Consider the following 144,179-nt stretch of genomic DNA (forward strand, 5'->3'; position numbering starts at 1 on the left):
GAAAACAATTAGTTGGTATCAAAATGAAAACATTATATGGTCGACCCTTCTATAAAAAAGTACTCACATATTCTTGAATGAATAATAGATAAAAAGCAGTAGATTTTGTGGAAATAAGGGGATAATAGTACTGGAAAATATTTTTTAAAACAAATTCGTATTCCTTAGCATTTTGCAAATGAAAACATTCAAAACAAAATAACAAAATTGCACAGATTGTTCTTCAGAAAAATATTTTTGTCTTAATATCAATTTGGAAATAGCTTATGTATTGATATTTAATGATCATCTGGGAACTATAGTTAAAATTTTAATATTTGTTATAGTATAAACAATAATGTGGATTTAAGGATTAAAAATATTAAGAGTTAATTTAGAAAAATAATAAAAGGTAAAACATATAATAATATCGACTCCTCTCAGCAGAAGAAAAATCAAGGAAAAGATAAAATAATTATATAATAGAAATTGTATTACACTTACCATGAGAAAAATTGCAAGCTGAAAAATTAAGCTGAATATTTTCTAAGTACGTAATCACATTATTTTAATCAAATCGAAGTTATCAGCTATATCTTGTATATGCTCTCAGTTACTATTCAACTGAGAACCAAAAAATAATCAGCTACATCAAACAAATAGGCACCGGTCACATGCATGTAAAAACTACAATTGAGGAAAATAACCACAAACTAAAAATAATGAAAAGAAAAAGAAAACCTTAATATCAGATTTTATGGTTGATTTTTTGCAATTAAAAGTAATAACATTTTTATGACAAGAAAATTTATTATATTAAAACTATAAAAATGTAACAATTATTTTTTAATAAAAATTTACTAATTTTAAATATTTAAAATTAACCAATAATCAATAGAAGTTTGTATGAGAAGATGGTGAAGAATTAGAAGCTGAAATGACAAGCAAGACCTTAGAAAATTAGGAAAATGAGTCCAAGAAATACACTTACATTGAAATTTGAATTATGCACTTATATTCAAGAAAAATATCAACAAGATTTATTTTGTCAAAGTGCTTGTATCATGTTATTTCTTCCGGCTTAATTATGCACGTTCCTTCATCTCTCCATGCATCTCAACACTTCTCTTCTATGTTGAACCACATACACCTTCTTTCCCTGCAAAATCAATTAATTTTAAGTTATTTTTGTTAACATAATTAACCCATAAAATTGTAGCATCCCATTTTTTTCCTTGAGAAAATAAAGTCTTTTGTTATTATTTTAAGTCTTTTAAAAAAAAATAAAAAAGTAAATTGTGTTACTATTTTTTAATACATGGAATTTTCTACTATCCTAACTCTCTTTCTCTTGAAGCATATTTAGAAAGTTAGAAATCAACATAGATGATCATATCATGCCTATTAGTCCAAAGGTTGCATGGAAAACACCCTAATGCAAACGACACAAGAAAACCCCCAAGGACCAAGCTTTAAACCACTTGGCTACACCATGCACACAGCTTACCTAGAACCCACATGCCACAAAAAGAGAATGTTCCTTATTTAAAATTATATCTAATACGTATGGTTGGACTAAGGTAACAATTGTACACATGCTATTAATACCCCACCAATGTATCAGAGGATGAAGATATGCAAAGTCTTATGGCAACAAAATTCAAATGGCCATGTGATAACTCTCTTAGAAGTTATGTTTTTCTTTAGTTTTTTTGAACTTTTAGTTTGTTGATAGTTAGTTTTAGTTTTCTTGGATCCCATTTTTACATTATTGGGTTTAAATTTTTACATGATTACACTCACATTTAACCTTGCATTCTAGTTGTGTTTTGCTTTGGTTTTGTAGCATTTTGGAAGAAGAGTTAGGAAGCAGTTGAGGTAGGAAGGCAGAGGAGCAAGAATTGGAGCATGAGTCCTGAAACTTACGTCACGCTCTTGTAACTAAACCTTTTTACCAAGGGTGATTTTTGGAGGCTGTGTGTTTGATATTATGTTGATGTTAATTAATTTATGTCTTCTTTTCATTTGACAATGAGCATTGTATTTGAGTTTATTTATCTTGAATTGTTTTATCACCAATTTAGTATTGTAGGGCACCTAGAGATATGCAAACATTATTCATGTGGTATTTAAGGGTTTGATAATTACTTATAGACTTAAGTATGCTAAGAGATTAGGTGTTTGACTCTACTTGAGTGACATTAGATGATCCTGAGAAATACTTTAACGACATGATAACTCTACCATTGCTCAATTGAATTTGGACAAGGCATCTTGATGTTCATATTGCATTTTTTAACATTTAGTGGAAGTAAATCACCCTTGCATAGTTGCATTCAACTCCATCAATTCTTATATTGGATTTGCATTGTTTTATCATTTTAGCCTTTATTCCTTTTAATATCATATCTTTTCAATCATTCAAACTTGTTATCTATTTAACTGGAATTGGTACTTGAATTATCCATGCGAGTAAGACAACCTTCTATTTTACTTTGCAGCTGCTTACGAGACTAAACAAAAAAATTGCACCTAGCCATCCATTTTCTAAGCGGCTGCAATCGAGAGTCTGCATGACTGCAGCAGTAGGTTGAAAATAGATGTGCAACCCACGAGAAGACAAAGTTGAAATATGCCTTAAACCACACGGCACACTAGATAACAAGGAAATGTCCATTTTGTTATTAGGACAAGCCTGTACACGTGAGATGTGCTCAAGTGTAATCTGGACTGGAACCTTCGCATATTAGACTTGGTACCCCACTAATTATATTGGAAGAACCAACAATAATACCAGTCCAAGCTGCTAAACACTTCCCTCAATAAAATCAGAATTTCTTCATTCTCTCGCTTCTCTCGGCTTCTCTCAACTTAACAAGAACAACACCTCAAATCCCTCTTCCTCTCGCGTCCCAAACTCTTTCTCTTTGCATCGTGCTACAGAGCCCTGTGACCAGAACCTTCATCCCAAAATCCTAAAACTATTTCCTTACACCCCATGAACCCAAGACCAAGGAACACCTAACTTTCACAAAGATCACCCCTTTCATCAAGGCTTAAGCCTGCTTCACTGAGAGAACACCAAAGAAACATCACACCCATCTCTGGATGCACAAAACACCAAGGATCAAGTTTTCCAAACCCTGAATATCATCTGAACAATGAAACTATTGAGAAACATGCTAGAACCTCGCAAAAACATGAACTTTCATCACATGCATGCATTCCCCCCTAAAGCTTCTATCTTGACTCAACATTCATTCAATCCTATGAAGCACTCAATTAGCTACTCGACCATAGCCTTTTTTCGAACAATAGTTGGACTATGGATCAATGAGAAAAATAGTTTTCAGCATATTGTATCAGATTTTGAAATTCTATGAAAATAGCGAAAAGAATGCATTCTTAAACCCCTTTCCACCAAACTTTATGAACATGCATGTGCATTTGTAAAATCTTGGTAATGAGAGATTTCCATCAAGCTATCATATACACAATTTGAAGCCCATTTGACCATTCAGTTGCATGCACAAATTAAGCCACTTGAATCAGTCATGCGTTCTGTGACAGCAGAGTTACCACCCTGCAAAACGAATATTTTATTACACATAGGCGCATGAAAAATTATTTTGAACACACTTTCACAACCCTTAAGATGTTATCTTTCAAACCCTTTTTAAAATATTGGATCTGGACATCAATTTTTTCACTTTTGACCCAAAACTCAAACGTTGTCCAAGCTAAAATTCTGCAAAACTGAGTTCTGAAAAATTGGTCATGACATCAACTTTCCCTCAAATTCTGGACAAATCCACACTTGTAATGATTTTTATAACTTCACCCATGTATTCTAGGTGATCTTAACTTTCTAACAAACTATCTTAAACCCATTTTGGATTCTATTTGCTAAGTTAAAAAGTCGAGACAAGTGGAAGCTTCATTTCAAAAATCAGTAGACACAGCCTGCATAAATGTTCATGCTATGACCAATCTGCACTCCCAAAAATTATCATGAACACATTTTTATAAACTTCAATGTCTTAGCTTTCAAATAAAATTAGTTGGCCTTGATTTGGATCACAACTCAATTAAGTATGCACAAAACATCTTACAAAGCTCAATTCTGGACCTCTTAGCGTGACAACCACTTGATTGTTATTTTTGGAAGAAACTAGCTCCAAATCTGCAGGATAACTAATTTATGATATTCCTTGAAGTTGTAACTTTCCAAGAAACTATTTTATGCCCAAATTGAACAACTATGCTCTCAGTTACACTTAAATTGGTAAGTGTAATAATTGGCAAAATTCTGAACCTTGGGGAAATAAACACTTAACCACATATTCTATTTTGGCTGAGTTGAATTAGAAGACATTGATGGTTGGTGCCCCAAACTTGTTACATGTGTGTTCTCTCAAATAGGAACCACTTGGATACTCTCCGCATTTAGCAAACGCCAACACTCACATAAAAAAGGGGAGATGTTTTCAAGTAGCTACTAAGGAAAATATACATAAATGGGATAGGTTCCCTTAACCTTGAAATCTAAATGCTTGATTTGAATACACATAGCTGATTCCGGGTTTTGAAATGATGAACTTCAAAAACGATATTTTAGTACTCGTGGTCTACTAGGTGTGATGACATACATAGCATACATGAATGCATGGGTAGGTGGATTGAGACTCTCCATTTGTATACTAAATTTTTTTTGAGAACATAGACATTAGTGAAAACACAAAGAGTATTGATAGGTAAACCATACTTTGACTATTAAACAAGTTACCGCTTCACCTCAAGACCTTAAGATTTAGATTAGTAAATAATTTTTTAAGTGTTATGTCAAAACTATGTTTTCAAGAAAAAGGGCAATTAGAATATATAGGAATTAAATATATAAGCTTAAAGGGGAAGAGGAAGGAAAGGTGAATTAGAAGTTGCTAAAAGACATGCTTGAAAGTATGAGGATAAGTATTTGCCAATCTCAATTTACAAGGTCTGAATAGTTGAAAAAGATGCATAGCCCTAAAAGAAATTGCATGCATTGATGGTGTGACAAAACGTGAAATAAATAAATTTAGACTATTCAGATGACAAATTGGTATAAATGTCTCTCCCCAATGGTAAAGGAAGTTATTGTATCATGATGTGATGCGAGGTGAATGGTATGGAGGGATGTCATGGCAACCTAGGGGGTAATTAGAGTTTGAGTCTCTCTAATAGTCCTATGAGTGACCTTGGCCAAAGGCTCTGACTATGAGTGCATGTGTTGTGTTCTTTTATCCCTACTAACTCTTACGACATATCATATTAATGGAACTAGTTGCAGCGGTTGGAGGTTCAAGTCTCCAGCATCATATGAATATCCAACTGGCTAGTAAAACTCCCAACAACTTCCAAGGATAGGTGTGGATCCAACAGTCAAAAAGTTTTGTTAAGAATTTTTTAGTTAGACCACTAACAACTGCACATATGGATTTTTAGCATGCATCATCATCCCACATTGCATAAACATTAGAGTTGGATGAACATGTGTGATTGAATTGTGATTTTATTTTTTCCTTTCCTAAATTTGGATACTTGTTATTGCATTTCACTCCTTTTGTTTCTTGGTGCAGTACTTGTTAGTTGTTCTTTTTCCCTTTAGTGTTTATAGATTCAGAAAATGCCGATTTTTTTAGTCTTCATGGATATCAAGATTGTTGTTGAGAAGGATGATGAAGCCTTACAACTTGTGTGGTTATTTTGGGTTGTAATGCTTTCAGTACTTGTTCTAATTTCCCAATTATGTATTTGAAAATAACAGGGATGTATAATCGAATTTATCTACAAATATGATTTGTTTTGCCTTATGTACATGGATGAGAACGTTATATTTGGATATGAATTTTTAGGTATATATTTAAATTCATCCATATCTAAGGGATTAACGGAGGTTGCTTAATATTTAGTTGATTAGCCCGTGGAATGGATGAAGTGCATGATATGCTATGCAAATAAACAAATCATGGAATATTTTGTATGGACAGGTTGATGATGTAAAATTCAATTCTATTAGATAACACTCAGAAAATGATAGTCAAGTTATGTGAATGAAATTAAATTGTTTCCTAGTATAGATGAGACTCTTATTCATGTTAATTGTATTTCTAGTACCCAAAAGAGACCAGTTTAAGAAGCATAGAAAGCACCAACATTGTTAATCATATCAACACTAAGACAAATTTCTTTCCATGCAATGATGTGAGTGAATATTATAGAAAAATTCGATCACATACTCTGATACAATGTCAATTTTAGTGTTCACATTGTCAATATGTATCTATATATTCACCCAAAAATAGCAGAGGCGAAAAAATAAACAACACGGTTCAAAAGATGCAGTACCGATATAGCACTAAGCCATTATCAAGTCATGGCTTTTAGTGGGACGTCATAGAGGTAGTATTAAAGCAGTTTGTTTTGAACCATGCACTTAGACTGAGCTAAGAGATTAAGATAGAAGATTTAGGTTGATTTTCTTGTGTGTTATGTTTGAATTTGCAATTAAACTGTGTGAGTGCTATGAATTGTCTCATAGTTTGGTCTAATGGACACAATTGTGTTTGACATGCTTTCACAGGATAAACATGGCAGGGAAACCCAGCCATGAGATGGCTGCCGCTCTCAACAGACTAGCAAATTTGCTGGACCGTGATTAGAATGTTAGAGGAGATGACTTGTTGAGCTAATATCGCTTTAAACTCATGACGGCCACAAGAGCACAAACAAATGACACAGAAAAAATGAAAAAGCAAACAGAAGAGAAGGTGACTGTGAAGTTTTAACCTCATTGGAGACTTTGATGACATGAAGTGAGTAAACACTGAGCCTCTCCTTTTCTTCAATGTGGAGCAGCAACCAGAGAAAAAGAAATTGTTCTGCAACTGAGAAACTATAATTAATGGCACCAATCTGCAAGTAAAACATATGCTATAGCTACCTTGTATTCCAAATTAAAATAATAAATATTCCAACTATAAACAACAAATTGAAGGATTTTATAAGACATAAAATTAAGATGCATGAAAAGATAGGAATTTAGTATTGGTTTTATTTCATTCACGTTAACACGTTAAAGCCGGCCGTTTATTTTAAAAAGCAATAAGCCAAGTGTGATTTATATTGAAAGAATAATATGCAGCTTGGAACTTTGCAAGTCTTGGTCTTTGGTCTTTGTTATTTATTTTCTTTTTAAACACTCCTAACTGAGCAATCAATTAATCCATTCACTTGCAAGTTGTTCATTTTTTTAATTAGTCCACAACAAACTTCCCAGGGCCAAATTAAAAAGTTGCAACTTCTTATCTTCATATGTATTTAATTTAATTTACAATCTTGGTCTTTCTTATTTTTTATATTACTTTCACCCTCAGGAATGTCATATATATATATATATATATTGTAAATTATTGAAATGAAACTTTAATTTTAACTGAATAAAAATATTAAAAACACTTGCACTACTATATTTATGATTTATCCTTAAATCAATCACTAGATGTGGGAGTTTTAAAGAGAAAGACCAAGACTTGCAAATTAAATTAAATACAGATGGAGATCAAGACTTGAAATTTTTTAATTAAAATTAACTCTAAAAATACTTGTAATATAACACTTAAGTTCATTCCTTATAATAAAATTTCCGTCTCATATTTTATAGTCCATTATCTGCAAGTTTTCGTTTTTCTAATTACGCATGCGCCTCTTATTATGTTATAAAAAGTTAAAAGAATTTTTTCCAACAATACGTTCCACCTCAAAAAAAAAATCTCCTTAAAACAAAATAAAATGTATTTCTAAGAGTTAGATTCACTTTTAGTATTTTAAAAATAATATTTTTTATTAGAAATTTTTTTAATGAAAAATATAAGAGTATTTTAAGAATATAATAAATGAAATAAATCATCAATAAAATCTATCTCGAATAATTACAAAAATCAGTAATAACCTAGATCACAACTCATAAGAAAAAATAACACAACGTCTAATTTCAATCTCGTAAAACATCATTTTTAAGTTTAAAGGTGAAGAAGAAGATATTTATCTATTTTACAAATCTGAAACTTTTGTTTAGCTTTTTTATTTCCTTTGGCATAACATTTGAGTTTCTAATAGTTAATAAAATAATTTGTCTTTAGGCTCTTCTGTATAAAAACACTTAAATGTATAAACTTTTACTTTAGGAGCTTCAATTATTTATAAACTTTAACCAAATAGATGCAAGAGTACCCACCTGGAGTATGAGTCTCAGTAATTTCTTGAACACCAAAATTTATTATTATATTATAAAGAAATATTAGTTAAATACTCACAAGATATTCAATTCTAAATTTTATATAGAAAAGAAAAATAATAAATCATGGATAATAAATGTAAATGTTGAAATTAAAATTAATTTTTAAAGTACGAAGTTATTTTTTTGTTGCAAAAGGTCATGGGATTCTCTATTTTAGTTACTTGCATAAATACTTTTTTTTTGTTTTATAGTTTTATACTGATTTCTGTTAATCCGTAGGTTTTAATATAAATTAATAATATTTTTATTTTATTTTATTATTCATATTATTCATTTTATTTTATTATTTTATATTAACTCAATATCTCTAGAATTCTAAGAGCTTTTTTGTTGCTGTTTTAGTTTTTAATTTTTAAAAATTATATTTTAAAACAATTTTAAAAACTGTTTTTAAAAATAGAAAACAATCAAGCTCTAAGACATGTATACAAATTAAATTAATATGTAATGAAATTTCATTATTTTAATCTCTATTTCAAAGTTTGTTTTTGAATTTTTTATATATTTTTTACTTTTAAAACTTGTTTGAGTCAATGTGTGAGCTAATCCACTGAGTTGATGGGCTGATTCGAATTAACATTTTTCTTAAGTTTTGACTTGAATGGCTTACTTGTTAAATGATATTTATGTAATGATTACAGGTTCAACTTGAAAAATAAGAAATGAACAGAATCTTTCTAATATGTCATTTGCCTCTTCAATCTTTATTAATCAATAATCATCGATGATTGAATTTACTGTCTATTTTAAATAGCAATAGTTAATTTAATAAATTATCAAACAATATTATAAAAGTGGAATTATCGTACAGCATTCTTGATATATGCGATGAGAAACTAAATTTATGTAATACTTTTTTACGATTTCTTTTTTATAATTAAATTGTTAGCAACATATATGAATGATAATTTTCAGCAAATCTGTCAAAGTGTAGGGAAGTTTTTTAGGTAAAAAGTTTTACAATGAGTAAAACACAATGCGACTCTAAAAGGAGAGTTTTTAGATAGGAAGTCCCACAATGAGTAGAACATTACAATGCAACTCTAAAACTTTACTGTCATTTGGATAGGAGAATTTTTTAGGTAGGAAACTTCACAATAAATAAGACACTACAATACAACACTAAAACCTTAAAAATCGTCATCTACCCATATGAGCCAGTCACCTGGATTGACTCAACTTTGATACTAGTGTTGGATGAGGTAGTTTTTAGGTAAAGAGCCTCCTAATGAATAAAATATTACAATACAACTCTAAAACTTTAAGACAATTGGTGCATAGATCCATCTTTTTATAAATCTCTAACTTGCTCATATTTCATTTTTTATGTGTTTCTAATTCACACTTAACTCCAACAGCTTTCCCTTTTATCTTTCCAATTCAACTAACAATTCCAAAATAAAGTTTAGAAATCTAATGGTTTCATAGTCTACTTTTAGTCTATCAACTTCACTTCAAAATTTCCAGCAAGCAACTTCCAATTACTTCATTTTTTGTGCCCATCACTCAAATTAAAAGCACAAGTCTACGAATATAATTATTTAGTAAACAATAAACATGTTAAATAAGACCTGATATGGAATGTTCGCAAATAGAAAAACTTTCTTTAATCATTAGAGCCATGACCTTTCAAAAGGTTATCCTCACACTGGGAGCTTGAACAGTTCAAAAAATCATCCTAAATTATGTTATACCAAAACAAAAATGTCAACTTTTGTTCAATAATTTTATTTTTTTCTAGCACAGGCTGAGCATCATTTCTGCTATAAAAAATAATAAACATTCAACTTAGGATGATTTTTGTTCAGCTATTTGAGTCCACACCTTTGACTACATCATTTCTTGCAAGGAGCAAATTTTGGCTGCTATTGACATAAAAGGATAGGGATAATTATATTCTGGATAGAATGTTATTTACAGCCGCAACAATGTTCTGATAACACTGCCAGACTTCTGCATAATCTAGTTGCAATGTACATGAACAACTGTTAATTGATAACCATTTACATAACAACAATGACAACAAAAATTCTTAATGACAAAGGCTTTGTTTAGTAAATCTAGTAGAAAGCTGGTAGTACAATAAATAAAAGCATTTGCACTAGTTAAGTGGTGCAAAGGTCAAAGAGTACTAATAAAGGGTATATTAGAAAGTTTATCAAATAATTCTAATAAAATAATTAGATTCTTTGATTTGTGTAATTTCTTCTCTCTCTGAACACATAAACAAGAATGAAGGTAGTATAATTTAATGGGGAAAAAATAGAAACTACAAAATGAATAAAAGGAAATTTTTCAGTTAAGAGTGGCCATAGTTTTATATCTGGTCTTTATACTACTCATCCTTCCCTAGTTTGGAAGCAAATATAGAAAATTGAGGGTCCAGAAAGAGTTTGTCTCTTCATATGGCCATTTGCTAATAACAGACTATTGACTAACTCTAGGACAAGTAAATGTGGCCAAGGAGATCCGTATAATCATTGCAAAGATGTTGTTAAATCCATTATCCATGTTCATAGGAATTGCTCTTTAGTTTCTTTTGTATGGAGACAGCTTGTTGGAGGAAACCTAATGGGCCCAACGCTACTAAGAACCAATCAAGCAAGGGCATGTAAGGGATAGGGAGGGGAGTTGGAAGGCATGTATTCTTAAGGAGGTTTTTGGAAAAGAAGGGAGGGATGGATATATTTTTTAATTTTAAATTAAAAATTTATATATTTTTTATTTTTTAAAAATATTAATTTTAAATATATTTAAAATATAAATTTTGTCCTCCTCTTTCTTTAGAAATTCAGTCTCATACCCGCATGGGTATGAACATTAGTCCTCGTATCCATATCTTTTAAGTACCCGCATACTCATACTTGTACTCATTACCTGCGCTTATTTGAAAAAAAATATTTATAAAGAAAAATATGTTTATATAACTTCACATAAGTAGCATAATAATTAAAAATTCAATACATAGTTGATGAATAAGGTATAAGTATAGATAGAAAGCAAAAATTACAAGTGCTAAATGTATTTTAATACAATTTTTTAAACTAAAATTTTTTGAAACCATAAGCGAAATTAAATACTTATGTTGGCGATGACTCTTATCTTGTGTAAGATTCGATTGAACAACAACAACAACAAAGCAACAAAGAGATAGATCTGCATAATGAGTGACATTTTGTGTGGGATAACTTGGTGACCTCTTGTAACAGCATTGACAACTAGCTCTAACAAGTAACGATTCATGGTTGTTGCAATAGGTTTAATGAAGCAAACATTGAGAATGAGAGTAAGGTTAGGGTAGAGAAGGTAAGTACTAAATGATAATGAAAAGTGGACACATAATACATTATTTTTAAATTTTTGAATATAAAAATACAAAAATTCAATATATAGTTGTAAAATAAAATTTAAGCATAAATCAAAATTTACATAAGTAGTAGAATTAATATATATATATATATATATATATATATATATATATATATGTGTGTGTGTGTGTGTGTGTGTGTGTGTGCATGGGGGCAAGGTGGATACTTAGATACACATACCCGCATCCATCCCTATTAAAATTTGTGGGTATTTATCCATATCTATATTCGTACTCATGTACCGGGAAAATACTCTACCCATTGTGGGTAAATGTTGTAGGTGCCCACCAGATATTTTACCAATTGTCATCCCTATGTCCTTTTCCCTCCAAAACTTTTCTTCTCAAAACAACTCCTTAAGCTTTCGTTGGAAGTGGAAAAATGCGCTCTTGTCATATTTGCATTTAAATTTCAAATCAATAAATTTATAAATCTCTCTTATAGGAATTTCATCCTATCATAATCACCTAACTTCTTCTTCCATTTTTTTTGTTGGTAGGTACCTTGCTTTCTTGGATTAAACTTATTTTAGCTACTTACTTGGGCATATACCATAATAGAAATAGTCATTTGCTTAAGTTTTGTTTGAGAGTTTGAAAGAAAAGAAAAGGAGAAAGAAGTTAAACTCTTCCCTTGTTTGTATGTTTTAGGGATGATAATGGGTAGGGTATTATAGTACCCATCCGCATACCCACGATTTAAAAAAAATACTTGTATGCAGTCCATACCTGCATAGGTATGAATATTAATCCTCGTACCCGTACCTTCTAGGTATCTGCATACCCATCTTATACCCATTACCCACGCTTGTTTGAGTATTTATAAAGAAAAATATGTTTATATAACTTCACATAAGTAGCATAATAATACAAAAATTCAATATGTAGTTGTCAAACAAGGTACAAGCATAGATAAAATAAATAAATATTCAAATATCACAAGTGCTAAATGTATCTTAATATAATAATTTTCTAAACTAAAATTCTTAGAAACAATAAGCAAAACTAAACACACAAGTTATTTGTCAACGATAACCCTATCTTGTGTGAGATTCGATCGATCGGCAACGTTAGAGCGACAACGAAATAGATCTGCATAATGGGTGGCCCTTCGTGTGGGATCACTTGATGACCTCTTGTGGTGGCATTGACAACTAACTCTAATGAACAATGTAACACCCCTAATTTTGTAATATTAATTGTTGTTATTTATATAAATCTAAATATATATATATGTGTGTATTTTTGGATACATGTTATGGATGTGTGTATATATATATATGTGTGTGTGTGTATGTGTGTGTGTATGCATGACTGGATAGGCTAAGTGCCTAAGTGCAGGGTGTAATACTAGGTTGTTCTCACTGCAGCGAGAGGGCCCTAGGAGGAAGGATTGAAACTGTCGCCTTCTCGCTATAGCAAGAGACGTCTTGCTGTAGCGACAAAGCAACAGTTTGGGGTGCATTTCTGAGTGCAATCTCGCTGTAACGAGATTCTGCAGAAACCAGGGTGTAGTTTCATCTGAGATTTTCGCTACAAGGTGAGGGCGTGTCACTGTAGCGAGAGTGTCGCGACCAAAAAAAGATTTAAAGGGGGTTAGGGTTCGGGGAGAGTTATTTCTCCCTCTCCCTTCGAATTCCCTTCAACCTCTCATTCCCAAACCTTTTTCATCAATTAAATTGTCTCCAAAGTCGTTTGGGGGCTTGATTGAAGGTATCCGTGTGAGGAATGCTTGGAGGTGAGTTTTAATGGTTAGGGTTCCGTTTCTCATCCCCTTTTCTCTGTTTCTGAGTTTCCCTAGGTTCTCATGGAGTTTCTCCATGTGTTTAGGATAAAATCTATGAGGGAGAGCACTTCTTGGTGGATTTAGCGTGTGGGACGTCAATCCGAGGTAAGGGAGGACTCTACCCTGTCTCAATGTATTGTGATTCTTGTGTGTTTTGATGATTAATGCAATGTGGCTGAGATAGAAGATAGAAATTGTGTGTTTGATGAAAATTGATATGCAATGTGATATGTGATAGAATAATTGGACCCCGTAAGGGTGATTGAGTGTCATAATATGTCATTGATTGGTGAATTAATGTTATTGTGGATAAAATGTGGGCTATGTGTCGTGTAATGTGAATTGAATATAGGCTGTGTGCCAGGTGCAAGCATGAATATTGCGTGTGTAAATGAAATATATGTAAATGGGGCGTGTAACGCCGTTATAATGTGCTGTGAATGGTTCAGCGATACACTGGAGGTGTGGAAGATGAGGACGGTAGAAATATCTTGAGGAGGAGAGAGTGGTAGTGACACCGATTGCGAAACGAGTGCACCACAGGCCACACACTCTCTTCCTGACTAGACCTCTGACCACTATATTTACTGAGCGATCAGTGACTTTCCACGTGATATCTGTGAGGCGGGGGTAACCGGCGACTATTCATAGTGAAAATCTGTGATCACAGTGCCACAGTGAGTGTGGCTAGCGTGCATATGCATGAGCTTATGTATTGTACTTATGGATGTGAAATGTTGCCGATGCCATGAGTGCATCAGTGTTAAATTGACATGAGCTGTGTGATAATGCTACTTGTGATTGTGTTTGTTTAATGTATTGGAAATGTTCTGGATGTGAGACTCTATGTTGATTGTGTATTTTTGGGTAGTGTAGAGTACTCACCCTTACATTCATTTTTCAGGTAACCAAGACAATCAACACCGGACTCAATAAAGGGGTGGATGGAATTGCTATAGGACTTAGGATATTATTTTGAAAACTATTGTATTTGAATAAGTCCTGTAGCAACTGTTTGATGTAATTTGTAACCCCTTTCTTTATTTGAAATGTTTGATGAAACTTGGATTGAAAATGGAAATTTTATTATTTTAAAAAATTTGCGAAACTTCTTATTTATTGAAATTAAATTAAGGTGCTACAAACAACATTTCATAGTTGTTAGGTTTTAATGAGACAGACATTGATAATGAGAATAAAGTTAGGGTAGAGAAGTTTAAGTACTAACAACGAAAAGTGGATACATAAAATATTTTTTTTAACTTTTGAATTTGAAATTATAAGAAAAATAATATATTTAATTAATATAATATAATATAATTAATATATATATATATTAATACTACTATTTTTAACTCATATACTATACGAAAGTATTTTGTTAAAAATATAAATTTTGGAAAAATTATTTTAATGAATTAAATATTTATAATGTATATAAATTTTAAAGGAAAGAATTTAAATAAAAGATAAATGGTTACAATAAAATTTTATAATAAAGAAATATACGTGTATATAAAAAAAATTATACTTTTTTATCTGAAGAAAAAATTAACAAATAAAAATTAATAATAATTTTTATGTTTTATATATTTCAAAAACTTCTTTAAACGTAAATAAATAGTAAGAATAATATTATTTAGATTCAATAGATTATAGTTGTACTTGTAATACATATGTTGCATAAAAAATATTATTTTAAATTAAAATTTAAAAATAAAATTTAAATAATATTAATAAATAATAAGTTTACGATAATAGTAGATGATTGTAAAATTTATAAAATATTTACAATATGTTTATTATTTATCATTCACTTTATGATTTAAATATCAATATGATTTTATTAACAAAAATATTTGTTTCAAAAATATTTTATGTCTGTCATATATAAATAATATTTTACAAAAAAGTCAATCTCATATCAACTATATAATAATTAAATTGTATTAGTCTAATTAAATCATATAAAATAGTAAATAAATTTTTCTATTAAAAATATAAACTAAAATAAATTTTTTGGTTTACTTTATTATTAAATATATTTTTATATTAATCTTATATAACTTCACATAAGTAATATAAAAATTTAATGCGTAGTTGTAGAACAAAGTTCAAGCATATATATATATATATATATATATATATATATATATATATATATATATACAGGTATAGGGCGTGGTGGATACTTAGATACTCATACCTGCACTTATTCCCATTAAATTTGTGAGTTTTTACCTACACCGTACCCATATAGCAGATAAATACCCTACCTATTGTAAGTAAATTTTGCGGGTGCCCATTGGGTACTTTACCCATTATCATCCCTAGTATGTTTAATATTGAGAGGATAGGGTGATAGAGGGTTTAAGTATATAAATGATATTTTTTATTTTTTATTTTTACAAAAAATAAAAAAATATTTTTCTTTCTCTAAAACTTTAATAATTTTAAAATTAATATTTTTATTTTTTATAAATTTTAAAAAAATTCTCACTTGAAAAACTAACCTTTAAAAAAAAATTAAAATACTAACCATGAAAGAGTACTTGGAAGTAGGGATAAGAATGGGTTAGGCCCTCGTCTGGGGCCTATGACCTAGCCTATTTAAAGCCTAAGCTAGCTCGGTTCATTTATTAAAAAGGTTAGACTTAAACTTTTGAAAAGGCCTATTTAAATAAAGAGGTCAGGCTTAAGCTCTATAAAACACTAATCATGAAAGAGTACTTGGGAGTAGGGATAAGAATGGGTTAGGCTCTCGTCTGGGGCCTATAGCCTAGCCTATTTAAGGCCTAAGCCAGCTCGGTTCATTTATTAAAAAGGTTAGACTTAAACTTTTGAAAAGGCCTATTTAAATAAAGAGATCAGGCTTAAGCTCTATAAAACACCTTCCAAGTCTATTAGGCCAGTCTAATTAAAAAATTATATTATTTTATAATTTTTATTTATTTATTTATTTGTAATAATTTAATATAAATATAATTGGCCAGAAATATATATATATATATATATATATATGAGGAAGGATCTTCTTACACCAGTGTAAGTCTAAAAACTCTTATACCCAATTTGAGCTTTTCATTTAATTCAAATCTAATGGGTTATAATTTATTACTTCACTAGCCATTAGATTTAAGTTAAATGAAAGACTCAGTTGGGTGTAAGAGTTTTTAAAACTACACTGGTATATATATATATATATAATAAACAAGACCATCAAAGGTAATAATTGCTTTTTTTTTTAAAAGTTGGATGCACAACTTGAAGTGATCATGTTCAAGATTTGATATCTTGCTCAATGGCTTGGCAATTTTTTTGGGAATGTTTAAGTCTCATTTTTATTTTCTTTTCATAATAAACATCCTAATTGATAGCTTGGTATTTAAAATTACATAATATGGACATGTTATCTTTTAGATTATTTGAGATATAAAATTTTGTGAAATTATTGAATATGGTCATTTTAAGATATGATATTTGTGAAATCATTTATATTTTTTTCTTGTTTTGCTAAACATAGTATTTAAATATAATTACTTATCATATGTTGTCTATTTTATTAATAATAGATCTTTCGACTTGTTAGTCTGTTGGTTACTAGTTCATTGACTTATTGGCCCGTTAAATTTAAAGTGTTAATGTTATTTGAAGGCATTATTGTTAAATAGGCTACTAAATAAGTTATTGGATCAAGTCAGGCTTCTAAAAAAGTCAGGCTAAGCTTAAAAATTTGACCTATGTCAGGTCATAGGCTTAGGTTTAGGCTCTAGTTTTGACCCATTTAACCTCCGGCCTAACCCATTCTCATCCCTACTTGGAGGTGGGTAAGAGAAAATCCCTAGAAAACTCTTAAAATGAAGAAATTAAAAAAATTAGCATTGAGAGGGATTTGGATGGGTTTAGATTTAGAAAACCCTCCAAACCCTTCCCCTCCTAATTAAGTAACTCCTAAATAAGAATTAACCCCTCTCTTCCCCTCCTCTCGCCTCCTAAACACAACTCCCAAACATAGCCTTAGACAAATACTTGTTTTATCAAGAAACAAGAAAAATTTAGATAAGAACTTTAATAGAACCTTTCAACATCTCATCTGAGTAAAGTAGCCTTGAATAATTTTTTACAATTAATTAATAGTGGCTCTGGGGTTGGAGGAAGGAAGGGGAATCCTTATTTAGAAATGTTTGGATATTGGAGAATTAGAGTGAGGTGAATCATGAGGATCTTGAGGAGTGTTGAGAGCAAAGGATAAAGAGGGGTGTTGGAGAAGAGTGATTTGCATTATTCTACCAAATGAGAGTGAGAGAGTGTGAGATTGGGTGGAGGTTCGGTGGGTGAACACTTGTGACACTCAATGGAAAAAATCTTTAAAAAAATTCAACAATGGTGATAGATAATGACGAGCCGCTATCAAAATAACTAAGTTTTTTTTAAAGATTTTGTAGTGTAGAGTCAAACCTAGGTCGATTCATGGAGACACATTATCAGTCAAATTCAATTTTAAGTTTTCTTTTTTTAAAAATGCAAATAAGGTTTTTGGGGTTTCAAAAATCGCAAATTAATTGAATTAGATTATGAACAAAATAAAATTGAGTAAAAATAAATTAAGAAACATCAATACACAGAATATCAAATGCATGTAACTCCAGCTATCACAATATCTAAAGATTTAAATCTGCATTTGAACAATCACCCAATTCAATTATTAATTCAATCAAATAACCTAATTGAATAGTTACGAATTAAATTAAATAATTATTTAAACTAATCTGTATTAATTATCAAATCAGATAATCAATTGAGTCTTAATTTGAATTTTAGCAACAAGAAAGTTAATCACAATCATAATATACCGTTCTGAAATAAGAGAGAAAAAGATAATAAACTCAGAGCAATTTAGCGCAAAACTCAAGTCAGAATTATAATGTTTTGATTCTGCAGATTGAATGAGAAGTTTAGCCTTCCATCAAAGCACTTAACCAACGCAAGAATGAGAAAAGAAAGAGAGAGTTCAACAGAAAGTAAAAACAAAGATTTTTATTTTGGCCAAGTCTCAAAATCTCAAAGTGTTTAATCATCTTCTAAATCAAAACTATATTAGTCTATTTATAAGCTTTAATTAGGGTAAACCAAATGGCCAAAAATTAGGCCTTAATTATAACTACAAGCCCAAATATAATTATCTAATAATAGAGGGTCCAAATGCAATGTCTCAACAACATTTAGCAAATCTGTCTCAACTTTAAAAAATCATAAAAAATTGAAATCAACTCCAAATCCGGTGATTCCACATATGCATTTTGAAATCCTAGATGTGTAGAATGTAATGCAACTGTAGTTAGTCAAAAATGATATCTGTAGAAAAAATTATGGGCAAAAGAGTAGTCAAAGATCAGAATTACCGAAAAATACAAAATTAAAGCATTTATTTGTAATAGGCCTAATTTATTTGAATAAATGGAAAATGGTAAAAACTCTAAAAATAAAACATATTAAAAGTATTTATAAATCAAAATAAAATTATAAAATATAAACCTAAAATGAGAGTGAGAGGGTGTGAGATTGGGTGTAGATTCACGGTGGGTGGACACTTGTGACACTTAACAGAGAAAATCTCAGACAAAATTCAACAGTGACATGGAAAAGAGATTGAGTTTCATAACAATAGACAACATGTGGATGACAGTGAATGTGTCTAGATATCGCAGAGCTGGCAATAAACAGGAAATCACTAGACAAACTTAGGATGTTGTATGTGAGAAGGTGTCAAAACCATTGAACAGCGTTGGGACCAAGGTGGAAGGGAGAGGTAGTGTTGGTGGGCAAAGCTATGCAGATATGATGAAAAGAAAGGGTGCTATTAGAAGGCAAAACAAGTATGCAGTGTGGGTCCCTAAGAAAAAAGAGTGGTGTCATAGCGAGTTACATGTTGATCAGGATACAGTTAAAAGGGGCTGCAAGGTGGTGGTGGGAAGGTTACACTGGCCAAAAGAGCTCAAAAGTGTGACTGACTTCATTTTATGCGAATCCATATATGATTATGTTGGAATCAGAGGATCCGGAGGAGCTGGGGGAGGTTGTAGTTAGGTACAAAGATGGTTTGTCTAAGCTATTTTATACCATTGATTGATGGTATCCTCGTGTAGTGGCAATTAATAGGGGAACCTGAGTTGTTTGTACAGTGTGTCATATCATACTTAGTCAAAAACATTCTTTCGCAAGATGGTGTCACCACTAGGAGATTTTGTGTGCATGAACGATAATATGACTTTCCAAAGATGTATAGATTTTGCTAGAGTTCACCTACGAGCCCAACAATGCGCTGATTAATGAAGATCTAAAGATTAATGTTAATGATCCTATGTTCTCAATTCAGATGGTTGGAGAACATAGGAGAGAATTCTTTCAAGAAGGATGGTGGTATCATAATTCAAATACTTCATTGTTAGAGAGTTATGACGACACTTTGGAGGATGAAAATTCAGATGATGGTGAGAAGGGTCGTGATTTAATGATAGGAAGCATAGCAAAAAAAAAAAAACAGTGACCAAAAATAGTGTGGAGAGCACGTAAGAGGGGGAATAGGGGGTGGATTATTAGGGACAAAACTTACGTGATTCTTTGCCCGACATTGCTATCAAGAGGAGTTTGAAACTACAAAATCAAATTCCATGGAAAACGTAGCAGATGCGTAAACGAGAGAGAATTCAAATTATGAAGTGAATATCAATAAGGACTTGATTTTCAATAATAATGTAGATGTTGTGCGATTGGGTGATGATGCGTTTGAAAATGAGGTTGACTGAAGTGGGCCTTTGTTTGTCGAAACTTATGAGAAAGGAAATTTGTTGGACACAGAAGCTAATAAAGGATTATGAGAATTGGGTGTTATTGATGAGGGACCAATCGAAGTTAGGGATGTGATACAAAAAGAGTTTACCGACGAATCTAATGGTCTAATTATTAGGCATTCTCATGGGTCAGATGAGACTAATCACGTATTGAGTCAAGGACTACATTCTCCTCAATCCAATATTGTTGAGGCAGTAATGCAGAAAAGAATTAATGTTACAAGTGCATTTCACAATGCAAGGAGGAATAAGCACAATTCCAACTCCAAGTTATAGGCTCAATCTAAATTTATAAAAACAATTTTGTGAAGGGATCAAAACTTGGATCGAATACTTGGAATATGTATCTTAGAAATTGCTTGTAGATCACCTTTAGAGAGATCAATTGTAGTGAATTATATTAACGACCCCTTGACATGTATTATTAATTTCTTTTAGAGTTTTAACAGATTATAGTATCTTTTGTATTCTAAATTTGTCAGTTAATAAAATGTTGATGTTTAAAAAACAAAAAAAGTCAGTTCTAACCAATTTAATTTTAACTCATGTAGATTAAAATTTAAAAGTCTATAGGGTTGAAAAATCTATAAGGTCAAAAAGTTTACAAAGATAAGTAGATTAAGGTTAATTCATGAGCTAATTATCTTTTCAAAAAATTATTTTAATTTATTTTTATAGAATAATCATATATTATCTTATAAAATAATTTATTAAAAATATTTATTTTATATAATATTTTTATTATAATCTTGTAGACTAATAAAATTGTTTAAAAAAATAAAGAAAAATTAAATTTTATAAATTTTAAATATTTATAATGATTAACATTATTAAACAATATTAATGAAAATATTATTATTTATTATCATATTAATTTATATATTTATCTAATTTTTATTTATATTATTGATAATTAATAAATAATTTTAAAATATTATTTAAATATTAAGTAAAAACTTTTATATATTTTACAATTTTTATATTATTATTTTTGTTATTAACTGGTTTTTATAAAATTATTAAAATATTAAAGATTTTAATTGATGTGCGAAGTATTTTAGATGTCAATACAGGGGATGCTGAAAGGAGAAGATTGGTAAATAATATCAGAATGCTAAATTGAGCGTTGACAGATTCAATCACTCATTTCTGTTATAGGTCAAATCAATGTACTAAATATAGAAAATGTTGGTGTAATTCTTTTGTCATCATTTTCATATGAAAAGTGTCTTTTTGAGGCAAGCTTAAAGATTGACGTTTAATCTTAATTTATATTTTATTAGTTATAATTTATTATTTTATTAATTATTATATATAAATTAAATAAAAAATTTAAATTTATATGAATTTAAAATCTTACTTATATATATATATATATATATATATATAAACATAATTTAGCATACATTCAAACATGCACTTAATTAATTCGTCATCAAATAAATAAAGGCATGATATATTCCTATTGTATGAACTATACTTTTTTTTTTATAAAGGTGTGAAAAACAAAAATCCATTAGGGATAGGTTTGAAATATGTTTGGTTCAAAATTTCTTTTCTCTCGATTAATGGTTCGATATTTCGACTATTGAATAATATGTTTAATTTTTTTAAAAAATAAAACTCATACTGTTTTAGAAATTACAAATAAAACTATTTAAACAACATTATTATGCTAAAATAAATTTTTAAATAAAAAATATCTTACATTAATTATTTTACTTTAGACTCATATTTAATCAAAATTAATTTTATAAAATTATAAAAATATGATTAAATATATAAAATACTCACTCGTATTTGCATTTAATCAATCCATAGATGCATGTATAGGAGGCACTACTTCTCAATATATTTTTACTGATACATACTATATTTTTAAGAGAGAATATATCTTAAAAATGTTCAGTTTTTCAAAAAAAATAAAATATGTTCTAATAATACTTAATGCACAAATCACATCAAGAGAGAATATAGAAATATAATTTATATATAAGTTAAAGGTAACCAGCACATTTTTAAAATTAGCACAATTATGTTACTTAGTTTAGCAATAATGTATTTTAATTTTTTAATTTTTGTATTTTAAATATTAAATGAGTATTTTTTTTTTTTTACAAAACTTTAATCTATATAAATTGTATTTATTTCATATAATTTTTTAAAATCTATCAACTAAAAATATTTTTTTTTCAAAATTTCAAAAAAAAAAATTCATCACTTAATTCTATAATAATATATAAGATGTTAAAAGTGACAACTTTATATTAATTAAAATTTGATTGATATATTTTTTATTATTTAAAAATTAACTAATATTAAAAGTTGTCGTAGAAATTTTTTTGTATTAGCGTGAATGTTCACTGCTTTTAGTAATTTATGTTTTGAATTTTAGATAAATTTAGTTAAATAAATCTTAAAAAATTATATAAAATAAATATAATTTATATAAATTAAAAATTTATGTAAAATATTATGAATTTTAAAAATTTAAAATTGAAATGTCTAAGTTAAACTTGATTATATTTTATGTCTTAAGAGTTATATTTAATTTTAAAATAAACATATTTAATGCTAATTTGAACACGATTGTGCTACTTTTGTGCGAATTATATTTTTATTTTTAAACAAATATGTCCATGTTAATTTGAGCATGATATGAGTTGGAAAAAATTGACATATTTTAAGATATTTTTAAAAAAATGATATATTTGAAATTTTTATTTTTATTTTCTTTATACATAAAACTTTTACTTAATTAGAAATATTTTGTTTTCAGATTATACATTAATAAAAAATAATTATTTTTTTACATTTTAAAGTATTTAAATTTTATAAAATATAATTATATTTATGAAACACATAGATTAACTAATAGTTAACTTATTTTAAAACTTAATTTATGATCTTAAGATCAGATCAATTGTGAAAAAATGCTTGTGATCTAAATAAAAAAATTATTTAAACCTAATTTCATATTCAATAAATAATTATATTTAGTGTTTATTAAAAAGATCAATAAATAATTATCTTTACAGAAAGCCATGAAAAAAAATACATATTAGTAATTAGTAATGTAATATGTATGTAACCATTACAATGAACCCCTTGACATTTTTGACTAAAACTATTTTGGTGGATTGACACTGTTCTAATTGCTGCTTTTATGTAATCGGACACGACACTGACACGGACACACATACCAATTCCAATTTACGCTCCTGGCATGTCTTGCCTCTGTTCTTATGTAAATGGACACTGACGGACACACGTATCCCAATTCCAATCTAGGCTCCTCGCATGTCTTGCCTCTCTAGCGTGGATCAACCAAAGAGTCGCCAGAAAACAAATCCCGGCAACCATGGCAGGTTGCTATCTTCCTTCTTCTTTTGTTCAATTGCTCTTCTCTAATTGAAATTTTAGTCACCAAGAAAATTGAGTTTCTCGTATTTGGGTTGTTTTTCAACAACTCTATTTTCAGTTTTTAAGTTAGCCAAGGTTCTTTTATGTTTTTTTTTAATCTGAACTGAAAATTGTTGTATGAGAACAGTATTCATGTTCTTGATACCGATTTGCATGTCTTATTTACTATTTTCTCTCTTTAATTTTTATTTTTTCTTTTGTAGGAGAGGTGGTGGGAAATTCTACCCAAGTCTTGGAAATTAATTTTGAGAAAAATTGTTTTTTTAAAAGGAAAATGCTGATGCACTCTTTATGGAATTAAAACTAGAATTTTTTTTATTAGAAAACGTAAAAAATACTTATGACTGTGATTTTTAATGCATTATAACATTATTTCTAGTAAAAATTTAGTATTTTGATTCCAGTCCAGCTATCATAGAGTACTATTAGCCAGACAGGTTTTTAAAAGCTCATATTTTTTGGTACAGGAAATTTTGACTTAGGAGAATGTTCACTCCCATGTAAGATCAAGGAAGAGCCCCAACTTCAACGAGGATTGATGGCAGGAATGCAAATTACTTACCAACAGGTTGTTCTAAAATCAAATCAAAACCCTAATTTTGCAAGAGTAGAAGGCCAACCAGGTGAGCCAACTTACTGTTGGCATTTCAAATGCTTGCTCAGAAAGCTGACAAAATAAAAAAGAGATTACTTTTTAAAAATAAGATGAACAAAACTTGATTGATTACATTGTCAGACTTGATCAAATTTTCAACTAAATAAACAATGTTAGTCATAAAGACTTCCAAGCTCCTTTTAAATTTAATGTGCTGTGGTTTTGTGACTTGAAGCATCACTAAGAGTAATGTTTGTAGGTAACATTGGCTTCAAACTTTACTGGAAGAGTGTTGGATTGTTTTGTATTGTCAATAGATTGGAATGTGTTGCTCTGATGTTGCAGCTGTGAATAAACTTGGTGAACATTATCAACCTAAATGCCTAAATGTCAACTGTACTGCAGTACTATGATTTTGTAGATATTAGAGTTAATATTTAATGAATTTAGTGATGAATTAAAAGTTTAAGATGTATGCTAAATTGCTAATCATATTGAAGTTTCAGGAAACTAAATGATGAATGGTGAAGTATTTTTTTAAATGTGAGAAATTGGAAATTTCCATGCATAGGTGTATTTGGTATTTTGGTTTATGATGAGTATTCATGTAATCATTAAAGCATTTTATTTTCTGTAAAATGATAAACTGTTGATACCCTTTCAATGGTGTATACTGTACTTCTAGCTTGAAATGCTTGTATATACATCTGAAAATTGATAATTTTCCCATTTGCTTTGTTTGTATAGCTTTGTAACATCAGATACATGTGGCTCATTTGTATGAGGCTATAGTTTCTCCTGCAAAAAAAAAAAAAAAAACTAGTGATTTTGAGAAAATTCCATTTATTTTCTGCTATAAACCAAACAATTACGAAATTTCAACTCTGACATGGCTTTAAAGGATTAAGTGTATTTTTGCTTCACCAACCTTTTTCACAATTGTGAGGGGTAGGGTTTACACATGCCATTTTTTCTTAGTTGATTGAGCTCTATTTATTTCATGTGACTAAATTTAAATCCTGGTTGCAATGCCCTTCCTTTTCCTGGCACAAAATCCAGTGCATTGCAAAAGAAGCTAAAGTATCATAGTGTATTATATGGATTTTTCAGGTTTGCATCAAAAAGTATACCAGACTCGAAGTTCTAATGCCAAAGAGAAAGTAAAATACATGGTTTGGACAACTGAGATGGACAAGTGCCTCACTGAGGTACTTGCTGAGCAAGTGAAAAAGGGGAACATAGTAGATAACATCTTAAAGCCAGCAGCATTTTCCGGCGCATTGAAAACATTAAATGGAAAGTATGGTATGTGTGTGACAAAAGGACACATAAAAAATCGGTTGAAGACGTGGAGGAAGCAGTTTGGGGTTTTGAAGGAACTCCTTACTCATAGGGGATTCATGTGGAATGAGACAAAAAAGATGGTTGTTGCAGATAACTCTGTTTGGAGTGATTACATCAAGGTAATCCCATTACATGTGATATGATATGCATTTCATCAGTTTTCAGTTTCATGTTGATTTTCTTGTCTGATGTTCTTATGTTACCTGCAGACACACCCTGATGCAAGGGTTTTTCAAGGAAAGTCTATAGAAAACTATGATCAATTATGTACCATCCTTGGAAGTGATCAAGTAGTTGCAAGCTTTTCTGACAATGTTGCAGAAATAGATGTGAACTTTGCAACTGATAAGGAGGATCCAGATCTTGCAATTGTGTCTGGAATACAATCTGATGGAAACCAGACCAAAAATCTCAGGTGGACAGTTGAAATGGACAATTGGCTTGGAAAGGTTCTTGTAGACCAAGTGAGGAAAGGGCTCAAAGTAGATAAAGTTTTGCAGAGAGAAGCATATGACACAGCTGTTTCATCCATAAATGCAAAATTTGATTTTCATCTAACAAAATACAACATAAAAAATCGGCTTAAAACTTGGAAAAAACAGTATGAATTGTTGAAGGAACTTTTGTCTCATACTGGATTTGAGTGGGATGAAACTAAGAAAATGGTCATTGGAAATGATTCTGCGTGGAATGACTACATTCGGGTATGTTGTCACCTATAGGATTTACATATTCTGACCACACAAAAGTTATTTGAATGACTTATTCCTTCTTTTACTTTTGTTGAGTAAACCTTTCTGCAATATGAAAAATGAATTTTCTTTAAATTCTTTCCAAAAGTCATCAGCCATTATCCTCATAGATACAATTAATCGGGGATAACATTTGGGAGTGGGTATTTTGAAACCCCTTGTTGTCCCTTGCTAGTTGCTAAGAGGGCATCTTTCTAGCATGAAATATTTGTACATGCAGATGAAGCTGCTTCATTTTTAGAAGGTTTTCAATTGAATCATGCACTGTTCAAATAAATGGTGGTTAGATGAAGTAATTAAGGAAAATGCAGGTTTCTTTGTCAAGATGGATACCATGATGTTTTTTCTTTGTTTGGTACAATCATTATGTTTTCACTTACATGTTACATGACGTGGTAATTATCTTTATTGTTTGATTGGGTGGCAAGGCTTTTCTTTTAGGGAGGAGTTGGAGGAGATTAAATGATTAGTTAGAAAGTTGATTGCATTGCTACAGTTTTGTTATTAAACGGCTAACCCCTTCCTTTGCTTGATGTCCCTCATGATGCAGATTATCATTTATTACAACCTATTTATTGTGTCTGAAGAAAAGGATATATAGAAAATAGCCCAAATGAACTATAGTGGCAAATACCCTTACTTTTATGAAAGGAAATTCACTTGTCTACCATGTTCAGTTACCTACCTAGCTCATTTTCTGTGTTGAACTTGACCTCCTTAAATTCAAAATCAATATGTGCTGGCCATGACCATCATGTAAATTAATGATATCTATAAGCATTTAATTTGAAATCTTCACCAATGGCCATGAAATGCTCAAAGAATTATTAAGGAACCATTGTGAATAACTTATTTTTGTTGCATGCTGTTGAGATGAGAGAAAACAAGAAGGTATGAGAGGAATTCCGCATGTTTCAACTACACCACAAGATGTATATTTATATTAATAACGAAAATCGTAATCATAACTATAAAATTAAGGACAAATATACGATTATCTAATTACTATAATTATAAGGATACTATTGTCCTAAATAATATATTTACATATATTTAACACTCTTCTTCAAGTTGGAGCATATAAATAATAAGCACCAAGCTTGTCACATATGTATTGAATACGAGGATCCCTTAAAAACTTTGTGAATACATCTGCCAGTTGATAATTTGAATTGACAAAACTTATGGCAATAACTTTGGATAACATCTTTTCACGAAGGAGGTGACAATCAATCTTAATATGTTTCGTTCGTTTGTAAAAGACTGAATTTGAGGCAATGTGTAAGACTGTCTAGTTATCACAAATGAGTGTCATTTGTGTATCTTCTCTAAATCTCAATTCTTTAAGTAGTTTTTTCAGCCATATAAGTTCACATGTGGCTGAAGTCATGGCTAGATATTCTGCTTCTACACTAGAAAGAGAAAATCACATTTTGCTTCTTGCTCTTTTAGAAAATTAGATTATCTCTAATTAAAACACAATAGTCAGATATGGATCTTCTGTCATGAGAGCCTACATAACCTGCATTAGAATATCCAATAATTTTATCATAACCCTTGTTCTTGTACAGGAGACATTTTCTTGTAGCACCTTTGATATACTTCAAGATGCAAATCAATGCATCTCAATGTCCTTCATTGGAAGCGTTGAGAAACTGACTTACTACACTAACAGCAAAAGAGATGTCGGGTCAACTAACTGTGAGGTAATTTAGTTTACCAAATTTCTATATTTTTCTGGGTCAACAAAAGGCTCTCCCTGACTTAGTAGAAGTTTAGAATTAAGATCCATAGGACTATATACAGGGCCCCCATTAAACCTGTTTCCTCCAATATATCCAATGCATACTTTCTTTGAAAAATTACAATACTATGCTTAGATTGTGCCACCTCTATTTCTAAGAAATATTGAAGTTTTCCAATGTCTTTTGTCTGAAAATTGTAACATAAGTTGTTCTTCAATTATGTAATGCCATGATGGTCACTGCTAGTGATAATAATATCGTTCACATACAAAACCAAGTAAATGCATCTTGTGGCTGAGTGGTGATAAAAAAATGAGTGATCAATTTCACTTCGAATCATCCCAAATTGCTGAATCTACCAAACCAAGCTCTTGGAGACTGTTTAAGACCATACAAGGATTTTCGAAGACGACAAACTAATCCTAAAAACTCCTCTTGAGCAACAAAACCAAGAGGTTACTCCATATAAACTTCTTCAGCAAGGTCGCCATGAAGGAATGCATTCTCAATGTCAAGTTAATGAAGGTTCTAAAGGAGGTTGACAGCCATGGACAAGATCAAGCACATAGAGGTCATTTTAGCCATTGGAGAGAATGTGTCATCATAATCCATGTTAAAAATTTGAGTATAGCCTTTTGTCACAAGACAAGTTTTAAGACGATCCACTTGACCATCAGGACCCACTTTGATAATGTATATCCACTTGCAACCAACAAAACATTTACCTGAAGGAAGAGGAATAAGGTCCCAAGTGTCATTCCTGTGAAGCATGCACAATTCATCAAGCATTGCTTGACGTCAAGCGAGATGTGAGAGAGCTTCTGCTGTATTTATAGGAATAGAAACAAAAGACAAAGAAGAAAGACACATATATTGGGATGAAGATAGACAATGATATGATAAAGCAGCAGCATGATGAAGAGAAAGGTTACAAGTAGAACGTGTACCTTTTTAAAGTGCAATAGGAGATCAGTGTCAGATGATAGGACTGGAGGAGGCACATGTGTTGGAACTGGCAGAGGGTCACATGGTATTTCAACAGTGGGCAAAGGTGGCCGACGATGGTACACTTGTAACAGACGTAGAGGAGGGTCATTAATAGGAGGTGTGACCTCTAGGGGTAAAAAACAACTAGAATTGGTGGTTAAGGTATGACAAACTCTGGTTCTAACTCAGACACTGTAGGAAAACTAAAAAAAGGAATAGAATCAAAGTAACATCAGTAAATATAAAATAACGTTTAAGAGTTGGAGAGTAACGCTTATAACCTTTTTGAGAATGACTATAACCAAGAAAAATACATTTGAGGGCACAAGGAGAGAATTTGTCATTACTTGGACTAAGATTATGTGCAAAACATGCGGACCCAAACACACAAGGTAGCCAATTGATAAGGTAACAAGTTGTTAAGACGGCATCTCCCCGAAAACAATATCAAACACATCTATGTAAGAGTAGAGTGTGAGTAATTTTAATAAGGTGTCTGTTTTTTCTTTCAGCAATCTCATTTTGTTGAGAAGTATGAGTACAAAAAGTTTGATAAAGTATAACATTAGACATCATGAAATTTTGAAAAGAATGTGATAAGTACTCCTTAGCATTATCACTACGCAAAGTGCAAATTGGAAGACCATTGAACTTTAATTTCCTTAAAAAATTTTTAAAAAATAGAAAATAATTCAGAATGATCTTTCATTAAAAATAACCACGTGCAACAAGAATAATTATCAATAAAAGTAACAAAATACCTAAAATCTAGAGTGAAAACAGTACAACTAAGATTCAAACATTAGAATGAACCAAACTAAAAAGCGATGTGGCTTGCTCATTTTGACGACTTGGAAAGTAATTATGGACTTATTTTGTAGTTGACACAACCCACAAGAAAGTATAAATAACTGAGAGAAACTTGACACCAATAGTTGTAGTTTTTGAAGACTCGGATGTCCTAACCTAGCATACGAAAGAAGAGGGAAATTCACCTCCAAACCAGCATGTGTGAGCGGTTGAAGTTGATATAGTCCATGTGACTCACAACCGGTGCCAATCATCTACCCTGTTGTCCGGTCCTTGAGAAAAACATAATTTGTAGTAAATGAGACAACGCAATTAAGTGTGTGAGTGAGCCAACTTATAGATAAAAGATTAAAAGGAGAGACTTAAGAACATATAAGACATTGTCAATAGATAATAATGGAAGAAGAGAGAGACAGTGCCAACACCTTGAGATTGTGTGTGAGACCCATTAGCCATAGTAACAAAAGGTAAGTATTCAGATGTAGAGAGGGAGGAAAAAAGGATTTGTTACTAGTAATATGATCAGTGGTACCTGAATCAAGCACATATGGACTAAGAGATGGGGAATGAGAATTAATAACAAAAGAATTACCTATGTACACAACAGAAGCAGTGGAACTAGAGGCCTGACGATCCGCATACCAACAAAGGAAATTGTTGAAGAATGTTGGTGGGATGTTAGAAGGAGCAGGAGCCACCATGGGTCAACCTAGAGAGAGAAACACAACTAAACAATGGTAAAATAAGGTAAACAACAACAGCTGTGGTGAGAAGCTAGTAAAAAAAAGCACGCCGAAAAAGTGTCCGGCAATGTGAACAGTGGCAGCAAAAAAAGCCTGCTGTGAGGAACATTACGGCCGAAAAAAGGCGCCGGAGAGTGAACAGAACATCTGGAAAAAGTCGCTAGAGAGTGAATAGTGCTGCTGGAAAAGTCATTGAAGAGTGAACAGTGCGGCCGAAAAAGAAAAACAGAAACTCTCGACACTGTTTCTAAAAGGAAAAAGTTACACCTATGAGCAGTAGGCCCACATGGAAAGAACAAATTAGGGTTTCTTCCTTGTTAAGCTCTTGATATCATGTTGAGATGAGATAAAACAAGAAGGCATGAGAGGAGTTCCGTGTGTTTCAACTACAACACGGGATGTATATTTATATTGATAACGAGAATCGTAATCATAGCTACAAAATTAAGGACAAATATACGATTACCTAATCCTTATAATTATAAGGATATTATTTTCCTAAATAATATATTTACATATATTTAACACGTGTAACTGTAGACAACTAGACGTAGAAGTTAATAATCTTTTTCTACAGTTTTTAGAGGTAATTCCTCTTCTAGAGAAAGCATTTGGTAAGATTTTGATGTCATAAAATTTGAAGTTCAAAGAAAGAAAAATGTGCAGCTCAAAGTTGTTTTTACCAGGCTAATTGTTTGTCAAAGCTGCAGAGATGTTTTATCCAAAATAAGTTGGAGAAGAGTGATGCTATGATAAACTTATCGTTTATAAAAGTAGATAAGAATGCCAACTGACAAGATATTTCCTTCTTTGTACTACTTGGTATTCTTTTTTCACCATTTCACAATTCTCTTAAACAAGGAACACCATGAAAACAGGCTGATGCTTTTGCATTTATTAATAAAGAAAAATATTGACCTCAGTTCTTAAGGATGATTTTAAGTAACTAAAAGCGACAAGTTTTATCAGGAAAGAAAATATTTACTATATCAAGAATATAAAAGTGTAATAAATGTTTTTTTTTTCAATAAAATAAATACTATTTTTAAACACTTAAAATTATTCTTAAGGGTCAGGTTAGCAAAACCTATTAATTAAAACCTACTAATTAAAAATGTAAATAGAAAACATGCTACCATATTATTGAAGTTTCTCTTCTATTAGTAAATAAGAGACCTATCTGAAAATTATTTTCATCATAGGCGATAGCAATCATAAGTAGAATTCAGATATTCTGTTAAATGTTTTTACAGACTCCACTTATCACAATAACAACATTAGAATGAATAAAAATGTTTTATATGCACAAAGTAGTATATTCATTAGTATGCTTGCAATGAACTAAAATTGAAATTGTTTAATCAATAATTAAAAATTGCAATTTTTTAATAGGTTTATTGAAATAAAGGAAAACTAATAGTTCTTACCAATGAAGACAGCTGGGGTTTATCTCATCATTGCTGACTGAAGTGTGTTTGATTGTACAAAGTGGCATTGGGCAGTTTCAAGGCATTGAACTGTTGATTCCCTCATTTCAATCACAGCCGCTGGTTGACAGTCTTTCTGAAAATCAAATACAATTGAAGTAGTTACATAACAAGAATCAGAATGATTTATCATTCTTCTCATGTATTTCAGTATGCAACTGTGGTGTGTCTGTGATTGTTGTGAAATATATTTTACTGCTTCAAATTGTTCTAACTTCCACATGATATTAATGAAAATGAAAAGAATAGATCAGAATTAGCTATAAGTTTCTTTTAAACAGATCTGCAATCTTTTAATGATCCTCAGTTTAAAGTTTCGTGGTGCCTTGAAAATGTAATTTAATATCTTCATAGCATTCGTACTCAATTCTGTGTATTCAAGTATCATATTTAAACAGTGTAGTTTTAATTCAGAATTTGGTTTAAGAATCAGATATGTCAAATTATTTATTATTTTAGCCTGAAGAAATATTCATAAGGATTTGATCACAAATATTTGATCTTTCAAAGTTTTGCAACATTCATGACTTCATGTTACTCATGCCAGACACATCCAGATGTAAGGACTTTCCGTGGTAGAGTATTTGAGAACTATGATCAGTTCTGCACTATCTTTGGCCATTTTAATGAGCCTTTGCATTGTAATGAATCTGAGCCTTGTGATGAGCCAGTGGAGGCTCTAAGTGTCTGTCCAGCTAACTATGATATCAATGTTAAAGATCAAGGAAGGCACATTAGGTGGACAAGTGATATGGACGACTGTCTTAGTGCAATCCTGGTGCAGCAAATAGAACGAGGTAACAGGAGCAAATTTGACTACAAATTGAAACCTGCTGCATTTGAAGCAGCTGTGTTGGGTATTAGCGAGAAGTTTCAGCTTGATTTGATGAAAGAACATATTAAAAATCGTCTTAAAACATGGAAGAAACAATATGACATTCTAAAAGAACTTTTGAACCAGAGCGACTTTGAATGGGATGAGAAGCGAAAAATGGTGATTGCTAATGATACTGTCTGGAATGAATATATTGTGGTACATATAAACTTACTTTTAATCTCTCTTAACATCTGTTATTGCATAATGATGATATTCTGGAGCTTATTATGTATACTTTCTTGAACAGAAAAATCCTGATGCTCGACTTCTTAAAGGACGAGTTATCAGAAACTATGATGAACTGTGCATAATTATAGGTCATCGTGACCCACCAGGTAGTTCCATGAATGGTGCTCGTGCTAATATGGGCATGACTACAGACGATGATGATATGGAGGCTCAAGAGACAAATTACCATAGAACTAGCTCCGCAAAGGACAAAGGGAAGCATGTAACATGGACAGATGAGATGGATTGTTGCTTGACAGAGCTGCTATTTAATCAAGTAATGTTGGGAAACAAGCTTGAAAAAAATTTCAAGACCTCAGCATATATAGCTGCTGTAACTTTTCTAAATGAAAAATTTGGCCTGAATTTAACAAAAGAAAACATTGTAAGCCGGTTGAAAAAATGGAAGAAACAGTATGGTCTCTTGCAGGAAATGCTTTCTCATGGGAGATTTGAGTGGGACGAGGAACATAAGATGGTTGTTGCAACTGACTCAGAATGGGATGAATACATTAAGGTATATTCTGTTTTCCTTCATATTAATTTTAGTTTCAGAACTTATTCTGGATTATAACATTTATTTGTTATTGTAGTATTTTAGCTAGCTCCTAATGGGTTATCAGTGTTAGGTGATAAACCCTGTGATCTGATGATAATCTTCAACCTTTTGTTATCCACACTTTATACTGTTTAAGTTTAACCGGAGAGTCTGAGACCCATTATGATAATAACTGCCAAACTACTCCAACATTGTCTTTGTAGTCTTCATATCTTTGTTCTTTATGTTTACTTGTTTGATTGTTAGGATGGCTCTTGTTTCTGTCAACTACAGCCACTACCACATATTTTACACTGTAATCCTATTGCGATGCTAAACATTTTTTTCTGTCATCATTCATCTGTGTTTATTCAGAAACATCCTGATGCTAGGCATTTGCGAGACAGGCATATAGAGAACTACCATGAACTAGGTATGATTGTTGGCAATGGGCAAGGAAGTGGAAATTGGTCTGAAAACTTTGAGAGGTTTGATGTAAATACTGCACCTACACCTAACTATGAAGAGCATGCAGAAACTCCAGCACAGTTATTAGCTAATGAAGAGATGAGCCATGGTAATGCAAGTGACGAAGTGCAAGGTTTGTCTGAGCAGACAAGGGCCAAGCCTTCATCATCACATTCAAAACAACCATCAAAAAGGAGACGCACCAGTGATGTCATGCTAGAAATGATGAATGTTATGGCTGCAGATATCAGTCGGATAGCTGATGCATTGAGTGAAAGTAATAAGAAAGTGTGCTTGGAGGAAGTGGTTGAGAAGGTACAGAATATGCCTGACTTTGATGATGATCTCATCATTGAAGGTTGTGAATATTTATGTTTTGATGAGAAAAGGGCATTGATGTTTTTGAAATTAAATGAGAGATTAAGGAAAAAGTGGTTGTTGAAAAGATTGCGTGATCAAGGTAGTTAAATTGATCTTTGAATTATTTTCATCTTAGCATGTTCTTACTTCTCTAGTTTTGGTAGTAAATTATGTAATAAAAACAAACATTGAAGGGTAATGGCAAAGTTATGGAATGACAAGCTGCTTCAGCTTTCCTTTGCTGTTTACTTATTGCTTTAGGGTGTGTTTGGGAGTTAGTTAAGGAGGGGAAGGGCAAGTTTTTCTATTTTTAATTAGCATTCTCTAATTTATATATATATAAAATAAAAGTCATAAAATGATATATATCAACTTTTTATTTACTTTTATATATCAACAACAATAACAATCAAGTCTTCTCTCGTTTGGTGAGGCCGACCACCTGTATTACATCATGTCATTGGGTTCGGTCAAAAACTATATTATAAAATATATTATTTATCAATCATTCTCTTTTAATAACTCCTGTCGTCATTTTCTATTTTAACACCCGGCTTGTATTCTATGAGTAACTTGTTCCTTAATTTCATTAAACATTCGCAAAAGAGATTGAGAAAGAGAGATAGAGAAAGAAAGGATTTAATCTTTTAGAATGTTGTTGATGATTAACTGACTGACACACAGTGATTTATATAGAGTTCACTAGTCCTAGCTGTACAACTAGTGTTGCAATATCTTCTCTGATTTAGAAACATATTTTCTGTAGAGATATTCCTCTGAAGTCTGAAGTTATTTTGTAATTATTTTTCTGTTTATTTTATTTTCCTATATATCAAATATTGCTTTCCCTATTTAGAGAATTTGGTTGAGATCTGTCACCTTAATTATAATAATCAATTCTCCTTAATTAGAGGGGAATCTCTGCTGTACATGTGTGAATATATCTTTTAGCAGCTTGCCTCTAATGTAATATACATTATTCAGTTCAGAACTTCATCGTTCAAGTTATCAGAGCTCTCTAGGGGGTGCTCTGGTGTAACTATTCCTTTTCGTTTTTAAACCCTAGGCCTTCATCTCCACCTATTATCCCAGTGTCTGAAGTCCCTGTAAATAATCCCACTCTCTTGGAATCTTCCAAAACAAATATGTATGCCTCGGAATTGCAAAATTGGGGAGTAGTTGTACGATTGAATGGAAAGATTATTTGCAGTGACAAGATTGGTGAAGCTGACTTTGACGGGGAAGCAAAACTTGACTATCTCTCAAAGGACCCACTTGCAAGTGGTGATGAGTAGTTCAAGTTCAAGACGTGGGGTGCTGAAGATACAATCATCATGACCTGGTTGCTGAACATGATGCACATTGAGGTGTCCCAGAACGTCATGTTTCTGGAATCAGCAAAGGAGATTTGGGAACCAGTCCAAAAGACATACTCAAGAGCCCAAGATGCTGCTGTCGTCTATGAATTAAAGACACATATTGCAAACACCCAACAAGGTAATCTTTCAGTTAGAGAGTATTTCAATGGGTTGACTAGTTTATGGAAAGAGAAGAACTTGTAGGAATATGAAATTGAAATCAAAAGAAGACAATCAAGCTAACCTTCAGGAGGGGGAGAGAGATTGATTTTATGAGGTGCAATCCCTCAATAAAGAAGAGATTGAGAAGTTGTGGCAGTTTCTTGAAACCATAACCAGCTTAAGCTCTCTGCTCATTCGACTCTATTAAGGCTCCTTATATAGTCCGCGAGACCTGGATCATACACTCAGGTGCAACTGACCATATGACCCACTCCCCAAATTTGTTTAAAACCTACAAGCCTTGTTCTATTGAAAGGTCCATCTTTGTTGCAAATGGAAAATCCATTATTGTAGACAAGGTAATGTAGAAATTTCACGACTCTTTAAAAGACACCTCTAAGGGACTGGTTCAGTTCTTAAAGAAAGGAACAAAAGGGTAAACTTTTCTTTATTGAATATTCTCTGTTGGGGCAGAATTATCCACACTAGAGGAAGAATCAAATGAATACAAAGAACATTTCCAGTACTTTGAGAGCTTGGTCTCTCCCACGCTATTACTATTGTCTAACCGAACGCCCCCCTTTTTCTCTAACTTCTCTACTTGCTTTCTGTCATTTATAATTATCCTCAACTAATTGGGCTTCTCTCATTCTTTTGAGCCTCCTTGTATAGACTTCTCTAGTTAGGGGTTTGGGCCTACTACTAACACACCCTTCATGTCCCACAAATTTCCAACAACCTTCTCCCCATCCACCAAATCATAAAGAACCTTGATTGCCTTGTTATTTTTAATTCCTCTCACTGTGTGTTTCAGGACCAGAAGCAGGGGAAGATGATTGGATATTCTAAGGAATATAATGTATTATACTACCTTGAGAACACAAGCCCTTTCCAACCACAGAATTCTGTCAAACAGTTTTGGTTGTTTTCTTTGTCTGCTGCCCAAAATGTATCAAAGAATGGTTATCTATGTGATGTCGTTAGAACATTGTAGGGAAGGTCAACCACCTTTTTCGTTGATGAAATCTATTTTTCCTACTTTGTTTAAGGATGTTAATATCAACACATTGGATTGTGAGTCTTGTGAAATAACCAAACATCACGAAGTAAACTTTCCTGTGGTTAATAAAACATCAAATTCACCTTTTTCCTTGATTCATATTGACGTTTGGGGACCCTCGAAAGTCTCTAGTGTTAATGGAGAGAAATGGTTCATAACTTTTATTGATGATTGTTTTATACTAACTTGCCTTCATTCAAATAAAAATCAGAAGTCGTCAAGTTATTCCCAAGTTTTGTAAAGTGGTCCTAACCAATTTGGGGTTTCCATTGCAAAATTCCATTTTGATAATGCAAGAGACTACTTCAATCAAAATGTCAACTCCTTTTTTTATCAAGAAAGAATTATCCATGAATCCTCGTGTTGACACCCTACAACAAAATGCGGTTGCTTAACAAAAGAACCCTCACTTGTTGAATGTTACTCGTTCCTTACTGTTTCAAATGCATGTTCCTAAAGATTTTTGGGGCGAGGTCGTCCTCAATGCAGCATTTCTCATTAATTGTCTGCCTTCCAAGTTTCTCTCGAACAGAAGTCCTATAGATGTCCTACATCACCTCCAAACTGTGTCTGTAAATACACCAACCCCCAGAGTTTTTGGCTATCTTTCCTTGCCCACATCCATAAACAACATAGTGGCAGTAAACTTGATTCTCAAGCCCTTAAATATATTTTCTCAGGATACTAGAATGTCCAAAAAGAATACAATTTATGTCTCTATGGATGTAATATTATCAATTGACTCATCAGAGGGTGCAACGTTATCAATTCAAGGAGCAGGAGGTCGTAATTTACGAGGAAGAAATGGACGATTCATGAGTTTGAAACAGAGATAGATAGGGATCTAGACTCATTGAAAAGAAAATCGTTAGAGATGTGAAGTCTTTCTTCAGGTGAAACACACTTCAAATCCAGACAAACGTTTGAGTAACCATGGAATACACATTCCTTGGAGTGAAAAGCTAGCTTATGTCAGTTGTATGAACGAATAAATGGGTAACATGCACAGCCAAAGGTGCAAAGATAGAGGTAACCAGGTTTCTTGTGATAACTTGGTGAATGGGACATCTTGCTCAATTGCCTAAGCAGTCAGCCAAACGATGATGTTTTTGTTCTACAACATCATTTTGATGATGTGTATGCATACAAATCACACAGCGAATGATGCCAAAATAAGTAAGCAACTTTGAAAATGGTTGAAATTCTCCACCCAGTCAGTTTGAACCGACTTTATCGGCTTAATAAATTGAAACTGAACCATAGTTTTGAATTTTTGAAATGCAGGTAAAGCTTCAGATTTGTTTTAAAGGAAGTAAAGCCACATGTAATGGGTGTAAGCATCCACAAACATGATATGATATGAGTACCCTCCCGAGGACAGAAACAAGGAAAGACCCATAGATCACTGAAAATTAATTCTAATGGTTCAGTATACAGTGTACACAGTAGTAGACTGCATAGAAGGCAGATGATGAGTTTTGCCCAAGCAACATGCTTTACAAAATCAGCCTCTGTTTTATGCATTAGTGGTATATTACAATGTTGTAGAACACTTCTAACAGTTGTGTGATATGGATGACCAAGCCTATTTTGCCAAATTGTGCAGAATGAGGGATACAAAGTAGCAGATACAGAGGGTATAATAGCAGTATTAGTATTGAGAGAAAGTAAAGTAGTAGTAGAAATCTTCTGTGGTTGTAGCATGTGATGAAACTTGTAGAGGCCAGCTGCTCCAAGACACCCTTCCAAAAGTACTTCATGACAATCTTGAGATTTAACATACCAAATCTTAGAATGGAATTCAAAGTAGACAACGTTGTCTCAAGCATATTGACTCATAAGATTTATAGTAATAGATGGTACAAGTAGAAGATTGTGAAGGAAGAGTGTAGTGTGTGGTTGAAGTGGTGATTGACATTGTGTGCTACCAATGAATAAATAGGCAAACCTTAGCCATTTTCAATCAATACTTGATCAAAACCTTGGAAGGGTACACTTCGTTGAAGATTGTTTGTTTGTGGAGTGACATTGATGTGTAGCACTAGAATCAGGAAACCATTCCTGAATAGAAAACCATGAGAATGATGTGATGCACTGTCAGACACCGATCTTCTAGAAACTGTGTTTGCATAGCATAGGGTTGATATTGAGGCAGAGGTGCATAGGGTTGATACTGAGGCAGAGTTGAAGGCAACTGAGAAGCTCCATAGTATTGAAATGAGGATCACTTTATGTGAAACATAAGTTTGATCAAATTTGTAATATCATAACAATGCATCATGTCTAGACTTCGCATCTAACAAAACCATGTGAGAAGTAGCTACATTCTTGACCTCTTCCATAGCCTTGAGCAAATTTTGAAGGTCGCCTAAAAGAGTAATCAAAGCTAGAAGGATTCGGAGCTAAAGAGACATTAGAGGTGTTGTTGCTGTTAGGCACACTACTAGCATTTGAACCATTTCCAGCTTGTGCCCCATTTACAGAATCAGATACAAAGGCATGATGATTATTTTCGAGACGAACCTCATAAGCAAGAATTAGAGCAATGGATCCTTTCGTTCCCATTGTTGATAGGTCTCATTGATTTTGTCAATGTCGATCTTCTTCACCGAGAATGGTGTTACACAATAATTAGCAATAGTTAGTGTTACACTCTGTTTTAGTTAGTTTTACACTTTATTTTCTGTTAGTAGCTGAATTGTATAGTGGTTAGTTAGTTTTTCTGTTTAGTTTTTCTGTTAATTACTTTTTTTGATTATATTCTTTGTATATATAATTCATCTTTCCATAACCTTCTTTTTAATGAAAAATACAGTTCTTCAATCTCTCTCAAGTTTTCTCTTCACGAGTTCTTCTTCTTTTAATATGGTATCAAAGCTCTTTTCGTAGGAGCTCTGTTACGTACAACCATGAATTTTTTCTTCTTCTTTTTCATGCTGTAGTTCATCATCCTTTATTGTTCTCTATGTTAAGAGAAAAGAAAACGAAAGAGCATTAAGTGACTCTGTGTGTCTCAACTACACATCAGAGCATATATTTATACTAGGAGCATTGATATAGGAATTAATTATAGAGATATTATGGTTACCTAATTACCATAATTACAGAAATATTATTTCCCTAAATACAGCATATCATCTCCCTAATTTCAGCATTACTATAATTGCATGTTTCTATATTTACATATTTCTAATACTCCCCCTCAAGCTTGAGCACATAAATCATATGCACCAAGCTTGTTACATATGTAAATAATTCGAGGACCTCTCAAAGATTTAGTAACAACATCTGCCAGTTGGTCATTTGAATTGACAAAGCTGGTGGTGATGTCCCCCGATAAGATCTTCTCACGAATGAAGTGACAATCGATCTCAATGTGCTTTGTCCTTTCATGAAATATCATATTTGAGGCAATATGCAAGGATGCTTAATTATCACAAATAAGTGTCATTTGTGTAATATCTCCAAATCTCAGTTCTTTAAAAAGTTGTTTCAGCCAGATAAGTTCACATGTGGCTAAACCCATGGCTCGATATTCTGCTTCCGCACTTGAGCGGGCAACTACGCTTTGCTTCTTACTTTTCCAAGAAATCAAATTCTCTCCAATAAGAATGCAATAGCCAGAAGTAGATCTTCTATCAACAGGAGAACTTGCCCAATCTGCATAAAAGTAACCTACAATCTAAGCATAACCCTTGTCCTCATATACAAGTCCTTTCCCTAGGGCTCCTTTAATATATTTAAAGATCCGAATCAATGCGTCCCAATGTCCTTCGCAGGGATAATTGAGAAATTGACTTACCACACTGATTGCATAAGAGATGTCTGGACGAGTGACAGTAAGATAGTTTAACTTCCCAACCAATCTCCTATACTTCTCTGGGTCAGAAAGAGGCTTCCCTTGACTTGGCAGAAGTTTGGAATTAGGATCCATAGGAGTATCCACAGATTTAGCACCCATCAAACCTATTTCCTCTAAGATATCCAATGCGTACTTCCTTTGGAAAATAACAATACCATTTTTGGATTATGCCACCTCTATTCCCAAGAAGTATCAAAGTCTGTCAAGGTCTTTTGTCTAAAAATGGTGACATAGGTGTTGCTTTATTTGTGTAATGCCATGATGATCACTGCCAGTAATAATAATGTCGTCGACATAAACAATCAAGTAAATGCATCCTGTGGGTGAATGGCGGTAAAAAACTGAATGATCTGCTTCACTCCGAGTTATCCCAAACTGTTGGACTACAGTGCTGAATCTGCCAAACCATGCCCTAGGAGACTATTCAAGGCCATATAGGGATTTTCGAAGACGACAGACTAATCCAGAAGACTCCCCCTTAGCAACAAAACCAGGATGTTGCTCCATATAGACTTCCTCAATGAGATCACCATGGAGAAAAGCATTCTTGATGTCAAGCTGATAAAAAGGCCAATGACGGATGGCAGCCATGGATAAGAATAAGCGAACAAACGTCATTTTGGCAACGAGAGAGAAAGTATCACCATAATCCAAGCCAAAGATTTGAGTATAACCTTAACGACCAAGCGAGCTTTAAGGCGATCAACACACCCATCAGGGCCAACCTTAATTGTGTAAACCCATCAGCATCCGACAATTGATTTTCTTGCTGGTAGGGGAGCTAGGTCCTAAGTTCCACTGCTCTGAAGTGCACTCATCTCATCAAGCATAGCTTGACGCCAACCAGGATATGAAAGAGCTTCATCTGGATGTTTAGGAATAGAAACAGAAGACAAAGATGAAAGACACATATAGTGGAAAGAAGATAAACGATGATATGATAAAGCAACATAATAAGGAGAAGGATTGCAAGTAGAACGTATAATTTTGCAAAGAGCAATAGGAAGATCAGTTTCAGAAGACAAAACCAGAAGAGGTGAATGAGTTGGAGCCGGTGGTGAGTCAAATGGAGTCCCTTCATTGGCTGGTGGCAGCACGGGAGGTGGGTAGGGCCAGCAGAGATAAACCTGTAAAGGACGCAAAGGAGGAGCATCGAGAGGAGAGTCATTTGGTGGAGGTGGTGTCTCTTGGGGTTGAAAAACAACATGAACAGGTGGTAGAGATATGACAGACTGAGAAGGTGCTGGAGAAGACGCAGACTCAAAGAAAGAGACGTCAACGGAGATAAGATAGCATTTAAGGGTGGAAGAGAAACACTTATAACCTTTTTGAGATCGACTGTAACCAAGGAAGACACATTTGTGAGCACGAAGAGAAATTTTGTCAACCCCTAGACTAAGATTATGAACAAAGCAAGTAGATCCAAAAACACGAGGAGGTAAAGAATGTAAAGGCTGGTAAGGAAACAAGACAGAGTGTGGTACCTGGTTATTAAGAGTAGAGGAGGGCATACGATTGATAAGATAACAGACTGTAAGGACAGCATCGGCCCAAAATTGATGGGGAACATTACCATGAAGAAGAAGAGTCCGAGTAGTCTCAATAAGATGTCTATTCTTTCTTTCAGCAACTCCATTTTGTTGAGGGGTATGTGCACAAAAGGTTTGATGAAGAGTGTCATTGGAAGCCATAAATGATTGAAAGGATTGAGATAAATATTCTTTTGCATTATCACTACGTAAAATACGAATAGAAACACCAAATTGACTTTTGATTTCATGGTAAAAGGACTGAAAAATAAAGAATAAGTCAGAACGATTTTTCATTAAAAATAACCAAGTACAACGAGAATAATCGTCAATGAAGGTAACAAAATACCTGAACCTTAAGGTAGATATAGTACGACTGGGACACCAAACATCTGAATGGATCACTTCCAAAACCTCCAAAAGATGTGAATTTTGCTGCCTGGAAGAGGTGCAATACCATGGTGATGTCATGGTTAATTCGATCAGTTGATGCAGATATTGCTGAAAGCATTTTATGGTGTGATAGTGTTGAAGATATTTGGAAGGCTCTCAAACATTGGTACTATCAGGGAGATGTTCGGATCAGTGATTTACAAGAAGAAATCTACATGTTGAAGCAAGGAGATTCAACAATAACAGCTTACTTCACTCAACTCAAGATTATGTGACAAGAACTTGAAATTGAAGCTGAAATTGGGAATGTAAAGCCCATCTATGATATAGAAATCTTCTGAAAAGAAAACAAGTCCTGCCAAATCTGTGATGATTGAGTTTTCATTTGGTAGATGAATTTTTATAGGCTTGATTTTTCTAATGCACTGAAAAGACTTAAGGGAGTGGCAAACATAGTCCATGGCTCCTGTGTCCAAGATCAAAATATTGGATTTGATATCATTAGATAGAGTACATATTATATCTGTTTGTGTTTGAGAAACATTCTGATCAATAGATGTAATGTGATTGGTTGAGTGAGTAACATGCTGATTGTTTGACTGACTCATAATAGCCGCAATAGCTCTCTGCTGGTCTGGTGTGAGCTTGATTAGTTTGTCATCATCCTTTTCCTTATTGCCAATGTTCATGTTGTCTTCAAAATTTAGTGCCTCTTCATTATTAAAATAGTTATTTGCTAAACTACTTGTTCCTGACTTCTTGAAATGAGGTGAAAATCTATGTTTTTTTATAGCAATTATCCACTGTGTGACCTGTCTTGTTACAATAGGAGCAAACCTTGCCTCTTCTAGCACCAAATCTTCCTCCTCTACCTCTTCCAGAGAATTTGTTTATGCTATTTGTAACGGCTAACACCTTTAAATCATGAGTCATAAAATTAAATTGTCTTTCTTGTTGAATTAATAGGGAGAATGCTTTTCCAATGTCAGACAATGGTTCCATCAACATAATTTGTGATCTAACAGCCGAGTATTGCTCATTTAATCCTTTCAAAAACCTTATAACATAATCATCTTGACGATATGACTTAATACGAGTGATAATTCTTGAACTACATATGCAATTTGTATCACAGCTACACTTCAATCTCATTTCTATTTCAAAGCTTATTACTCAACTTGGTTGCCAATTGATTTTTCTCCTACATCTTGTGAAATCCAAGACCTCCAATCTATGAGGATGATTGATGTAGGTAAAATGAAAAGAGAACTTTACATTCTTGGTCTCAATCCTAAAGTGAATTCTTTTGTTCATTCTGTTAACAATTTTTATTCACATGATTGTGACCTGTGGCATGTTAGATTTGGTCATTTGGCTCATGACAAACTTGTTGTATTGAAGCAAAAGTTTTCTTTTATTGATTGTGTTCAAAATAAAGATCCTTGTAATGTTTGCTACTTAGCTAAGCAAAAACATTTACCTTTTCCTTCAAGTGTGAGAAAATCTGAAGCAGATTTTGATTTGATACATGTTGACATATGGGGGCCAACATCCTCCTCTTCTATTTTTGGACATAGATACTTTCTCACTGTGGTAGATGATAAATCAAGATATACTTGGACTTACTTTATAAAGCAAAAGTAAGAAATAGCTACACATTTGAAAGGCTTTATAGCCATGGTGGAGAATTAATTTAATAAGAGAATAAAATGTATAAGGTCAGCCAATGGACCAGAATTTAATTTGACATCATTCTTCAATGAGAAAGGAATTATTCATCAAAAATCTTGTGTTGAAACTCCACAGCAAAATGGGATAGTGGAAAGAAAGCATTAGCACATCATAACAGTGGCTAGAGCTCTTATTTTTTAATCTCATATTCCTAAATGTTTCTGGATTTATGCTATTTCACATGCTATTTTTCTTATTGTAGGCAGCCAAGCAAAGTTTTGAAAAATCTCACTCCTTATGAGATTCTTTATCAGCAACTTCCTAACATTAGTAACTTAAAAGAGTTTTGGTTGCTTAGCTTATGCAAGCACCTTACAAGCTAACAGAAAGAAGTTTGATCCTAGAGGAAGAAAATGTGTTTTTCTGGATTTCAGACACAATGTGAAGGGATATCTCTTATATGACTTATTATCCAGAGAGACTTTCCTTAGCAAGCATGTAGAATTTTTTTTGCACATCTATCCTTTCCTGAGCAAAGAAACTATTAATGTTGATCATTTCTGTCCTAATGATCACTCTCACACCATTCCCTTACCTCTACTAAATTTTGAATCAACTACAGAATCATCACTTACTCATATTGATGCTGCACTTGACCCTAACGTTCCAAATATACCATGTCTAGAAACAACCATACAAGATCCACCATCCCTTAGAAAATCTACAAGGCCGAAAAGACTCCCATCCTCTCTCACAGATTACCATCATACATTAGCTATTAATCATACCATTCACTCTAATACTAAGTATCCCATTTCAAAATGTGTTTCCTATACCAACCTTTCCTCTTGTTACAAAAACTATGTCCTCAATATTTCCACAGCTATTGAACCTACTAATTATGCTCAGGCCATTCAACATGATTGCTAGAAGAATGCTATTCAAACGGAACTTGCAGCTTTGGAGAAAAATAACAATTGGACTCTCACAGATTTGCCTCATGATAAAAGGGCAATAGGATGCAAATGGATTTTTATGATCAAGTTCCATTTTGATGGTACCATTGAGAGATACAAGGCTAGATTGGTAGCCAAAGGATATACTCAGACAGAGGGATTAGATTATCTAGACACTTTCAGCCCTGTTGTCATGATGACTACTGTAAGAACTTTGCTTCTTGTTGCTTTTGCCAAGAATTGGCATCTTCATCAATTAGATGTCAATACTGCATTCCTTCATACATGAGGAAGTCTATATGCACTTGCCTCCAGGTTTGTCTTCTTCTACCTCTTCTCATCAAGTTTGTAAGTTGCAAAAATCTCCTACTAATTAAAACAAGCAAGCAGACAGTGGAATGCTAAACTCACTAATGTTTTAATTCAATCTGGTTATACTTAGTTGAGAGCTGATTATTCTTTATTTGTTAAAAACAATTCTGCTTCATACTAAGCTATTCTTGTTTATGTTGATGATTTGGTCTTAGCTGGAAATGACTTGAATGAAATTACTAAAGTGAAACAATTACTTGATGCTGCTTTCACTATCAAAGATCTTGACAACTTGAAATATTTTCTAGGTTTTGAGGTAGCTCGATCTCACACAGGGATCTCCATTTGTCAGAGAAAATATGCAATGGATCTACTTGAAAGTGCAAAGTTACTTGCTAGAAAACCTTGTAAAACACCTATGGATTACACTCTTAAACTTCATAAAAGTTTAGGAACCCCATTGAATGATCCTGAAGTTTATAGAACACTATTGGGGAAATTAATTTACTTGACTAATATTAGACTAGATATTAGTTTCTCTGTCACTCATTTAAGTCAGTTTATGGCACAACCAACAGATGTGCACTATCAGGCAGCCTTGAGAGTTCTTAGATTCATAAAAAATGCTACTGGAAGAGGTCTATTTTTCCCTTCAAATTCTGATCTTAAATTGAAAGGTTTCACAAATTCTGAGTGGGGTTCTTGCCTTGATACAAGAAGGTCTGTCACTGGATTTTGTTTCTTCCTTGGCAATGCTCTCATTTCTTGGAAGAGCAAGAAGCAGCCCACAATTTCAAAATCTTCATCGAAGGCTGAATATAGAGCTTTGTCACAAGCCACATGTGAAGCTTAGTGGTTATTCTATCTTCTTCAAGATTTTCAACTAACAGATATAGCTCTCATTACTCTATATTATGACAATTAATCTGCCTTACCCATAGCCTCCAATCCTGTGTTTCATGAATGAACTAAACACATAGAATTGGATTGTCATTTTGTTCGAGAAAAGCTACAACTTGGCTTAATTCACTTGCTTTCCATTTCCAGTTCTTCTCATATTGTTGACATTCTGACCAAACCACTTAGCCTAACACCTTTTAAACACTTACAATCCAAGCTTGGAATGATTAATATCTATTCCAAATTGCGGGGAGGGTGTTACACAATAATTAGCAATAGTTAGTGTTACACTCTGTTTTAGTTAGTTTTACACTTTGTTTTTTGTTAGTAGCTGAATTGTACAGTGGTTAGTTAGTTTTTCTGTTAATTACTTTTCTCGATTATATTTTTTGTACATATAATTCATCTTTCTGTAACTTTCTTTTTAATGAAAAGTACAGTTCTTCAATCTCTCTCAAGTTTTCTCTTCATGAGTTCTTCTTCTTTTAATAAATGGAACACCAACCAGTGTTGGCAGAAATGAAGAATTGCTTGGCGCTGCCATGAATCAAAGCTCTAATACCTTGTAAGCATAAGAGAAGAGTTATAGAGTTTACTAGCTATACAACTAGCATAATAGAAAGACACCTAGAAGATAGTTAACACTTTTATATAATGCTCGCGCTTATAATTTTTTAGTTTTTCATTTTATATTTTATTATAATTTCTCTCTCTCCTCTTAAATTTTACAAATCCTTAGACACATTTTCTCTATCTCATTTTTTTTATAATATAAAATCCTCAAAATTGTTGTATCAATTTATTTAAATTATATAATTTTATTTAATAAATTAATAAAAAAATTATTATCTTAATTTTAAGAAGATAAATTGTTTAAATAAATTAAAATATGAAAATTCATAATTATTTAAAAACATATACAGTTATCAAGTTTCAAGTTAAGGCTTAGTAATTAAATATTTCATTTTATACGTAATAGTAATTAGTTATCTCATATACTTTTAATATAATTAACATTCAATTTACAGTTAGTCTTAAAAATTTTAGTTAATTTTTTCATTAGCTTTATCAAACACTTCTTTCAAGGGTTATTTGGTATAAGAGAAATACGAAAGTAAGGAGAAAATAAAATGAATTTTTTAATAAATAGTTATGTCTTTAAGAGAAATAAGAAATTGTATAAAGAGATAGAATAGTTTTAAAATATATTTATATATATATATATATATATATATATTTTATATTTTTTCTTTTACCAAAATTTAGATAAGATATAAACTTAAAAGTTGTTGTTAGTAGTTTTAAAATTTCTGAAAAAAGAAAGGAAAGCATTCAATAAAGGGCGAGTAGCGTTACTAATTAGATTTTTTATTTTTTTTATAATTATACAAAATTATATTGCGAATAGAAAATTGATTCTTTAGCGTAATTTTTTCTTAATATTATTGTTATTATTATTTAATGGTTAGATTATTTAACCAGTAACTATTTTAGTCAAGCTTCACGTTAGATTATTTTGATAGATTATAGAAATAATAAAAATTATTTTGATGGTTTACTTAATACTATTTCTACTATGTTAGAAAAATAATATTTTTATTCCTATTTATCCATTCACATGAAGAAGTTACACAAACCAAAGCATTCAATAGTTTGAAATTGATTGTTAAACATTCCAATTACCAACATTGTATCTCTTTTTTACTCTTAAACTACTTAAATAATATAAATATTCTATCTCTACAAAAAGAAATTAGTGGAAGAATAACATTAATATTGCCTTGAACTTTTAATAAAAAGGAATAAATTTACTCTCTCTCTCGAACAAATATTATACATATTCAAAAAATTAAGTGATGTTTAAGAAAACGTGTTAATCTTTTATTTACTTTTAAAACTATTATAAAAATCTTTTAATTTATAAATAAAAATATTTATCATTCCTCTCCTTTTTCTTCAAATCAACTCTCAAATATAACATTGAAGTATGTTTATCCAAAGATGCTTTGTGATTATATTTGTCCATTAGGGAAAGTAAAATTCAACAACTAATTTTTTTTTAAAAAAAAATACACAATAGAGTTAAATAAGGAATTTTTTTTTATGAAATAGGGTGAACTAAGAAACAAATTCTCCATATAGGGTGATTGTCAAACAAATTCATTATCTAGGGTGAAGAATGCTACATGTTATAAGTGTTGAAAGATTCAGTGCCGACATAAAATTATTTTTAATTTTTTAAATTTTAAGTTCGTCAAACTATCTATTGACACTAAAGAAAGTTGGCACATGTCGTGCCAATAACAAAAAGAAATTTTAAAAAAAATTATCAACAACTGCGATGGTAACACATGAATGTTTTCTATAGTATTGGACGTCTTAGATCTAACTTTTTTTTCAGCACTATTGTAGCCGACATGTGTGCTAGCATAAGTAGGACCAACAAACTTTTAATTGCTCCATGTGGCAGAACTTCTAAACTGTTTCTAGCCCGTCTCTCTCCCCCCTGCTTCTTCTTCTCTACTTCGTCTTCTTCCTTGTTCAAATGGTGCCGAAAACAATATATATATATATATATATATATATATATATAAATAAAAGAACCAGTGGAAAAAAATATATCATTTGACAACAGTGATTTTACTGTTTTGAAAATTTGTAAGCAAGGAGAAGCTATTTTGTATTAAATATAAATATTAATATATTTTTAAATAAATAAAATTATTTTACATTTTAGAAAAAAATTATTGAAGGGAGTCATAGATTATAAGTAAGAGTGAATGATCTTGATTTTATTAAGCACTCCAACAACAAAGGTTAGTAAAAATTAAAATTATATTTAATTTTTTTATATTTTTTTGCATGTATAAAATAAAGAAATAGGAAAATAGAAATTTATATTTTAGAATTAGAATCATCATATATATATATATATATATATATATATAATTATAATATATATTACAATATAATATTTTTATTTTTTTAGGTAGAAAATTGTATTTAAAAGTAAAACTAATATTTATATTATTTAGTATTGTAAATATTATTATGTTAAAATAACTAAATTTTAAACATATATAAATATAAATAAATTAAAAAATATTAAATAATTAAATTAGATAAATATATGGATTAGAATTATATGCGATTGTTGGTAGATTAATAAAATAAAAAAATATTTGTGACATAATAAAATTGAAATAATAAAAAAGACATGTTAATTAATAAATTTACATTGATAAAAAAAAACTGTAGTTGTTAAATTTGTAAAAAAAAAAAAAGAATTTGTCACAAAATTAAGAACTAATAAATAATTTAAAATTCTGAAATTAAAAAATAAAATTAGTCATCATTTAATTATAAATTAGATTATTTTAAAAAAATAAAGAGTAAAAGAATAATAATTTAATTAAAAAAACATGAATCTATAAAATATTATAGTTTAGTTATAATGTATGTATTTATTTAAATTTAAAAGTATAAAATTATAATTATAATATGTTATATAAGTAGTTAAATGATAATAAAAATTGAAAAATTATATATTAAAATTATATAAATATATGGTTTAGAATTAGAAGTTGATTGTTAGTAGATCTAGAAAAAAAAATTAGTAAATATTAAAAAGGCAGATTAATACTTAATATTTGATGAAATTAAAATGAAAATTATAATGAAGGTGTAATATATTCATCACAAAATTAGTAATAAATATATTTGAATATGTTAATTTAAAATAAAAAATACTAAAAATCAAATAAAATAAATAATTAGTAATTTAGAGATTTAAAGTTTTTAAAAAGATTGATATTATTTATCTGAGTTTGATTAATAATAATAAATTTACGTGTTAAAACTATTAATTTAAGTGTATTCTAACTATCTTGGAAATATTACATACGATTCATCTCAATCACCAAACATTGTTACAATTGTTTTTTGTTTTATTTTTCATGCTTTTTTTTGTATGAAATTAAATACTCAAATTATCCGCTTATACTCTCTTGGATTAATGAAATTGGCACCGATGATTCTTTTTTGACCATATCTATCATTAAAAATAAATAATATATCTCAGCTAATAATCATTTAAACATCATTTTAAAAAATGTCACTTATTTGTAATTTTTTATTCATTAGTATTTTTGGGCAACAATTCTATTACTTTCCATGGACATCCAGTATTATAATTCACACACTTCATGAGTTGTCGCTTTTGACCCAACAACAAAAAGTGTTTGATGTTTACTTGTTGCATAATGTTCTGTCGCCATTTTAAACTCCTCTTCAGAGTCAAAGAGTTGTCCAACATATAATGTATCTTCTTGTATCCATGATTGTAACAAATGCAACTCAAAAAAATCTAATTCTTGATCAAGATGTTACCAATTAATAGCAATTAGTGTGAACTTATATTTCAAAAAGGTGTTACAGAATCCGTATTAAACTCTCACAATGATAGTTAAAAAAATTTCACAATTAATTTATTATATAAAACTATGTTTGTTTCATGTTGCACATTGCTATTTCTTTCGATGTTTGGAATATTGATCATTGAATCAAAATTATCTCACAAATCAATATCAGATGAATTACCTAAAGGAATTTATCTTTCATCTTCGTAATAATCTTCTTCATCTGCAGACGCAATAGAACATATTTATTAATAAATCAATAAATTTTAAACATAATATTATTTAAATAAATATTATACATTCCCTCTTCAAGTTGCATACTCTTCTTCATTGTCACTAACATTAACAGGTGAGAGTAATAAATTTAAACCTAATGATTGTGTAACAATATGAGAAGTTTCACCAATTGCAATATCCACATCTCAACTACATTTCTTTGATATCATTGTTGACATGCACTTATCATGTAATCAATGACTTCATCATCACATACATGTAAAATTGTGTGGTTTTCATTCCTTAGATCAACTAAAATTTGTAAAATTAGTCTAGAAATTACATTACTTTACAATCTCAATTTTGTATGTATATTTCTTTACAACATCTCGAAAGTAATTTCACATTCTATCTTAATCGTCTTCTTATTTTCTTCAAATATTATACTCTCATCTTCTTTGTATACTCTTCCATTCCAATATTAAATAACCACAATTTCAGTCATCTTGCATATCAAAATAAAAAATACAAAAAAAAAACTTATGAAAATAAATTTACTACTTAAACAAACACTAATAGAAAATATTACAAGCACATTAAATTAAAAAAAGATTTATATTTACATTTTCAATATTGTACTTATACTAAATAAATTATCATAGCACCACAAATATTCTTAATTTCATAAATTAATAATCACATAAAAAATAATAATATTGTTTAAATCTTAATTGCAAAAATTAAAACTTCTAATATTTTCAATTATATATATATATATATGGGACATGATTTACTTATACCAATGTAAGTCTAAAAACTCTTGTACCTAATATGAAACTTTCATTTAACTTACATCTAATCTAAAAACTTATAATTTATTATTTTACTGGCCATTAGATATAAGTTAAATAAAAAGTTTAAATTGAGTATAAAAATTTTTAGACTTGTACTGGTGTAAGAATATATATACACACAAAAATAGAAAACTGTTGGATAAGAGTATTACTTCTTTACCGCATGGAGCACAAGCAAGTGTTGGAGTCCAAGTAGCCAACACGCGGTAAAGTGACAGAAATCAGCATACTGACATATAAAGAAATCAACTGACATATAAGTGTTGAACTATTTGTAGCCGACCACGTGACAGCAATTTAAATTAGTGTTGTTTATTACTTTGCTTTGTACTCTATTTTTAAATAATATAAAATATGTGTAACTATTTTGTAAGCTGATGCTACCAATAAAAAACAAAATTTAATGTGTTTCGGCAATAAAGTTTATGATACTATATCAATTCTGTCAAGACAATGAATTTCTTTTTGGCAATTTCCTTACATGGAGAATTTGTTTCTCCATTCATCCTATTTCAGAAAAAAAAAAAAAAAAAAAAAGCCTTAAACAAGCAAGAGGCTGAATTCCTAAGCCTTAAACAAAATATCATCAATAGATTGTTGTGAAAAAATAAATAATAATAGCTAACGACACAAACACGCCTTTTTTTTGCATAGTTGTTATTTCTAACGTTTGCATTTTGAATGCTTATTTTACAATAAGCACCCATGTCTATTTTATTTACCCATTATGTATCCATTAACGTTGAGTTTATTTCTCAGCCGTTTTAGTATTTAGAAAACTTCTGAAATTTGAGAATACGATATGGATTATGAGCACCTAACTAGACTCAAATTAAAGCTTCTGTTGATTTAATTTTGCCATGATTATGATATTGTTCAATTTAAAATTTATAAATCTATACAAACTGTATAATTAACTTTTCCTAAATTTAAGCTCAACCTTTTCTGAATTTTGCCTATATTACTTGAATTTGAAGTTGCCAAATGACACCAATAATAGTGCATGATGTAACCCAACAAATAGCATCATTATTTCGGTGCGATGCTTATTCTTTACTTGGAATAGAAATTTTACTTAAAGATTTTTGCAACTACTATTATGCTCAGATACCTAATAGAAATCAGACTAAAAAAGTTGAAATGCAAAATGGAAGGTTGGGTGGCCACTTTCAAGGTAAAAATAAAGCATTTGCTATTAATGTTAGCATAAGTAGTCACTTTGTTAAGATACTTTCATTGATATATCACGTTCAGCATACAGCAAGAGATTTATTTAGAGTTCCAATATAGTTTGCAGAACAAAGAAGAAATGGCCTTGGCTATGGTGGGAGAGCCACTTATCTCTGCTTCTGTGGTGATCTTGTTAGAGAGAATAACTTCTACAGAGTTTCGAGATTTCTTTGCCAGCAGGAGCCTCAATGTTTCTCTGTTGGATGAGTTGAAGATAAAGCTTGGGGCACTTAATGCTGTGCTCAATGATGCTGAGGAGAAGCAGATCACTGATGATGCTGTGAAGACATGGCTTGATGACTTGAAAGATGCTGTCTTGGATGCAGAAGATGTGTTGGATGAAATCAACACTGAATATTTGAGATACAAGGTGGAGGGAGAATCTAAAAGCTTTACCCAGGTGAGATCGTTATTTTCTTCTCCCTTTAATACCCTGAATGCCAAGCTTGAAGCAATATCTGGAAGGCTAGAACATTTTGTGAAACAGAAAGATATTCTTGGTTTGCAAAGTGTTTATAGGAGAGTCTCTTACAGCATAAGTACAGATTCGTTGGTTGAACCTGTTGTGGTTGCTAGAGAGGATGACAAAGCCAAGTTACTGAACATGCTTCTTTCTGATGTTGATGCCAATTCTAATAATATAGAAGTGATCACAATCCTAGGCATGGGAGGTCGGGGCAAAACAACCCTTGCTCAATACCTTTATAATGATAGTGAAGTGCAGAAACATTTTGACTTGAAAGCTTGGGTGAGGGTATCGGACGTTCATGATGTTTTCAAGGTAACAAAACAAATTGCTGAGTCTGTCTTGTCCAAAGATTGTACTGGTACCAATCCAGATGTTCTTCGTGTTGAATTAAAAAATAGCTTGAAATATAAAAAAATTTTGCTTGTGCTTGATGACCTCTGTAATGACGAGTATAATGACTGGAATCAATTGATAGCTGCTTTTACTAGTGGAAAAAGGGGAAGTAGGATCATTGTGACAACCCGACAACAAGAAGTTGCAAAGTTTACCCACACATTTCCCACTTATGAGCTGAAATCCCTGACAGGAAAATTGTTGGAGGATACTGGCAATTTATGCATTTAGAAATGAAGGTTATGACAAATATCCAAGTCTAGAAAAATTTGGTCGGCAAATTGCAAGAAAATGTGATGGCCTACCATTAGCTGCTAAAACATTGGGAGGTCTTTTGCGATCAGATGTTGATGAAAAGGAATGGAAAAGAGTTCTAAACAGCAAGTTGTGGGCACACAATGATGTTTTACCAGCTTTGCGCATAAGTTATCTTCATCTTCCAGCACATTTGAAAAGATGTTTTGCCTATTGCTCAATCTTTCCAAAACAACATTTGTTGGACAGGGAAGACTTGATTTTGTTATGGATGGCTGCAGGCCTTCTACAACAATCGTCAGAGAAAGAACTGGAATTAGTTGGTTCTGACTGCTTTAATGAATTATTATCCAGATCCTTAATTCAGAAAGACGAAGCTGTTGCAGAGGACAAGTTCCGAATGCATGACCTCATCTATGATTTAGCTAGACTTGTATCAGGTAAAAGATCTCACTACCTGGATTGCAGTGAAATTCCAAAAAATGTGCGCCATCTATCTTTCTCTAGAGACCATTATGACGTTTCTAAAAAACTTGAGAGCTTATATGAGCTGAAATGTTTGCGGACCTTTCTACCATTTGATAAATGGAACTGTCACATAACCAGAAAGGTGCCCCAAGATTTGTTGCCAAAACTACAATGCCCACGAGTGCTATCATTGTCAAAATATAATAATATCACTGAGCTGCCTGATTCAATCGGCATCTTGGTACTTCTGCGGTATCTTGACCTTTCCTATACTTCCATCAAAAGGTTGCCCGATGCAACCTTCAAGCTTTACAATTTGCATACTTTGAAATTGTCAAATTGTGAATCTCTTGTGGAGCTACCAGCACAGATAGAAAATTTGGTCAACTTATGCCACCTTGATATTATTGACACAAATTTGAAGGCGATGCCAACAGAGATATGCCGACTACAAGATCTCCGTACATTGACTTCCTTCATTGTAGGCAAAGAAGATGGATTAAGGATCAGTGAATTAAGAAAATTTCCCTATCTGCAGGGTAAGCTTTCCATTTTGAAGCTCCACAATGTTTTTGATCCTAACGATGCATTTCAAGCCAACTTAAAGAAAAAAGAGCTGATTGAGGAACTTAAGCTTGAGTGGGAGTGGGGCAGAGACCCACAAGATTCACAAATTGAGAAAGATGTACTTGACAACTTGCAACCATCAACAATGTTAAAGAAACTGAGCATGAGATACTACTGTTACAAGTTTCCCAAATTGGCTGGGTGATTCTTCATACTGTAATGTTCAAGTCCTGTGTATCAGTGACTGCAACTATTGCGTGTCACTTCCGCCATTTGGACAATTACCTTCTCTTAAAGAGCTTGTCATTATAAGGATGAAAATGGTGAAGACAATTGGTCAAGAGTTCTATTGCAGCAATGCAAGTTCCCAATCCTTTCAGCCATTTCCAATGTTGGAAACTCTCCAGTTTGAGCAGATGTCAAAGTGGGAGGAGTGGCTACCATTTGAAGGTAAAGGTAGCAATTTTCCTTTTCCTTGTCTGAAGCGTTTGTGTTTATTCAAGTGCCCCATGTTGGGAGGAAACTTGCCCAACCGTCTACCTTCATTGAAAGAGGTTCGTATTTTAGAGTGCAACCAACTGGAGGCAAAATCATGCGATCTGCAGTGGAATACATCAATTGAAGAAATGAGTGTTAGAAAAGGGGGAGAGGGGTGGTTGTCTTCGCTTAACTTGTCTTATCGTAGACTATCAATTGAGAAGCGTGACAGCTTGCAGTGTTTGCCAAGAATGATACTCAGTGCCAACTGCCTTCGATACTTGACTCTTACAGATATCAAGTCTTTGGTTTCCCTCCCAACTGATGGTTTGCCCACGTCATTGCACTCACTTCGCATTACTGGTTGTGAGAAGTTAGAACTTGTGTGTGACGAAAGATGGCACAAATATACATCACTGGAATACCTGACACTATGGAATTGTGATTCGCTCATGTCCTTTCCTCTGGATTGCTTCCCAGCTCTTCGAAACCTTTGGATCTATGACTGTACCAATTTGGAAGCAATTACTAATAAAGGAGGAGGGGCCTCTCCTAATTTATTAAATGGTTTTACTGTCCATAAGTGTAAGAAACTCAGGTCACTTCCAGAAGAGATGGATCTCCCTGCCCTTCAAAGCTTGTACCTTAGTGAACTTCCAGAGTTAGCGTCATTGTCCCCAAGGTGGTTGCCTTCCAGTTTACAAGATCTTGGTGTTGATGGTGGAATACTATCATTATCATGTATGTCTAAACAAGAGTTAGTTTGCCAATTCCAACGCCTCACTTCTCTGCCACATCTTGGTCTCAGTGGTTTGGGGGATGAAGATGTGATCAACACCTTGCTGAGGGAGCCATCACTGCCCACTTCTCTCACGTCTGTGTGTCTATCCAATTTTTATGGTTTGAAGTGGTTGGAAGGGAAAGGGCTTCAACATCTCACTTCTCTTAAAGAGCTTTATATCTCCGAGTGTGGAAGGCTTGAGTCATTGCCAGAGGATCAACTGCCATCGTCTCTGGAATTCCTGTGGATAAATAGATGTCCATTACTACAAAAAAGGTATGAAAATGAGAAAGGAGAACACTTCTCAAAGATTGCTCACATTCCTGCCATCAAGATAAACCGTCAAGTCATAATATGAGGGCTGCACCGCAGGCACGAATCATCCAGAGGTAAACCCTGATTTCAAATTTTTTATATAAAACAATTTCTACCGTAATATATATAAAGCAATTTTTTTTATTTTAGATTTTCTGAACAGTGAGGCTAAGTCCCAAGAAAATAAACAACATAACTACGTAAATAGTAGTTTGCGGATCAACCTTTTTGTGTTAAATCATATTTTGAGACGTGTAATTAAGTGTTAAAATTTGTTCTCAAGGTTACTTTTAAATAATTAAAAATAATATTTTTATTAAAAATTATAATGTTTATTAATTTATTGTTCTCTTGCTTTTTTTTTTATTTTTCGAATTCAAAATTTACAAACTAAATCAAATAATTTATTTGCAAACTCATTTACAATTTAATTCAGTTAAATGAACTGTTATTTTTGCAAAATTCAGAAACTTTTTGTCATGACATACTAGTGTTTATTGTCTTTTTTTTAAACTAATTTATTAATGATATTGTTTTGTTTCTTGATCAATACAGTTGAAAAATTAGCTAGTGGACGTGTTTCTATTGAAGTGCCACTTCACAACATTCATTTCAATCATGCTATCCCATTGTTCTTTCACCAAACTAATGGTTTGTTAAGGTTAATATTTAGTATTGGATTTTTTTTTTTTCAAGAACATAAAGTAATGAATTATATATTATATTTATGATGTTATCATCTTAACCTAGATTTTACATTGGAGTTTGAAAGTAATTTATTAGTGTTTTCATGTAATAAATTATTACTTATGTTATTTTGTCCTCTTTTACTCCAAAGTTATTTTAAAGTGTTAGTTAAGATTAAATTTATCAGTGTTTAGTTTAATGGCATCTCTATGATTGCTTTTTAAGATTTAAGGTCTAGTCTTATTAAATCAATAGTGGGCTTAATTTGATGCGTACGAGTCAAGAAATTTTTCATATGATAATCAATATGCTTTAATACATTGATATTGACATGCCAAAGACAAGAATATTAAAAATAAAAATTAGTTTGTGATAATGACATTATTGTAGTTCAAATCAATATATTAAGTGAATAATCAGATAGAATCAAATGTGAAAGAAAGATTATTTTTATCTTTTCTCAGATTATTTTTACATTTTTTGTATTATCTGCACTTCTACTATAAATCCTAATTTCTTATATTTTAAACTAATATAGGAAAATATTACACTTCTTTTGCTACAAAACTTCCCTAAAAAATTCATCAATAACATAATACTTTCATAACTTCTACCTTTTGCATCACTTTTTTTTTTTTTTGAGTAAATATAGACTTGTCAAAGTAAGAGATATTTTATTTTTTGGCATAAAATATTCCCACCCAATTAAAAATAAGCAAATATCTCCACTATCAGCAGATTTGCTTCAATTCAATCTAGAAGGGAAATAGTCTTCTAGCCACTCTAAGCACAATTTTGATCCAAAAGCTTTGCTATAATATAGCATCATCTATTGATGAATCCCTTCTTGACGAAGAGTCTCTTTCATAACCATATAATCTTTGGTTGAAAGTAATTAACATAAATTGTTTAGCTTTCAAAGAAGATGAGCTTCTAACATAAAAAGGAATTTAGCAATGATTATTGCAAGAAGGAAGTGTTAACATCAATTTGTTAAAGTTAACATCAATTTATCATAGAAATAATAAAATATTGAAACTTAACCTAAAGGACTTTTACTATGTCTCTAATTTGCATCTTTTTACTGCTAGTTGTTACTTTTCGAGCGTGGTCTCTTAGAAGTTATTGAGATTATTTCTTAATGATTAAGTAGTATTGGGTCAAAATAAAATTGTTTCATCCTATCTATAAATTTAGAAGCACGAGTTTATCTTTAGCAGGGTTTCCCTCTTAAGCACAGTTTTGGTTTTGCTTCTCCTCCTCATCTCATAGAAGCAATATCTACATATTAGTAGGTAAGCCCCAAAGCCAAAATCATAGAAACATCAACACCAATATTTACATATTAGTGGATTAAATATCTTAGGATGCAAACAGGTATTGCTTACACTCTTTAAATTCAAGTAAAATATATACAAAACATATACAAAACAAACGTCAAATACTTCTTAATTTCAAATTTCTCTACCTACATTCCAAGAATCACACACTTTCTTCAACTACGACTCAAATTATTAGGAAAATTGAATCAAACCTATGAATATAGAGAGAGCATGAAATCGATTCAAAGAGCAGTTGAGAGAAGATGTTTTTTTTTTCTTTCTCAAAGTTAGAGTTATACTTCAAGGTTGGGAGGAGGGTATGAGCGAGCAAAGTTATAGTAAACTGATAAAAAATTATTTTAATAATTACTTGAGATTTTTTTCAACTATTGTTAATTAACTGCAGTTATTATAATAAATCACAAAAAATATTTAAATTTTCTATAGTTATTTAAACTGCAGGGATAATGTTCAAACTTAACAATAGTTATATAAATGGCAGAAAACATTAATTTTTCTAGTAGTAATTGAGTTTTTAAAATATATATATATATATATATATATATATATATTCTATTAAAAATATATAATTATTTATCTAATAAACAATACTTATTAAATAAAAAGTTAAAACTTTAATAATATAAAAATTAGTAAACGTATTAGTACAACTTGGTATAAATTATAAATCAAGTAAACTCAATTTAAAAAAAAATTCATATATTCTAAAATAATGTTTCATATTTATATAACAATATAGTAGAAAAATTAATATGAATTTATATTAATGATTTTATTTAATTTTAAATATAAGAAATGAAAATTGAACTGAATACCATAAAATATGTAATTGATAACATCAACTTTTGCATTGATTATTTAATTTAACTAATTAGATAATTTTGAGTTTATGAAAAAAATCTATCACACTTATGTAATACTAATGTTTTACTAGTTGAAAATTTATGTTAATGATCCCGTGTTCTCCTAATCTAGATGGTTGAGGAAGATGGGAGATAATTCTTTCAAAGAGAGTAGTGGTATTATGATTCAAATACTTCATCATCAAAGAGCTATGATGATGCTTCATTGGATTTGGACACTTTAGACGATGAAAGTTCAGATGATGGTGAGAAGGGTTGCTGTGATCTAACAGTAGAAAGGGTAGAAAAAAAAAACCAAATGACCAAAGGTGGTGTAGAGAGCATGGAGGAAGGAAAACAACAAGTGATTATCAGGACAAAATTTACTTGATTCAGTGCCGGACATTACACAATATCAAAAGAAGTTTGAAAGTCTAGAATCAAATTCCACAAAGAACATAATAGATGCGCGAATAAAAGAAAATTCAAATTATAAAGTGAATATCAATAATAACTTGATTTTCAATAATAACGTAGATACTATGTGATTGGGTGAGGATGCGTTTTTAAAGAAAGTTGACCAAGGTGAGCTTTCGTTGGTCGAAACTTACGAGGAAGTGAGTTGGTGAGACATGGGAACTGATGAAGGATTATGACAATATTTAGGTGATATTGATAAGGGATCAAGGCAAAAAATGTGGCACAAAAAGAATTTATTTGCGAATTTGATGAGCTGATTATTAAGCCTTCTTACGAGTCAGATGAGGTTAATCATGTATTAAGTCAAGCACTAGATTTCCTTCAATTCAATGTTGTTGTTAAGACGGAAGTGTAAAAAAGAATTAGTGTTACAGGTGCATTCTTCGCAAGGCGAGGAGGCCAAGTTACGAATTCGATCTAATTCTATGAAGAGATAAAAACTTGGGTTAAATGTTTAAGAAATGTATTTTAGAAGTGACTTGCAGTAAGACTTTTAAGAAGGTCGACTATATATGTGAATTAGATTAATGATCCATTGACATGTATTATTAATTACCTATAGAGTTATAATGGGTTAAAGCACTCCTAATACTCTAAATTTGTCCTTAATAAAATATTAATGCTTAGCAAAAAAAAATTATTAGTTGGATGGAAAATTATTTTTATTTTAATTAATAATATTTCAATTTATAATTTTTTATTTTCAAAATTTCTCTTTTATGCAAAATTAAAAATTAAAAAATTGATATAAATATTTACATTACTCAAATAAATGATTACATATATAAGAATATAAATATTTATATCACAACAAATAAAAATTTACCTCAGAATAATTATTCATACAATATGTTTATTAAAAAAGTAAATTATAAAAATTGTTATTCTTTTATATTTTTAATAAAAAATTATTTCCTATTTTTATATTATTAAATTAGGTTAATACAATTGAATTAATTTACAGTTGACTTTAAAATATATATTTTTAAAATATATTAAAAGTGTATTTATACATGAAATACAAATATATATATATATATATATATATATATATATATATATTCATTTTCTTCTTTTATTTTTAACTCTACTTCATTAATTTATTTTTTGTCATTCCTTGAATATGATTACAATCATACATACTAATTTTCATGATATAAAAGATATAATAGGAAGTATTTTTTTTGTTACCAATTTCTTTTATATGAGTTAATATCATTAGAATATTGAAATTTTTGCTTGTGTATTTTTTAAATATAGAAACTCATTATTTTTACATGATACGCAAGAAAATTAACTTATTATAAAAACTTATTGAGTCATTTGAATAATTTAATAGAAGTATAATGTAAATTTAATACTTTAAGTGCATAAATATTATAATTGCTTATTCTATAGTAATTTTTTACTATACAAATCTAAATTTATACAAAATTTATTTGTATAAAATACTGATACACATAAACCATAGTTAAGTATAAATTATTATACTTTTTCACATTTACATGTAAATTAAAAATTAAAATAATTTTAAAATTTAATGCTTTACGGAGTCTTTATTAAAATTATATTATCACCCAAAAAATTAATAACATATAATTTAAGTTATTATCAACAACAAAACTTAATTCTAATGTCTTTAAAATTAGAGAAAAATTAATAACATATATAATTTAAGTTATTATCAACAACAAAACTTAATTCTAATGTCTTTAAAATTATAGAAAAAAACTAATTATACGTAAGTCAATTTTTTATGAATACCTAATATATATAATACCAAGCAAGATTAACTTTTAATATTTTAATAAAAATTAGAAATATAAGAAAAGAAGAAAGAACAAATGATGTAAAAAATTTAATATAAAAGAGCTTATGATTTTATTTAAAGTTTTTAAAAATATTTTATATTATTTATAATATTTATACTTAATTAATTTATAAAAATACATATTTTAATTAATAAATTGTGAATAACTACTATAGACATAATTAATATAAATTTAGATATAAAAGAGCTTATGATTTTATTTAAAGTTTTTAAAAATATTTTATATTATTTATAATATTTATACTTTATTAATTTATAAAAATACATATTTTAATTAAAAAATTGTGAAAAACTACTATAGATATAATTAATATTGTTCCTGTTAAGGAAACTCTTATCTTCAGAATATCCTCTTACTGCGAGATAAGATGACGACCTCCTTAATACTGTGAATTTTTCTTTGTCTGACGTAGGGGTGGTACCTGCAAAAGGTACTTTGATGATAAAGTCAGGTATTGGTTTAGGTAATAAATGCTATTTAATATTTAAAAGTCAACCTCTTACCTATATCTTTTACCTTCCTTTTATAGGTAATATTATGGGCTATCGGGCTTTGTGAATCAGCATTGATTTTTAGCTCTGTAATTAAGTAAATAATGATTTAATTATTTACCTTAATTGATTTAATCATTCTTTAATCTGACCAATGGGGTACTCGTCCTACTGAGGCCGAAAGGGTATTCGTCTTGCTGAGGGGATGGATCCGGTAATTCCGATCTTGTATTTTTAAGAGATGGTGTGAAAATGTTTGACACCTTCTTTGTATATAAATATATGTTTAGGGACTTAGGTATTAGACTTCCCTTTGATGACTTTCAGATGGGTGTATTAAGGCTTATGAACGTCGCGCCATCGCAACTTCATCCGAATAGGTGGGCAGCTATGCAAGCATTCAGAATTTTGTGTAAATTTCATTATATAGAGTCAAGTATAGATTTATTTCTTCATTTTTTTTGTACTTGCCCTTCAGATAAAGAGAGATGGGTATCCGTAATAAGGCAAGTTGAACTGCCTCTGTTCAAGCCTTATACTTCTTCCTTTAAAGGCTTCAAAACCCAGTACTTTAAAATAACTGTCAACCCTATAGGTAAAAAATATTTTTTTGATAGCGAAAATAAGCCTTCGTTTCCTTTTCACTAGACTCAGGTCCTGCGGAGGTATGATGTGTACCCAGAAGACATGTTGTCCTTTGAAAAACAAACGGCTCTAGAGTACCTGAAATCTCTTCCTCGGGAACTACCGGCCTGAGCCCTCATTCTTTTGCTGAAGTCCCCCAAGCCTCGCTTGGATATGGATGGTATGCATTATTGCCCTAGTTTACTTTGGATATAGAGTTATATTGATTTGACTTCTTGTTTTTATTGCAGGCATTATGACGCAGAAAGAATTCGGTTTAAGCTACTGAAAAAGGTTTAAGACAAAAAGCTCCAGAAGGCACCTCGGCTGATGAGCATTGGAACCTTGTTTTGGACCAAGTTCCACACCTGGTTGAAGCTTGCCAACCTCCCCGAGATCCTACCCTTGTTGAAGGTCAACCCAAAAATAGTAAAGATAAGGGCAAAGAGAAGGAGTCCAAGAGGGAAAAGAGGGAAACATGCTCAAGATGTCAAGTCGAGTGGTCCGAGTAGCTCATCAAACTGTACTGTTATTCCTCTTGCTGCTTATTACGAATCCTTTTTTACCGAAGGGGTTCGAGCTAACCGAGTTGTCTCCCCAAACTTACTATCGGATTAAGGGAGGGCTCTTGTAAATAAACAAAATAACAAGTCCCGATGACAATGGTATTATGAATTTCAGGCTCAAGCAATGGTGACGACGCGTAGCTTTGCTTTGGAACCATTACAAGAGTTGGAAAGGGTCCAAAGCCAATTCTCCTCTTCCCAAAAAGCTCTAGCCAAAAGCGAGGAGGTCCAGTCAAACTTAACCAAAACCAACAAACTGTGACTCAAACTAATGCTTTCCTTACGATTGTTATGGAACATTTCCTCAAGAATCATAGCTGTCATGTGACTCAAAAACCGTGAGAAAATCCAGATGTCAAACTTGTGAAGGAACAAGCATATCCCGTTTCCTTTTCTTCCGCAGCATTCTCTACTCTCCTTCCTTTGATTATTCAGTAGCGCTGTTACTTGTTTGTTAAATGTTAAAGATAGCATACAGATTGTCAATTTGATTATTTATGTTGTTAGCCTGCCCAAGTCATAAATGACATTTCTGAAGAATATATGACAGCATAATTTGTGGCTTCTTCTAGAATTGCCATTCTTGTTTCTGATTTCTATTTACCAGTTTGCAGAAATGTTGTCCCATGTCCCTAAAATACTTGCATTCTAAAATAATATAACGGAGCATGGTCGCGCTCGTCAATACGCCCTCCCTTCTCCCTTCTATATATATATATATATATATATATATATATATATATATATATAAGTTACATTGTTTTATTTTATTTTTAAATTATTGATAAATATATTTTCTTGTTTAAGCCAACTATTACGGGTGATAGATAAATAAATATGTAAAGATGAGACAAGGAGTTAGAAAGTAAAGCAAGAATGTCTATCGACAATATTAAATTCAAAAAACAAAAGGAGATAGAAAGTGAAGATAGAATACTCATGTTTCCTTTTATTTTATTGGTTACTGTGTAATTGAGATTCGAATTAGATACTACAATGGCACAAGTTTCCCAAATTGAGAAAGATGTACTTGACAACTTGCAACCATCAACAATGTTAAAGAAACTGAGCATCAGATACTATAATGGTACAAGTTTCCCAAATTGGCTGGGTGATTCTTCATACTGTAATGTTCAAGTCCTGTGTATCGGTGACTGCAACTATTGCGTGTCACTTCCGCCCTTTGGACAATTACTTTCTTTTAAGGAGCTTGTCAGCAATGCAGGTTCCCAATCCTTTCAGCCATTTCCAATGTTGGAAACTCTCGAGTTTGAGCATATGTCAAAGTGGGAGGAGTGGCTACCATTTGAAGTGCCACCACTTCACAACACTCATCTCAATCATGCTATTTCATTGTTCTTTCACCACACAAGCTTTCATTTAAAGGAGCTGTACTCTTTAAATGTTATAAAGTTTGACAAAACCAATGGTTTGTTGAGGTTTAATATCATGTGTATTGGATTTTTATTTTGTTTTCAAGAACAGAGTGTAATAATTATATTTATGCTGTTTTTGTGGTATCATCCTAACTTTGCATTGGAGTTTGAAGGTAATTCATTAGCGTTGCGTTTTCATATAATAAATTATTATTTATGTTATTTTGTCCTCTTTTACTCCAAAATTATTTCAAAGTGTTAGTTAGGATTAAACTTATAGTGTTTAGTTTAATGGTATCCTTATGATTATTTTTTAAGATTTAAGGTCTAGTCTTATTGATTCAACAATGGACTTAATTTTTTTTGCTATAACAATGGACTTAATTTTATAGGTAAGAATCAAGAAATTTTTAATATGATAGTCAATATGCTTTAATGTATTGACATTGACATGTCAAAGACAAGAATATAAAAAATAAAAATTAGTTTGAGTGATAATGACATTATTATAGTTCAATTCAATATATTATGTGAATAATAAGGTAAAATGTTTATTCAAATGGGAAAGAAAGATTATTTTATCTTTTCTCAAATTATTTTTACTTTTTTTATTATCTACAGTTCAAATTTTAATTTCTTCTATTTTAAACTAATATTGGAGAGTTTTACACTTCTTTCCATACAAAGCTTCCCTAAAAATCCATCAATGACAAAATACTTTCATAACATCTACCTTTTGCATCACATTTTTTGGGTAAATATAGACTTATCAAAGTAAAAGATATTTTATTTTTTGGCATAAAATATCCCCACCCAATTAAAAAATAAGCAAATATCTCCACTATCAGTAGATTTGCTTCAAATCAATCTAGAAGGGAAATAGTCTTCTACGCACTCTAAGCACAATTTTGATCCAAAAACTGTGTTATAATATAGCATCATCTATAGATGAACCCCTTCTTGACGAAGAGTCTCTTTCATAACCATATAATCTTTGGTTGAAAGTAATTAACATAAATTGTTTAGCTTTCAAAGAAGATGAGCTTCTAACATAAAAAGGAGTTTAGCATTGATTATTGCAAGAAGGAAGTGTTATCATTAGGATTCCAAGAGTCAAGCAAGAAGTAGGTATTGACAATGAAGAGTCATGTTCCCATTCACCCACCACCCACGAGTTACGCCTAAGCACACCTTTTAATAGAAACGATTGTGGTTAGTAAAATAGCTAAAATATGTGGTTCCTAACGGTTATTTTTTTTAAGCTACTTTTCAGCTATTTGTCATGAGAGAAATTTTCATTTTTGTCCCTATTAATCCCTTATTTTACCATTTAATTTTTAAAACCTTACAACTTTTACCTGTTTTACCTTCAACTTTTCTAAATCTTCTTTATCAATTATCATTAAATCTTATTAAAATATATTAAATTATTAAATATTATTTTTTATAATATAAATTATCAAAATAAGATTATATATTGATTCATTTTATTTCATTATATATAATAAAAATATTTTAAAATGATAATAAAATAAAAAATTAACAATAATTTTAAGATATATAATTACCAAATTTAAAATTCTAAATTAAAAATTAAAAGAGTGACAAATTTTTAAGTTATAGGTTCAAAAATTAATTATATTTATATTCATTATTTTATATTCAATTTTTTAATGTAAACTTAAATTCAAGAACCATTAAATATATTTTGTTAAATAATTTAAATTATCATAAAAACATGTATTAAATATTTTTTTAATAATTTTGAAATAATCAACATTCTTATTTTTAATAATTTTCTAAATATTTAACATGTGTATTTTTTGACACACTTTAAAAAAATTGTTATATATTTGTTAACTAATTTAATATTTAATTTTATAAAACTTTTAATCTAATTAGTTAGTTTATCACTTTATTTTTTCTATCTCTTTATTTTTAGTTACATTTTCAATTTTTAGCTAATTTATTAGCTTTCGGTTAGCTTATATGCTACTTTTACTAAACACACATAATTAGCTAATACTCTACTTTATTGAAGATAAAAGTTAAAGAAAAATAGATTCTCCTCAAAATTTGTTTGTATAAATACGAAGATCACAAAGTTTTTTTAGATTTTATTTGAAAGTTAATTTTAGAGAAAAAAAGAGAGAAACAAATATTTGTATCATAATTATTTTTATTTAAAAGTTTTTAGATAAAAGAGGAGGTTTATAAACCTTTTAAAACATTTCTAATCACATATTTTTAAGTTTTTTCAATTTGACGATTAATCCCTTTATCTATTTTTCTCTTTCTCCTTTTAAATAATTTTTTAATTTCTTTAAATTCTTAAATAAATAAATAATAATAAAATTTTCATTTTTACAGCCAAGTTAGAATTCTAAGATTTTTCAACTTTTGAGAGAGCATTACAAATTCTTTATTAATTTTTTTTAGAGTATGATGCATATAATTTTATTCTATAAATCTAAATATTAGTTTCTTAAAATAACATGTTAGATATACTAATTAGGAGTTATTTCGTTGAAATAAAACAATATACATATAATTTTCACTATTTTTGGACGTTTGTAAGAAAAAAACACGTCAATGGATTTCAAACTAAAATCTACTGCTACATAGCAAAAATGAAAGTCAACACTAGATTTTATTCAAAACTCAATATGCTTGCAACTCATTTGGAAATATACGTAACTATAAATTTCTCTTTAAGTCTTCATCTAGGGGCAACACGTGTAAATTTTTTCAAATTTGTATGACTTATAGTTTATGTTTTATAAAATATGAATTTAATTTCAATACGTGTTATATGATTTTAGTTTAGTCTCAACAAGTATTCTTTTAAATTTAATTCTTATTATAGTACACAAATTTTTAAAATAATTTTTTATGTTATTTTGTAAAAAAAAAATGTAGTTAAAAATAAATAATATTTTTACTTGACCGATAACCATGGTCATGTTAGATAAATATATTGTTAAATTTTTAAATTATATTTTAATTGTTTGAATATAATTTAACTGATATCATATAAATGAATACAATTATTAAAGATTGATGTTAAAATAAACTATAATCTTAAATAAATTTATATATATATATATATATATATATTTTAAAGTGTATATGGAATTAAAACTGAAAGAAACATTAAATAGTAAATTATCTGATGAATTAATGCTATTTATAAGATAAATTTCATTAAATATATTTATTTATTATTTATTAAATCTTTTAAAAACATTAATTAACATTTATCTTTAATTTTATTTTATTTTTTGAATGGTGGCCCTTAAGCAATGATTACTTTCCTCTCGAGCTCCACCACTGTATCTGCTTCTTTCTTTTTCCCTCTACAAATTAATAACACCGACAAATAGAAGCCTCTAACAACATGGTTAATTTTGAGAAAAAATGTTGACCACTTAGCATTGACCTTGGTAAACTTTTTGACCACAAAGGTGTAGATGGTAAGAAAGATTTCGGTTTTGGTGCAAGTCTAGAAATATTTTACAAATGATATCAAATCTTTAGTGAATTTTTTCTTATGTTCTTTTCTTTTACAACAATTTTTTTTATGTTTTTAAAATATGAATTTGTAGTTGCCATGGTTAATAATGTTCCTGTGATGGAACCACAAGGCTTCAATGTCAATTAATGGTTTTTAGTGCACAGCTTCTAGTTTCAGATCAAGCTTCTCCATCCTCAAGTTATGGAGGGCTTCAGTGATCACACTCATTATTTATTTCATAGTAGCAAACTTAAGATTGGGTTTCAATTTCATAGAGCAAATAAATTTTCTTCCAACTGTAGGTACTTAAATTGCCTCCTTAATTTTGATCATTATAGCATAGCTTAATACTTTTCTTAAGAATTAATATTTTTCCTTTAAAAGAGACCATTTAATATATCAAAAGTATAATAAATGCTAATATTTTTAATTGCTTAAAATCAACTTTAAAATTTGATGTTAACATTTTTCTAATTATATAAATTTAAATTTGATATTAATGTGTAAAATGTTATGCCCTATCATGAAATGATGTTTTGATATATATTTAAAAGTGTCAAAATTTTTGAAATAGTGATGTGATATAATTTGATTTATATATATTAAATATTAATTAATAAATATATTAAAAGAATTAGTTAATAAATAAATATTAACAGTGATGTTCTTTTTTCCTGTTAATATAAAGGTTAGGGAGAGAGAAGGTATTTGAATTCAAAGCCAAAAGAAGTATATATGTCTCAAGTTTTAATAGGAATTTATAAGATTTAACATACAATTTGATCTGGAATCAATGGATTAAACTAATAATAAATTGTATTTTTTTTTATCTTAAATAGTACCAATTAATTAATAAGTTTATCCCATTAATTTTTTAATTAACTTGTAATTTTTTTAAAAGACTAATTTACACTGACAATCATTTTTAAGAACCAAAACAACAAAAATTATTAGTATTTTATCATCCAAGCATCTTACAATTTACCTTGAGTTTCTTGTTGAAAGAACTAAAAATGAACAAGTTGGATTTGAAGTGAACATGATTATGTAAGTTGGAAACTTTTTTTACAGAAAAAGGAAAAGAAAAAGGAGCTGCATAAGTGTCACATAAGAAGTTACAAAACTTTGTGTGATAGATGCTAGATGATGATTGATGGCAAGGAAATTTGCATACACCACAAGAAAACAACCACTTCCAGAAGAACATAACTCATTATTTGGTGAAGTTTTCTCTGACATTATTATTATGCATGTCAGCAAAATAATGCAAAACACCTTTCTTTTCCTTAAACAAAGCCAAGTCAAATACCTGAGTGCTTCAGTTATATAATTATTGCAACTAAAGAATAAAAACTTGTTACTGTAATATTATTTCCAAGTAAAAAGGAACACATAAAAAAACCCTAAAAATGATAATTCAAATTAATTTAATTTTGAAAGTTTGCATACATATAATTTAGTAGAAATAGCAAAGTGGATCAACCTGTCCTTTTTTAGATACGAGTCAAAAGCATAAATTTCATTTCACTTTTAAATTAGGTTGATGAGTTCACTCACTTACAAATTTAAAAAGCTAAACTAATATACATTAAATAAAAAACATGTATAGTTAAGTTTAAACATAAATCAATGATTAATTTTATTAATATTAATATTTTTTTATTTATAAAATTTACATATAAATTAAGAGATATAAAAATATAATTTTTAAAATTTTTATCATATTAAAGAAAAAACTTAATTCAATGGGTTCAACCTGTTTCATCCACTTAACGTTTTTTAAAATGTGGATTTATAAAGAGAGATTAAATGGGTTAGTAGGATCTAAAACTTCTGATATGTACGTTAAAATTAGCAAGTTAGATGCCTCAACCCATAAATTAGATTTTTTTTGTCATCTTTATAATGTAATTTATAATCTTCTTAATATTTTTTTTTTATCAATTTAATCTCAAAATTTTATTAACTTCATAACAATTTATAGTATTCAAATTTGTCAATTTCATAACCATATAAATTTCTCAATTTCACGTTATAAGAATTACCGTATTACGAAGTTGATAAATTTAAACACCAAATGAAAATATATATAAATTTGATAAATACTAACTAATATACAATAGACACTAAAAAAATTAAAAGAAAAAACTTGTATTAAAAAATATTTTAATATGTTCTCATCGTAATTTTTAATACATCTTAATATTATTCTTTTCAATTAATAATTTCTTAATCAATATTTTTCGACGCTAATTTACATAATAGAGATGCTATATGTCAAACAAAAAGATTAATACGAGTTCATACACAGAAGACGAGTTTTTACATAATTAAAGGATAAAATGAGAAATTAAGGTGGAAGTTTTATATCTAACCATGAATTGGTAATGTTTGCAAAATTATTAACTTTTATTATTAAATCAACATACATTACTACTTAGCATGAAAAAAAATTATATTACTACTTAATTAAGAGAAAAAAAAAAAAAGAGTTGAAAAAAAGTGAGTGAACAGTGAAGTAAACGGTAAGAGAAGGAAGGGAGAAGCTTGGGACCCGCCAAAGAGTTTTGAGTTAAAAGCATAATAACAAAGAAGGGAAGGCATGGACAAAACAATAGAGTATCCGACTCCAAGTTGGAAACAACACAACTGAAAACGTTAACACTTAAAACACAAACTTGTTGAGGGGCCACTCCCTGGGGGCGCCATTCTCTTTTTCCTTTCAAAAAGCAAAGCTAACATCTCTCTCTCTCTCTCTCTCTCTCTCATCGCTACCCTGTTGGTGGATAACCATATTTCAGCAACCCCTTTGCATCTGATCTAAGAATCCCAAGCTCAAGTACCCATTATTTGTCATTTCATGATCTGTAAGTTCAACTCTTTTTCTTTTGTTAGCCTTTTACTGATAGGTTCATCTTTAAAAAAATGGAAAAAAAAAATAGAAGAGAACAATGTGATGAGCTGGAGAATTAGGGTTCAGGTTCATTGTTGGAAGATGTAAAGTTTGCTTTTGATTTAATTAGGCATAATGGGTAGGGTGGAGTGGTGGTACCTGAAATTGTTAGTTTCTGATTTTGGGGTATGTTTTTGGGTTTTATTTTATTCTGTTTATGGATGAATGTGAGTGAAAGTTCCTTTCTTTTTTTGGTATGTTTGTAAAATTTCATTGAACTGCTTTAAGTGTAACGTAATCTGCTCAATTATTCATGCTAAATGTTGCATTGTTTTTGTGATTGGCAGAGGTAAATAGTTCGTGAAAATGACGAGGATGACCCGTGATTTTGGGGATACTATGCAGAAAGATGCAGTGCCGGCTGTGTCGGCTGATGTAATATTTGCTTCTCTTCGGTTTCCTAATTACAAAATTGGAGCTAACAATCAGATCGTGGAGGCAAAGGATGACTCAAAAGTGCTATCTATGAAGGAGGTTGTTGCACGTGAGACTGCACTGCTGTTGGAACAGCAGAAACGTCTGTCAGTTCGCGATCTTGCCAGTAAATTTGAGAAGGGTTTGGCTGCTGCTGCTAAGTTGTCTGAAGAGGTCACCTTTTTCCTATTTAAAATTCAACATAATTTTTTTATCCCTAAATAATGCTTAATTTTGGAGGGTATTTCAACTTGAGATTTCTATTATGTCATTGTTTTTTAATGTTTTCCATTGAAATTATCAGTGGTTGTGATTTGCAAAGATTTTCATGTCGTTGTCATTACTAAGCTTGTGTATGGTGGGGAAATTCAGGCTAGACTTAGAGAAGCAGCTTCACTGGAAAAACATGTTCTTTTGAAGAAGCTTCGAGATGCACTGCAATCCTTAAAGGGGAGAGTGGCAGGAAGAAACAAGGATGATGTACAGGAAGCCATTGCTATGGTTAGTTCCTTTTTCAAGGAAATAGGCGCACTTTTTTTCGTACTGATACTTGAAATATATTTTCATATTTATTCTGTTATCTGATAAAGAATTAGTATGAAGGTGATAAAATAATTATATGCAGAAATTTATTTCATATTTATCGTGTTAATGGGATAACTTGTTGCATCGTATACTTTTAATAATAGCAAGTTATCCCATTAATTTTAGAGTTGGTGATTCATTTTAGGGTCATTGGAAACTCTCAAATGTGAGTGCAAGTTATAACAGTGTGGTGTACTTGGTGAGTAAAGAATGAATAATAATTCCTGTATAATATACATCAAAGTAGTATTCTCTTACTGTCTTACACCAAAAGAAAAGTATTAGTATCTTGGTGTTTATGTTTTTCTAAAGGATTTGCATCAACAATTATCCAACATGATTGCAGAGCACTTGTATTTTGACATTCTTTTTATTCTGTCAAGACAGACAGGATAAGCACACACAGAGAGGGGAGAGAGGGTGGGGGATTGGTGTGAATGGAAAAGCATGGAAAACAAGCTATGGGATATATTTCTTAAAATTTGCAGTATCTTAAGTTTTCTCAGATATATAATTGATTCATTGCTCTACCTCTCCTGCACAGAAGTTACAATATTCTAGCTCATTTATTATTGCACCACTCTATTTGTGATTATAATCAACTGTAACTTATTTAATGTATTCTGCAGGTTGAGGCTCTAGCAGTTCAGTTGACTCAAAGGGAAGGGGAGCTAATACAAGAAAAGGTTGAAGTGAAGAAGCTAACAAATTTTCTTAAGCAGGTGATGTTAACTTCTTTGACCTTCTCTTTTTCTTTTGTGATAGAAGTAGAAATTTGATAAGCAATAAAGAAAATTTTTACAAAGAATAATGGTATGTCTTCTCTAAACTCAGTGGCAACAGAAAATGAAACAAGACCAAAAGTGGCATCAGATTTATCAAAATCATTTCCTTTAGCACAATTGATCCCTCTCCATGCCTGCTAGAAAAAATCCCTAAAACAACTGTGATTTCCCATGATAAATTACCACAAATATTTCCTTTACACTTCTGTGCCTGACTTCAATTGGAAACATCAAAGGACAACATAATCTGTGTGGTGCCATAAATTAATGAGCATAACATTTCCGAGTCTAAGAGACACTAGAGTATAGCAGGAATGATCTTGAGAGTATTTGCAATTTCAATAACCAACACATAGCAGATTTGTAGTCAGTACACATAAAAGTTTATATGCAATGAACAAAATGTGGGCGGAAACTAAACTGTCTATTTAATTTGTGTGTGGAATGAAACCTCTGGAAGTCGATTCAATATTTTATCAGCATTATATATCTTTCATGGTGGAATGAATGACAGGGTGACAAAAGAAACTTTCTTTTCTATTGTTGAGAGTTTAGATTTATTTGTAGGCTTCTGAAGATGCTAAGAAACTTGTGGATGAGGAAAGAGCTTTTGCTCGTTTTGAAATAGATAATGCCAGAGCAGCAGTTCAGAGAGTGGAGGAGGCACTTCAGGAGCATGAAAGAATGTCTCGAGCTTCAGGGAAACAGGTTAATCCTATTTGCTTGTCATTTTAAGTGTTCAACTTTTAAAATTGGGAGATTTGGATCTTTCCTTCTGCCATAATGATAAGTGCATCTGACTTATCAATTATTTTCTTTTTGATTCCAGTCCATTTTTTTAAATATAATCAACTTATGTTATATGAAACTATGAGTGAATACAAATTTCTTCATGTTTGATTTTGTCCTTTATTGAGGTAGGTCCATGGTGGGTATTTCCAACTAGTTACTTAAGCTTTAATGTTTAGTTGCCCTCTATCTGCAAACTTATCTGTTGGGAATGTAGTTTGTTTAGAACATTGCTTATTTCTTTTGGTTTGGATGTTTCTCATACATAATTTCTGGTGGTTGTCTCAGTGTGGGACATTACCTTTTAGAGGTATTTCTCATGTTCTTTTGACAACCCGAAATCCAAAACTCCCTGCATGATTCTTTGTCTAGACTTCAGTACCAAATGAGTAGGGTTAATGCTCAATCAGTGGCCCATATATTTCTAGATTGTATTTGAATTTGTTGGGAAGCTTCTCTCCTTTGGAATAAGATGTCTGGTATTCTGAATAAATCTTGTGTGTGGCCCTTCACTTAACCCTTACGAGCACTTTCTCTTTTTTCAAAGATTTGGGGAGAAAACTATGGTTCCAGAATTGTGGCATTATGCAGCTTTTGACTTTCCTTTGATGTAGGTTGGAAAAGAATGTGTTCATTTTTAAGGGCCAATCTTTGCCCATAGTTATATTTTGAGATGGTTTGTTTGTTTCTTTTTGCTATGCACATAACTGTTCCAAAGGGTTTTACATCTTTCTGATGTATGGAGAGACTGGACAGCCTTATGCATTATTGATTTTCTACCCATTTAATATACCCTTAGTTGTACTTATTCATTTTCTTTTGTATAATTTCTTTATAAGAAATTATTAAATAAGAGAAACTCTTCAATAATCATAATTTGTATTGAAATATAACTGTTGATATTGTAGTGCTGTATCAACCAACTAATTTTCATTTTAACAAAATTTTTTCTTTTGGAACTTTAGGACGTGGAACAATTAATGAAGGAGGTTCAAGAAGCTCGGAGAATCAAAATGCTGCATCAGCCAAGCAAGGTATATAGTGAGCCTTTGTTCTTATTTCATCTATTGTCGTAGATCAATCATTATTGTTTGAAATATTCTTAGATGTAGTTCCCTGACCCACCTCTACTATTTTTCGTCAATACTTATTGGCAACGTATTTTGTGTGTTCTCTTCTATACTTAATGTCATCATATTTTGGTATGCCTCGTCTCCTGATTTTCTTATTCATTACAAAGAGGTCAGACGTGATAGTTGCTTGAAATTTGAGAAAATGAAGATTATATATTTTCTAGCCCTTTTCCCTGTTTTCAGTTAAAGTTGAATTTTATCTCAGTCCTCGAGTGCCATAATTATCATGTGGTTTATGAATTATGCTGTCAATTTGTTTTTCTGCCTTTCAAGAATAGTTACTTTACTGGTCTGTTGTACTGTTATGTAGTAACAATGTATGATCACTTACAACTTGCAAAACGACAGAAAGAATTTGAATCAGCGCAAGATATTACATCTATGAAGGTGTAGAATGAATCCAGAAACCAGAACTGGGGAAATTCTGGGAATATATTTGGTTATGGCTGCAGTATATTCTTTATACATGTTCTCCTGGGTTGAAATTGCCCCTCTTACTATTTTCTTAGCCTCATATCATATTTGCATGATATTAACATTTTTTATTGTTATTTTAAGTAAATGAATTCATTGTTCATTTGTTGATTTTAGGTTATGGATATGGAACATGAGCTTCGAGCATTGAGGGTTCAACTTGCAGAGAAGTCTCGACTCTATCTTCGACTACATAAGGAGGTATGCCTACAATGTTATGCCATTTTGAAGTGGTTGGGATATATTGTCATTGACTAATTCTATGAAATAAGAGCTTTGAATTACAGGACTTTAGGAAGTGCTAGTTTGTTCTGCAGAATGCAAAATTGTGTGTGTTGACGTGTATGTGTATACACACAAGTATCTTACTGTCCAATTCTCAAACTAATCAGTATCACTTATTGGCTATGAATATAATGAAAAAGAAAAAGAGAAAAAGAAAAACATTCAAATCTTCCATATTTATTCCTTGAGGCTAGAATCTGATATAGAATTGGGGGTTTTCAAAGGTCTTACATGTTTAGTGTTATGGACATCGTTATTAAGTATACTTTTGTTTGAAGTGAATGATATGTTTCGTAGATAAAATTGAAGAGTAATCTGATGACTGTGTGTCTTCAATTGTAAGTTGTCCTTAATTTTCTTCCATTTCACCTTTCAGTTAGCAAGGACAAAGAAAGGAGAGGAAAATGTTCCCCAGTTATATGAATTAGAAGGGACTGAAACATTAGGTTCATATTTGCAAATTGAACCTTCCTCTGATAATGCCCCTGAACTTTCAAAATGTTCAATTCAGTGGTATCGTGTATCAACTGAAGGTGCCAAAAAGGAACTTATTTCAGGTACAAATTCCAAAAGTTTTGCAGTTTGAAAGATCAAGAGCTTTTTTAAATAACATTTTCTGTTGGATTGCTTTTTTTTTTTTTTTTTTTTTTGGTGTTGATCATTCAAATCAATTGACTCATTATTTATTATCTAAGCATGGTCATATATTTATATTAATATAACAATTTTTATGGTGACATTTCTATCCATAGCGTGTATAGCAAATTAAGCAACCTCTAACTAGTATTTCTTTATAGCACAAAATACTCTCAATATATAGTTCTTATATTATTTTTGATAATATATACAAACTTATGACAGGAACTGGATCAGAAACTAGAAAAGGAAATTAATTTTTATTGAATACTTGGGGTATTCAAGATACTCTCTTCTCTCCCCACTCTCTGAGTGTAATCCTTTCTCAAAATGCTGAGATGATCTCTCCCTCTCAACTTCCCTTATTCAGATGCAATATTTTATTCAAACTTCTCTTACCTAACCAACTCATCTAACTAACTAATGGAAATCACTTAACAACATACTCATGATTGTTATCATATTTATTGCTTTACAGTAACAAGAGTTACTTTTCCAAAAATATCCAACATTCTTTGTTACATGTGGAAATTTTATTCTGGCAGATAAACTTTTAGCCTCCAAGTATTTGCCTACATGATCACTGGCTTATTCTGTATTTATATCAGATTGCTTCTAAAGGGTTCCACATTCCCCGTACTAAGCTTTGTGAACCATATACACCAGAAATAGACAATCAAGCCAATATAACCTTTTATGGCCAACAAAATGGGAAATTGATCACTGTCCCAGTGAGGCATTCTATTTTGTGCCTTAGCAATACTATTGCTGAGTGGGATGTTTATCTTTTCTTGAAGAGGTTCTTTCCTTGGTCTGTATATGAATTAATGCAACAGGTTGAAACTACCATGACAAGTACAAAGATGTGAATTCCTTCAATCTAGTCAATTCAAATACTTTCCTGTATTGCAGGTGCCAGAAGGCACTCAATCTCAACTACAACTGAACTTTATCCATATGGTGATCTCTATATGTTGAATTTGACAACATAAATTGCAGACCATTTCTGGGTCAAAATTCACTTCCACAAATGTGCTGTTCCTCACATCATCACCAATACCTCCGTTGATATCTTCCATCCTTTTAGATGTCACTTTTCCATTGAAGGAGCAAATTTTTTGTCATTAACCATTTTGTCTTATTAATAAGGTGGAAGGGCTTATCCTATAAGGTGTACCATTTGAGATGCATTGTGTTGGAATATTGATTGTTAATAAATGTCATATCTGGTATCTTTTCTATCCTTGCTCATCATGTAATACAACTTTTCTGTTCTCAGGAGCTACCAAATCAGTTTATGCTCCTGAACCTTTTGATGTTGGACGCATATTGCAAGTTGATATTATTTCAGAAGGTCAGCAGATCACATTGTCAACCACTGGTCCAATTGATCCAGGTTTGGTTCCAATGCTGAGTCATACTCTTTTAATTTAGTATTCATTGACAGGAATGGTTCTACATACTTTCATCTATTTGAACTATTAGGCTTTTCTATTTTGATTTAAAGAGACGAATTTGTTTCTTTGTCCATTCTTATGCAGCTGCTGGTTTGGGAACCTATGTAGAGGCACTTGTGCGAAAACATGACACTGAATTCAATGTATGTCATTGTGATCCTTTTAACTATTTGTTTTTTCTTTTTCTTTCTCTTATAAGTAGTATGCAAGCATCAATCTGAACTTGTCATTTATTGGAGCTGTTATATAAGCTTATCATTTGTTACTTGTTATGTTTATTGTATAGCTCACTTGACCATTTGTGATTATCAACTTCAGCAGTGTTTTCACCTAGTGTGTATATGGGCTCCATGCTTGTCCCTTCGCTTGTATAAACAAATTTCAATTAAAAGTAGTGTCTGGTTACGTTAAACTAGTAGTGTGCTGAACTTTGTTAACATTTCAATGTAAAAAGTTTTAGAAAATCTGGTCAGATTCTTTGGTTTTAGAACTGTAGTTGTTGCACTTTGTCAACATTTCATAATAAGAACTTTTAGAATATTTGGTCTGATATAGTGACAAGACAACAATAATAGTTGACTTTAAATACTTTGCAGGTGGTTGTAACTCAGACTGGCTCAGATCATCCAACGGAATCTATTCATGTGCTTCATGTTGGAAAGATGCGGATGAAGCTCTGTAAAGGAAAGACAACAATTGCCAAAGAATACTATTCAAGTTCAATGCAGGTATTTCAAGTTGTGGGAAATTAGTGATATATATTTCTGGGTGAGAAATCAAATGTTTTCCATCTTCCATCATTCTTTAGCTTGTGTAGTCCTAGTACATACAAAAAAGAGCCATATATTTACTGTGTTAAAATACTGTTTTCAACCTTTTTCTGATAGTCTATATACTTTGAGCAATGAAGCTATCTTTCTGTGTGAAATATCTTTAGTTTTTTGTTCAAGATTTTGATATTTTCCTTCCCTTATCTAATTTGTTGTTATTCACCAAAATATGGTGCTTTGTTCTTGTTTTCTTTAGCTTTGTGGAGTTCGAGGAGGTGGGAATGCTGCAGCACAGGCAATCTTTTGGCAACCAAAGCAAGGTCTTTCTTTTGTATTAGCTTTTGAATCAGAGCGAGAAAGGAATGCAGCCATCATGCTTGCAAGGAGGTTTGCATTTGACTGTAATGTATGTCTCCCTGAACTATTTACATTAGATTTACTCAGAGATGGATTTGGCTCCTTTAAAATATGGTGCGTACTTTGGACATTAAAGTTCGAAATGATAGCTGTTGATTAGAAAATTATTGGTTAAGATTTGAACTTCATGTATTGTTACCCATGTACATGTATTTTATCACAATCTCAACCGTTAATTTTTCAATAAGTGGCTATCATTGCTCTCTACCCTCTTGAAGTGCACCTCTCACTTTAGAAGAGCCAAATTGGAGACTAATATCTTTATGAATTTAACCATTCATCATTCTTTTTTACCTCTTGGTCTTTGTTGCTAAATTTCTAATGCAGATTACACTTTCTGGACCTGATCACAAAGCTCCTTCAGAAACGTAATGGGGCCTCCTTGAATATTATTTTCTCAACTGTAATTATTTGAGTTTTCCTTCCTTGTATTATAAGTGTGTAACAGTGAAATATGCCTTTGGATTGTGCTAAGGATTCATACCTTGTGGTCTGAATTCCTTCATTCAATTTTCTTTCACCAACACCAGGGCATTTTTTTTCTTTGCCTTTGTGAGTGACACTTGATGAAGTTTTTAGAGCTTACATTATGGAAATGGTGGAAGTTATGTCCGGCGTTTGAGGTGCTAATTGATTGTATTTGATTGATCCAATTTATATCAAAATTCTGAGTTTGTGTTTAGATACTTGAAGTTTTTATGAAAATCTCTATGCGATGAAAGATGAAGTTAATTTTTTTTTACCTTAATGAGGTGATGAGGATATTACATGAAGACTTTAAAAGCACATGATAAAATAATTAAGTCAAAGGTTTATAAAATAATACACTAGCGAGTCCCCATAAAATGTGATAGAACTAGATCTGAATATAAGCATTGTAGAATTTTAAACAAATGTATGAAAAGTGATGGCATATATGTAAAACTTTTGTAAGAAACATATTAGTTTCAATAAAACTTTCATGGAATGTTTTGGTGATGGGTGAAATAGAGAGAAAAGAAATATAAGATGAGGAATAGAGTTGAAGAGATGTTATTTTATTTGAATTGAAATAAAAGGAAAGGAAATTATATATAAAAAAAATTCTATGATGAGTGAAAAAGAGAGTATAAAATAAATAAATTATATCAATTTTTTACTTATTAAAAAATTAAAATAATATAAAAAATGCAAATTTTTAATATATTATTTTTTAAGTATAAAATTATTTATCATTTTTTATTGTTTATAACAATTAGTTTTGTTTTTAAATAGTTAATTTAGAAAAAAAAAAATAACTGTAATATTTTGTATTCATTTTTTAGCTATATGAAAATAAAACTTGAATATGCAATTTTTATTGAATATATATAGAGAGAGTTAAGATTTATTGATATCATGTGTAAATTTTTTAAAATTTATACTAAATTTTAACCATACAAATTAATAATTTAACAGTCAAAAAATTATTTATTATTTAATTAAAGTAATAAAGTATAAGCGTATAAAAAAAATAATTTTTTAATTGTTAAATTATTAATCACTACAGTTAAAATTTAGTATAATGTGAATAAATTTTATCCTATATATATAATATATTTATTTATTTCATGTAGCTGAACGAAATTAGAGAAGTATTCTATTGCAACTCAATTTTACTTCATCTCGGTTCAGCTTTTCTCATTTCAACACATGCAAACGTAGCGTCATGTTCAAGTATATAGTTTTTTTAAGTTGTTAATCATTTAGTATATGATTTCAATGAAATAACAATGACCAAAATCAGGGGCACTTAGTGGTTAGCAATATCCAAATCTATTTTATATATTCTTCATAGAAAAATCCCAGTTCCAAATTTGGACACAAGTCTCCTCTTTCTTAACGACGTCGTTTTGCGCGAACTCAATCATTGATTTGAGTGACAGCATCACTATCGTCCATACACGTACCACGCCTCCTTCGGTATCGAGTAATAATAACAAACATTAACTTATTTTCCAATTCAAAAAATAAATAAATGAAAAGACAGTACAATTTTCATCAACGGTTATCATTGGTCAGATATACTGTGGCAGAATCTGGACCGTTGATTGACTAATGGCTCTCAAAATCTTGATCTTACTTTTTATTTAATGTCATTGGCACCTCTTTTCATCCTTTTCAAAGTTTCAATTCGATTATCCCTGATCACAGGTACTTCTTAATTCCTTCTTTGTTTAATGCTTGTTTTGGATGCATTTTGAACTATTTTAATGTTTTGGAATTTTGTTTGTTGGTGTGGTATAATATGATCATCGATTAAGCGTTGATATTGTGTTCTGGGTACCCCTCATCCTGATCACTGGGAAATCCACTGGGAAAGAGAAATAACGACCATTAGTAAAAATGTTAGCTTGTTATATCTTCATTTGGTGCAATTTTGGAAATTGTTGATCAAGAAAGTAAATTTCTTTTTGTCATAAATAATTACAAAAATATCCCTTTATTTTTACTTTGTTTCGAGTTCTTAAAGATTAGTAATATAAAGGCAATTTGATGATTTTACCAGTTTTTGCAAATATTATAAACAGGAAATAAAGTAAATGAAGGTGAAGTTTGTAATTGTTTATGAACAAAAATGAAAATGAAGCGTTTTCTCCCAGGTCTGAAACTTTGTACAGTGAATAATCTGCTTGTGTCTATATCTAATGGGTGTGATGTGATCCAGATTGTAGCAGTGTTTGTTCTGCAAATTATTGATGTACAAATTTAATTTGTTACTTGTTCTTGTCTTTGATTTGTTGTGATTGGATCTTGCTCACTTAATTTGCTTTACCATTTCTTATTTAGATATGTCGACATCTGATAAACCAGAAGCAGTAGAAAGGGATAGTAAGGATGATAAACAAAAGGAAGATGATGGGAAGGGTGGATTTCTTGATACAGTGAAGGATTTCATTCATGACATTGGTGAGAAGATTGAGGAAACAATTGGGTTTGGGAAGCCAACAGCAGATGTTACAGGAATACACATTCCATCAATTAATCTTGAGAAGGCAGATCTTGTTGTTGATGTACTCATAAAGAACCCGAATCCAGTACCAATTCCCCTAATTGACATAAACTACTTGGTTGAGAGTGATGGAAGGAAGCTAGTTTCAGGGTTGATACCGGATTCAGGCACAATCCATGCACATGGAGAGGAGACAGTCAAAATTCCTCTTACTTTGATTTATGATGACATAAAGAGTACATATGATGACATTAAACCTGGAAGCATCATTCCTTATAAGGTGAAGGTTGATCTCATTGTTGATGTTCCTGTCATTGGAAGGCTCACTCTACCTTTGGAAAAAACTGGAGAAATCCCTGTTCCATATAAGCCTGATGTTGATCTTGACAAAATTCAGTTTGAGAGGTTCTCTTTTGAAGAGACAGTTGCTATTCTTCATTTGAAGTTGGACAACAAGAATGACTTTGACCTTGGCCTCAATGCACTTGATTATGAGGTGTGGCTTGGTGATGTTAGCATTGGAGGTGCGGAACTTGCCAAATCTGCAAAGCTTGTGAAAAGTGGCATTACTGACATTGATGTTCCAATTACCTTCAGGCCTAAGGATTTTGGTTCTGCACTTTGGGACATGATTAGAGGAAGGGGTACTGGCTACACTATTAAAGGACATATTGATGTTGACACTCCCTTTGGAGCAATGAAATTGCCCATTACCAAAGAAGGTGGTACTACCCGTCTCAAGAAGAAGAAGGAAGATGGTGGAGATGATGATGAGGTTTGCCAATAATTTATGCTTCTTTTTTACTCGATTTGTTTTTTGCTTGTTCTCCAGAAATTGCGTGTATGTGTATTATACATTTCTATGTGTATTTTTGTCCTTCAATTATAAGTAGCAACAGCTGATCTTTATTAGACTTGTGTATGCGTATATACGTTCATGTTTTGCTTGTTGCTATTGACAATTTCTTTTCAAAAATAGATTTAACTGGCCAAATTTTGATGGCATCAGCATTTAAATCTGTGTGATGGCCAATCCTGACAATAATAATTGTTGCACTCATCACCATTTTACATTTCAATTCACTCACTATTATTATCTGGCATTTGTGCCTCAGTGTAGAGTTTTTAAACTCTGTATGCAATATCTTATTTTATCTGAGACTTAATAGTCAGAGCAGAACTTCGATACCACTGCCTGCTATCCCTTAATTTGTAGAAATTTGACTAAAACTGCATTCCTTGCTATGATTCTTGTAGTTGAAAGAGTTTCAATATAGACATGGTATTTCAGAAACTAGTCAATTTTTTTTTTTCTGCTTAGTTGGAAATCCGAGAATTGATTTAATAAAGAATTTGTTGTCTGAATCTTATATTAAAGAAAATAATTTTTAAAATGAAAAGGGATGCTTTTCAAAACTCGAAAACTCACTCTTGAAACTGTTTCCTTTAACTTGTTTAGAATAATTTGAAGCACTTTCTTTTTTAAAAACTAAGCAAGTTAATAGTTTGTTATCTGTTTTTCTAATTTTTTTTTTTGCTTGTGCTATAATTTTAACCCTTTAATCTTTTCTTTGGCAGGATTGATGAAGAAATGGCAGCTAGTAATTAGTATATGTTCTTTTATTTACTACTTAGGCCCATTAGAATGTTAAGTAAAAGGGAGCTGAACTTAAAAGCACTACTTCTGAGTTCTTATGGCTATTTATGTTTCTTGAGATATCAAGTTGACACTTGAAATGGACGGTGGTATCAGAGTTTATGTAAATATCAGAGCAGTTTGGTGTTTGCCTCCCTCTTGAAGCCACGTTCTTGTTTGAGCATGTAATTGATGATCAAATTCAAACCAATGTAGTGTTATCTTGTCAAAGGATTGTTGTAGAGTGTTTTGCTATTGATGTGTTCTATTCAAAAGATATTTATGTAATTGTTATACTCAACCATGTATAATCTGCAGATGTTATTCAAACTTTGTAGAGTTATTATTTAAAAATTTTAAAAATTATATTCTTGACTATCTTTTATTTTCAAGAAAGTCGTCTCATTTTTAACTATATATTTGTATGAAAATATCGTAAGTTATTATATAACTCAATTTGTAAATTTATAATAACTTCTATTTTACTCTTTCTTTTTAATTTTATGATTTGGATTTTAAAACATTTTTTAAAACTATTAAAGTCTAACTAATCACATTTTTTAATTTATCAAAAAATAACGTCACTGATTATAACATCTTAAAATATTATTTTTAGAAATAAAGTCATACATATTAAAATAAAGAAGAGTATTAAGAACACATTTTTTAATATACTTTTTTAAATACATATTTAATTATTGATTAAATTTTATTAAAAATTATAAAAATAAAAGAAAATATATTAAGTTAAGAGTAAAGAAAAGTGAAACTTATCTAATTTTTAATAAATTTTAATTAATAACTAAAAGTGTGTAAAAATATATAATAAATAGTGTTATACTAATATTTCTCTTAAAATAAATGTTGGAAAGAGCATATAACCGTACACAGATATACGTAGACAAAAAAAAATGGAACCTCAGACCAAATGACATTAATTATAAAGCTTAATAAAATAATATTTTTAATAATATTTTATTTTAAATATTTTTTTCTTAAATTATTCCATGATTAATTTGATATTATTACAACTTTTATATATATATATATATATATATATATATATATATATATATTTTGGGTAGAAACCTTTTACATTAGTATGAATTTAAAAACTCATACCAAATTTGAATATTTCATTTAATTTTATTACTTATCTACTAGCGTGAGATATAAGTTAAATAAAAGATTCAAATTGAGTGTAAGAGTTTTTAATTTTTAGACTTATACCGGTGTAAGAAAGATCTTTCCCTATATATATATAAATATAGATATAATTTACAAAATTTAAAAATAGATATTAATTTATGAATATTTATTTGTATTTTAAATATCATATACACATGTACTAATACGAAGTAAAGTGAAAAATTATCAATTGTTTTTTTAAAGTATTTATGGCTTAAATGACATTTTATTTTTTTATGAAAAATCTATTATTATTTTTATCTAATATGTATAAAAAAATTGTGAAAATGATATTTTAAATATAAAATATTTCTTGCTAGTAACTTTAATTATAACGTTATTATATTGTATTTAACATTTTTTTTATGTTAGTCACCGTATATAACATATCGTTTTTAGTAACCTTTGTACATGTCATATTTTTTATTTAGATCTTATAAAAAAAATTAAATTTTAGCGATTAATATTTACAAAAAGTGTTATCTATAAGAATAACAATAAAAAAATTTGTTACATGTAGGAATGAAAATTAAAAATAGAAGTATGAAGTATATAGATACTCATCAAACAAAATGAATACGAATCTTCTATTTTTTGCACGGCAGAATGCAGAATGCACAAAAATTGCGGATGATCTGTATTCAAACAAAACTTGTCATTGATTTATTACAAATTACAAATAAAGATTTATTCGCTTCAAATAATATTATTGTAGCCTAGTGAAGTTATGAAAATTATTATGTGAAATGACGTTTAAGAGTGGCATAGAAAATATTTTGATTTAATTCATTATGGGAGATTAAAAAGAGAAAATGTGAACCAATTTTCAAGTATCAAAGTCATTCTATTTTACTTGAAAAGGTGAAAGAGTAGTGAAAGCTTCATTTTTAGTTTTATTCATTTATTTATATGTTAAAATCCATTATTAAGTTTGCTTGAATTCTAAGTACAATTATGGTAAATTGTTTTTTTTATAGACAAATCATTAATACAATCCGTTAGGTGTTTTTGGTGTTAATTACTATTATAATATCAAAATTAGAGTTTTATCTTAATAACTAAGGTGTTTATAGCTTGAGTTAAATGGATTTTAATATAAAAATATATTCATTTAATCAAAATTTTATGGATTTAGTTAAGTTAATTTTGGTAATTTTTTTCCATTACCCAACTTAAACTAACCTGACTACGAATGAGTTGAGTAGTCAAGTTAGCACTTCCAACATTCTATCCAAAAGTTAAAATAGAGCAAGCAGAAACTAAAGACAAACTAACTAAGTAGTCAAGCAAATAAAGTTGTAGTCTCAAAAGATTGAGAACTAACCCAGGCCAAAGCTCTCAAAATTGACGAGGGAGGAGCCAACCTTGGCAAAAGAAGGAAGAAGAAAGAGTCATCAACATTGCAAAGGAGTTGTTATCGAAAAAGGAAGAGTCATAGATGTCACTGGGAGTGCCACTATCAAAGAAGGTTAACCATTTGCTTAGGTTGTGTTTGAGGAAAGAAAAAATTTTCTACTTATGAAACCTCATCACTAGAGCCTTTGGTAGATCTAGAGCCTTTGGTAGATGGTGGGGGTTAAACCAGGTTTTTCGTGAACCACCTCGAAAAGTGCATTCCTTTTACTAAAGTCAACATCTGTGAGTTCCTGTATTTTGAGGAAGTTTGCGGCCAAAAAGAAATTTTTACTAAGTTACAAAGGTTATTAGACTTTGTGGTAGGAAAATAGACTATGCCTTTTTGAGAAAAGATAAGCTCATCTCGAAGACTATGGACAGACACATCATTTTTACTAAAAACAAGACAACATCATATGCCTATATTTTGAATAGTTACGAACGTGTAGAGAAAATCTCTAAGGCTTGAAATTTTGTCAAAGGAATTGCCCTTCGACACATTGTTATGTTAATAGATGAAGAAGTTAACTCCAAGACGAAAAGAGCATATTTCAAAATATTTGTACGGTTATAAGAAGAGTTTCATTTCATGACGAAAATGACACATTTTGAGAAGTTTTGAGAATTGTAAGAAAAGTCTCATTTATGACGAAAAAGGGTCATATTTTGAGGAGTCTTAGGAATTTTTGAGTCCAAAATCTAAAACATCCAGAACCAGTCAAGAAAAAGAGTCTTTGAGAGATTTTGCTTAAAGCTTGTTGAAATATAATTGACAAAGGGACTATTCTAAGTCCAAGTAACAAGGCGGATGTCAAAAGGTGAAGAAACGTGTCAAAAAACTGTAAAACTTAAAGCGACTACCACTAGTAGAATATTGTGGACATATGGAGTAATTATTAGTGATTACCACTAATTGAAGATCATGAACATATGGAGTAGTTACCAGTTACCACCAGTTAGAGATTAGCGACACAAAGAGTTGATCATGTGTGACAATGGTTATGGAGAAGACACGATTATGAACGGTTATGGAGAAAAGCACAATCATGGGTAGCAACACTTAAGAAAAGGCATGCATACATAGAAGACAGTTATTAAGAGGCGCTTGGGAAAGGAGGAGAATAGTTGAGATTCATCTATCTATAAATAACAGCAAGCTTTACATTACAGATGATGAATTTTTGTACTAGATACTAGCACCTAAATTCTTTGCACGTTGAAAGTTTTGCATTGAGTTAAACATTGGCAACCAAGAGATGCACGGTTCTTGGTGTTGATTGTCAAAGTTGTATGTCTACATTTCTACAAATTAGTTTACTTTTAGTTTGTTTCTGTAGTATGTTACCTTTAGCTCAATATTGCTTCACTATCCTTCTACTGTTTTGTTTAATTTTTTGCTACATGACGTCAATTTGATCATCATGTTAAGAATATACTTAAAAGAACTTAACAAGATATAAAATTCAATCCCATATTGTTCTTAAATTTATTTGTTTACTACATGTTATTTTCATAGTAAATAGGTTGACATTGTAGGGAAGGAAGAGTTGATGTTGAGATAGTGTGCAAGGAAATGAGGATACATGATTGAGGTCATATAGTTAATGTCACAGAAGTTGGAGACTTGGAGCTTTGAGGAGGGTAAGAGGTAGCAAAACATAAAAAGAAGAGAAGAACTAACAAAATTATATATAAATCTTCTAGAGTTTTGGTGAAAATCACAGCTAACAGTTTATCTTTGTTCAAGTAAATTTTGACTCACTTAAGCGAAATATACAAAAAAGTAATTTTTGTTTAAGACAGTAACATTTGCTTAAAAAGAAAATTATTTTTTGCTTAAGTAAGAGAGAAAGAAAGAAGGGGTGGGGGGAGAGGCTGGGGAGGAGAGCAAGAGAGAGTTAGAAAGGGAAAGAGAGAAAGAGAATGAGAGGGGGCTAAGTGGGGGTAAGAGGGAAATGGGTGAAAGGCTAGGTGGGAGAAGAGGAAATGAGATATGGAAGAGGTAGAAAAAAGAGAAAGATGAAACTGAAAGAAAAATATAGGTAAAAGGTAAACAGAACAAGAAAGGAAAGGAGTTGAGAGAAAGAAAAAAGGCATTTTCATTTTTTTTAATTTGTTTATACAAATCTAATTTCTAAAATAAAAATCAAATTTTAAGAAAATATGACATTAAAAATGCTTTAAAAAAATACTTAAAAAAGCTTTATATTCCATTTCTAAAAAAATGTAAGGTACAAACACATAATCAAAATACTTTTTACTCAATTACCAAATGCTATCTTATTATAAGAATTTTCATAATCACATTAAGTTACAATAATATTATTTAAAGAAAATAAAACTATCTTTTGTACCATGTTATGAATCTTCCCAATCTCTTTCAACTTATTTCAGTTGGTCTCCATATATAACCTTTTTTTTTTTTTCGTCTCTATTCATAGTATATATATATTTTTTATTGTTCCGAAACATTACACATTTATTTTCTTTCTGTCGATGTAATTTTTTTTTGCAAGAATTCAAATAAAAAAAATTATATTTAAAGATTTCTGCAACAAAAATATTTAAATATAAAATAACAATGTTATGATAGATCTGATAGTAAGAACATTACAAACCTTTCTTTATAAGGAATGAATAACACAGTGAATTTTATACAAGAAATAAAATTGTATTTAAATCTAAAAAATTACGAAAGATGTTTTAAATATGTATAAGTTCTTTTTAATAGATTAAGTTTACAAAATCATACAAATTAAAAATTAATTAGCAATCCATTGAACAACTTTAGTTTAATTTATAATATAATTTAAAATTTTATAAATTACATATCTATAAATTTTAAATCATTTTAAAATTAATATATATCATCAACTTGAATATACCATATTATTTAATGGTTGAATTAATAAAACTCAATATTTATAAATAATTATTATGATGGTAAAAGGTAGAGTTGACAAAATAGCCCTAGTTAGCTTAAACATGTTTGATAAAATATAAAATCTTAGTCTTTAAATTTAAAGTCCAAAAATTTATCCTAATCCGATTAAGCCTAATGCAAGTTAATTTTAAGAAATCAGTCTCTATCTATAATTTTTCCAAGCCTAAATTTCATCTGAACTTTTTTAGCTCAAAATGGCTTATCTTGTGGCTGGAAAAGTCTCTTGGTCAAAGCCTTGGATGCCAGTGCAATGCATGCATGCTCAAAATGAAGACAAATCCACATGGCAGCTGATATATTGCTAGTTTTGTAGTTTCTTTATGAGATGTCACATGGAGGCACTGCATAATGTAACGATATCATTATTCAAGTCATCATAGTTCATTATCAAATTCAGTCTTTTAGTTGAACCTTTCAACTCAAGTAGGTCAGTAGCATGCTCCATTCTAGAGAACAACATCAAAAGATGAATTGTTCACATGTACAACTAGATTCTAATCCTGTATGGAAACTATTTTTGTTTTTTGTTTTCTATAAACATTATTGTAAGGAAACAAATACAACTAAGAACTAGTGAAACAACAAGCAAATCATGCAAAATGCTCAAAATCATTATTGTCTATGATAATTTTTTATCTTTGCGTTGAATCTGTAAGTTATATTAAGCCACTAAAATTGGATCTGTTTGTCATAGAGTATCTGCGTGGTAGACTTGAAAATTAAAATCAAAATAAAAAACTTACCTTGCAATTTCAGGAATTAAACACATTTCGCATGCATTTCTAAACAAATTAAATTATATTACAAAACAATATAAATTGCTAACAAGTGTATTTAAGACACTAGATAAAAAATATATATATTTTTTAAAAACATATATATATATATATATATTTATAATTTTTAGTACATTTTAACATAAATTTTATTAAAACTTTATTATTTAGTGATTCTTTAATCGGTGCTTTTTAAAACACTAGTTAACAAAACTCCAAAACATTAAATATTACATTTTTTTAATAAAGAATATCATTGATTAATTCTTCGTCACGTTACTCGACACACCTTATAAAAGATTGAAAAAGCATCAGTGCAGGGTAATACCTAAATTATACTTTTGCAAACCTATTTTTCCATCGAATATAACGTATGATAAAATCAAACGTTCCACATCCTTCGCCACCCAAAAAAAAGAGAAAGAAAGTCACAGATCAACGGTTGTAAACCGCACCTTCACTTTATCTTCCAGGTAACGTTATGTGACACACACAAATCATGCAAACGAATGCAAAGAGCCACTATTTTTAGCACTATCTGCGTTCTCATTGGCTCTCTCTCTCTAACACACTTTCTCTCTAATGGGTTCGGATAGAGAGAGAGAAAGCTGCAACTCTCGGCACTTCACATGGCTCGTGAAGTCATGTTTCCCCAACACTCACGACGCCACCGTAATTAAACACACGCTGCAACCGCAACGACCCCCTACTTCACCTACGCCCGCAACCACCATATCCTCCCTCCCCGACGACATCGTTTTGGACTGCCTCTCCCGCGTTCCCCCCTCTTCTCTTCCCGCACTGTCCCTCGTCTGTCGCCGCTGGTCCGACCTCCTCCGCTCCCCCGACTTCTCTTACCTCCGCCGCCGCCGCCGTCTACTCCGCCACACCACCTTTGCACTCGCCGCCTCCGACCTCGGCCTCTCCGCTGCCACGCTCCTCGACGGCGCGTGGAATGCCTCCCTCTTCGTCCCCTGCTATGACGCCGTTTCCCTCGACAACTTCCACTCCTTACTCTCCCACGCGCGCGTGGCTTCGATTGGTCCGAGGATTTTCGTCGTCGGAAGGAGTGCCACGTTGCAATACGACACGTGGACCGCCACCGTAACCCCGCGCTCGTCCATGATTTTCCCGCGCAAAAAATTCGCATTGGCCGCCGTCACCGGGAAAATATACGTCGCCGGCGGTGGTTCAAAAACCACCGCAGTTGAAGAATATGATCCTGTAGCTGATGCTTGGAGCGTGATATCTCACGCGCCGAGGAGGAGGTACGGTTGCATTGGAGCCTCAGTTGAGGGCGTGTTTTACGTGATTGGTGGGTTGAGAATTGGCGCCTCCGAGCAGAGCGTGTTCTCACGCGCCACTGGAGGAGCCGAGGCTCATGCGGCATACGCGAGTTCCATGGATTTGTTTGATGTGGAGACGCGCGTGTGGCTCCGGAGCAGGACGGTACCCGGAGGAGGCTGCGTGGTGGCCGCATGTGCTGCAGCTGGGCGCGTGTATGTGTTGACCAGTCACGCGGTGGAGCTTTCGTTTTGGAGTTTTGAAGCACGGAGAAAATGCGGTGGCCGTGGCCGTGGTGTATTTGGAGAGTGGTGTAGGATTAAGAGCCCACCGCTACCGTCGCAAGTTAGAGTGGACACGAGGATGAGGTTTAGCTGTGTGGGGATGGGAGATAAGGTGGTGTTGATTCAAATGGCTGGAAACTTGAATGAAATGAGGGGCTTGAGAGAAGGGTTTGTTTTGGTGTATGATTGTGTCGCCGGAGAGTGGAGTAAAGGGGCAGATTTGCCGGAGGTTTATCGACGCGCCGCCTATGTGGGTGTGGAGTGCTAGGTTGGCATCTTTTGTTTGGACTTGGGAGTGTAGTGTGACCAGCAGACAAATGCGTATGAGGGTTGGGTTCATAGGATAGGGGGAATCTAAGGTTGTGGTCCCCTCTATAAGTTCAGTTAATCTTTGGGAATGAGCAATTGCGTTGATTTTTATTGGCCTTGTTCTCTGCAAGGTATTCTCCTTTTTTTTGTTGGAGAAAAAAATGGAAGAATTATTCACACACATTTATTGTTAATAAATGTAACATCATTTTCAGAAATTTTGTATTGTTTCTACATTTTTTATGTTTTTACTACTTGACCACCCTACCTGCATCGTAATTTAGGGAAGCTCATGATTTAATGCTTTGATTGGCATTTTGTTAAAAAATTTGATGGTTCAATTGGACTTAGCTGACCAGGCACGTGAGGGCTAGGCGTGCAGGAACATGTGATCCTTCCACTGTTGAGAGAGGGAAGTGATCGCTGCTCTGTGAAGCCAGCCTCACGCTTTGCCTTCCGCTCTAAGAGCCACGTGACTTGGGCTTTCGCCCATGACACATAGGACCCAACTCCCAACTTGGATGGGCACGCCACCATTTTGCACCCTCTAAGCCCAACCTGGTTAGACTATAAGCCTTGTTCTACAAGATTAATGCCCCCACTTGGGTCACAAGCCAACGTTAACTAGCTCGACAAGTAGTGACTTTTCTCACGTGTTTATAACATTTGTTTTCTTCTAAATTATGCCCAATATGGGACTTTGAGAACATTCATAATACCCTGCACTTGATGGAAAGATTGCTCCAACAGAACATTGCAGAGTGCTTTTGGCTACGTCTAGAATACCATTTTTAGGCAAAACATTAAGTTGGTGTTTGAAAATTCAAGCTTTTCACGCATTTTGACAAGAGAGAGATTCGGAATGTACGTGGGGTTCTTTTTTATTGGATGGTTACCAGCTTTCTTTTGAACAGCACTGCGCTTCGTTTGTGGGGTAGTTCAGGACACCTTGAACTTTTAATTATGTTACGATAACCATTCATCTTGATTCTATTTCTAATATCTTTTCCTGAGTACAATGTTATTTACAAATATCCATCCAAGGCCTTGCTATAATCTCAAAATTCATTGCGAGAATTACATTACATTAAGATACACAGAGTATGCCAAACACAACGTTCTAAGCAACATGCTGTATCACATGATGCAGCTTGCAATTGTAATAGTAAGGTTTTTGTGGTCTTTACAATTGCATTGCTACTACAGTTGTGGTTGCGTTGGCTGCATCTATCTACAGTTTTGTAAAATATTGAAGATCGTGATATAACTACAATAAAACGCTACATCAAACTAGAATTATAGACTGCATCACCTGCAATTGCAATTTAAAACCTTTTATTATGTCTAAACATTTTAACTACGCTAATATGGGTGCTTGAACTTGTGGCAGAAAGTGATCTACTAGCTAGAAGAGACTCGACACCCATCATTTCATGTAGTTATGTTCTGATTGTGGACTGCACTAATCGCAATTAACCCATCTGATCACGCAAAGACTAGCCTAATTGCAACTAAAATTTATAATCCTTGTTATATTACTAAAATTATGACGGTGGATATGATCCAAGAGCGTGAGAAGGCCGTAGATTTTGAGTTTGAGTCATCTGTTTATCTAAAAATTCTTCAGAATTTAAACTTATGACTTTCATACTTATATTTCTTTTAATTAATTTGTTACTAATACCAACTTGTGACTTTTTATTTTATAACAATTATATGTAACTTTCTTACTATACCAAAATGGATGCATGAACTTGTGGCAGAAAGTGATGTGCCAATTGTTAAAAGAGACTTGACACGCATCATTTCTTGTATAGAATTATTGATGGATGAAAACTTGGCACTCGTGCCTGTTTGTTTAGTTTCGTCAACCTTGTTTACGTGACTACCAAGATGAAAAGCTCCGTTTCACCTGAGTTTTTTAAAAAGGAAAGAAAGTTTTTCAATTTTGGTACAGCTCCGTAATACATGTACAAACAGGCAAACCCTGAAAATATAAAAATAAAAGGTAAAAAAATTCAAAATAACAAAAATCCCATCATGCCAACAAGTATATTTGATCATGACGCAGATGTCGTTTGTTGTTGCACAACTAAAATTGAAGCCTTGGTCTCCATATCCGTTGAAGCAAGCAAATCACCAATCACCCCCAACTCAGTATATTCAGTCCAGTTTTCCAACCCAGAAGTCTGAGAAGTTCTGACCCCATTTCTTCTCCCAACTACAATAAAATCAAACTTAGTAGCAATATCTTTGATGAAATTTGTTGTCTGGGATGCATCATCTATAGTCCTTTCTTCATATGTCACATTTTCTAGCTTAACATAAGCTCCACGCACCTCTCTTAACTCCTCATCATCAATCATATGTTCCCAATTCGTAGAGTCATGGTCATGTGCAAGCAACCTATAAACAAACAACTTATTATCAATATTTTTGGCAAACCTCTTAGCTAAGCACAAAGCTTCTCTATCATCAGGTCCACCCAAGAAAACCATGGCCACATTGTAACTAGTTGAATTGAAGCCAGAAGAGCCACGGTTCACAAGAATCCCAATAGAGCAAGGTGCCCTTTCCAAAACCGTAGAATTAAGTGACCTTATGTTGATATCATCTGATTCAATTGAACCATCACCACCCCATTTTATATGAAATGGAAGAATTATAAGTGATGCATTTTTGTCCAATGCGAGGTGGCAAACATCTTCATGCATTAGTGTGACTGGGGATATGGCTGTGTAAGTGTTGGCTGTGGCAGAACCAGCATAATCACGTTCAAAAAGATCGAAGGTTACAATGACTTCACCAGAGTAATTGTAGGAGGACCCAACACTTTGCTGAATCTTGTGTGCTATGAAAATGGGAGTGGACCTTCCAACTAGCTCCATGAGATGCAAAACATCAGCCACTAGTGTGTTCTCTGGTGCTGGGGAACAAAGCTGTAGCACATTCCTTACGTGAACCGTGTGGTATGGCTTGTGGATGCATGCAACTACACGAAGCTCAGAGTTATGTTTCAAGTTCATGATGTTCCTTTTCTGATAACCTGCGTATTTCCTTGAAGGGTCATACAAAAACTTCACTCCAAGCCTCGAAGCCGATCCTAGGACCAACACCGAGACAACCATAACTCCTATTGTTGTTTTGCTTTGCCCCTGCAATAGTTGAATTGTGGTTATAATTAGTTAGGGAAATGTTTTTATTACGTAGAATGAGGTATATTTTTAGATTGACAGAAAAGAAAAATAAGTGAAAGATAAAAATAATTAAATATGTTACATTCAGTATCAATTTAGTGATTTAAATTAATTTGTTAAGCACGTGAACAAAGAAACATGATATTTTGGCATCTAATGTGTTTACGTCTTACCCCCTCCTCGTATACATCTATATTAAAAAGTGAGATAAATTCAATTTCACAACAATATTCATACATTTACACACCAGAGGAATGCTAGCAACACAGCAACACACTGTCCCACTCAAATTGAACTTCTGTGACTCACTAACTACATATTCTTTAATATAAAACAAAATGCATGAGTGATTGAATGCTTACCACTGCATCGTAGATTAGGATGTAGGAGCATATATCAACACTACCTTTGCAGCTCATAATGAGAGCAAGGCAGAAGCCATCAGTAGTGGGCATGCTACAAGAGCGGCAAATTCCCATGCACACTATCATTTTAACAACGTGCACCACAAAAACGAAGCATGATAAGATGAGAATCTCATCGAGAGGGCCACATTCGTTAAGATCCACTTTCATTATACAACATGTGACAAAGATTGAGGACAAGAACCACGTCGAGAACAACTCAAGTTGGTAAACCAATTCAGACCCCAAAGGAGGACCTTCAGGAACAGCAAGGCCAAATATAACCGCAGCCGCTACGAAAGGTTGGTTGAAATACCTTGTAAAGTGTCCCAACATCAAAAACACCACTATGATGACGTAAATATATATCTTATTCACGGGTCTACCCTCTGGGGTGTTCTTCACAACCCATCTCATTATTGGACGCCCAATTAGTGGAATTACGAATATGAAAGCCAGAAATGCTACCAAGTTTCTAACAAGGAAATATATATCAATATGCATGCTGCTCACAATGGCAGCGCCGATTCCTGCCCCGATTCCACCTGATAAGGACCAATCCAATACAAATCACATACAAAGGATAGGACAAAAATATGTAAACAAATGTTAATATGATTAATTATATTACTAAATTATAAAATTCTAATTTTCTATTTAAAATATACTTTTAACTTTTAAAAATATGTTAATTTTTGTTTTAGTTTTTATTTAACTATATTTCTTTGCTAAATATGCTTTTAGCTTATGCAAATATGACTAAATTTGATTTTAGTCATTTATTTTTTTATTTTAATTTTCATAAAATTTAAAAGGTGCTTTTTATGGTACATAAAATTTAAAAGATTTGAACATAGTCTTTGTCATTATTTTGTTCTTGCATGACAAATACCTAAACAAGCTATATCAATTATTAGTTTGATGCTATTCTTACCCATTTCTATCTTTACATTTAACAAAGATGGTACATTTTAAGTTTCTTATTAATAATTGAAAGTAGAAGGGTTTTTTAACTTTAAAAGTTATAAATGAATCAAATTTAAAAAAGGATTAACTAATAAATAAATAAATTTGACTTTTCTAAAAGTACAAAAAATGTAAAGTGAAATGTTTACAATCTATTCACTTTACTCACAAAGACAAAAAGAGTTTATTCACTGTAAATTTAAATTAAAATATTTTGTAAATATAAATTCTCACTCACTGTATATACATCTTATATTAGAAAGTTAAATAATATTTTTTAATTAAAAAATTAAGTATTTTATCGTGTAAAAATATAAAAATGTAATAACACTGAATTTTTGTATGTTTCAATTCAATCTTATGGTATTAAGAAAACACAAATTTAAAGATAAAATATATTTAAACTAATTTTTCATTAAAAAAATTAAAAAGAAAAAAGTTGATGAGTGTATAAGAAGCAAGGCCAAGCACCGATATATTTTCCCTTTGAATTATTACCTGTTATGTCATTGACAAAAGCTGAGGAGAGTGCAAGGCGTCCAAGTTCAGAGTTGAGAATTCCGAGTTCGTTAAGCATGGAGGAAATCACAGCAAAGGAGCAAGAACTGTGAGAAATAAACACCACAGCCAACCCTCCTGTATCATGAGCTCCAAGGATTTTTGTCCACAAGGAATAGAACGAGAACATGACTGTGTAGCCAACAATTATGGGAGCGAAATAGGAGGTTAGTGCAATGACCCATGCTTTTTTGCCTGTTTTTGTGATCAAGGTTAAGTCCATTTGCACTGAGTTTAGAAAGAGATAAAAACAGTAGCCAAGTGATGATACTGTGTTCAGTATGTCTGGACCCCCAAATGGGAATAACTGTTGTTTGTACTTTTCCATTGGTCCTGTATGAATTGATGGGCCTAGAAGAAACCCAGCCTGAAGAAATATTGCAAATTTGGATTTAATTAGCTCATGCTTATTATCGTACCCTTCTTCACGATAAAGTCACTTGCTATATCTCTAGGATAGTTGATTCAAGACAACATATTTACATCTGTGTTAATATGAAATGAAAAAAGGAAAAAGAAAAAAAACAAACACCATAAGTTATAACCATCTAATCTATGGGTTGACCTGATAACATAGGTTAATTACTGCCAAAATTTAAGGATTAAACTTTAATTTATGACTAAATTAGTTTTGAGTCTTTTTTTTCTAGTCTCTTATAGAAATTTCTTTAATTAGATTTGAATTAGTCTGATTTATCAAGATATAAAATACAAATTTGGGTCAGATTTGAGCTTTTATTTCCTAACTTAAATAAGAAACAAGTGTTTTAACTTGACCTATAGAGTTCAAAGCCTAATCTGGCTGGTTTGGAATAACTCGTTTTAACTTATTTTTCAGCTTTTAATATCTCTAAATATCAAGATAGTCGAGCATTTTGATAAAATACAAAAAGAAAAGGAAGAGAAATCATGGGATCTCTTTTTATTTTATTTTTAATGTTTATTTAGTTCAATTTATCTTAAAATAATAACTACTTATTTTATTATCTTTTAAACCTATACAAACTATAAAAAAAAAAAAAATTTGTCGAAAATATAGCAATCTGGACTACGTGAAAGATGATTATTTTAATTTCCTTAAAAACTTGACATTGTCGTGTGTTATAATTATAGGGAATGACGTGAGTTTAGCGATTTGCTTATGCATACACAAAAGTAATTAAACATGTTTTCTATTTGGTCATAATAATATATCTATCCAATAGCAAAATTCAAAGGAGGCTAGGAATGAGAAATTAAAACTAGCAAATCAAGAAAGAAAAAAAAAATGACCATAGAAGAAAGATGCATACCATTACTTGTGAAACGAAATAAGGTAACCCTAAGCGCTTGAAAATGAAATGAAAGCCTTGGGTGACAGCGAAAATGGCAATTATTTGCAACTCAAGCATTGTAAATGCAGATTGTGAAGGTATTGCACCAGCTTCGTGAGCCCACAGGCCATCTGATATTATATGCATTGGTTGATTGAGGCACACATTGTATACCTGATGTCGGTCTGAATCAATGCTCGTCAAAAATGTTGCTGAATTGAAGATTGTCTCGGTTGGGTTCATATTTTGGTCACAGAATTGAACAAGATCACAACTAACAAAATGAATTAAAAACTGTGTTTGGTTTTAATGGGTTTTTTCAGTTTGAACGCTCGTTAACACTAAACAGAATAGCTTTTGGAGTTTAGACGTATATTCATGCATTATATATAACGATGTATTCGAACATGCCTAAATGGAAAGAAAACGAAGCACATTAGCTTAAGAATAGAATAAAGGGGCTTTACTAACTAGATCAAGGAAAGCAGCAAGGTGCAACCTTATCAAGGATACCAAATTTAGAATTACTTAATTTTACAGCTGCATACGAACTTGCTTCGGTGTTGCTTGTCTTCGCCTTCTGGAAAAACAGCTAGTTTATGTTCAATGTCGTGACAGATATATTTTACATTCTATTTTTCTTTTCCGTAATCACACTCTATTTTGTTTATATTTGGTTGTATCCATTAGACGTATTAATGGTTGTTTAAAAAAAGTAATTTTAGATAAATAAACTTGCACTATGAACACAAACACAATGAAGCTAAGTAGAAAAAGAGAGGAGATCATAAATGAAAAAATTAGACGAAATATTAGGAGTATCGTTGTTTATACTATTAAAAATAGCACCGTATATTATTTTATCCATTTTTAGCTTTTTTATATGCACATATTTAAAGCATATATTCCACTTACAAAGAGACATCTTTAGGTATCTCATTTGATAGTTCAAAAATTGTTTTAGCGTTCGTGTCTAAAACTGCTCTTGTTATAAAAAAAGAAAAGAAAAGGAAAGGAAATGACAAAGTATGAGCAGAGACATTTCGATTAGGTTAGTAAACGAGTATCAGCTGTTCTATGAATGTTTTCAATAGAAAATCTTTAATGTAGTTTACTGAAGATAAAAGTGTAATCAAATAACAACTTTAAGGATTTGAGTCACTATATTAATCTTTCAAGAATTTCCACATTAGTCCTCTGAAATTTTTTGTCATTCAATCCTTTTATCATCACTTTAGTCCTCTATAAGGATTAATTTAGTAAAATTTTAAGTCATTTTAAAAAAAAATTAATTATCATTAAGTTAATTAAACTCTTTTTTCACTATTTTATATCTTTCCGGACTAACATGTAAGATTTTAATTTTTTGAAGAAATAATTTGGTGACAAAATGTTAAAAAAAATTAATATACTAACAGTTTAAATATTTAAAAGACTAATTTTATAGTCAAATCTTTAAATAACTTTTTCAACAATACTTTCTTTTAAAGGTGGATTTATAATACAGCAACAAGCGTGAATTAAAAATAAAGGAGAACATCAGTGCTCCTAAAATAGTTGGTGAGTATCAATTATCTTAAAATTAGGAAAAAAAATAAATCTTTAAAAGGGATTTACGAAATGAACATTTTAATTTACTTGGTTGATACTTATTTTATAAATATTATAATTTTATTTTGTTTGAAATTCGTATAGTTAATTGTAGTAGATATATCATTTTATCAAACTATGCACAGATAAAATATAGCGTACGCTATTCATCTGATAGTGTATTAGCAAACTAAGGACTTTTTCCTGAGTTATGGTGTATGCACAAATATGTTTTTCTTTTTCCTTTTTTTTAATATAATACTGTTGATTAGAAACTTTGAGATGCTGTTTAGAGAAAGAAAAAATTTCTACGTTACAAAGATCTTAACTAAATTTTTATGATAGAAAATAAACTATGTCTTTCCAAAGAGAAACACACTTGAAAGATCAGTGGCATAGATATATCTTTCTATTAGAATCATAGATCCCTACATCATGACAAGTCAAGGACGTGTAAAAAATTTAAGTTCAAAAAATTGTAGGTGAAAATAGTTATGGAGAAGGCATGATCATGAGCAGTTATAGATAGTGGGTGATGGCAACTAAGCGGAAGCATGCACATAAGGCAATTACTGAGAAATGCCTAAGAAAATAGGAGAGCGGTGATGGTTCACTCATTTATGAATAATATGAACCTTCATATTTTCAGGAGATGGCTTTTTACACCAAACATCAATACCTAAAATTCTCTACTGAAAGCTTTGCACTTAGACAGATACTGACAATCAGATGATTTACAATTCCTATTGTTCATTGTGAAGATTCATAGGTTATATATTTCATCCATTTATTTTTTGCAATTTACTTTCTGCAAGTTAACTCACCCACTATTTGCTTTTGTAATCCTTTTACATTCATTTCAATACTGGTTTCATTGTTCTATTACTGTCATTGTCAGTCAATTTTTATGCTTTACGATATTTGATTCAATTATTTCAATTATGACACACTTAAAATAAACTAAATTCTTAAATTGCTCTTGAATTAGTTTATTTGCATTCTGCAAATTTTTATTGTAAAAAGAAGCACATGATGTTTTGAAAGAGAAAAATGTGCAGTATACTTACTTTTAGTCGGGAAGAAATGAATAAATGTCAATTAAAACTTTCAGAAGAGAGCTATTTAGAAAGAACTCAGTAAGTCAACAGGAATGTATAAATATCATAAATAAAACTTTCGGACGAGAGATATTTAGAAAGAACTCGTGGATATGTAATAACACACGATAGTTTATTGGTTTTCATATGTTTACAAATCAATAGGAGAAGGAGGAACTGCGAGACAAAATAGGCTATTCTTACATTCTCCCTAATTTTTAAAAGGAAATTGTTTTTGATCGTTGATCTAATTCGAAAACAACGAATGATTATTATGAGTGTAAAATAGTACACACAGTTTAGATGTGTATTCCACGGTTTTTGTTAGAATGATATTATATTTTAATAAAGGGTAAAAATGTAAATTCCTAGAATAAGAAAAAGAGAAAAACGATAATGTGCATACATCTACTTATGAGCGTAATAATAGGTATTTAAATTTTAAATTTTAACTTAAATTAATGACGGTCGTACGAACGAGTATCCGATTAATTAATTTTATCTATTTTTCTGTAGGTTAGCACTCAACATTTAGAAATTTTGCATACATGTTGGTAATTTAAAGAATATTAATGGATTTTTGAAAATTATGTACATTGTCACTCAACTTTTAAAATTGTTGCTTACCCATCGATACAATCATTGGTTATTTGAAGAATACCAACAAGTGTTACGGAAGGGATTTTGAAAATTATAGACCTTGTTTTCTCGAGAATGACATGTATCAATGAAACAAATTTATAATAAGAATGCATTCTTCTTTTGAATTTTATTTATATAACTGGGGATACAATTACAAAAATAACACAATTCACTTTTTCTTTTTCTTTTCTTACTTAACTTATGCATGGGTTAGAAGAAGAATGCATCAACCTTATTTTCTATTGTTGCTCATGTGTCGGTTTGGTGGTAGAAGCAGGTTGGTCTTGTCAATTCGTTAATATCAAACTTGAGTGTGTTACTCTCGAAATTATATTTTCTATTGTTGCTTATTTTGTCTAAAATGCTTAAGCTATCTTACTTATATACATATATGTTGGAATCAAATGCAATGAATCGTATGAAAGTTTTGTAAACACGACACAAAAGGATTCATTAATAAGTAACTTTATTACATAATTTTAATTATCATGAAAAGGAGCCATGGCTTATCATTTTCATTATATTGAAAATGAGCCATGGCTTATGATTATATTAACTTGATTACATAATTATGATTATCTTTCAGTTCAACCAAGTACAAGTACATGCATATTCTGCTTCAACGTAGCATGCCACCCATGCATACCATAAGCACAAATCATATCATGGCAAATTCAATAGTTTTCTTCCCATCATGACCCTTGCTAAAGAAATAGTTGAAGTAGTCAGAGAATGCAACTTGTTTGTATTTAGGTTCATCTCCATTCTCCAGCACTTCTGGCAAAGGGCCAATAGTAGCATCAGAAGCTGCGCTGACAAAAATTGGAATAGAGATCCTGGCATTGCTTCTGTTGGCAACCACTCGATGCTCTATGCTTTTGTATCTTCCATTGCTCATTATCTGTAACACATCTCCAATGTTGATTACCAGCGCTCCCTCAACAGGAGGAACATAGATCCAATTATCACCATCACTGTCTCTTACATAAAGCCCACCAATATCATCTTGCAGAAGGACAGTAATTGATGATATATCAGAATGAGGACCTACCCCTGCTACAAATTCAGGCTCAGGGCAAGCAGGGTAGTAGTTAAAACTCAATGTATTTGCACTCATTAAAGTGTGTTCTCTTGCTTTGTCTAAATCCTCCACATTCAATTTCTTCAGAAGCACCTTTAACAGTTTTCTAATCAAGGCTTCAGAATGTTTCATATATTCTAGTGCTTCATCCCTACGAAAAAAGATTAATAGCAATTATCATATATTCATATTAGTGAGAGTTTAGAAATCTCTTTAGTCCTTGACTTTGCTCATTTATTTGAGCCTTTTCTACTTTATTTTCCACCGTCGTTTTATACCAAAAGGGAGTAAGTGCAAATGGGTTTGTAAAGTTAAGAATTAACAAAAAGTTTTGATATTCTGACTATAATATAATTTCAAGAACTAATTTGACGGTTTACTCTGCTATCAAATCAGGTAATGCACAAAGCAAATCATAGATGATGAAAATTATCACTAACTTGCATATAGAAGGCCAATATGCACGAATTTTCTCCTCAGAAGCATACACAAGTTGCAGATAATCCTTCCACTCCAACACTGACTCAGCATGAGGGCTAAAACTGGAAGTCAATCTCACAACATCAGGGGGCGAGTTCTCTTTTAGATTCTTCTTCTCCTCAGCTGGCAATTCAAAAAACCTGTGCGCAGCAGCTTTTAGATCATCAAAGACCTTAATGGGTATCCCATGATTCACGATTTGGAAGAAACCCCACTTGGATGCAGCATCAAAAATTGAGTCCTGGACATCTGGGTCATCCCAGTTTGTGAAATCAATGATGGGTATTGATTCATTAGGGACAATTTTGGTGCTGTGTAATCTTCCCTCAAGAGGTTGGATGTACTGGTGAGGAACCTTTGGGAGGTTGAGATCAGCAAGACCCTTTACACCATTGGCTTGGTTGACCAAAAAATCAATAAGATTGGTGGGTGTGGACATGGCTAGACTTAGAGATAATGGGCGGGAATTTAGATTACTTGGGGAGAAAGGGGACTTCGTGTAATCAGCAGGTCTACTTACGAAGCTTATATAAAGGATTGTCGTGTCACAAGATACGTGTAAACTCAAGCAACTATCTAATTTAAAATTAATAAATTCTTAAATATTCATAAATATACAACTAAATAATATTTTAAATTTTTATAATTTAATTTATAGAAAATAAATAAAAATACAATAAAAATAAATTAAACTACTATGATAAGATTGAAAACTATATTTCATCTTTCATCCTCTTCATATTTTAATTCTAACACATATTAACAATTATCAAAATTCTACGATGCACTCTAGTTATATTTGTTTGTTGTATTACTCTCACTCGAAATTGAAAGATATATTTATTGAGAGATAATTCCTTACCTAAATAATAAATAATCTAGCATTACTAATAAGAGTTATATAGCATATAATAGATTAAAATTCATTCCTAGAGTCCCAATCTATTGCATGTATTTAACCCAACTAGGTTCTAAGGTAGTTTCCTAACTCAACTCAGATTTTTGGATCATAAATAATTTCTTGTAGGGTAAAAACAAGCATTAATATCAAAATAAACACACCTAACTTATGACAAATGAACAAACATATATTAAAAATACTAAAACATTAAGAGTATGAAGATTACATCAAATTCTTAGAGTTCTAACCATTCATGACATACATTACAATAAGAAAATACAAGGAAAAGTGATAGAGATTACTTTTTCCAATGGTTCTTGATCACTTTCCAAGCTTCTCCACTACTTTGCAATGCGAAATTAGGTCATTGTGTGTTAGGGATTCAAAGCCCGCTTTGATCCTCCCTTTTCAAGTTGAATTTTTTTATCTAAGTGAATTCTTGCTCAACCAAAAAACAACCCGAGATTGCATATCTTCTTGCTCTAATTCTCACTCAGGCACCATTTCTCACCCAGATTCTCACTCAAGCAAAAAAAGCCAGAGAGCAAAGTCTGTTGTAAAATTTTTTGCTTAGACGAGCCAATTCTTATTTGAGCGAGGGTTATTTTTGCTTAAGCGAAAAAACTAGTAAAAAAAATATAGTCTTATGTTCATGGGCAAGTGTATCCGTCAAAAAGTAATATTTTCAAGTACTAAGAATATCTTGATTTAATTGTTTAAACAAAAAGAGTGTGTAATGAATTAAAATAAAAAAGAGTTTAAATTTAAAAAGTGATTTAAAGAAAACAAAAGAGATATTGACAAAGATTAGATGAAGTGAGCCTACGACGTATGGTTTCACTTATTAGATCTTTCTATAATTTCTTTAGTTTCATTCTAATGTCAATTTCTTTAATGTTTACTAACCACTCGTACTTAATTTATTAACATCTAATGATCATGCAATGTTAATATTTTTTTATGCAAAGTCTAACTTAACTTAACTTATTTTCATTTTTATATACAAATACATACTATGAAAAAAATAAAAAATGAGTACACTAATATAAATTTTAAATAATAAGAATAATTATTAGAAGATTGTCATAAAAATATTTCTTATATAAGAATTTAACAAATTCATATTATATATTTTATAAATAAGAATGAATAAATTTAATTAAATAAAGAAATAAATATAATAAAATTAAGAAAAAAGTGAAATAATTTATAGATTTACCAAAAAAATGTTATATTTTTTTTAAAAAATAGTTTAACTAATATTTAACATATAATTATTAATATATTAAATCATATCTAATTTTTAATAAAAATATATTTATATTACAAATAATTATTTTTAAAAAATAATTTTGATAACTATTGAGGCAACAGTTACTATTAATTAAACAAGTACCCTTACGTGTTCCAAAAGGTCATATATTAATTTAAGAAGGGACTTTTTTCCTGCCACCGATCCAAGCAATAAATGCTCTTTCCTGCAAATTTCTTTGAGTAAACAGACAGTGACAGTGCAATAACAGCGAATCTTGTTTCAAAAAATCCTATTTCACACCATAATGGTGCATCGCACTAAACTCAAATGAGTATAAATATTATTTGGACAATATCAAGGATGGTACTTACACTAAACTCACGTTTGTATTCCTATTTTGTATCATCTGTACCCTTACCTGTGTTTGATTTACTCCTATTGCACAGGGCAATGTGATTAAATGTGTTTCGAGAAGAATGAATATACATTCGAGTCAACTTTCGTGACCTTGATGACAGTATTAATATAATTAGTATCACGATTTGATTTTAGTCTATTGATATTTTTTTTATAAAATAAATATGGATGAATGGTAAACATTAAAGAAATTAATATTAGAATTAAATTAAAAAAATATATAGAAAGATATAATAAGTTAAACTATATACCTAAGTTCTTTTTATTTAATTTTTATCAAATTTTTTTTCGTTTCTTTTAAATTAATTTTTGGACAAAAATCTCTTTTTTTATTTTAATTTATTACACATTTTTTGTTTAAACAATTCAATCAAGATGTTCTTGTACCAGTACAAAAATGATATTTTATGTCAGTTAAAAGTAGCTTTCTATATTGATTATTATATTGATATAGATACAACTAATATAGTAAATGGTGATATTCTACATCGATTGTCGAAAAAACATATTCTAAATCGGTTACCTATAAAATCGATGTAGAAAATATACTTTCTACATCAATTTTGTTAAGAATTGATATAGAATATATACTTTTTCTACATTAGTTCTAATTATAACCGTTGTAGAAAGTATATTTTCTACTGTAATTATGTCCAAAATTGATGTAGAGAGTTTAGGATTTACGGTTCTCATTATAACCATTGTAGAAAGTATACTTTCTACATTGATTGTAACCATAACTGATATAAAAAATATACATTTTTTTAAATATACTTTTTATTTAATAAATATCTACATAACCTGAAATATAGAAAAATATCACACAGTTTCAGATTGAGAAAATTCACATTTTATTATATATAAAAGAAATAATTTGATATATATAAATCAATTTTAATCAATCCAATGTTTACAAAGAAATTGAACTATAATCTAAAATAAACTGTGCTTAGCATATTTTGATTTCTTTAATCTTCTCTTCAGGGATTGGATCAAAACTTACCAAAGACCAAGATTCTATAATGTTGGCTGTGACGACAGTTAGCATAGGCCTTATGACATAATATCCACACTCCTAACTCTCCTTTTATTTGTGTGACTAGAAGAATAAAAAATATTTAATATCAAATAAGAAATAGAAATGAAAAAAATAAGTAAGTAATCGTAAGTCTGAGGTGAACATTCACGTGGACAGATCCATGTAACCTTTTTTTTTATTCACATGCCTACCCTCTAACAACTTACATGCTTCTATAGATCTAATCATGATGAATATTACCACAAACGAGTGAGTTAGGTAAATATTCATGCTCATGTAAATAAGTTAAACAAATTGAATACATGTGAAGATGACTTACAAATCAATTATGGCCTTGATTTCTTTTTTAGGCTTATTCCATAACAAATATAAGAAAATGACTTTACTTTTTGGACAAATGATAAACAATTGCCAATATTGCCTATAAACCAAATTGACCACATTAGCAACTGTAAAACTAATTATATAACAAGACTAATTTGTAAAAACATACCCATAATGAAAGGGTGCAAGGTAGCAATGCTTCCTTCCTTCGCACAACCTCTTATGAATATATGATTGAATAGATTCAGGCTTGTTTCCTAAGCCCTGAATTTGAATAGGGTCAAGAAATCCATACAAATGATCCACATCCTTTATAAATTGCATGTTGATTTAGATAACTACAAAATGGTAAAATAAAATAAATATGGCATGATTTATGTTAGATCAATGTATTTTACATATGTATTATTTTGTTTGAATTATGTTGTGTATGCTTAAAGTGTATGGATTTTCACATGTTGGAATATGAATATGAAAAATGTATGATTTTGATGTAAGAGCTGAGCAATTACAGTGCAGAATAGTTATTGTGTTTGATATCATTAAGTGTATTATGTGTAATAACCTAAGGAATGAAGTCAAGGACTTGTGTTACCTCTGTTAAGAGTTCTACGTATAGAGTGTCTCGCTTAAGCGAGGTAATTTTCGTCCAAGTGAGATTGAGTCATGCAGAATTGAGCATTCTAGAGTGTTCTCACTCAAGCGAGATTAGTTTGGCTCAAGCAAAAATAGATTGGATCACCCCAACTGTTTGCTCGTCCAGGCGAGAAGGGATCTTGCTCAAGCGAGGAGTGATCTCGCTTCGGCGAGAGTAGCTCACTCAAACGAAGAGTCGCAGGAAAGATGGATAGCTTTCTGGACCAATATTGCTCAGGTGAGAATGCAGCTCGCTTAGGCTAGTAGGGCTGTGAAACCAATTGGAACTTAACTGTTGTAACACCCCAGCTTTTGTAATATAGTTTGTTTAGTAAAATAAGTGTTTATGTGGACTTTGATGTGTTGTGTATTTATTATATATGTACATATATGTATGAAGTGAATGGATTGGATTGACTGAACTAGATAGATTGAATATATATATATATATATATATATATATATATATGTGTGTGTGTGTGTGTGTGTGTGTGTGTGTGTATACAGGCTAAGTTTGGATGCTACTGCAGGGCATTGTCGCAATAGCAAGAGGATTCTCGTTATAACGAGAGGGCCTTAGGCGTGAGGCCTGAAACTGTGATGTTCTCGCTGTAGTGAGAAGGCACTAGGAGAAGAGGATGAAATTGTCTCCTTGTTGCTGTAGCGAGAGGTCCCTCGCTGTAGTGACAAAGCCACAATTTGAACTGTATTTCTGTGTGCAGTCTCATTGTAGCGAGATTCTGTAGAAATCAGGATGCAGTTTTCTCTGATATTTTTGCTATAGCGAGAGAGGGTGTTGCTACAATGAGGTCTACTCATTGCAGCGAGAGTATCTCACTGTAGCGAGAGTGTCGTAATCAGAGAAGATTTAAAGGGGCTAGGGCTTGGAAAATTCATTTTTTCATTTTCTCTCTTCAAGGTCCCTTTGATTCTCTCGACCCAAAACTTTATTTCATGGATTAAATTGCCTCCAAGCCATTTGGGAGCAAGATTGAAGGTTGAAATTGTATGGAGAACACTTAGAGGTAAGTTTTAATGGTTAGGATTTCAATTTTTTATCCCCATTCTCTTATTTCTCAATTTTCCTTGGTTCTCACAAGAAGTTTCCGTGTATTTAGGACTAAATTCGTGTGGGAAGCCTTCTCGTTGCCGATTTTGTGTGTAGCTCTTCATTTGAGGTAAGAGGGGACTCTACCCTATCTCATTTTGCTTGAAAAACTGTTTAATTACTATATTTTATAATGTGATTGAGATAGATAGTGTGTGGTGGGTATGATTGTGATGATTTGAAAGTGATTTGAGTGGATTTTTATAAAGAATTGATGTTGAATGTGATGAGTGGAATGGTTGAGCCTAATATAGGTGAATAAGTGTGTTTGTGTGTCCTTGAATGATGTAAATGGATGAAAATGAGTATAGATGACATGTTGAAATGTTGTGTGTATGAAATGGACATGTGTGTCGTGTATGTGGTAGATGAATGTGGACACTTGTACCATATGTGCGAATGAATGTGGGCCTATGTGCCGTGTAATGCTAATGACTATGGATAATTATGCCGCGTGCTGTTAATGAGTAATGTGTATGGTTAAAATGCGTGTGTGAATGGAGCACGTTGAATGCCGTTGTAATGATGTTGTGAATGGTCCAGCGATATACTAAAGGTGTGAAAGATAAGGATGATAGAAATACCTTAGGGAAGAGAGAGTGGTGGTGACGCCAACAATGAGCGTGGGTGCATAATGGGCCACATGCTTTCTTCCTGAATAGACCTCTGACCACTACCTTTGCTGAGTAACCTGTGACTGCCCAAGCGATATCCATGAGGTAGGGGTGACCGGTGACCATTCATGATGAGAATCTATGATCATAGTGCCACAGTGAGCGTGACTATGTGCGGTAAGAGCACGTGTGTAAATTGTTATGGTGCTGTGAGTGCATCGGTTATGAACTGGGATGAAATACTTTAAATGTTGCTTGTAATTCTAGACTTGAGTAAATATGCTAGAATACCTATAGATATGCATGGTGAGACTCTATGTTAATTATGTGTGTTAGATAGTGTAGAGTACTCACCCTTACATTTATTTTTCAGGTAACCAAGACGATCAGCACCTGACTTAGTGAAGGAAGGATGAACTGCTATAGGACTTAGATTGTATTTTGAAATTTAGATGTAACCAAATTAGTCCTGTAATGGGATCTTTTATTAAATGAAAATTTTATTACTCTCATTTTGTGAAATTATTACTTGAAAATTAAATTTAAGGTATTACAGCTGTTGCATCATACATTATATGAGTTGCATTGCTACATCCTATGCTGAAAAATTACTAAAATTTAACAAGCTGTATAGATATTTATATTCACATTTACTTTTAAAATCGTGGTCATTATTTCGTAAGCTTATCCTTGCATCCTGTCTATGTCGTGTGTGTGTGTTTTGCGATTATTGTACTGTGATATGTGAGCAGATGTATCAAGTATTGTAGCTACTTTTCAAGCTAGAAGGACTGGCTGAGGAACATCAGAGTCAACACACTTTGAGGGAAAATTGTAGCTTTAAATTATTTTATCAGTCTAGGTTTTAGTGGTAGGTATAGATTGTTTAGCTACGATTTTTAGGTAATGTAATTATTGTTCAAAAACTTATATTTTGAGCTTCTCACAAAGTAATTGTTATAAATATGTATACTTAGGTAAATTCTTTTGAATTGTATGAAATTGCCCTCGAGATTTTGTTATTCTGTTGATTTGGATGTTGAAGTTTACAATTTTGGAAAGTTATATTATTTGTACTGTCTTATAAATGCAACCTGAATTAGGAGCAATAATTCAGGATGTCATTGATCCTTTACAAAAAAAGGTCGTGACAATTTAACATAAATATTTTTAAATTATAAATTACTAACAATAATGAGAATTACATTAACCATGCTTGAATAACAGAAATGTAAAACATCTCCTCACTCATTACAATGTCTATAATGTCCTTCTGTGTGAGGCATAATGGTATTGAGGAACCATTTCCATCTATTCCAACATCAAAGTCTAACTGCATAGGTTCCTTCCCCACCTTCATTGCCATTAGGCATAAACATTGAAGCACGTCAAGTTCTTGCTCTTTTTTTATTTTCAGGAGTCTTTGTAGTTTCAATAATTTCTTATACAATTGCCAATACTGCTAATAATTAGATATCTATATATATATATATATATATATATATATATATAATTTAAATAAAAAATATGTAAAAAATAAATGAAAGATAGTATACCTCATCAAAAGGAAATTGAATGAAGTGTCTAGGCCAGAGGATGAAATGATTATGTGCTTCCCCCACTGTCATGACCTCCTCTATTGGCAATGGGACAAGTGCATTAGCAACTTCAATCCGTTTAACCACCATTCTTAGGGTACCATCATCTATTGTTTGATTTTGTATGGTTGGTCCTAGGTTATGCATTATGCCATATGCCACTAGTCACAAAGGACCCTTTACAAATAGTTTGCATTAGTCGACTGGGGCATCATTTTCATTGAGGTCTACTAGGACACAACTACGCTTCATGTTGACAGGCTTCTCAGGACAAGAGGCTTCAAGAAGGGTGTAGGAATTTGTGTTCCCTTGAGAGAGACCCAAAAAGGCAAGTTCTTGCCTAATCTTAAGTCTCAGCTTCTATCTGATCTCCTCCTTGATTGCCTCCAATTCCTCACGTGTGACAATTCCTTTCTTCTTTGAGGTACTTGTGCCAAAGTACTGATGAATGCCTACACCCTGTTCAGTAGTATGAACATGACCGAGGTGTTCCAGTCGATCAATAGTAACAGACAAAATGTCTTGACATCCAAAAAGTGTGAAGGTACCTTGTGAATTCTGCTTTACTAAAAAATCCTACGAAATGAATAATATTGATTTAATTAAGGACAAATTATTTTGAACCAAATGAGATTAAGTGTAAAAGGTAAAGAATTTTCATACTCATAATTTTGTCTCCCACTAAACGAGTTTGATCATAAATGTATTCTCTTGATTTCGTCTGACGTGCTCTCTTCTCATGACGTGTAGGTGGTGTTAGGGGAGATACCACCCCAGAGGGGTCTGATTGAGAAGCTTGGACAATTTTTTCTTTCTCTTCCAATATCCTTTTCTCAAGTAACTTATAACCTCCACGTGACAACTTGCGGAGGTGTTAATTCTTTCCTCGAATTGCATGTGCTGTCTTTCTTTTCTCCTATAAAAATAAAAAATAGACTTAACTAAGTATATTGGCAAGTTAAGTTAGAATTCAGAAAATAACACCAATATGAGTATTAAACAAATCTGAAAAGGAGGATTAGGTCAAGTTTTCACAAACTTCTTCCATGTGTGCTCATCAATGAATGTATACTCTTTACAAGGAGACACATCTTTATGGGTTCCAAACATAAACTTGGAAGTCAAATATGTCTTGAATGCCCTCTAACATTCCTCTGCAAATGACAACCACTTCCTCTTAAGAGCTTCTATGTTAGGAATGTCATAAGTCAGCTATAGTGGAAGTCAAACACAATGTGTCAGTTAACTATACATTTTCAAATATTATAACAAAAAATTAGTAAATAAATATTTGGTTTACCAAAATGCTTTGCAATATTTGCTCCTTCACACACATCTCCACCTCATCCAAATCCTTGGTCAAAATGCTCACCTAACTACGTGCAAGTAGTTAAGGTTTAGTGGACTTCTCACAACATCGCGAGCAGCAAATCGCTCATGTCGCCATAATCCGAACACTTCACCCGACCATTCAATTGGTAGGAGTGACAGGCGGTGTGTACAAAAGGCAGGGACAATATAGCTCTTGAATTTTGTCGAATTGGGTCCTACTAGATTACCCGTTGAGTTGTCAAACTTAATGGGGATCTTTTGCTCACCAGTATGAGTAAGAGTTTAATCTCTTAGTCGTGTCGCATGTCTACATTTCTTTATCAAAATTGAATCAGACACATCTACATACATAAGACTAAAATTGTTAGAAAAACACATTAAAATATAAGTAAAAATATCAATGTAAACATTAGGTACAATAGAAGAAAATTTATACAACTAACTTGTAATATGTCATTTTTAGTTATTTTTTCATATCCCTTTTTCGTGATTATGTCATGTGGCATATACGTCATTTGTATAATTGTCTTCATTTAAAGTAGGACAATTTAAGGAGAAAGATAGATCATCAGATGGTTGAAGATTAGAAGGTTAAAGCTCATCTTTACCAGACATATGTTTGATTTGAAGCACTACTGCTAGCAAGATTAGTAACATAAAAAACTTGCCTAGCTTGACTTGTTATGATAAAAGGTTCATCCTTATAAGCCAATAAGTTTAAGTTGACAATTGTAAATCTGAATTCATCAATATGAATGCTACTGTTGTTGTCAACCTAATTACATTTGAAAATAGACACTCTAAATTTATTATAATCAATCTCCCAAATTTCTTCACTCAAAATAAGAAAAGGAAACCAATACATGAGATTTATCTTTTAAACTAGAGAAGTGTAAGGACTCAGTATCTATCATAACATCACTATTTTGCACTGCACTCTTGTTATCTTGATGCTTAGTATAAAAGCAAAAGTTATTAATATCGTATCCACTCCAACATATAACATCAAAGTTTAGACCATATGCAAGCCACTTTAAATTTTAGATACAATATCACCCTTTAGAATAACATTTTCAAATTATTTCAAGAAGCTCTTATTGTGCTCATTCAATAATGATCTTTTTTTCATTCAAGGGTTACTTTCCTTTAATTTGTTCTTGTGAGAAGACAAAAAAGGTTGAACTTCATTGATGTTATTCAAGATATATAAATGTGCTTGTAACACTTATACTCCACCTATGCTCTTCACATGACAACCTCGTGTACCCATTCCTGTTGACCATGACTCGTGATGATAATTAGGAACTCCTATAGGTCTTACGTCTGACAAATACTCTATAGAAAACTCAATGGCTTCTTCTGCAATGTATCTTTCAACTATTGATGCTTCAAGACATCGTGGATTCTTTATGTATGCTTTCAATATTTTCATGTATCGGTCAATTGGATACATCCACCATAAATAAATAGGACCACATAACTTAATCTTTCTCATAAAATAAACAATTAAATGTACCATGATGTCAAAAAATGATGTAAAAAAATACAACTCTAATTTACATAGTATTAAAGCAGCTTCAAATTCTAACTCATCTAACACTTCAACTTCAAAGATTTTACTAAAGAATTTTTGAAAGAAAAAACATAGTTGTGTTATGGTGTCTCACCTTTTTTAGCAAAATATCAAGTATGGCAATTGGTAGATGGTGTTGCATCAAGACATGACAATCGTGAGACTTTAACCAAACTTTGAGATCTTTCATGGAGACAAGTCAATTCATATTTGAAGAGAAACCTTGTGACTCTTTTATTCCATGTAAACAATGACAAAGGCTTTTTTTTTTCTTTCCTTTTTTGGACAGAGTATGACAAGCTAGTGGTAAATATGTTTGCTTACCAACTGACTGTGGTGCTAATTTCTCTCGTATACCCATCTCAAGTAAATTTAAGTGAGAGTTTAACCTGTCTTTTGCCTTTCCTCTTTTCTTGTACATTAAGGAGTGTTCTGATTAGGCTGTCAAACACATTTTTTAACATGTATCACATTAATATTGTGTCTTACATCAAGCACTACGCTAAAAATGAGCTTTTGGAGTGCAAACTTGGACAGTAGTTAATAAAAATCACTTTATATAAGACACTAAGAGAGTGGTTAACATTAAACCATTTTTCAATCTAACGATATTAAAGTGGTTCACACAGAATCACTCTCTAATATACCATTTCGAGAGTGGTTCTAAACGATTTACTCTCTAACATATACTTATGAGAGCGATTCATTCAAAACTACTCTCTAAAGTTAACTTGTAGAGCAGTTGTTAAATAACTGCTCTCAGAAGATTTATATTTTAGAGAGTGGTTGACATGTGGAACTGCTCTCTAAAAGATTATAGAGTGGTTGACATATGAACCTGCTTTGAGAAGTGTAGACTAGAGAGCGGTAAAAGACAAAATTGCTCTCTAAAGTTGAATTTCAAAATCAACCCTAACCCCCAAATTTGGTCATCCCTGTCCTTATGCCCACTCTATACCTCCAAATTTTTTTGTGTTCACAGAGGTATTTGCAACACACAACAAGCACTGTTGACATCATATTGGCATTCCGAAGATATATTCTTCATTGTTTCTATGTTTTGTTGCTATGTATGAATAATCTAAGTCTAAATTTCTCTTTTTTAACTAATATGCACCTTTTTTTTTTTACATTGAATAGTTACAAAAACGTCTCATTCTCCATCCTTGGCTTCAGGTGAATGGCGAATAAATTAGTGAAACTATAGTGGTTTGAGGTTAGTGAGATTGTATTTGTATTTGTGTTTTTTGAAAACTGCCTCCTTACAGAGAGCATGAAGTTTGTTTTTTAGTTAGTAAAAGTTGAATTACTCAAAATGTGAGACTTTAGGTTAAATAACCTGTAATATTGTTGATTTGGTTTAGGGTTTAGGAATTTTTTAACATCATTTTAGGATACTGATTTTTTATAATGCATGCCACTAATTTGAATGTGGATTTTATTGGTATAGAAAATGGTGTTTTGAAACTAATTAAAACCTTAGGTTATTTATTTTTTATTTTTTCTATTCTTTTAATATAAATGCTATGCTGCCTTACATGAAATGAATTGCATTGTGTGCTATGATTGAAATTGATGTTTTGTCTTATGGAATGTTATGAATGCATGATTTTTTTTAGTGATTGTAGTTTGAAATTATGCTTTGAAATCTGAAATTGAATGAAACCTTAATTTTTCATTTGAGATTCAAAATAATGATTGAATAAATCATTATTTTGAATCTCAAAATGTCTAAGTTGGACAATTTGTGAACAAAGTTATTCATTTAGTGGTTAGCAACTTATTATGATAATGTTGTATTTAATACTTGACAAAAGTTTGGTTTAGAGTATTTTTATTATCTCTTTGTGCGTTCTTGATTAAGGTAAATCATCTCATTTTCAAGTTTTGTACTAAGAGACTAATGCAAAATGCTGCTAAGTATAAAATACAACATTTAAGCAACAATTGTTAATTAAGGTATGAAAAGCTTTGTTTTCAAATGGGATAGGGCACTACCATGTGAGACTTAATAAGACATTTATATTTGTAATTATCATAACCGTAGTTAGAGCAAATATGAATCGAATTTGGATAATAACTGATCGTTTGATCGAAGAATATAAAGATGAAGTGAATGAGTTTATTAGATTTGCAATTAAGCATGCAACTGATATCAACCTTATTTTGTGCCCTTGTTGATATTGTTTGAATAAGATGCAAGTAAATGCAAAATAATTGGAAGAACATCTTGCAATGAGATTGATAAAAAATATACTTGTTGGACAAAGCACGGTGAGATACAAGGTGGAAGTACATCACATCACATGAAATCGAGTATGAAGATATTCCAAATGTTGTTGAAGAAGATCTTAGAGATTGTGCAAACATGTTTGAGAGGCTAAAAGATGATGCAGAAACATCATTGTACAATAAATGCAGAAAGTTCACAAGATTAAGTTTTGTGTTAAAGCCTTATAACCTGAAAGCCTCGAATGGATGGATGGACTGATAAAAGCTTCATAAAGTTGGTAATTTTATTAAATGAGATGCTAACAAAGGATATGTGATACCTACAAGAACATGTGATGCTAAACAAGAATTTGCTTCCATTGGATTGACCCATGAGAAGATACATGCTTGTCTTAATGACTGCATTTTGTTTCGAAATGAATATGCATCACTAAGTCAATATTCAAAGTGTAATGAGCCATGTTACTTGAAGAAAAAATATACACCTACGAAGGTCATCTAATATTTTTTGGAAATACCCAAATTAAGGCATCTATTTCGTAGTGTAGAAAATGCAAAACAGTTAACTTAGCATGCTGAAGGCAGAATTAGAGATGGTAAGCTTAGGTATCCAACAGATTTTTCTTAGTGAAAAAAAATTGGATGATAATATGAAGACTTTGCTGCAGAAATAAAGAATATATATTTTGCTTTGGCAATCGATGGAATGAATCCCTATGGCATGCAAAGTTGCTTTCATTATTAATCTCTGGTCCTAAACAACTTGAAAATGACATAGATGTCTATTTATCTCCTTTAATTAAAGATTTGAAGTTGTTTTGAGAAATTTGCATTGAAGTATATGATGAGTTTAGAGATGAATCTTTCATGCTCAAGGTAATGTTGTATGGTACAATTAATAATTTTTCTGCTTATGAAAATCTTTCTAGTTATAGCATAAAGGGTCAATGTGCATATCCAATATGTTCTGAAAAAACATATTATATCATACTTAAACATTGTTACAAAAATGTTTTCATGGGGCCATCGTAGGTGGCTTCCATGAAGTCATCCTTTCAGAAAAATGAAAATTTTTTTTTTAATAGAAGTTGTGAAGAAAAAATCTTTGTAGAGGTTAAAGACATCAGAACAACTTTTGAGAAACTATTTGCCAAAGAAATTTCAACTACAGGTTAGAAGAAGAGGTCAATTTTCTTTGAGTTACCCTATTAGGAATCGTTACACGTAAGACACTTTGTTGATGTTATGTATGTTGAAAACAATATATGTGAAAGTGTCATTAATACGTTATTGAACATCAAAGAAGAAAAAAGGATGACATTATTGCAATGCTTGACTTTGTAAAGATGGGAATACGATTCAATTTGGCACCAGTGAAGAAGGGAAAACACACATTTTTACCACCAAAAGCATGTACCCTTTCTAGAAATGAGAAGCATGCATTTTGCGAGGCTTTTTATTCAGTTAAGGTTCCTGAGGATATTCATCAAACATTAAAAGTCTTGTATCATTGAAGGACCTAAAGTTAAAAGGGTTGAAGTCTCATGATTGTCAGATTTTAATAGAGAATTTGATTCCTAGTGCAATACGATCTATTCTACCAAAAAAGGTTCGCGTTGCAATCTCCAAGTTGTGTTTTTTACTTCAAGATAATATGTAGCAAAGTGATTGATCATGCAAAATTACTAGCGTTGCAAAACTACATATCTAAAACTTTTTGTGAGCTTTGAATGTATTTTCTATCTTCTTTCTTTGATATCATGGTTCATTTGACTATTCACTTAGTTGAAGAGACAAAATTTGGTGGTCTAGCATATATGAGATAGATGTATCCCGTTGAACAATATATGAGAATAGTAAAAGGGTATGTAAAGAATAGAAGCCGACTAGAGAGGTGCATTGCTGAACAATATTTAGTTGAAAAAGTTGTTAAAATTTGCAATGAATATTTGTCAAATGTAGAATCAATTGGTCTTCCAAAATTGCGTCACACAGGAAGGATTTTAGGATAAGGTAGCACTGATTGTTAAACAAATAGAGGATTCAAGAGTACAATGAGATCAAGCACACTTGTATGTTTTACAAAACACCTCTGAAATAGAACCTTTTTATAATAATGCACAAAGAAATATTGAAATGTGCAAATCCTAATCGAGGTGAGAATTGGATTACAAAAGAACATAACCAGAGATTAATTCCATGGCTACAACATGTTTATGAGCAGTTGATTAAGAATAACAATTCTATTACAAAGAAGATTCGATTGTTATCAAGAGGTCCTTGTGCTGATGCATTTTCATACACTTCTTGCTTAATCAACGGGTTCACCTTTTACACAGTAGAGCATGCTGACCAAAGTACTATGCAAAATAGTGGTACTCTTGTTGCTAAATCACTTCATATATCCAGTGCAAAGGATAGAAAACCCATTTATGTGAACATGTCATACTTTGGGGTCATTGAACACATAAGAATTGGATTACACAAAGTTTCGAGTAATAATATTTGAATGCAAGTGGGTTGACAATAACAGTGGAATTCGCATTAACGACTTAGGCTTTATAAGAGTCAGTTTTAAGAGAGTGGGTTGTCAAAATGACTCATTTATCCTTGCACCACAGGAAACTTATATGTATGAAGTTTTAGATTTTTCTCATTTCAATAATTCAAATTTTACATACATGAAAATATTTTCTATATTCATTTATCTTTAACTTATTTTACTAAAATCAGCTTGATATTTCTATATTTAAAAGAGGAAATTGTTTAAATAAATAAGGGATGTTACAAATTGAATGTAAACTATGTGGGTTCGTGGTTACACCTTAAGTGTAACTTATCCCTAAGAAAGTTTTAATTGAAGTAATAAACCACATATTGTATTTCTTATTATTTGTGATTGTCTCATGAGCAGGTGAAAAGCATTAGAGTCCACTTGCATGATTATGTTAGTCCACTCTGTTGGGTTCCACAAGCATCATCCCCCTTTCTAAAAATAAATAAATAAATAAAAACACAAGAAATGAATAAAAATGGAAAAAAATACACAGGTCGCCTCTTGAAAGTTCTTGTTTAACATCGCGAGCCTCACTTCCTGTTGGGCTATTATAGAAACATAGCCTGTGGGGTGGAGGTTACTCCATCCATGTATAGCTTAGCCTTCTAACGATTGACTTGAAATATCTCTTTCTCAGCCTTAGAAACTTCTAAGACTCCATAAGGGAGGACCTTAGTATCTGTGTAAGGGCCAGTCTACCTGGACTTCAATTTTCTAGTGAATAATCACAGTCATGAGTTGTAGATCAATATTGTATCTCCCTTATAGAACTCACAATGTAGAATATACTTGTCATGCTACTTCTTGATGCGCTCCTTATATAGGTTGGCATTCTCATATGTTGTAAGGTGCATCTCATTTAACTCATTAAGCTCTAACAGTCTTTTCTCATTTGCAAACTATAAATCAAAATTAAGGAACTTTAAGGTCCAAGAGGCTTTATGTTCAAGTTCAACAGGTAAGTGGAAACTCTTCCAAAAACCAAACAATAAAGAGATATATCAATAAGAGTTTTAAAAGCAAGTGAAAAAGATTGGAGTCTACTTATATAGTTATGTCAGTACGTGATATGACTATAGTATTTAAGTGATACTTACTAATATCATGATTTTCTAAAAGTTAAGTATGTATAAATAAAGAAATGGAATCTCATGCGTAATCATTAGTAATAAAACCATGACATGTATTTTTATAAATTTTATAAGGTTAAGTGGTTGTAAATATTCATGTTGTTGGTACACAATTCTTAATTGCAATTGTTATAAATTAAAGAATAGGAAGTAGATCACCACGTTACACCCAAGACATCTTCTCTTCGTACTCTTATCAATTAAGGATGCAATCATTTTTTCAATGTTTAATCTAAGATCCGAATTTTGGCAACTTGATATTGAACTTGATGATCGATGTGAAACAAATTTTTATATTCCTAATAATGCTCAATATCAATGTAATTAAGTACTTAAGCATTTTTTAGTTTACAATGAAACATGTTTTCAACAAAAATATCATTGAACTTATAAGCTTATTCAAATAGCAATATTTTCTTGATTTTAACACGACAGTGGGTAGTTAAGCTAGAACCATATATCAACGATGTGCTTTGAATTATTCTTTTTATCAATAAGTTATGTCTCTTTTAGGTAATCCTTAAGATATCTCCACTTTACTAAAGCCTTCATAAGGATTCAAATGACTGAGATCAACATCAAATAAACTCATGGTGATTATAATCAGTAAATAAAGTAGACTAAAACGTGTTGATATGAGTTGTGAATTCGGGTTTCTAAATCAGCATTCGCATTTGTTTGATGTTTATAAAGCTGTACTCATTCATTGTTCATGGAGCCCTCAACAATGCAATGCTGTTTACTTGCTCCCCTTGGATGTATAAAGACAAAAATGATTGATTACCCGATGATGCAATATATTTTGATTAATTTCATGGTTTTTGAAGCGAGGCAACTATTACTTCGATTTTTTTGGTGGAATTTACATCAGTTGCAGGTGACACAACTATAATGTCGAGTAGGCTTGTACGATTATTGAAAAAGCATGTCCTACATGCGGATCATGCTACTGCAACAAAGGAAGTGTCACAAGCTCATGTGTGTCACATTTGAGTACGCTTCGTGTCCTAATTAGAAACAAGAAAAAACTTTTCCTTTTTATGTTTTCTAAATTATATATAGGTGTTTGATAAAATATCTATAAATATGAGAGATATTTTATATTTTTTCTAATTTTATTGTTGTAATTTTTAATATCTTAAAAATTAAATGATATTTATATCTTTTTTATATATATCACTAATTGAGAGTAATAAAATAATTTCATCAACTCCTGTTATACTTGTACTTGTGAATGATTAATTATAATTAAATTTAATTAATAATATATTTATAAAAAAACTTAATAACCTATTGAAAGTCTTAATACGAACTAGGCAATTAAAAAGACTAATAGATCAAAATAAGTTTTTAAAAATGTTAGGTTAAGCTTAATAAAACATCTATAACATATAATAGATTAGACTTAAGCTTCAAAAATATTAAGTATGTAATGTCCAAAATTTTAAGTGTCTATTTTATGCTATTAATTAATTTTCTCGATTAATTTACATGAATAAGGTTAATAAGATTTAATTGAATATTTATTAGAATTCAAATCTATGTTGATTAGGTAGAATAGAATTAAAAATTTATAGTAGAATTTTCTCTTAGGAGAAAAATTGGTATAGTTTCAGTAATTTAAATTACTAGAATAAAATAATATTATTTACCCTAGATCCAACGGTGGAAAAACCATTTATCACACCTTGATCCAATGGCTCATAATCAACCTTGTGGCTTGTGGCTCATTTGAGACTACAAGATTTATGAACCAATCAAAATTTGCTAAGTAAATTCATCATGGCCACTTGGATATTTTGCTTTCCTTCATCTCTTTATAAATTTATCACTTCTCTCCCTCATTCTCTTCTCCATATATTTCCTTTTCTTACCTCCATAATTTTTTCTCTCAAGCTCACCTACACTTGCAAATTAGAAACATCTTTGGAATCAAATTGGTGCTCAAAGAAGGTAGAGTTCTATCTTTGTTGTTATACTTATGTGGATATGTGTGGCTGCCTAGCTTATGTATTAAATATCTTAATCCATGATTTATGTTGTGTTTTTATGATGTATAGCTAGATTAATGGTGGGTTGGGTGAGTTTGAAGGTAGATCAAGTAGAAAAACAAAGAAGAGAAAGGAAACAACAAGTCTAAAAACAGAATTTTTTAGGGTTTCCATACAAATACACTATGTCGACCAATTATTTACTATTTAAATATTATGAAAATATTTTTAACTTAAACTAGACATCTAGAAATTTTTATACATATAAATTATTAAGCAATTGGATTAATATAGAATTAGTTATGAATTTTTGAAGTTTGGTTTAAGTTTCAGATTTTGATTTTGGGCAGGTAAGTTTACGTAAGACATAACTCGTTCTACATAACTTGGATTGAAGTGAAACAAAATTTGTTAAAAATATAAGATATATTAGTTTATACCATAAAAATTTTAGAGTCCAATTCATTTTGAACAGTTCCCAGAATTTTTCCAAAGTTATCCGTAGTGCTATTGAGTCAGAAACAAATCAACCTATAATAACCAAATTTAGAACCTTATAACTTGAGTTCTATTTAATCAAATGAAATAAAAATTTTTGGATAGTAAAATTTGATTCCTTAACTTTAAAATGACAAGAATTTAGCATTCATACACTTAGAATTCAAATTTTGATAAATTTTAATATTTTTAAGTGTTGTTTTAGCTAATCATAGAACTTGTCAGTAGAAAGTAAAAATATATTTATATTACAAATAATTATTTTTAAAAAAGTAATTGTAATAACTATTGAGGCAACAGTTACTATTAATTAAACAAGCACCCCTACGTGTTCCAAGAGCTCATATATTAATTTAAGAAGGGACTTTTTTTCTACCACCGATCCAAACAATGAATGCTAATTTCCTGGAAAGGGTTCACCTCACAACTCAATTATTTTTTAACATATAAATCTTCCAAATTTACTTGAGTACATAGTGGCAGTGCAATAATAGCCAGATAATTTTACAACATAACCAAAGACCTATTTCACACCATAATGGTGCATCGCACTAAACTCAAATTCAGACAGGCTACTTCTATTTTAGAAAACCTCAAAAATCTACATAGTTTATGTAGATTTATGAAAAAAAATTTGGGCAGTTAAGTATCATAACCATGGTAAAATTAAATCATCGGATCAGCAACATTGGATAAACTCATGATCAATGTAATCTGTAAATGAAAAAAGACTAGAACTTGATATGTGATAAAAGCTATGATGCATGGGTACTTCAAAATTGGTACTATACCTGAGTGCAGGTTGCACTCATATTAGACACTCGATATGCGTATTGTACAGTTGCCTCAATATCTAATCTTAGATTTCGTTACTTTCAAACCTCTCAATATACAACTTTTTCTTTGGATAATAACGGGATTAGTATCATAACATGAATATAATACTTTTATTTGAATATGTTATGGTTTTTTAACCATTTCTTCAAAAAGTTAAATACCAATATACAATGATGATGGAAAATGAATATAAATATTATTTATATTACAAAAAGTAAGCAAATCAAGAAGAGGAAATTAATAAAATATAAGCAATTTATATAAAATATATATTTTATTTAATATATTTTGCTGTACCCATATTTTAAATTTTTTAAAATTGTCATATTTATATATCGTATCATATTTTACATTGGAGTCCGATTTTTATAATTAAACGTGTATTTGAATCAAAACAATAGTTTTGAGTGACAGTATTAATATAATTAGTATCATGATTTGGTTCTAGTCTATCAGTATTTCTTATATAAAAGAAGCTGACAAGATAATTAGCTACATAAGTTAGTAACAAATGACGTCTGCAAGTATAAAGCTTTGTTATATAAATACTTAAGTAAGTTGTTTGTAAAAGTTAATTTTTTTATTTTTTTATTGTAATTGGGAGAAAGTTTCTTTTTCTGTTTGGAGTGTTAACTCTGGGGACCTCTTAAAATTCTCTCTCTTCATTTTTATAAACTTTTATTTTTCTCTTCCTAACTCTCTTAGTTTCTAACAATTAGTCCAATCTATCGGATCCATTTTCTCCAATGAGTATGAGAATGAATAAGAGGGTTGATTTGTTGGAGATGCTTGTTGGTGAGTTACGCAGCGCGAGTCAGATTCATGTTGAATGCCAAGAAACTTTCGCGAAACAAATGGAAGAATTACAATCAACGTAGAACTCTTTACCCGTGACGTTGTAAGCTCTGCTTCACGAAGTTTAGAAATTAACCAACATTAGGATTGAGGATCTCAATGAAAGTGAAGGATCGTTGTAAGGGGAAGATAATAATGTCCTTCGTAATATCGCTGCCATTAACACAAAGTTCTTATCGTCTGCCAAAAAGGTTGAGTTGCTGGTTTTTGATGGTATTGATCCCACCGGTTGTATCTGTAGGACAGAGATATATTTTGAGGTTCAAAATATGTTGGAGGTCAAAAAGATTTGTTTGGCCAAGATTTGCATGCAAGGTCACACGATTCACTAGTTCAATCTTTAGCGTGAGGAAATTGAGACACTAAATTGGGAGACTTTTAAACATGCCCTAATTGTTTGATAATAAAAGTGCATAGTTAAAAGAAAGAAATTTAATTATTCATGATAAATTTATGTATTGTGACTAAGTGATGATTGTTGTTATACTTATTGGTGATTGAAATTACTGTTTTTTTTATTTTATTTCATAACTATGATTATGCTGATATGTGGGTATTTAAAATGAAATTATGTTTAATAATAAGGTAGATGATCATCCTAATTAAATTTTTCATGAAACAAGAATGACGATACCTCGAGAGTAAATTAGATTAATAGATAGTTTTGTTTAATATAGATTAAATTATATATTTAATGAGTATTAGAGCTTTTGTTATTTTAAGTTGGCTATATTTATATTTTAGAAATAGAATCATATTATATTATTTCTTTAGATTCTCTTGTAAATAATAGAATCTATTATATCTTATGTATACATATTTATAGAGGGACGGTTAGAACTCCAGCAGCTGCTGTGAGTTATCTATATACCTATCTTAATCATGATCATCTTGGAAGGCCAACTCAAGTAACTTTTGACCGAGTTACTGGTGTTGAGAATTCTTGTAATCTCTACCTTGGAAGCTATGAAGACCTAGATTCCAAGAGTGTTGATTTTCTATCAGCCAATTTAGTACTTAATAAAAAAGAATTGATGGTCAGGAGTAAATCCTAACCAAAAAATTTATAACAATTTATGATAAAATATTCAATATTTATAAAAATAAAAAAAATATAATTAAACCTTATTTATTTAACTGTATATTTACAAAAATAAAACAATTCACTTTTCTTTGTTTCCTGAGTCATCTTATGCATCGGTTGGAAGAAGAATGCATCAACCTTGTTTTCTATGGTCGCTCATGTGACAGTTTGGTGGTTGGTTTTGTCAATTCGTTAATATCAAACTTGAATTATGATTTTAATCTAGTTGATTTGTTAAAACTTAAACAACGCAGGATAGATACCCAACAATTACTTTATAACTTAAATATGTTAATTAGTTAACATAATATATAAATGATTTCTTTCAATTTAAAACTTTAAATTACAAAATCTTGTGAAATTTTATGTCTTGTATTTTTATAGATATTAAATAAATTCAATCTAATTAATATTTATATAATATTAATGTTTTCATTTCTGTTGAATAAAAAGGAAAATGTGTTATTAAAATTAGCATTGTTATTGAGGGAATCTAATTATTTTATTCAAACAGAGAATTCTAGAAAGGAAGAAAGTTTAGTTGAAACAATTAAAATTTTTAAAATATTATATTTTTTATAAATTTTAAATATATAGTCAAAACACCAGCAATTATGTGAATCAATTAACAAGGGTTATTTTGGAGGAAATATATGTGATCTAGACACAAAAAAAGAAGAAGAAAATCATCATCAAAACACACTGAATCTTCACTTGATTTTTTAAGGACATCTTTTATTCTTTATTTTGTATATGTCGTTTAAAGTGTCGTACTTCCCTTGTTTATCACCCGTTAAAGGTTTGATTAATCGACAGGAATTTGAATAGTCTGTAAATTTAATAGGGTTACTATATTTTAAAAAATTTTAAAAAATTTTGAATTTTAAATCCTCCATAATTGATTCTCCAAAGTTGGGTTCCGTTAGGAAAAAAAATTAAAATGTCCTTATTTATTTAAAATACCTAACTGAGATAAAGAATAAAATATTTGGAACAGAGAAAGTTATCTCACCTTAGGTAAGATAATTTCTTCTCCTGTTTTGCAAATTGTATTAAAAAAATCAACATACAATAAATATATATTATAAATTACTTATTTTTATTAATTTATATTTCTTGGTTCCTTCATTTTTTAAGATATCTAATATTTGTATTAATTTGTAATCATCATGGTATAACGATTGATCTTTAATCTCTTGAAATTTTTATTAAAAATACATAACTATAATCAAAAAAAATTTTAAAAAATCATTTGGTTTAAGTTATGATACTAATCTCTTTATCATCCAAAGAAAAAATTGTAGATTGAAAGATTTAAAATAATGTAATCAAGAGTTGATACTCACAGTTATTAAATGCATATCGTGTATCTGGGACGCAAACAACAAGCGTATATTGCCAAGTATCTGTGCATCATAAATAGGTGATGTTGCAAATCATAACAGGAACAGAAGATAAGAATTAACAATATTTTATGTTATGAGAGGAAATAACAGAATGTGCAATATGGGCCTGATCCATAGGCTATTCTAGCCTCCTTGTCTAAAATGCTTAAGCTATCTTACTTATGCACGCTTTATATGTTGGAATCAAATGCAACGAATCTCATGAAATTTTTGTATAACACAACACAAAAGGATTCAATAATGAATAACTTTATTACATAATTTTAATTATCCTGAAAAGGAGCCATGGCTTATGATTATATTAACTTTATTACATAATTTTGCTATCTTTCTGTTCAACCAAGTACATGTACATGCACATTCTGCTTCAATGTAGCATGCCACAAAACATTTAACAAGTGAACAGGGTATATGTTTTCCTGGCATGCTAATCCAAAAGAACAGCTGGACTTGAAGAACCTTTTTAAAATACTGCATATCATAAGCACAATCATATCATGGCAAATTCAATAGTTTTCTTCCCATCATGACCCTTGCTAAAGAAATAGTTGAAGTAGTCAGAGAATGCAACTTGTTTGTATTTAGGTTCATCTCCATTCTCCAGCACTTCTGGCAAAGGGCCAATAGTAGCATCAAAAGCTGGGCTGATAAAAATTGGAATGGAGATCCTGGTTTTGCTTCTATTGGGAACCACTTGATGCTCTATGCTTTTGTATCTTTCATTGCTCATTATCTGTAGCGCATCACCAATGTTGATTACCAATGCTCCCTCAACAGGAGGAACATAGATCCAAGTATCAGCATCACTCCCTCTTACATAAAGCCCACCGATATCATCTTGCAGAAGGACAGTAATTGATGTGACATCGGAATGAGGCGCTACCCCTGCTACAAATTCAGGCTCAGGGCAAGCAGGGTAGTAGTTAAAACTCAATACCATTGCACCCATTAAAGTGTGTTCTCTAGCTTTGTCTAGCACCTCCACGTTCAATTTCTTCAGAAGCACCTTTAACAGTTTTCTAATCAAAGCTTCAGAATGTTTCATATATTCTAGTGCTTCGTCCCTACGAAAAAAGATTAACAGCAATTATCATCTATTCATATGAAAATACAGACACGTGTCGTTTTCTAACTTTCTGAGCATATGTAGATAGAACGAGCTGCATTTGGAATGTTCACACGATGAAGTACCATAAGAAAAGGTAAGTAGTTCAAATTTGCACATCAGTACTCTCCTTTCTTGTGCATATAAACTGAGTTCATTCTGCATTAATCTAAGAAACATACTTTCAATTAACTGAATCCATATTCTTTGTTTATATACATTTCTATTGCCAAAAAAGTTGGACAAAAACTAGAAATATGAGAGTTTAAAAATATTTTTTCGGTCCTTGAGTTTGCAAAATGTTATTTATTTGAGCCTTTTCTACTTTATTTTCCAACGTCGTTTTATACCAAAAGGGAGTAAGTGAATATGGTTCTGTAAAGTTAAGAATTAACAAAAAGTTTTGAAATTCTGACTATAATATAATTTCAGGAACTGATTTACAAAAGCAGGTGATGCACAGAGCAAATCATAGATGATGAAAATAATCACTAACTTGCATATAGCAGGCCAATATGCACGAATTTTTTCCTCAGAAGCATACACAAGTTGCAGATAATCCTTCCACTCCAACACGGACTCAGCGTGAGGGCTAAAACTGGTGGTCAATCTCACAACATCAGGGGGCGAGTTCTCTTTGAGATTCTTCTTCTCCTCAGCTGGCAATTCAAAGAACCTGTGCACAGCAGCTTTTAGATCATCAAAGACCTTAATGGGTATCCCATGATTCACGATTTGGAAGAAACCCCACTTGGTTGCAGCATCAAAAATTGAGTCTTGGACATCTGGGTCATCCCAGTTTGTGAAATCAATGATAGGTATTGATTCATGAGGGACAATTTTGGTGCTGTGTAATCTTCCCTCAAGAGGTTGGATGTATTGGTGAGGAACATTTGGGAGGTTGAGATCAGCAAGACCCTTTACACCATTAGCTTGGTTGACCAAAAAATCAATGAGATTGGTGGGCGTGGACATGGCTAGACTTGGAGATAATCGCTGGGAATTTAGATTACTTGGGAGTAAGAATAGATTTTGTATAATCAGCATGTCTACATGCTGAATTCAAACTCGACTGAAATTTTTCATTATTATTTTTATCAAATAAATAAATAAATAATTGGAAACTCTTGCTTTTTTTCCCACCCTTTGAACTTGTTATTGACGTATCAGGTAATGTAAATTAATTCATTAACGAATGCTGATAAAGCTTAGTTTGTCATATTTAGAAAATTTTCATTGTCTTGTCTTTATAATTTTGTTCATTAGGTCAATGACTGAGAAGCCAAATATTTGTTAGGTTTCACCAAATAACTTTTTATAGATAAAAAATTACCATTAATTTTTTTTTATCATCACCCTAAATTATAAAAAATCAAAGAAAAAGTTATTTTATTGATTTGAGTTTCTACCAATACAAGGCGATATATTTACATAATATTAAAGAAAAAAGCACGGTTGTAAGAAATTGACGCAAAAGATATAACAAGATTCAGATGTATTTTGTTGTTATTAAGTGCTTCCGACACCGACCAAGCCGCAAGTACTTTTTATCGACTCAAATGAAACTTATTTCTCTCTCTTTAAATTTCAACATATAATTTATTAATTTGTTTTTTATTAACTTGTTATTACTCAAAAAATTTATTTAAAAATTATTAAATTTTAACTATTCATTTAACATGAAATAAGATTAATAATTAAAATTAACTATATTTTACTTATTGAAAAATATTATTTTGTTAAAAGTGAATAGGAAGACATGAGAATCCATAATAGAACAAAGTTATTGATGAAATTTTGCTTTGACAAAAGGTAAGCATTTAAGAATCTAAGTAGGTAAGTCCAGTTTGATTAGTTGTTGCGTAGCCTTCGTGAAACTTTACAACACATATAATGGCAATGTGACTATTGTTTTTCAAAAACAAATTAGTAAAATTATCATGCAAGAATAAATAAATAAATAAAAATAAATTTAATATTTTGCATCTTTTTCACGTCATGAATCTTTGAGAGTCGTTATTTAAAAAGAAGTGATATCTAAATATATTATAAAAATAATATAAGATGATTTATCAGTTAAATTTATTAATCTTACATTTTATATAAAAAATTATTATGTGATATATGTGTTTAAATTTAACAACTATGTACAAGTAGATGTTAACTCTATTAATTTAAAATAGAAAAAAAAATTAATAATACGACCTATTGCAATTTGCAAACAAGTAAAGAGGTGAAAAACAATTCAAGAAATAAAAATGTCATACAATTTTTTTTTAACGAAATGTTACCGATAGATATGAGATAAGGTGATTGATTCCAACAACTTATCATTCCTTCAAATTTGTACTCTATTAATTTGTACCAAATAGCAATGTGTTTTTTTAATAATAAAAAAAAACACCAACGGCCCAAACTAGAATAAAAAAAAAAAAAGGTTAGATGGATAAGAAAAGAAGACCTTGAATTTTAGAAAAGTAATCATGTATTTTTTAAACTCAATCCAACAATTGGAGTTGGCAAAAGAGTCTTAAAATTTAAAAAACACTCCTTTAAAATCATTTAGCCTTATTAAATTTTAACATGAATAGAGGCAATTATGGATGAACTCGACTTCATGTCTCTTGAAAAAATATATTTCTAATCTTTCTCATGCTATTAAAACTAACATGGTAGTACTAGGAAGTGAGACTAATTTATAAGGCATTACTTTTGAGAATTGAAATAGTTGAAAAACAAACAGAACCACCTATTTTATTTAATTATTAATATTTTTAGGTGGGACAAAATTTTATTAAATTAGTAAGTTTAAAATTTTTTACACTCAATTTTATTTTTTTATTTAATTTATATTTAATGGTTAATAAAATTATAAATTATAATATATTAAATATAAGTTAAACAGTTGTAAGAATTTTTTAAATTATTATAATTTAACAAAAAAAAATTCTTTTTAAGTGATTTTTTTTTTACCATGTGAGTGAATAAGAATAGGAGTTTGGTGAGAATAATACAGACGTTAGTTGAATTTTAAATGGTTTGTAACCTTTTGTTAAAGCTTTTCTTACCTAACAATACCCGATGACCACTAACCACTATAAAGCATTTTAATAAAATATACATAAGTTGAGTATTTAATAACTTTGCATATACGGTGGTGAATTGTATTCACTGACGGCTCAAGAACTTTTAAAGTCTAAAGCAAATTTAAAAATAATTTTTTTTTTTATTAATAAAATAATTTATTATTATTAATTGAGAATTATGATTAATTAAATATTATTTATAATATCAATAAAAATTTAATAATTAAATTAAATATTTGAATTAAAAAATTTTAAATTTATTTTTTAAAATTTTTAAAGATATATTAAAACTAAAAAAATAAAAATTTGAGGGGCCTAAATTCCTTGCCTATTAAGCCGCCCCTGATTGTATTCATGTTTAACTCAGCTTTTGACAACAAAAGAAGTGGCTGCTTGATGGTATTAATGTTGAAAAGAGTCACAGACTACCATTTATATATTTTTTTTCTTGCTCTTTGACAAATAACTGGTCTTTTTTGTTCACTAGAATTTAAGTTGTTACTTGCTCTCTCTTTTTTTGGTGAAAAATTTCTAAAAAGTTACAGGAAAACACGTTTTTTCAAAAACTACTGGAAACCGTAGGAAACTTTCCTATGAATTTTTTCTCAACAAAACACATTTTTTTCGTAGAAAAAAGTTGCACAAAAATATGTGGATTTAAAATTTTCTTACATATTTATGGGGAGAAATCTGCAGGTATTTTTCCTATGGAACCATTCGAAAAAACTCCTTAAGAAAACCTGCAAGTAAATCCGTAAGTAGGTAATTTTTATGGCAAAAAATGCAATCCACAATTAATTCATGAAAAATAGATAAAAAATTTAAAATAGATTCCAGGTAATTATATATAAATTTGATGAAACATTAGCATTGCTAAAAATTAAAATAAAGAACCATATAATAACATTCATTAACATTATGTGTAAATTTTATAGACTTCCATTAAATTCTAACAATACATGTCAATAATCTAATAATTAAAAAGTTATATATTATTTAACCAAAACAGTAAAGTATAAGTCTGTAGAAAAAAATAACTTTTTGATGTTAAATTATTTTCATAGGTCGTGGTGAATTATATCAACGTTGAAGTACATTTTCTAAACATCAAAAGGAGTGGTTGTTGAATGGTACTTTGTTAAAAGAATCACAAAGGAGTAATTTTTGTACTAAATTATCCTTTTTTTTACAATCTATCTGATTCACGTTCGTTCACCATAATTATATACTTTTATTTATTTTTCATATTTTAATAAAATAAGTTGAAATATAAAATATTCAATATCTAACTTTAGGCTAATTAGTATTACTTTCAAATTTTAATAAACTTTGTTTGAAATAACATGCTGCTAAATTTCATATGATGGCACCTAGCCTTAAATTACCATAGCCACCAGCAACAGCACAATAAATAAACTTTCTTATGCATTTAAATTAGTATTCTATCTAGTATTCACTCTCTGTACTAAAGAACTGAATTGTAGTAATATCGTAATCGCTCAAGTTATTTTTTTATATATTATTCTTTTAATAATAATATATAAAAATATTATTTAAAAGATTGTTCTTCTCAATATTCAAAATATTTTTACACAACAAATTAAACTCACAAATAAATTAGTTAGACCAGACCTCTTAAACCTAAAAACAACCTTAGAGAAAACGTAAAACTATAAAAACTAGTTTTAATGCAAGCTACCACTTTAAAATGACTTTGGAGTAAAAAGGAAAAAAAAACATGAGTAATAATTTTTTAAAATAATATTAACATTCTACCTTTAAAACTCCAATGCAAAATCTAACTTTTGATATGAATAAAGAGGTTTGGAAGATACCACAATATCCTCAATCATAAATATAATTCAATACATCCTGCTTTAGTGCATTTGCCTCAATCCATATCATTTACACATGCAGATACAATTACTATGTGAAGTATCTTCCACCAAAAACATGATTACATCGTAAATGAGAAAAAAAACAAAAACAAAAAGGAAACAATTAATCATGTTATTCTCCGGTATGATTGCAGCTTAATGTTATTATTTTCCACCCTTATGTAATTGCTTATCCAATTTACTCAATAAGGTTAAAAATCCATTTAAAGCCTGCAATCCTTCTTAGGCACTTCAGCACTATAAGCAACAATTTTCATTACACCCGTCAGAATGTTTCCTTTTAAAAAGGGCCTATTGAACAAATAAAAAATAATTTAGACTCAATATATAGTTATTCTATAGCATACTTTTTTTGTAACATCCTCATTTTGTAATTTATTATTATTGCAATTAATATTAGTTGTTTGTACATGTTATTTAAAATTAGAAATGTTTAATTGATGTAAACTATAGGATATCTCGCTATAGCGGGACAAATCTCGCTGTATGAAACCCAATGCCATGATAGTAAGAGCCTCTGATGGAACAAGGAAAGAGGTCATTGGAGAAATTGAAATCCCAATCCAAATTGGTCCTTACACTTTTCAAATTTTGTTTCAAGTAATGGACATTGCACTAGCTTATAGTTGCCTTTTGGGAGGCCTTGGATTCATTCTGCTGAAGTTGTACCATCCACATTGCATCAAAAATTGAAGTTTATCATTGACAATAAGCTAGTGATTGTCTCTGGTGAAGAAAATGTGTTAGTGAGTAAACCTTCATCCACTCCTTATATCAAAGCCGCTGAAGAAGCTCTAGAGACCTCTTTTTAGGCTTTAGAGATTGCAAATGCTACTTATGTTGGGGAGGGAGCTCCAATTGTTAATCCTCAATTGTCTAATACATCCATAATAACAGCTAAAGTCATGCTCGAGGGAGGTTGTCAATATGGATTTGGGGCAAGACAAACCACCACAAAAGCAGCAAAATGGTTACAACTCCATGAGAATAAGGATAGGTAGGGAGCCTAAGACTGAAGGGGTCCCCATTTGTGATCTTCTGAAGAGCTTCTATAGTGTTGGATTTGAGTTTCAAGACTCAGTGGCTGCTGTTGATGAAGATGTACCTAGAGAAGAAGTTGTGAACCTGGTCCGCACTTGTTTGCTGAACACAAAAGTTGGCAACTGGGAGATCATTGAATTACCTGTGATTTTTAATGACTATTCAAAGTAATCATTGAAGCTAATCCTATTGTTTTGTTCCAAAGCTTTAGAATATCATTACTTTTTGAGAACACTGATATATGGTTTCTTTTTGTAATTCGAAATATTAGTTTGTTTTGTAAGTTGGGACACGTGTTTCCTTTTAAGTATATTTTTGAATGAAATGCAGTTTAAATTTTTAGTAACCTTTCTTGTCTTCTTTCTTTATCATTTGAACCTTGTCGTTTATTTTCTTTTTGTCTCAACTCTCACACAATGCAGATTTGAAAGTGACATGTCTAAAAGTAACAGTGCTAATATCTCATCCACTAATTTTGATTGTCCTATTAATCAAGCTGTCGAAGATGATAGTGATGTTGATTTATCCTCAAAATTTCTAAAATTGGTTGATCAAGAAGTGAAAGAGATCCAACCTTATGATGAACCTAGTGAGACGATTAATTTGGGGACTGAAGATGATAAGAGAGAAATCAAAATAGGCACCCTCATGAAAAAACAAGAGCACGACAAGTTGATTAAACTCTTGCATGATTATAGCGATATCTTTGCATGGTCTTATCAAGATATGCCAGGCCTAGATGTGGATATAGTCGAACATAAATTACCGCTGAAGCCAGAGTGCTTCCCAGTTAAACAAAAATTAAGGAGAATGAGACCTGAGATGTCATTGAAAATTAGGGAGGAGGTTAAGAAACAATTTGATGCGGGTTTCCTTGTTGTTGCCAAATACCCGCAATGGGTGGCCAACATTGTGCCAGTTCCTAAGAAAGATGAAAAGGTTCGGATGTGTATTGACTATCGAGATCTAAATAGAGCCAGCCCTAAAGACGATTTTCCATTGCCTCACATTGATGTGATAGTAGATAATACAACTCAACATTCATTCTTCTCTTTCATGGATGGTTACTCAAGTTACAATCAGATCAAAATGGCTAAAGAGGATATGGAGAAAACCACATTCATTACACCTTGGGGTACCTTTTGCTACAAGGTCATGCCTTTTGGTTTGAAAAATGTTGGGGCAACATATCAGAAGGCGATGGTGACATTATTTCATGATTTGATACATAAGGAGGTTGAAGTCTATGTGGATGATATGATTGCCAAATCAATGACTGAAGAAGATCATGTTGTAAATTTATACAAGTTGTTTGAGCGGTTGAGGAAATTCAAATTGCTGTTGAACCCTGCCAAAGGTACCTTTGGAGTGAAATCAGGCAAGTTGTTGGGGTTCATAGTCAGTCAAAAAGGAATGGAGGTTGATCCTGATAAGGCAAAAGCAATCATTAAAATGCTACCGCCTTGCACTGAAAAAGAGGTCCTTGGATTTTTGGGGAGATTGAATTATATTGTTCGATTCATATGCCAACTAACTGCCACTTGTGAACCAATTTTTAAGTTGTTACAAAAAAATCAACCAATGGAATGGAATGAAGATTGTCAAGAAGCTTTTGAGAAGAAAAAGAAGCATTTATAAAATCCTTTGATACTGGTGCCGCCAATGCCAGGAAGGCCACTCATATGTATTTGACAATGTTAGAAGGATTCATGGAATGTGTTTTAGGTCAGGATGATGAATCGGGTCGAAAAGAGCATGCCATTTATTACTTGAGCAAGAAGTTCCCTAATTATGAAGCTAGATACTCTTTGTTGGAGCAAACCTGTTGTGCCTTGGCTTGGGCAGCTCGCAGGTTAAGGCAATACATGTTGAGTCACATGACTTGGTTGGTGTCAAAAATGGACCCAATCAAATACATCTTTGAGAAACCAGCCCTTACTGGAAGGATTGCTCGTTGGTAGGTCCTATGTCAGAATATGATATTGTGTATGTTACTCAAAAAGCAATCAAAGGTAGTGCTTTCGCAGATTTCCTAGCTCATCAACTGGTGAATGATTATCAGTCAATACAGTACGAATTTCCTGATGAAAATATAATGGCGCTATTTAATGAGAAAGAATCTTCAGCAAAAGACGAATGGGTCATGATGTTTTATGGTTCTTCTAATGCACTCGGACACGGAATTGGTGCTATATTGATTTCCCTAGAGAAGCAATATATCCCGATCACAGCTAGATTATCATTCGATTGTACAAATAATGTAGCTGAATATGAAGCATGTGCTATGGGAATTCAAGCAGCTACAGAGTCTAAGATCAAAATTCTTGAGGTGTATGGTAACTCAGCCTTGGTCATCCACCAGCTGAAAGGTGAATGGAGACTCGAGATGCCAAATTGATCCCATATCAAGCCTATATCAGAGAATTGGTGGAGTATTTTGATGAAATTGCTTTCCAACATATTCCTTGTGAGGAGAATCAATTGGTTGATGCTTTATCTACTTTATCATCAATGTTTGTAGTGAGTCAAAAAGAAGACATGTTGTTCATAAAGATGCAACAGCTTGATCATCCTGCCTATTGTCAACTGGTTGAAGAAGAATCTAATAGTAAACCTTGGTATCATGACATTAAAAATTTCTTAAAACACCAAGAATACCCATTAAATGCTGTTGAAAATGACAAAAGGACATTGAGAAGGTTAGCAATGAGTTTCTTTCTGAATGGAGTTGCGCTCTACGAAAGGAATCATGATATGGTTCTGCTCAGATGTGTGGATGCTTCAGAAGCACGAAAGATCATGGAAGAGATTCATGAATGTTCATTTGGGACTCATGTTAATGGACATGCTATGGCAAAGAAGATTTTACAAACTGGATATTATTGGTTGACAATGGAGGCCGATTGCTTTCGCTATGTGAAGACATGTCACAAATGCTAGACATATGCTGACAATATTAATGTTCCCTCAACAAATTTGAATGTTTTATCATCACCTTGGCCTTTTTCAATGTGGAGAATTGATGTTATCGGGCCCATTGAACCTAAAGCCTCTAATGGTCACCGCTTCATTTTAGTTGCTATTGAATATTTCACAAAATGGATTGAGGCTGCCTCATATGCTAGCGTGACCCGAAATGTGGTGGTGAGATTCATTCAAAAGGATTTGATCTGTCGGTATGGCCTCCCAAGCAAGTTAATAACAGACAATTACACTAATTTGAATAACAAAATGATGAAAGAATTGTGTGACAATTTCAAGATTCAACATGATAATTCCTCCCCGTATCGCCCAAAGATGAATGGAGCAGTTGTAGTGGTGTGTAAAAATCGAATTACTAGGTAAGTGTACCCGTTGTCAGAGTAATATTATGAAAATTTAAATACCAAGTGTCGTATCCACAGGAACTGTTATTAAGAAATTCTTCCTTAATTGCGTAATTGTTAATAGATATGAAAAAATAAATTTTGTTGATGAAATTACTAAAAGTAAAAGAATAATAAATTAAAAGGAACATATATTCTTATGAAAATAAATTATAGAAAATTATGGCTAAAGGTATTCAAGGGCAATAGGTAAGTATCTAGACTGTAAATCTCCCTAAATGTCCAAATAACTGAAATTCTTCTTCAACTACTTAATTCCAAATCCTTATTGCTGCAGAAAATTCTAAATTAAATCAATACCTTTCTCAAGGATAATGATTCCTAACCCTCAGTTGATTAATCAGAATCTCTTCCTTAATTAATACTCCTAGGTTGCATTAAGTTCATTATGAATTCCATAATTAGGGTTAATCCTAATACAGAAAACTCACGTCTTTCTATCTCTAGAAATTGATAACCACGTCGCAAAGGTACCAAAAGTAAGTAAATTCCTCACAAAAACATGTAGTTTAGAGAGCAACCTAGGTCATCTTTCACAAGGATGCAAATGCACATTGTTTCAATATTAATTATGCAGAAAACGTTTATGTTTGGGGAAGTTTTATGATTAAATGCAGAAGATTAAATTACAGAAAATCAAACGCAGGGAATTAAATGCAGAGAATCAAACGCAGGGAATTAAATGCAGATTGTAATACACGTAATCAAATACGATCAATCTAAAAATATCAAATCGAGATCCAAAACACACAAATCCAAAACTGAGAATGAAAACCGAATTGTTTAAATCTCTTCCGCATAACAAACAATTAATCAATTGCTTATTATACGATTAAGAATAATGCACAATTCAATTGAACAATGCTTTCTATGCAATCGCAAAAGTGAGAGATCAGAAAACAAACTCGGAGCATCAAAATCGTCTTGAACAAATGCGATCTGAACTTCAGCAACGTAATTAAGAAGGAAATATGAAAGAAAGTGTCTTAAACTTGTAGAAACTTAATCGCCTTTCAGATGTAATATGTAGAGTAATGCAAATTCGAAGTGAAAAATGCAAGAGAAAAAGAGAATGGGTAAAAAAAATTTAGAGGTTCTATTGGAAGCAGGAAAGTTATTACAAAATTGAAAAAAATGAAAAAATGAATTAAAGGTGCTTCCAAATCAGCCCCTGGCCTCTATAAATAGTAGTCCTAAAAGAGCAAAACCGAATGGGCCAAAGCTAGGCTGAAAATAAATACAACAAAAACCGCAAAACAAAAGCAAAATAAAAGCTGTACAAAAGTCAAACTAAAAGTCTAAACTTCTAAAATTCGTCGAAAATAGCTCCAGACTCCAAATAGCATGATCCATATGTCCAAATTAAAGTCCTGGAAGTAAGGAATCCACTAAAAAAAGAATGAGCCAAAAAGGATATCTACAGAAAAAGTTATGGCCAAATTAGTAACTATAGGTCAGAATAGAAAATATGAACAAAAGTATAGTATTTACGAAAATTCCTAATTAACATGATAAATGCAAAAACATATTAAATGGAAGGAATAAGGGAATGAAAAGACATGTAAAGGATGCAATAAGACTATAGATGTGGGAACAAAATATGAGCTATCAGAAATGCATTCAAGTCTTTTTAATTGAGCAATATTAATTTCATGCAGGAATTTTACTCAAATTCAAACAAGAAAACATGATAGAAGAAAATTTATACTACTCAATTAAACCCAAGAGAAAAGAACATGAAATAGCATTAGAAGAATTCTAGAAAATTTAGTTAATTAGGATTCATTACGTCTAGATACTCAAAAGAAAGTTAGAACCTAAATATCTTGAAACTAAAATTACAAAAAAGATGAATTAAAACGCTTGATCTCATCCTCTTGTCGTCTCTGAGTCTTTCATCTCCAAAAACAGCGTCCCCCAGGTTTAAGTCCAGTCCTCCTTTTATAGGAATTGTCCTAGGGTTAAAACCTTAAATCTTCAAAAGTTAAATTTCTGATGCGCGTAAAAGTACACGCCCAAGTACACGGCCATGTACTTTGGCCATGTACATCTCTATTTTCTAATAGATGTCCTTCAAACCTTTCCTGACAAGTACACGCTCATGTATACGGCCATGTATCTGGCCGTGTACATCTCTGGTCTGTGATACTTGGTTTTCACAATCTTTATAGGAAGTACACGCTTATATACATGGTCATGCACCTTGACCGTGTATATCTCTGGTTCAAATGATGCATTCCTTGACAATACCAATGACGTACACATTTATATACACGGGCGTATATCTGCTCGTGTATATCTCTGGCTGAATATTTCCTTGTTCTCTGCATTTCAGTGAGATACACGACCATATACACGGGCTTGTATCTGCCCGTGTATATCTCTGGGTTATTCTTTCTTTAATTCTCGACATCTTTAAGGTTTTCATATCCTTGATCCTTTTTTCTGAAATATAAATAAAATGAGATTAATTATAATAATATTTATCAATGAATAGCTTAAAAACTCTCAATTATCATAATGTAGGATTAAGTATTTAGAGTATTTATCATGCAGCGGCCAATAAAAATATTAAGAAGATCATCTAAAAGATGGTAGTGAGATATAGAGATTGACATGAAATGCTGTCGTTTGCCTTGCATGGATATCGAACTTCAGTTCATACTTCAACTGGGGCAACTCCATACTCTTTGGTATATGGAATGGAAGCAGTACTTCTTATTGAGGTTGAAATTCCCTCTTTAAGAGTAATAATGGAGACCAAATTGGAGGAAACAGAATGGGTGCAATCTCGTTTTGATCAATTGAATCTTATTGAAGGAAAACAGTTGAATGTGTTATGTCACGGTCAATTATAGCAGAGAAGAATGAAGAAGGCTTTTGACAAAAAGGTTCGTCCAAGAGAATTCAATGAGGGAGATATGGTGCGAAAAAAGATTTTGCCAACGCATAAAGATCATCGTGGCAAGTGGTTTCTGAATTATGAAGGACCATACGTTGTGAAAAAGGCTTTTTCAAGAGGAGCTCTAATCCTGAATTATGAAGGACTATAAAAAAAAATCGCTAGGTTGAAAACCCGAAAGGGCGACCTAGGCAAAAGGTAGAGTGACCTGGTGAGTTGAAAACTCGAAAGAGCAGCTCAGGCAAAAATTAAGGTCAAATAAATATTACACTGAATTGAAAACTTGAAAGGGCGGTTCAGAAGGTGCACTGACTTCAGTTGCAAGAAAGCGGTTCAAGTTTGAAAATATGATGGACTGGAATACTAAATTGGGGCAATTTTGAGAGGTTAAAGTTGAATCAAACGTAAGATGAATTAAAATACCATACTGGGGCAATTTTATTTTGGCAGTTTTGTTAATGGATGATCAATTTACATGAGAGATTAGCACTATTTATCTGGAAGACGTCACTTAATCGGCATAATACTTCACTATTTTTATAGTCATTTTGATCCTTTGATGTATTTGTTTTTTCGTTACTCACGTCGTAAGTCTTCTTTGTAAATTCAACATTTCTTTATTACAGTCATCCTATTTTCAAAAAATATTTATCTCTGACTTTTGTCACCTTCCATTCAGCTTATATACACCACTTTATTTACTCAACTTCTTCTACAGCATCAACCAACATTTTTATTGTCATTTCAATAATTCTATACTAAAAGGAAACATGCAAACTGTTAAAAAGGTAATAAGAAAATACGATTACAATAATAAGCTTTAAAAATTCACATAGTAAGTTCGATGAATCTCCTGATAAGTTTAGCATGACGGAAGAAGTTGTCTCCTTATGATAATTCAAAAATAAATGGCAATCCAATTTGATTCACGTCTCACCCAGTTCAGATCTCATGAAAGAATTGATCCTAATTGAAGAGCGTACTCATTCATGAACCTTGAGGATTTGTTTTAATTTAATAAGTCTCATCATAGTATTTGACTTCATCATTCAATAATTTCAGTCCAAGTGATAACATTTATCCAGTTTATGCAATCGCATCATTACATTAGCATACATCTGCTTTTATCTATTGTCATATTTTGAAGTTTAATTTAAATTCATTATTTGCCTTACAACCTTTATGTTCAGTCTAAGACTATGATCTAACTGAGTTTTTTACCTTTCATCAAAATTCAGAAGCTGATTGATCTATTTATTTTTCTGTCTTACTTTTACTGTTAAAGTTTAGAGTTTGACTGTCCTTTTATTTCATTTTGCAATCTAGAACATGATTGACCTTTTTATTTTTCTGTCCTTCTTTTTACCTTTCTTGTCCAAGCCTCTTTACGTTTTTCTCAAAGCCCAGCACCTGACTGGCACACTTTCACTTTTTGTCAAAGTCCAGAACCTGCCTGGCACATTTAACTTTTTTCAAAGCCTAGAACCTAACTGGCACATTTTATTTTTCCGCCAAAGTCCAGAACCTACCTGACACATTTCACTTTTCTGTTAAAACCCAGAACCAAACAGGCACATTTTATCAAAGGCCAACACTTGACTGACACATTTTACTTTTCTTTTAAAGCCCAAGATCTGACTTACACCTTTTACCTTTCAATTAAAGCCCAGAACCTGATTGTCACTTTCCACCTTTTATCCTATTGTTTAAGCCAGTCTAGCAACCTTTGTTTTTAGTTAAAACTCAATGTCGCTTCACAGTTTTCGTTCAACACAAATTGTCATAAATTACTACTTTCCCTAACAGCTGAATGTTCATTATATTTGTCTTTGTATTCCTTGTACACTTTGTTTATTTTAGACAAAAAATTGATTTACTTCTTTACTCAGTTCTCATCAACTCTAACTTTAAAATATCTTTAATTGATATGAACTGAGTAAAGAAAAGTAACTGTGAATATTAATTTTTTTTTTACCTCCTAGGAATTACTTCCAAAATTTTAAAAAAAATTAAAAAAATAAAATAAAATCATTTTATAGAAAAATGAGAATTTTTAAAAAAAATAAGTTTGGCTCACAGAAATGGAAACCTGCAGTATACAAGCTCATACCCTTACATCAAAAATCAATTTAATTATGAAAAAAGAAAAAACTCAAATTTTGGTGTTTTGTAAAAACTCTAAATGAACCCAATATAAAATCTCAAGCAAGAGATCTAGAGAAGGGAGGAACTATTTTTCCAAGAGGTTTTTTTTTTTTTTTTCAGAAACAAAAATTTAGAGAGCAAAATTTTGGAGACAAAGTGGATAACAAATATTTTAGAAAGAAAGATAAATATTAAGAAAGAAGAATACGAAATAGTAGAAAGCACAACGAGAGAGGATACCAACTGAAAGAGGAGACCAGACACGAAAATTAAAAGCTAAAAGAAGAAGAAACCAACCACTTAACCTCATTCTCTTTATTTTGGTTCAGATCTAAAACATTTGCTAACTGTATTTAAGGTATTCTTCTTCTTTTTTTCTTCCTTTTTGCTTTCCAGACGAAGCTAAGCTTGCTCTAACTGGAACTCTGAAAAACTAATGAACTATAGCGTAGAAACTAAAGCTACTTATCTCGAATGTCACGAAGCTTCATATTCCATTTTTTGTTTTTTATATATATATTATTATTAGAATAAAGTTGTAATACCTTTCAAAATTTTGAATGACGTGAGTCATGAATACCTGTACCACTGCACGTCTCAATATCCATTTCCAATGTTACTTTCGGCCTTTTTTTTTTCATTATTATATTATGTTACATTTTTATTGTTATTACTAATTTTCTTTTATTTATTTTGGTTTTGGGCTTAGATAGCCCATTTTTTTTATTTTTTTATTTTTTTAAAAAACAAAACAAAATATTTTAGGCTCAAATCTCTTTTAGCTTATTTGTTTTTAGGCCCACTATATTATTATTTTTCTGTTTTGAATATTATTTTATTTATTTTTTCTTTAACTTATTTCAATGAAACTAGTTTATCATTTTTCTTTTTATACCTTTAAATTCAATTTACTTTATTTTACGTTACTTTTATAATATTAGTATATTTTGATATTTTATTTGATTTTTATTTTTGCTTATAAAAGGTGCTTCTCTTCATAAAAATTAATTAAATAAAAAAATAAAATAAAGTAAATTATTTTTTATAATTCTTGAATTTTCTTTCTGATATCTATTTCATTATTTATTTATTATTATTGTAGTATTATTGTTCCTTGCTATTTTATGTAGATTTAGAATGTAATTTGATATTTATGTTTTGTTTCTATTTGTTTTGGTGAATGACTATAGTTTTGTTTGTATTTTTATTTTATTATTTCTTTTTTTATAATTAATTAATAAATAATAATATAATTGTATCATTTTATAATACTAATGTATAGCTTCTCTATCGTCATGTATTATAAATTGATAAAGTCTATGTGTACCTACGTTACT

The 144,179-nt window shown here is 31.1% G+C and overlaps 11 protein-coding genes across 17 annotated transcripts; 7 read left to right on the forward strand and 4 right to left on the reverse strand.

The window, feature by feature from the left end:
• The first annotated feature begins 23,478 nt into the window (after positions 1-23,478).
• Positions 23,479-35,063, forward strand: LOC113854889 (L10-interacting MYB domain-containing protein-like). Of its 6 annotated transcripts, none has more exons than XM_027486191.1 (8): positions 23,515-23,689; positions 24,212-24,367; positions 25,450-25,802; positions 25,893-26,387; positions 28,007-28,141; positions 32,755-33,240; positions 33,332-33,829; positions 34,226-34,924. In XM_027486191.1, exons 1-8 carry the CDS (start codon positions 23,683-23,685, stop codon positions 34,784-34,786), a joined length of 2,691 nt encoding a protein of 896 aa, XP_027341992.1. In that variant the 5' UTR covers positions 23,515-23,682; the 3' UTR covers positions 34,787-34,924. The 6 variants fall into 6 exon arrangements, with proteins under 6 accessions (XP_027341993.1, XP_027341992.1, XP_027341994.1 ...); XM_027486193.1 differs by having other exon boundaries at positions 24,212-24,312; positions 34,226-34,920; XM_027486194.1 differs by having other exon boundaries at positions 23,517-23,689; positions 23,948-24,312; positions 34,226-35,063.
• A 5,622-nt stretch (positions 35,064-40,685) lies between these two features.
• Positions 40,686-41,219, reverse strand: LOC113854109 (uncharacterized mitochondrial protein AtMg00810-like). Its single transcript, XM_027484967.1, has 2 exons — positions 41,061-41,219; positions 40,686-40,940 (listed from the first exon to the last, which is right to left on the reverse strand). The coding sequence occupies exons 1-2, from the start codon at positions 41,217-41,219 to the stop codon at positions 40,686-40,688; spliced, it is 414 nt and encodes a 137-aa protein (XP_027340768.1).
• Positions 41,220-44,110: 2,891 nt separating this feature from the next.
• Positions 44,111-47,336, forward strand: LOC113856657 (uncharacterized mitochondrial protein AtMg00810-like). The gene is made up of 2 exons (XM_027488600.1): positions 44,111-45,984; positions 46,290-47,336. The coding sequence occupies exons 1-2, from the start codon at positions 45,930-45,932 to the stop codon at positions 46,832-46,834; spliced, it is 600 nt and encodes a 199-aa protein (XP_027344401.1). The 5' UTR covers positions 44,111-45,929; the 3' UTR covers positions 46,835-47,336.
• A 6,263-nt stretch (positions 47,337-53,599) lies between these two features.
• LOC113855401 (putative disease resistance RPP13-like protein 1) lies at positions 53,600-56,412 on the forward strand. The gene has a single exon (XM_027487032.1). It carries the CDS (start codon positions 53,679-53,681, stop codon positions 54,690-54,692), a length of 1,014 nt encoding a protein of 337 aa, XP_027342833.1. The 5' UTR covers positions 53,600-53,678; the 3' UTR covers positions 54,693-56,412.
• LOC113854111 (putative disease resistance protein At3g14460) lies at positions 56,072-57,367 on the forward strand. Its single transcript, XM_027484969.1, has one exon. The coding sequence runs from the start codon at positions 56,072-56,074 to the stop codon at positions 57,365-57,367; it is 1,296 nt and encodes a 431-aa protein (XP_027340770.1).
• A 14,314-nt stretch (positions 57,368-71,681) lies between these two features.
• Positions 71,682-80,456, forward strand: LOC113854074 (stomatal closure-related actin-binding protein 1-like). Of its 2 annotated transcripts, XM_027484914.1 has the most exons (13): positions 71,682-71,946; positions 72,320-72,620; positions 72,819-72,947; positions 73,661-73,753; positions 74,384-74,524; positions 75,571-75,639; positions 76,330-76,413; positions 76,874-77,054; positions 78,413-78,529; positions 78,675-78,733; positions 79,187-79,318; positions 79,617-79,766; positions 80,105-80,456. In XM_027484914.1, exons 2-13 carry the CDS (start codon positions 72,339-72,341, stop codon positions 80,147-80,149), a joined length of 1,482 nt encoding a protein of 493 aa, XP_027340715.1. In that variant the 5' UTR covers positions 71,682-71,946; positions 72,320-72,338; the 3' UTR covers positions 80,150-80,456. The 2 variants fall into 2 exon arrangements, with proteins under 2 accessions (XP_027340715.1, XP_027340714.1); XM_027484913.1 differs by having other exon boundaries at positions 71,689-71,946; positions 79,617-80,431.
• Positions 80,457-81,822: 1,366 nt separating this feature from the next.
• Positions 81,823-84,758, forward strand: LOC113854076. The gene is made up of 3 exons (XM_027484916.1): positions 81,823-81,949; positions 82,586-83,523; positions 84,327-84,758. The coding sequence occupies exons 1-3, from the start codon at positions 81,889-81,891 to the stop codon at positions 84,330-84,332; spliced, it is 1,005 nt and encodes a 334-aa protein (XP_027340717.1). The 5' UTR covers positions 81,823-81,888; the 3' UTR covers positions 84,333-84,758.
• Positions 84,759-91,214: 6,456 nt separating this feature from the next.
• LOC113854075 (F-box/kelch-repeat protein At5g26960) lies at positions 91,215-92,770 on the forward strand. Its single transcript, XM_027484915.1, has one exon. It carries the CDS (start codon positions 91,270-91,272, stop codon positions 92,521-92,523), a length of 1,254 nt encoding a protein of 417 aa, XP_027340716.1. The 5' UTR covers positions 91,215-91,269; the 3' UTR covers positions 92,524-92,770.
• A 1,854-nt stretch (positions 92,771-94,624) lies between these two features.
• LOC113854112 (cation/H(+) antiporter 4-like) lies at positions 94,625-98,017 on the reverse strand. Its single transcript, XM_027484970.1, has 3 exons — positions 97,630-98,017; positions 96,124-96,710; positions 94,625-95,719 (listed from the first exon to the last, which is right to left on the reverse strand). Exons 1-3 carry the CDS (start codon positions 98,015-98,017, stop codon positions 94,625-94,627), a joined length of 2,070 nt encoding a protein of 689 aa, XP_027340771.1.
• Positions 98,018-102,762: 4,745 nt separating this feature from the next.
• Positions 102,763-104,387, reverse strand: LOC113856319 (feruloyl CoA ortho-hydroxylase 1-like). The gene is made up of 2 exons (XM_027488094.1): positions 103,853-104,387; positions 102,763-103,563 (listed from the first exon to the last, which is right to left on the reverse strand). Exons 1-2 carry the CDS (start codon positions 104,329-104,331, stop codon positions 102,990-102,992), a joined length of 1,053 nt encoding a protein of 350 aa, XP_027343895.1. The 5' UTR covers positions 104,332-104,387; the 3' UTR covers positions 102,763-102,989.
• Positions 104,388-127,572: 23,185 nt separating this feature from the next.
• On the reverse strand, positions 127,573-129,531 carry LOC113855375 (feruloyl CoA ortho-hydroxylase 1-like). Its single transcript, XM_027486998.1, has 2 exons — positions 128,881-129,531; positions 127,573-128,343 (listed from the first exon to the last, which is right to left on the reverse strand). The coding sequence occupies exons 1-2, from the start codon at positions 129,429-129,431 to the stop codon at positions 127,770-127,772; spliced, it is 1,125 nt and encodes a 374-aa protein (XP_027342799.1). The 5' UTR covers positions 129,432-129,531; the 3' UTR covers positions 127,573-127,769.
• Positions 129,532-144,179: the final 14,648 nt, after the last annotated feature.

Source organism: Abrus precatorius, unplaced genomic scaffold (assembly GCF_003935025.1).
Source record: "Abrus precatorius isolate BTA unplaced genomic scaffold, Abrus_2018 Scaffold11, whole genome shotgun sequence".
NCBI lineage: Eukaryota > Viridiplantae > Streptophyta > Magnoliopsida > Fabales > Fabaceae > Abrus > Abrus precatorius.

Coding starts and splice junctions, on each gene's coding strand:
- LOC113854075 (XM_027484915.1), top strand. CDS start 91,270: ATGGGTTCGGATAGAGAGAGAGAAAGCTGCAACTCTCGGCACTTCACA.
- LOC113854112 (XM_027484970.1), bottom strand. CDS start 98,017: ATGGAAAAGTACAAACAACAGTTATTCCCATTTGGGGGTCCAGACATA. Junction 96,711..97,629: donor TTTTGTCAATGACATAACAG/GTAATAATTCAA, acceptor GGTCCTTATCAG/GTGGAATCGGGGCAGGAATC. Junction 95,720..96,123: donor TCCTAATCTACGATGCAGTG/GTAAGCATTCAA, acceptor CAACTATTGCAG/GGGCAAAGCAAAACAACAAT.
- LOC113854889 (XM_027486191.1), top strand. Junction 24,368..25,449: donor AAGAGTAGAAGGCCAACCAG/GTGAGCCAACTT, acceptor TGGATTTTTCAG/GTTTGCATCAAAAAGTATAC. Junction 26,388..28,006: donor CGTGGAATGACTACATTCGG/GTATGTTGTCAC, acceptor GTTCTTGTACAG/GAGACATTTTCTTGTAGCAC.
- LOC113854111 (XM_027484969.1), top strand. CDS start 56,072: ATGGTGAAGACAATTGGTCAAGAGTTCTATTGCAGCAATGCAAGTTCC.
- LOC113854076 (XM_027484916.1), top strand. CDS start 81,889: ATGTCATTGGCACCTCTTTTCATCCTTTTCAAAGTTTCAATTCGATTA. Junction 81,950..82,585: donor TCGATTATCCCTGATCACAG/GTACTTCTTAAT, acceptor TTTCTTATTTAG/ATATGTCGACATCTGATAAA.
- LOC113854109 (XM_027484967.1), bottom strand. CDS start 41,219: ATGGGTGCTAAATCTGTGGATACTCCTATGGATCCTAATTCCAAACTT. Junction 40,941..41,060: donor TCTCTTATGCAATCAGTGTG/GTAAGTCAATTT, acceptor GGTTATGCTTAG/ATTGTAGGTTACTTTTATGC.
- LOC113856657 (XM_027488600.1), top strand. CDS start 45,930: ATGTCAATACTGCATTCCTTCATACATGAGGAAGTCTATATGCACTTG. Junction 45,985..46,289: donor CTATATGCACTTGCCTCCAG/GTTTGTCTTCTT, acceptor AATATTTTCTAG/GTTTTGAGGTAGCTCGATCT.
- LOC113855401 (XM_027487032.1), top strand. CDS start 53,679: ATGGCCTTGGCTATGGTGGGAGAGCCACTTATCTCTGCTTCTGTGGTG.
- LOC113856319 (XM_027488094.1), bottom strand. CDS start 104,331: ATGTCCACACCCACCAATCTTATTGATTTTTTGGTCAACCAAGCCAAT. Junction 103,564..103,852: donor TATTGGCCTTCTATATGCAA/GTTAGTGATAAT, acceptor CTTTTTTCGTAG/GGATGAAGCACTAGAATATA.
- LOC113854074 (XM_027484913.1), top strand. CDS start 72,339: ATGACGAGGATGACCCGTGATTTTGGGGATACTATGCAGAAAGATGCA. Junction 73,754..74,383: donor TAACAAATTTTCTTAAGCAG/GTGATGTTAACT, acceptor ATTTATTTGTAG/GCTTCTGAAGATGCTAAGAA. Junction 78,530..78,674: donor CACTGGTCCAATTGATCCAG/GTTTGGTTCCAA, acceptor ATTCTTATGCAG/CTGCTGGTTTGGGAACCTAT.
- LOC113855375 (XM_027486998.1), bottom strand. CDS start 129,431: ATGCTGATTATACAAAATCTATTCTTACTCCCAAGTAATCTAAATTCC. Junction 128,344..128,880: donor TATTGGCCTGCTATATGCAA/GTTAGTGATTAT, acceptor CTTTTTTCGTAG/GGACGAAGCACTAGAATATA.